General features: G+C 32.0%; 14 protein-coding genes across 18 annotated transcripts; 7 read left to right on the top strand and 7 right to left on the bottom strand.

Moving 5' to 3' along the window:
- Nucleotides 1–646: 646 nt before the first annotated feature.
- LOC118075005 (L-lactate dehydrogenase A-like 6A) lies at nucleotides 647–5,774 on the bottom strand. The gene is made up of 6 exons (XM_035096584.1): nucleotides 5,513–5,774; nucleotides 2,334–2,451; nucleotides 2,088–2,261; nucleotides 1,553–1,726; nucleotides 1,226–1,467; nucleotides 647–1,164 (listed from the first exon to the last, which is right to left on the bottom strand). Exons 1-6 carry the CDS (start codon nucleotides 5,672–5,674, stop codon nucleotides 988–990), a joined length of 1,047 nt encoding a protein of 348 aa, XP_034952475.1. The 5' UTR covers nucleotides 5,675–5,774; the 3' UTR covers nucleotides 647–987.
- A 1,833-nt stretch (nucleotides 5,775–7,607) lies between these two features.
- Nucleotides 7,608–18,905, bottom strand: LOC118075011 (L-lactate dehydrogenase-like). Of its 2 annotated transcripts, none has more exons than XM_035096590.1 (8): nucleotides 18,815–18,905; nucleotides 11,089–11,135; nucleotides 10,868–10,946; nucleotides 10,630–10,785; nucleotides 9,888–10,005; nucleotides 8,470–8,805; nucleotides 7,931–8,181; nucleotides 7,608–7,811 (listed from the first exon to the last, which is right to left on the bottom strand). In XM_035096590.1, exons 3-8 carry the CDS (start codon nucleotides 10,937–10,939, stop codon nucleotides 7,608–7,610), a joined length of 1,137 nt encoding a protein of 378 aa, XP_034952481.1. In that variant the 5' UTR covers nucleotides 10,940–10,946; nucleotides 11,089–11,135; nucleotides 18,815–18,905. The 2 variants fall into 2 exon arrangements, with proteins under 2 accessions (XP_034952481.1, XP_034952482.1); XM_035096591.1 differs by having other exon boundaries at nucleotides 7,717–7,829.
- Nucleotides 18,906–50,783: 31,878 nt separating this feature from the next.
- LOC118075046 (uncharacterized) lies at nucleotides 50,784–86,876 on the top strand. Of its 2 annotated transcripts, none has more exons than XM_035096644.1 (7): nucleotides 50,784–51,486; nucleotides 72,849–73,128; nucleotides 79,137–79,239; nucleotides 79,325–79,347; nucleotides 82,349–82,504; nucleotides 82,751–83,111; nucleotides 83,210–86,876. In XM_035096644.1, exons 1-7 carry the CDS (start codon nucleotides 51,472–51,474, stop codon nucleotides 83,601–83,603), a joined length of 1,332 nt encoding a protein of 443 aa, XP_034952535.1. In that variant the 5' UTR covers nucleotides 50,784–51,471; the 3' UTR covers nucleotides 83,604–86,876. The 2 variants fall into 2 exon arrangements, with proteins under 2 accessions (XP_034952535.1, XP_034952536.1); XM_035096645.1 differs by lacking the exon at nucleotides 50,784–51,486 and adding an exon at nucleotides 71,536–71,623.
- Nucleotides 86,877–94,294, bottom strand: Usp47 (ubiquitin specific protease 47). 2 transcript variants are annotated; one of them, XM_035096641.1, is made up of 6 exons: nucleotides 93,842–94,294; nucleotides 93,348–93,427; nucleotides 92,739–92,838; nucleotides 88,767–92,659; nucleotides 88,525–88,685; nucleotides 86,877–88,436 (listed from the first exon to the last, which is right to left on the bottom strand). In XM_035096641.1, the coding sequence occupies exons 3-6, from the start codon at nucleotides 92,833–92,835 to the stop codon at nucleotides 88,205–88,207; spliced, it is 4,383 nt and encodes a 1,460-aa protein (XP_034952532.1). In that variant the 5' UTR covers nucleotides 92,836–92,838; nucleotides 93,348–93,427; nucleotides 93,842–94,294; the 3' UTR covers nucleotides 86,877–88,204. The 2 variants fall into 2 exon arrangements, with proteins under 2 accessions (XP_034952532.1, XP_034952533.1); XM_035096642.1 differs by lacking the exon at nucleotides 93,842–94,294 and adding an exon at nucleotides 93,492–93,512.
- Nucleotides 94,295–94,454: 160 nt separating this feature from the next.
- On the top strand, nucleotides 94,455–97,218 carry LOC118074977 (Ran GTPase activating protein). Its single transcript, XM_035096548.1, has 4 exons — nucleotides 94,455–94,858; nucleotides 94,935–96,187; nucleotides 96,248–96,475; nucleotides 96,562–97,218. The coding sequence occupies exons 1-4, from the start codon at nucleotides 94,741–94,743 to the stop codon at nucleotides 96,772–96,774; spliced, it is 1,812 nt and encodes a 603-aa protein (XP_034952439.1). The 5' UTR covers nucleotides 94,455–94,740; the 3' UTR covers nucleotides 96,775–97,218.
- Nucleotides 97,067–99,606, bottom strand: LOC118074979 (phosphatidylserine lipase ABHD16A). Its single transcript, XM_035096550.1, has 10 exons — nucleotides 99,413–99,606; nucleotides 99,271–99,324; nucleotides 98,903–99,213; nucleotides 98,655–98,830; nucleotides 98,476–98,590; nucleotides 98,266–98,401; nucleotides 97,913–98,205; nucleotides 97,620–97,852; nucleotides 97,411–97,559; nucleotides 97,067–97,351 (listed from the first exon to the last, which is right to left on the bottom strand). The coding sequence occupies exons 1-10, from the start codon at nucleotides 99,482–99,484 to the stop codon at nucleotides 97,241–97,243; spliced, it is 1,650 nt and encodes a 549-aa protein (XP_034952441.1). The 5' UTR covers nucleotides 99,485–99,606; the 3' UTR covers nucleotides 97,067–97,240.
- LOC118074978 (putative RNA polymerase II subunit B1 CTD phosphatase rpap2) lies at nucleotides 99,576–101,962 on the top strand. The gene is made up of 6 exons (XM_035096549.1): nucleotides 99,576–99,828; nucleotides 99,901–100,015; nucleotides 100,092–101,198; nucleotides 101,287–101,447; nucleotides 101,531–101,701; nucleotides 101,776–101,962. The coding sequence occupies exons 1-6, from the start codon at nucleotides 99,767–99,769 to the stop codon at nucleotides 101,951–101,953; spliced, it is 1,794 nt and encodes a 597-aa protein (XP_034952440.1). The 5' UTR covers nucleotides 99,576–99,766; the 3' UTR covers nucleotides 101,954–101,962.
- Nucleotides 101,963–102,304: 342 nt separating this feature from the next.
- Nucleotides 102,305–103,016, bottom strand: LOC118074980 (uncharacterized). The gene is made up of 2 exons (XM_035096552.1): nucleotides 102,631–103,016; nucleotides 102,305–102,538 (listed from the first exon to the last, which is right to left on the bottom strand). Exons 1-2 carry the CDS (start codon nucleotides 102,912–102,914, stop codon nucleotides 102,436–102,438), a joined length of 387 nt encoding a protein of 128 aa, XP_034952443.1. The 5' UTR covers nucleotides 102,915–103,016; the 3' UTR covers nucleotides 102,305–102,435.
- A 402-nt stretch (nucleotides 103,017–103,418) lies between these two features.
- On the top strand, nucleotides 103,419–105,347 carry LOC118075025 (ataxin-3-like). 2 transcript variants are annotated; one of them, XM_035096605.1, is made up of 5 exons: nucleotides 103,419–103,677; nucleotides 103,764–103,928; nucleotides 104,000–104,136; nucleotides 104,225–104,379; nucleotides 104,474–105,344. In XM_035096605.1, the coding sequence occupies exons 1-5, from the start codon at nucleotides 103,654–103,656 to the stop codon at nucleotides 105,070–105,072; spliced, it is 1,080 nt and encodes a 359-aa protein (XP_034952496.1). In that variant the 5' UTR covers nucleotides 103,419–103,653; the 3' UTR covers nucleotides 105,073–105,344. The 2 variants fall into 2 exon arrangements, with proteins under 2 accessions (XP_034952496.1, XP_034952497.1); XM_035096606.1 differs by lacking the exon at nucleotides 103,419–103,677 and having other exon boundaries at nucleotides 103,810–103,928; nucleotides 103,969–104,136; nucleotides 104,474–105,347.
- A 548-nt stretch (nucleotides 105,348–105,895) lies between these two features.
- On the top strand, nucleotides 105,896–108,262 carry Tmem18 (transmembrane protein 18). The gene is made up of 5 exons (XM_035096607.1): nucleotides 105,896–106,149; nucleotides 106,660–106,777; nucleotides 106,882–106,936; nucleotides 107,020–107,113; nucleotides 107,234–108,262. The coding sequence occupies exons 1-5, from the start codon at nucleotides 106,087–106,089 to the stop codon at nucleotides 107,369–107,371; spliced, it is 468 nt and encodes a 155-aa protein (XP_034952498.1). The 5' UTR covers nucleotides 105,896–106,086; the 3' UTR covers nucleotides 107,372–108,262.
- Nucleotides 108,263–108,485: 223 nt separating this feature from the next.
- Nucleotides 108,486–111,380, top strand: LOC118075036 (Protein phosphatase 4 regulatory subunit 2-related protein). The gene has a single exon (XM_035096629.1). The coding sequence runs from the start codon at nucleotides 108,640–108,642 to the stop codon at nucleotides 110,557–110,559; it is 1,920 nt and encodes a 639-aa protein (XP_034952520.1). The 5' UTR covers nucleotides 108,486–108,639; the 3' UTR covers nucleotides 110,560–111,380.
- An 86-nt stretch (nucleotides 111,381–111,466) lies between these two features.
- LOC118075035 (ATP-binding cassette sub-family B member 10, mitochondrial) lies at nucleotides 111,467–113,885 on the bottom strand. The gene is made up of 3 exons (XM_035096628.1): nucleotides 113,184–113,885; nucleotides 111,975–113,083; nucleotides 111,467–111,896 (listed from the first exon to the last, which is right to left on the bottom strand). The coding sequence occupies exons 1-3, from the start codon at nucleotides 113,785–113,787 to the stop codon at nucleotides 111,636–111,638; spliced, it is 1,974 nt and encodes a 657-aa protein (XP_034952519.1). The 5' UTR covers nucleotides 113,788–113,885; the 3' UTR covers nucleotides 111,467–111,635.
- A 506-nt stretch (nucleotides 113,886–114,391) lies between these two features.
- LOC118075038 (ADP-dependent glucokinase) lies at nucleotides 114,392–117,853 on the top strand. The gene is made up of 4 exons (XM_035096635.1): nucleotides 114,392–114,901; nucleotides 115,237–115,661; nucleotides 115,753–116,201; nucleotides 116,452–117,853. The coding sequence occupies exons 1-4, from the start codon at nucleotides 114,567–114,569 to the stop codon at nucleotides 116,692–116,694; spliced, it is 1,452 nt and encodes a 483-aa protein (XP_034952526.1). The 5' UTR covers nucleotides 114,392–114,566; the 3' UTR covers nucleotides 116,695–117,853.
- Nucleotides 117,854–117,972: 119 nt separating this feature from the next.
- LOC118075029 (zinc finger matrin-type protein CG9776-like) lies at nucleotides 117,973–124,055 on the bottom strand. The gene is made up of 9 exons (XM_035096614.1): nucleotides 123,991–124,055; nucleotides 123,379–123,716; nucleotides 123,163–123,291; nucleotides 122,616–122,778; nucleotides 122,349–122,527; nucleotides 121,869–122,249; nucleotides 121,511–121,616; nucleotides 120,295–120,413; nucleotides 117,973–120,215 (listed from the first exon to the last, which is right to left on the bottom strand). Exons 2-9 carry the CDS (start codon nucleotides 123,664–123,666, stop codon nucleotides 118,143–118,145), a joined length of 3,438 nt encoding a protein of 1,145 aa, XP_034952505.1. The 5' UTR covers nucleotides 123,667–123,716; nucleotides 123,991–124,055; the 3' UTR covers nucleotides 117,973–118,142.
- Nucleotides 124,056–125,563: the final 1,508 nt, after the last annotated feature.

The raw sequence follows: 125,563 nt of genomic DNA, 5'->3' as shown, positions 1-125,563 counted from the left end.
GAAATATGTATTTGATATATGTTTTATACGAACGATAATTTATTGAATGGTTTGTGCATGATCCTGTCAGAGAAATAGTTGGCATATACCTTTTAGGCTTTAGTTTTGTCGTTGCAACATCAAGAATTATATCATTACCTGTACGAACAGGGTGCGAGTTTATAAATTATGACTTCAAGACGCGTCATCGAGATAATACAGAAAAATGGACCCTGTCTGCTGGTCTGTGCTCTCAAAAGCCGCCAACATTGTTGCTATAGTCCCGTTGGCCAGTGTCGCAAACATTTTTCTTCTGGTTCTTCATTGCCTGATTCTCAAGAGAGTTTTTAAGTATATAGTCAAGAAGGTATGTGTATATCCTTCTTATTTTTTCATTCATTATCCACGAAACTCCAAGCCTTGATAAAGTCATAAGACTGGTATGACGAGTACCAACTCAGGTACATTCGTTAGTGCAAATAATGAATCACTGGTTGGAACGTGATGCTTCTGTTATGAACTGCTCTTTGGCCTTGCTGGAGTCTGAAAACCGGTGCGAAATGAACAGCCAAAAAGAACTTTGTATCAAGGCTCATATATAAATTTTTATGATTGAAATAAAAATCCAACTGACTGCTTAATCAAACAGAAAAGAATGTAGCTTAATTGTAATTGATCAATCATTAGGTAGTTTTACTAATGTTTGTGAACGCTCTACATGTCTTGATTGGAGCATGCACTTTGTAATTATCTGGTTCTTGAGAAACAAGTCCAAGACGATGATGATCCAAAGAGACTACCTACGTGAAAAAATTCGCCCACCTGTCCCGCCTCGTTCATCAGGATTACTTTGAATCGAAGCTCAGATTTTTAGCTTTCGTATGATGTATTTATAGCATAAAGTAATTTACATGCGTGTCCACGCAATCGTGATTAAGTCCCTCTTGGTGTTTATGTACTCTCTATTGCTACTTAGAGCAAGATATGATTTATATCAATGAAACAATCTTATTCCAATTGATTTAGGATTGATTTTTGACTTTCATAAATCGATTTACAAGATATTTCTGTTAATTCTTGTTCTTCATCAGTATATGAAAAACGAATATTTGAATGAACACCATTGCTTCCAACTATACACGGTAAGGACATAAAGATGTCTTTTTCAAAACCATGTTTACAGCCCTTAACAAAAGTAAAAAAGAATTTCAGTAATTTTTTTTTATCGAGATATTTTGATAAACACCTTGATAAATGTTGACACCGTGATGCATACACAGGTGTTTCTAATGATTGCGTCGACTATTTCAGCAGCACACAGTCCAGCTGCCCAGCTGCAGTATCCCTTTTTTCTTATTAAACTATTTGTACTGTTAATAACTCTATTGTGTATTTCATTCCACCCTTCAGGATCAAACCTGCTACCAATTTCTTTGTTAATATCCTTCAATCTCATACCCATAACTGATACTGATGACCATACTGGCACTGTAATTATGATTCTCAAATTTTATTTTAATAGCGGAAGAATAAATAAGGTATAATAGAAGTCGAATATGAGGAAATGATTTACCTGACATTGGACTATTTTCCCCTATTATTAATGCTTGAACGGAACTCGCAGCTACTCCAAGTTTTTGTGAGATATAATACTGAAATCTACAACTATCTAGAAAGGTACCGAGTCCAATTACTCTGTTAGGTGGAAATCCAGACAATTTCATTGCTACATAGGATAGAATATCAACTGAAAAATAGACTTATGTTTAGAATTAAAGATGAATTATATGAGAGGACAACGCCCATTTTAAATATATGAAAGGCTGGACTCTTTTGTAATTCTACTAATCGATCTGCTTTAACAGGAAACGTGTGGTTTCTTGATCAAAAATGTCGAGAACTGTAAGTTTTCTGAGTAATTGATTCAAAAGAGGTTAAGAAGTCATTTTCACTAAATAAAATTCTTATTATTAACCAAAAGAAAAAATTTTTTTTACTGTTACATAATTTTTTGATCAAAATTTTATGTGTTTTCTTTGAAACCAAATTTAGTAGAATTACAAAAGTGATAAAAAAAATGGTAATTGTCCTAAAGTATGTTATTTTACCTGGACTGGAAACGATAACGAGAATGCTACTTGGTGCAAACTTGCAGACATTTGGTATAAGGCTTTTGAAAATATCTACGTTATGCTGAAGCATATCTTCACGATTCTGATCACCTCTTTGCTTTTCACCTGCGGCAATGACGCAGACTGTTGCATCCCTCGCCGCGCTATAATCTACCAAGAATATTACTGGTTATAACTTTATCCATACCTCACTGTTTGACCCTCATCCCTTCCAACTCTCACCTTTGGTCCCCACGATCTTTGGATTACCGAGGAAAGCACCCGCGTGGCTCATATCTTCAGCCTCTGCTCTTGCAAGATTCTCGTTCGTGTCGATCAACACCAACTCGGACGCCAGTCGCTGAAGAAACAGTAGAATAAGTGATGAACGAGTTAATAAAATTAGAAAAACTTGACACTGAGTAAAAAATATTCATTGATTTTCCAATTTAAAAAGTTAAATCATTAATGAACATTCCATAAGTTGTAATGGCTTGTGAAAAAAAAATTTTTTTCGTCAAAATGAGAAAAGAATTCAAATCACGTAAAAGACATTAATGAGTCGTTTAATGATGGCGGAGCGTTGATTGATCGGCGTCGAAGCAGAAATTTAATGCTTTGAATCATTAAAGCTCTTTGATTATTTTCTCGCTTGCACATAAAGTGGATTCTTGAGGACTTTGTCGACCGAAAAGTGTTTGGAATAAACTACAAGACGTAACGATGAAGCGACAGTGTGACAGTAAAAGAGGATATATAGAATGATGTAGAGAGATAGAGAACGTCAACATTTCGTGGTAGTGTAAGGCTACACGATAACTCATTCCTGAGTAATTACACGTCCAAGCTACTCTCAGATGCAGCAAGGCTCCTCTTTGCTCCAGGCGATTCGGTGCCTTCGGTGTTTTGCCGCTCTGCTTGAGCTCCGCAGCAGAGCACCCGCTGTTTCAAGACCCCACCGTGATCGTTACGTGTGTTTTCAACAGGCAACCCGTCGTCCATTCATTACAGAATCGCAAACGAGCGTGCTGGGGATATTCGGTAGCGGTTCTTGTAACGCGTCGTGCATCTTTGCTCCATTTTTTTCACATCATTCCTTCTTGCATTCCCTCCAATCCACTTCAAAGCCTGAGTTATAAATTCTCTGGAATTTTTTTCTGTGTATAAAACCACGATACTCGTTCAATGTCTTCTTTAGAAATGTCCTTCTTCAAAGGAAGAAACTATTTTTCTACATCACAGGAATTATTTTCATTTCTTAACACTTACATCTTGGTAACCAAACTGGAGCACTCGAATAATTAATGAATGTCTTAACGAATCTTTTCTTAAATTCTCTTTCAAGATAAAGAGATGAAAATGGTGGTTCATAATTTGATTTAGAAATTCTGTATATCGGACAAACTCGTCGTTTTGCTGGACAAGGAATATAAGACCTAGACCATGATGATTTTGAACAAATGACTCTCTTAGAAGGTTGCGAAGTAGCACTTTTACACCGACAGAAACATAATACTCGACTTTCTAAACATCTAGGATTACCTAATGAAGACACAGGCTTTGTTAATGGCAATTTAGTTTCATAGTTGCTAATAGGCAACATTGATGGCTGATTAAATGACGCATAATCCTTGTTCAAGTATGTATTACGTTGGAAATCAGAACTTGGATAAATTCGAGACCACTTTTCAAATTTGCAACTAAATTTGGGTCTATAACTGGCTTGTTTAGAAGGTAATGAAAGATTTAAAGTGTAATCATTGGTGCAGAAACAAGATGGATTATTTATTGGAGAGCTCGAAGATAAATATGATGATCTTTTTGATCTTGGGAGTGTTGATATTGGTTGTGAATTGTAGTTGGAAAATGATGAATGCCTTGAAGATGTAGGAAAAGATTCAAAACATCTATTTAGGTTAATGGGTTCAGTACGTTCGTATTTTCGAATGATATTTTTTATTCGTTCTGATAACGGTAAATCGGTCGATAGTGAATTCATTCTGCAGTTCTCTTGTATTTCATGTATTTATTTTTTTGAAAATAAGAATGATGACGTAAAGCCATCTTTCCAATTTCCAAGTTCTTTTTTTAATCCTTAATTTAGATAGTCATGTGAATTTAACCAAAAATTATCCAACTAACTTGTACTCTGAAGGATCTTTTTTGTTTTTTTTCCTTTTAATCTTCTATCTTCACTTGATATTTTTTATTTGAAATACCAGAATTTATTTATTACTAAAATTTTTCAAAAATATCTGAACAATGCAATAATTAATTGGGGTAATTTTTTAAATATGAACGACATGATACCATTATGTATGTAGACTATAATTTATGATCACGTCAAATAGAATGTTTCTCTTCCCTTACATCCGTTTAATTCTATTCTTTATACTTGACATTTGTTGCAAACATAATGATATTGGGAGCGGAAGTGAATGTTACAATTACTGACTACCATAACATTACCTTTTCACGTTCATACCGGAACCATGAAATGCGTCCACGTGCTATGCATGTATTGCATGTATTATCCGGATACTTGTTGTAAAGGTAGAAATGTATACAGTATTTACGTACATAAATGAATAACTAATTAACAAGGAGAAAAAATAATAAGACTATATTTATAGCGTAAGCAACAGAAGCGAAAACTGACACTGTGACATACAGCAACGAGTAGAATTTCGTAGCGGGGTAGTGGGAAAGATCAGAGTTGATCTTCCAGGCATGGATTTCAGCTTCTCATCGTCGGAAAACATAAATCAGATAAAAAATAAAAAGCCTAACTGGGAGGCAAGTGCGGGGGCGATCAGACGACGTGTAAATGCTCGCCTTACCATCCGATAAGAGGTTCCCAATGAAACAAGAAACAACCTTACATCTTTTTCTTTTATCTTGTCTTCTTCAACAGCATTCAATTCTATCTTCCAACTTCCACTCATTAACATCACCATTTTGATTCAGTAGCTTGGCTCAAGGCTCTTGGTATCTTCTTTCACAACACAATCTCAAGCGTATCAGGTAAATCGAGATTTCGTGACTATTCGCTTGATAATTAGTATTTTTATTCGATTTCATATACTCTGACAACAGCTATTTTATCTCGTATTATTAATTTGGCTATTAATCTAAGAGTCTGTTGGTCAATCATTTTATCAAATTATTTTCATTTATCAGCTATTTAACTATTATAAGTTGTATGGTGGTTTAAGCAGCTGAACTAATGTCATGTGAGTGAGAAAATAAATTAGTAACAAGTTAAAGGATGAAGATTGATGTTCTTGAAGTAGATTACTCAGCTTTATCGATGTACATGATTGATCGGTTTAATGGTAAACAATAGGGATGAAAGCCATAGATGATTGAGTTAGATACAGAAATTACAGCCAACTCTAATGATTGAAGGATATATTACTGACCTTGAATAGTAGCGAAATGGCTACAGCAACGCCTGTGTGACCACACCCAAGGATCACAACCTTGACTCGGTGAAAATCTGAGTGTTGTGTTCTAAGTTTTGTCAAAAGGTAATCAGCAGTACTTCTAAATGTCTCGGTTTGTCTTCTGGAAAATTCACCCATTATTTTTTTTAATTAACTTTATAATTTTACTAATCTGAAGATAATCTTGTCCAGGTTTTGGTTAACATTTTCATGGACTCTTTGTACACGAGGGTTTCGATTTTATTAGGGAAAAAAAAGGTTAAATAAAAGACGAGCATATTTTACCAAACAATACTAGGAGAATTGCAACCTAGCAATACAAGTAAAATATGCTAGTGTATCAGAAGGGTTAATTATCATTTACTGTTAATAACATTAATAATATTGGAATAAAATAATTGAATATATTCAATTGCAATCAAATAAAAATTAGAGGTCAGGTTAGTAAAATTTACTGTGCCAGCACAATAATTTTTCTATTGCTGACCGGTAGATTGTATAATATATATATATTTTTTATTGGAATTTTTTTTCCGTATATATCAGGGTATTTAAATGAATGGGTAAAAAAAAAACTTTTAGTAAAATAATGTTTGTAATGGAAATCCCTTCCTCAGTAACAGAATTTACTTTACCGTCTAAGTGTAACGTGCAGACATTTATCACGAACAATTTTAATAATAATTTTGACTCTTGGGATGATCGAGAGGTAAAAAGAGTCCTGAGTCCTGAAAGTGCCTCTTCAGGTCGTCCTTATTGCTATAGCCGTGGTACTTGTAAGGTCTGTGCTATATGCGATCCGACGAGATAACGAGTATCCCAGCATGAACCCTCATCCCTAGGACCAACATAGTATACTGTATAGTCTCTCATGGCCAAACCGTACGATCTACTATGAGGGGTTGTAGAGGTTTACATACTCGTATCACGACTGCGGGACCGAAGCGACAGACTACTATTTTTTGGAGTAAAATTTACAATTCCTTTCTCTCCGTATAGAGAACGCCATGTGAAAAGGAGTGAAAACGATGGGATCATTGTCATCATTCGTAACAAATCTTTCTACCTTTCCAATAATAAAAAAAAAGTTTAAAATAGGTCTGAGCATACTTGGTCTATGCTAATATGATTTTAAAAAATACATTCAAATATAAAAGTTATTAATCATTAATAAGAAATTGAAATATGAAAGTTTGATTAAAATGAGCAATCAATTTTTATATAATATGAGATATCATTGCCACAATAGTTATGACCATTACTATTTATGATAATTCGCATACGGAGATTTTTCAAAATCAATTAGTTCCCTATTACTTTGTATGCTCATAGAAGTCAATATACAAAGCGATATGATCACAATTTGTTGTTACACATTGATTATGGTCACATTTATTAAACCCAGCGTGGATTATTCCACGTTCACTGCTCTGTAAATAACCGGACAAGATATATAATAGCACAATTTTGTTTTGCCAATTACCGTCCTACAGGAAGCCCACTTGTATACAGGAAAAGTATGGTATGATCGAATAAGACTACTGCATCGTTCCACATCTGGAACCTGTAGGTATTATGAAACCAGTTTAAAGGCATATACACGCAAATTTTTATTTCCGGTATGATCAATTGAGTTGCTCGGTTTTTATTCATTGATTCTATAGTACATTTTTATTTATTTGTTGTTTTATATTAGGTAAATAGAAATGAGGAGAGAGCATCCTTATAACCTGTAATCGATCGCCAGATGTTCTATTGCAAACGCAAAACCATCTTTGTCTATATACGAAGAAGACTGAGAAGATTCTCATTTCCGATAAAACTAAAAGGTATCCAAGAAACCGCTATAGTCTATTGAATGTTCACTAATTCTATTTATTTGAGTAAAAGAAGCATCAGTTTATTTAGTTAATGCCATCAATAAAATACATGAGGAAATAACTTGATTGTAGATTAAATTGTAATGGTATATAAATTTGATATAAAATATTAGAAGAAACAAAATGTATGTGAAGAATAATATTCTATCTCTTGTATAACATAATTATAAAAATAAGAATGACTAGGAATTTTATAGTACTCGATCATCGTCATCGTGTGGTTCCTGAAGAATCCCGCACTCACGCAGAACGTTTTGAATTCCATCAGCGCATGCCTGAAACGCTGACTTCTCGTGTTCTGTAAGTTTGTGTCTCACTATGTGATGCACGCCTCCACTTCCCAGAACGCAAGGTAAAGACATGTAGACGTCCTTGTCGGTCCCATGGCTGCAGCTCTAGAAAGAGTAAAACAACTGGAGAAATAACAGCAAGAAAACAAACGAGAAGAAGAAGAAGAAGGTCTTCAGCACCTAGTGAATCACTCATCGATCGTGATCAGTGTAGAAATTCTTACTTGGATGTACGTCGCAACTGGGAGTACGACCTTCGTGTTCCTTAGAATAGCGTCGACAATCTCAACTGTACAAAGAGCTAAGCACCAACAACTTGGTCCTTTCTCACCCTTTTCACTCGTTAACTTTGTTTCCATCTCGTTCACTGCACTCGTCACCTCGTGCCACTTTTCAAGATCATCTGATTCACCCATTTTTGGGTTTATCTCATGTAGTTTTATTCCTGCTACATGGACACTTTGCCATACTGGAACTAAATTAGGATTTAATATCATTATTTTTGGTGGTAATTGATGTGAAATATGAAGAAAAATTAAAGGTAGCAATGACGTGTCATTTAGAATTATTTAAAAAACTTCCGGTTCTAATTTTTCAATTTTTATCTTAAAGTTATTGTTAGTATTTTTTGTTAAATAAATTTAAATAATAACATAATAATAAAAATTCAGAAAGAGGAATTTAAAAACTTTAAAGCTGCCAGAAATATTTCTCCATATTTATCGAAAAATAAATGATTGAAGAAATGTATATTTTAATGAACCTGATGCATCTTGCGCTCCAATACTCATGCAATAAATTGACGTATTGGCAAGTCCAAGTTTCTTGCTGAGATGGTATTGATATCTCACCGTGTCAACAAGAGTACCAGGTCCAAGAACACGTGGCGATGGAAACTTGGATAGCCGCCAAGTAACATAAGACATAACTTCAATAGGTCTTGTAGCTACCAAAAGAACAGATCGGCAAGCAAATTTTGCGATTTTTGGTATGATTATACGGAATATTTCTAAATTGTGCTTGATATTGGGTCGTTCTCCAGGTGCTGGTTCACCAATTGCAATGATCACCACTGCTGATTCCTTTACCATAGTTATGTCTGAAAGGACAAGAGTAAAACGACTGCGACTTAATGAAGACACGAGGAGATGAAGATATTCTAATGTTCTTCCAACGGGATTTGAAGAAGCAGTTAAGGATTCGTATTCGTTCTTGTTCCATGAATCCCAACTGTTTTCTTTCAATTTATTGTCTATCAGTAAACTTTCACGATCATAACCTCATGTTCGTCACGAATTCGCTGGCTCCTGAAGACAAATTTAGATCCTATCGCGTATCAGCTATTTTTTTCCTAACAAATTTTTTATTATTCCCAACAGAATTATGCCCTTTCTGTCAGAAATTGGAGAAAAAGAAATTAAAGTATTTTAAAGGCAAAGGTGTAGATTATAGAAGATGAAGATATTCAGATATTTAGTGTTCATCAGGCTTGAAAAAAAACCCTTCTAAGAAAGTCTAAAATTTTTAAACGTGACAAACGAACGGGTGAAGGTGCCCAATCACTTTAAGATCTTTTCTCTCATCCTTGAAGCTGAAACATCCAGCCACTAATCCTGTCGTGGCATCTTGCTCGATCTCGGTGAAACGATAGACTAACATCATCGCAACGTGCCATACAACTAGAGAAGGAAGTAAAAGACAGTGTGAGACAGAGAAAAAGAACGGGAAAGACACTGAGAAGAGATCGGTTGACGAGATTAGTACAACCGAGTGGTCCGGCACTCTGCTGTGTCGTCCATGAACGTACAGTAAGAGTCGTGTCCTGGCCACTGCTACCTTGAGCTGTTGGACGAGGATAACTCGACGCGATGAGCGTGATCCGTCAAAGCGACCGATCATGCATCCGTTGATCGGATGAGAGAATTAATAAAAATTAAAAAGCATAGGAATGACGAAATCAAAAGGAATAGATTTCGAGAGAAATTGACAAAAAGCTAAATTGTCACATCATGATAGGCAGGTGAGGATTGAAAGAAATTTTCAATTTATATTCATCGGATTATGGTAATACTCGCGGATTAAAAATAATGTTCAAGGCAAAAAGTAGTCATGAAATAACAGGTGGTAGAGATTTAGGTATTTTGTGGTAGCGTCTCGATAAAACATTTAGGGAATCTTTACCCGATGTACCAATGATCAATGGATTGCCCAGGAAAATGCCAGCATGCCGGATGTCTTCAGCTTCGGCTTCTGCTCGCACGGCATTCTTGTCGATCAGACAGACTTCGCTGGCCATTCTCTGTGAATTTCACCGACAAATTAATTGCAGTAATTGTGTATATTGTGATTTTATCCACTATGGTGGTAATTCTTTTTATTCAAGGGCTGTTTTATTTTTTATTCTGTACACCTTCAAATTCTTATTTTAATGAGCAAAAAATTTTTTCATCAAAATTTATAACTGCAAAATATTATGCAAACTTCCCAAAAATTAACTTTTTCGATATATTAATTCGTTTAGCTATTCATTTTACTGATAGTAAATCATTTTTTTCAAAAGTCATTTAGTTAGAATTTTTAAATGAGTTGAAAAATAAAATTTATGAGTAAAAAAACTTAACTTTCTCCATATTTTTAAAGGGTTCAGGTAAAAAAAATATAAAATGTATTTTTTTAAAAAACATGTAGAAAAACCATCATTTAAAAATTGAATACTTCATCGTTTCCTAAATATCTTAAATGTATTCATTCAAGGATTTTTAGAAACTTTTTCCTGTTATTAACTGCAATTGTGTCGTTGTAAACGAAAAATATCATAAACCAGTGTCATGTGAATATCATTAAAAACATAAGGTTCATAAAAAATGTGCCATATTGCCTTTTTCACCTTGAACCCTACGTAAAAAAATTTGAATTAAATTACTTTCATCAGTATGGCTATTGCACAAGCTATTCCAACATTTCCAATCCCAACAATTGACACTTTAACTCGATGAGGATGAAGGGATTCACAAAAATTTGGTGGAGTCGTTATTAAAGCATTTTTCGTCGTTGTTATGATAGGTCCCCGAAGGTCAAGCTAAATAAAAATTGCAGTCATAAAAATATTTGTCGACAATTTTTCCTTGACCTTTTTCGTTTATGATCTTATTATCCTTTACCTTTTCGTCCTTTTTAATATTTTCTTTTATACTTTCTTCATGTTTGTCGTTTTTATTGAAGACTTCTTCCATTGTAAATCTAAAAAATAGTCATGTTAAAAAGTTAAAAAAGGTAATCCCATAAATTTTTCACGAAACACAAAAAAGGGTTCAAGTGTAAAATAAGTAAAAAAGAATTCAACGCACGCTGCGGTATAAAAAAAATTCCCAATAGTGCTTACCTGGCTTCTTAGCAGGTTTCCTTGGTGAAATTTACACCCAGCGTCGTCTGATCGGTAAATTATCCAGTTGTGTACATAAAATGAATGCAATGAAAGGTTAATTACATTTTATATTTTAATAAAAAAATAAAAAAAAATTTCGATATTTTCAATTATTATTTAAATATATTTACAATAAATTAAGAATAAATAATATATAATATAACCAATAGAATTGTCATCAGTATAAAATTCTGTTATTAACCAATTTCATACTGATTAAAAATACACCGTTATTTGTTTTATGCCTTTTTTTTCTCACCGCCATTTAGTTTATGTAAGCACAACAACAGTGTAATGTATTAAAAAATCAATCGGAAATATCGTTGATAATTACTTATCGTCGTTATCCTCTTTGGGTACTAAAGCAAACGGGGTGGTCTCCATTTGTCGAGACCAGTTTCGTACAAGTCATGTGGAGTTGGGTCCCTTGCGTTATGTAAATTGTCTTAATTTCACTATTTTTTTATTTATTATGTTAATTAAATTTCAGTTAAATCAGCTATACCTCAATATATATTTGTACAGTTTATGCTCATTTTTATAATAAATAAACAAGGAGTTAATTATATTTACGACGTTATAAAAGGATTAAGAGAGTCGATAAAGAGCTAAGGAATTTATGTAAGACCCATTGATAATCATCGGAAGCGCCGTCGTATTTTTTTCATGCACATCCGATCGCGATCAACTCTCACCCAACACGGCCTCCCTCGGTGCCGCCTTTTTTTCATCGCACGTGATGTGCTTCACTATTTATTTATTTTCTTCATTTAGACATGGTCTAGATATTTATTACACATATATGTTTGTCGAAGAGTTTCTTGTGATATGGTGATTGAAGTTTTGACGTTCAATTTCAATGATGGTCAATTGTTGAGACAAAAACGATGATTAAAGTAAAACTTGTACCGATCATTTATCAGCCACTGGTCGATTTTGCGAATGCTCTTTTAACGATCTCAACTCTCTTCTGCTCCAAAGCGATACAATCTTCCCACCTTGCATGCGCTTACTTCTTCCTCCAATATAAATACGGTTTATACTTTTTTTTTTATTGTACACAGAAGTTATTGAATCTCGTCAAATAATATACGAGCCAATAATGTACGAATAGTACTGCAATTATGGTGAATTGATCTGTTATCTGAACATATACGCGTTTGTAATTTAATAATGTAACCTTTTTTATTATATTGAGTCTTAATTCTTCTTTTTCTAATTCCCTCCCAGGCATCAAGTAAACGAGGTAACAGAGATACTCATCTCCAAACCATCATTTTTATGACCATTGTATCGACCACCCGGATAAATGCCATCAATATAGACTTTTAGACACACGCGAGTTATTTAATACTTGGCAAAAGTACGATTTTATTGGTGGCGGTGTGTAATGCATGTTTAGTTTGCCCTTGAATTTCATTTATTACGTTTATGGGCTGTAATGTGTGAACGTTTTTATAATACAATTTCTTTTTTCATAGAAATAAGTGATAACTGTTGACATAGAATAGAGTGATGATAGCAAATCATTAAAAGCATTTAATTTTTTTTTTTTTTTTTATTCTTATCATAACAGTAGATATTACATATCGATATTGCGAAGAAATAAAAAAGGCAAAAGCTCTAATACATTACATAAAAATTCTTACAAATATTTAGAAAGTATATTCCAAATTAATTAAAAAAAAAAAAAAAACATTTGCAATTATGCAATTAAATCAAAACTCTATAAAATTTATTGCAAGCTTAAAAAATTTTCATATATTTTTCATTCTTTTCGTTTTAATTTTATCTCGAGTTTTTTTCGTATTTAATAATTGTACTTTGACTGTTTTTAATTTAACTCTATTTCTTCTACCAATCCATATTTCAACAATAAAGCTTAAAATTGACAAATTCATTCCAATTGCCCATAAAATAATGCCAAAATATAAATCTTTTATCTTAATTGGACGAAAATTTACTTCAGCCAATGTTTTTCTTTTCAATAATTTGGTTTTAAGTTTTTCAATTAAATCATTTTCAAATCTATTTATTAATCTCATTTCAACTGAAAATAATAACACCCGATCAAGTTGCTCCTGTATAGCTGTACGTCTTCGATAAGTTGGTCCAAAAGGTTGAGAAAAATACTCTTTTTTACTCACATAAAGTCGACGTTTATTTGCTGCATATGGCCAAACATATCCATTCAGTGCTATACAAGCGGAGTCAGGATTTTTATAAGTTAGTTGCAGACATTTTATTTGATTATAAACAAATTTTGTTTTGTTTAATAAAATTTCTGCAACACCTACATCATATTCATAATTATCAGTAGCAGCATTATAAATTATTTTGATTCGATCTTTTGTTAAATCTTTCAAAGAGTCGGCATTTTTTTTTTCAATAGATATTGTTAAAAACTCAGCTAAATGTCCATTAAATAACGCTTGAAATACTATAAAATACAAAAATATCATAGTGAAAAATATTTTCATTGGTAAAGTATCTAATGGCACAAGAACACCTGAATTAATTAAAAGTCTAAGAACATCAAAACATGCAAATTGTACATTTTTTTTTGTTTTGTACCATATAACGAAAAAAATTATGATTATTATTAAAAATAACGATCCCAAGGTCAATAACCCAAAAAAGTCAGCTATTTTTTCTAAAGGAGTACTAGGTACTTGTCTGTGTGATAAAATTTTGTTCGTGTCATATTTTACAATTACTCCATAATTCCACATATAGAGAACTGGTACGATTGGAGATTGATTGATATTCATATCGATCGATGAGTTGACAAAAAGGAACATAAAAGTCTTAAATACATCTTGAGTAACCATGGATTTTATACAATAAATGAATCTGTTTTTGAATGATTTCTTTAAAATTTCAACATTATCCACATATGTTTGGTGCATTACTTCGCTGGCATTTTGCACGTTGAAACATCCTTCAGGTCGTCCATCAGTATCCGTCACTCCAATTATGATGCGAGTGTTATTTAACGGGTCCGTTCGTTTGAAAGAAAATCTTTTGCATATATTATCTGAAAAAAGGTCAATATTGTTTACATAATTATTTCAAACAAAAATAACCGGTAATAAATTAAATCGAATACCATTAATGGATCGGCCAAAAATGTTGAATTTATTGAAACGAACTTCTGTTTGTTCAACCCGTGACCAGTAAGCTGGATTACTATTTCCATACGAATCATAAGTAAAAATAACAGGGTTCTTAAAATCTCGCAAACAAAGATAATAAACTGGAGAATGAAACTGTTGTCCAACTTCAATTAAAAATTGCCGTACAAATTGACAACCATCATGTGGTTCATTAGGTATTACTATCATTGTTACATTTTTTAGATAATTCCACTTGAGCATTCCATAAGTACGGAAACGACTATGCCGTGGATGAGTATTTGTCACTAAAATAATTCCTTTAATTTTTCCGTCGTTGATAGTCATTCCAACATAAGGATTTTTTAATGATGATATCAGCATCACTGCAGTTGGAGATCTTAAAGTGCTTACAGCTTGAAATGTTGATATACTTTTGGTGTCATCATAGATTACTATATTTGTAAGATTGAGGTTGCACTCTTCTAGAATATTGACCTTAACAATAAATAATTATTCCATAAATTATTTAAAAATTCCATAAGATATTTTTTATTTACTCATTCTTAAAATTAATATATTACTTTTTCTCACCAAAATTTTATTTAACATAGTCATGTAGTTGGATTCATTTTTGTTTTTAATAATTGATGATCGACCAAATACAAGTATCACCTTATCAAAAATACTAAAAAGTAACAAAACACAGAAATATTTGAACATTTTTTTTAAACAAAAATATATTCCAGTTAAAATGAAAGACCTAGACAGTTGATAAACACTTGCAAATCTGATGACATTTAACAATGCACGTTTTATTTTACATAAAATATAATATTAGTAAATAGAAAAATCCATTTAATTTTCCTTCATTATATTACTATGGTAATTTTTTATAAAAACAAACATCCATTAGTATCACAAACGTGCAAATAATCTTACATCAAATTAAATCCAAGCGGGGAAAAAATAAAAATTGAATAAAACATTTCCATTCACCTGCACTTTTTCTATGAAATTACAATAGAAACATTAAATAAAAAGCTAGAGAAACATTAAAAAATATATTTCCATAACAAATAAGCTACTGTTGCATTATATTGACGTAAACGTGGCATTTATGTGTTTCTTTCCACGCTCATGGAGTTTAAAAAGGACAGAACAAGTACAGTGGACGAAGATGAAGAGCATCAAGGAGTCTGGTTGAAACGACGATTCTCTCGTTGCATGTTAGCTCATGGCACACAATGCTACACTCAATACAAGTATACTATCTTGCACATGGAATTTTAATTGGCTATTTGTTAGTGTCCCCACGATTTTAGATGTCCTCACAACAACGCTATTGTTTTCCCAACTTCTTCTGACACCAATAAAAGAGAGTGAACAATCTATTGGTGAATTCTTCAACAAACTTTCCACATATGTTGATATCTAACCACCAAGACCATAAATTCTCCACGACAAAATTATTGGTTTGAAAACGCAATTGTGAGCTGAATAAAAAACCATTTTTCAGTTTCTTTTCTGAGTGCTTATGTTAGCCCTAATGGGAAAAACAGTGAACATATAAATAAATAGTAGTTGTGGCAAGCACAGTAATGACAAACTTGCACAAAATTCTTCATAAAATTTTCTTCTATGATTTTATCTATTTTTTCAGTTAAAAATATTGAAGTAGGACCAGAATTATTTACTTAAAAAATTATTTGTTCTTTTTTTGATAAATGCCAGAAAAGCTTGATCATTTGTCATTGGAGTAAGAAATTGATTTTTGAAATTAAATTTATTAAGAAAAGTTTTTTCCTGTTTGCAAAAATAATTGCTTCATAAAAAAGCACTCTTTTGCCTTTTCTCCCTATAATGCTGGTAATGGAAAAAATAGTGGACACATAAATAACTAAGACTCGTAGAGAGTGCGGCATTGGCAAGCTTTCAAGAAACACTAGGCTGGAGACACTGGAGTTCTTTAAGTCGAAAGTTACTTCTTAGACCCCCATGGCTTGTTAAAATATTGCTTATGCATCGCATTTTGATATTGCTTAGATCGTAGCGAGTCTTGGGACTTGTGGAGGTGGAGAATAAGGAACTATAATGTTCTCTTACTGCATGCAAGACGAGAAAAAGAGAGGTGCACTTGGTGCAGCATCTCCACCTTCTTCCTCCTTGCTTCTTGTTTTATTTTACCTAAGGCCTGAGCATCGGAAGGGGCGAGGCTGTTGCACAATTGTTTATGCTCATGTCCCGCCCTATCGGACTCATCGGACACACTCGGGATAACTGCGCTTAGCTCGCGTATACGCGCGGATCTGCGAACAGGTATGGTAACCCGTCTGTGAGAGGAGACGCAACGGCGTCATATCTCGAAGGATAGTCGAAACCAGCCATTCGTTACGATGAACCATGTATCTTTTCCCAAGAACACATTCTCGGAATTTATATTTTATATACGTGGTCTTTGACTTTGGTCTTGATATTGTCTCTACGCTATTTTTTACATCGTTCGTTATTATCCATCTTTGCTTTATCAATCTCGATCCGGTATCATTGTGATGAGTAGAAATATTTTGTAAAATAGACGTCGAGATTGTTTGGATACAGTGTCTTCCAAAAATTAATTAAATTGATATTGTATTTAATTTATTTTTTCTCAAATAATGAATAAATTATTTTGTTGTTTTTTTTCGAAAAATAACTAATTCGATCAATTTTTAACAATTGATTTATGTTAATTAGAAGTAATCTCTTCTTCAAATACATTTTTTTTACCATATATATAAAATAAACATTCATCATTGAATTTAATTGAATTTTATTTAATACATTTATAAATCAACTGATTAATTAATCAGTTGAGATTAAAAAAAAATGGCAAAAGTTTTCTCATGTGAAAAATGATTCCTCTGCTGATAAATCTCGATAGCCATTGTAACAATTTAGTTGTACAAAGATGTAGTTTTGTTGCAGATAACGAGTCACTTTTGGCGGTTATTGTAAGTATTTATGGCATTGTCTAACAATAACACAAGTACAAGTATATGATGGTCAAATGTAAGAATTACACTAGCTAGAATCTATCCCACCCCCGCAGCAATGTTACCTCCTTACAACCTTCGCGCTGCAAGAGAAAATTAATACTCTATGTGTACGTGGCCATAAAGCTTCTATGCGACGCGGTAATTACGTACGAAGCGCATTATACTCGCCACCACCCCGATACAATACTTCATAAGATGCCGAATGACTGCTTTATGACGTTTCTTCTTCCTCCCCACTGTGCTTTGTTCTTCTAACAATTTAATGACAAAAAATTTCAGCCATAAAAGCCATCCAGTCAGGTGGTAATTAAAAGAAAGAGCAATCTTGTCATAAAAAGTATACATACACTGACGTCATTTAATCTATGTAGAAGTTAAATTGTTTGAATTTTTTTTTGCAAGTGAAGCAACTTTTATATCCACAAAAAAAAAAACATTTTTTGCAACCATTTCGGAACTTACGGTTATTTCAGAAATGCCGACATGTTTCATTTGATAGAATTCAATGATTAATTTTAAAAAAAGAATCTATATTATAAATTTTACCATACGAACAATATAACACTACTTTAAAAATAATTTTCATATAATGAATAAATTATTGAATATTTAATCAATAATTTTATAAATAAAATCAATGTCTATTGTTTACTTTTAGAAAAACAATATATTTTAAATATTAAATAATATTATTTTTAAGAGAAAAAAAAACTAATCTCTGAAAAAATAGCAATTTTATTTCTTTTCCAAATGGAGGTGAATTTAAAGGTCACTAGTAGTTTAAAAGTATAAAAAAAATATTTAAATAATTCTTGACCATTTTAATTTAAAAATGATCCCGTTAATATATAAAAAATTCCGTCTGAACATATTAAGTACCACTGCCTTAATCTTTGAATCTTCTCATCGTTCTCTGTTATCTTCTGTATAGTATACAATGTACCAAGGACATCAATCTACTAGCAAATTTTTTCTCTTGCAATTCTCCGATTACACATATGCCGCACTACACACAATTTACTCCCACTCAGTTGATCCAAAAGAAAAAAAGATCCTCATGCATCTCAAGAAAGAATATTAATTAAAAGTCTCAAGTAACGAAACAAATGTCTAGTCATAGCCTCACTTAATCTCTATCTTTTTCATCTTTACAATCTCAGTTTCATTAGTATGAATCGACTGAATTTGTCTAGGCCACACTTGAAATAGAATTTAATACAGACTCACCTGAAGTAAGTGGTTCATTAAACGGCATATATTTGCAGCACGAGGTCCCACCCAGCAGGTGGCAAACGAGCTTATGCTATCATTCACATTCTCTAATGGCGATAGAGAACCACTACTCCATTAATTCTATAACTACCCATCACACACGCAAGAGCTGATTCGCGATGATAAAAAATGCAAAAGCGCTCAAGTCGAATTATAATTGCGACACCGCAGGTGACTTGAGAAGCATGCATTGGTTTTATTACACATAACTTTTCTTGTATCTAACGACATTTAAAGTACTCCTTCTGCCTAATTACTTACCACTTGGTGTAGTAACACATTAGAAGCTGGATATGATCCTCTAGCTCTTGAGATTTTTACTAAAAGAAATAATCTTTTCCGCAGCATCCTGGAAAGGCAGATTCCCTGTGACGATGAACATAGCCGTAGGATACTTTCTTTCTTCCTCTCAACTCTCTCTTTTATTCCATAGTTGCTAGTGAATATACCGGTTTCCAACAATTCAGCGTTACTACTTTGCATTTATATGAGCCGTGCTTTTTTCTATGCGTAAGTCGATGGGACACGGTTGGACACTTACGTCTATGGCTCGACTCTGTACACTATCATAAGGTAAAATGGAAAAAGATGAGAATACACTTAGTAAGAGGTTTGGTGAATGTGTCGGCAGGTTGGAAAGAGATTGCAAGAGAAAGAGAACCATGCACATGAGAGTAGATGAATTATGTTAAACGCCTGTTTAAATACATGTTCGCCTAGGGGATACATCCTGGAGTCACGAGACACCGCGTGCTATTCGTCTTCTCGATTTATATTAAATCGCCTCGCGAATGACCCGACATAAGGCCGGCTTCGAGCTCGAAGGATAGCGCACCAGTTCAACTCATTCTAAAGGGTGAGAGAGGTTTCCTCTCGTCGACAGTGCACGGAGGGGCACGTCGATTTATCGTAGTGGAATGAAATGCGACGATAGCTATTCTAGAGTGCCAACAAGTCAAGCAGCTTTAAATCTTGTAATAGTTTATAAATCTTTGCTGTCTTATCTTTTCATTATATTTTCTTTTGTAAAAGGATATATAGTATTTCAGATATTGTTGCCTACAACGTTTATTGACTCTTTTTTTTTTAAATTATTGTTATTTTATGAAGCTGAAACAGGATTTGTATTGAAGATAAAGCTTTTATTATTTTAATCAAACGTTTTGAGATAAAAATTTAAAAATAATGAGAAATATCCTTTATTTACTAAAAATGAAAAAACCAATAGAGCAATAGTTAAGAGTAATTTTTGCTAATTAATTAAATGAATAATGAAATGATTCTTTATTTTTATTTAAAAGAGTCATTTATTGTGAATGATTTTATCAAATGTTCTTTAATAAATTGTCGTAATGAAAAAAAAAAACGTTTTTGTGAATTAAATAACAAGACATATAAAATTTTTTACAAAGTGCATCAGTACTTTATCAATGTCTTAATTAAATTTACGCTGGAAAATTTCTACCATAGAACAACGCATTATTCACATGCATTACTAAACAAATCTCTTTCTGGGTATCAAGTGCAATCAAAGGCCAATCCTTCGCCTTAAGACATGAAGTCATGATTTATTGCAGACATAGAGAATTTGCGTAAAGTCTGTTTTTGCTCTTTCAGCAACTTACTAAAGGAAGATCATAGGGGGACGTCGAGAAAGATGTTAAGGTAAAAAAAGGGGGAAAAAAAATAAATAAATCGCCAAAACGATGCCGCAGCAGAAAAGAGTCAGGGGAACGGTTGCGCAGTCGTGCGTTAAAAATGAAGACATTCAGATGGAGATATGATTCTGTATAAATCACAAGGCCGAGTTTGCTGTTCCGTCTATCTCGACCACGCGCTGCATACTACTCTCACTCCCCTCAAGATGTGCATTCACAAATTCACACCTCTACTCAAGGTATGTCTGTATATTTCGCCGACTTTTGACACTTCTTTCTTGACTAAATGCCCGACAGTGGCAAGCTGCAGGTATTCATTTATTATTATTCTTTGTATGGTGTGAAAAATGGCTAAGAAAGAGGTGTGGCTCTTAACAAAAATTTGGTCGTAAGTTTCAATAATTATTTCATGATTTGTGGTATATTCTAGGAAACTAATGTTACGGAAATGACAGTTTTGATGTCTTTATAAAACCCCAAATGTGTGAATAAAAAAATCTGAATTAATCTTTGAATTTTTTTTTCCTTCACTCCTCAATAGCGCATTTTCAACATGAAAAAGAACAATTTTTTTATTTTCTATTATAAAAAATTCATTTAACAATTGAAATGATTATTCCGATAAAGAATATGTTTTACGATATTAAAAAAAAGATGAATAATGTTTAAGGGTATTTATTTTATTATTAAATTAAATGGTTAAGTTGTGAGGCTATTTAAATTCCTAACATTCAAGCATAATCACTGCTCTCATTTATTTTTCACTAAGCCCATCTAATTTAACGCTATTTTCTATGATGCAGATTTTTCATGGAGCATCTTCAGCATTTATATACGACCGTGGGCGGCGAAAGAAATTCGTCGGGTTGTGGTTTTCGTTGGAGCAATTTATTGGACAGTACGCGGGAACTTAATTTGCATGGTACTAAATTAAAACAAGAAGACAACGAGAAGAAAGAGAGGAGGCAGACGAAAAGAGATAAGGAGGAATGAAGAGGTAAGAACAAAGGAAGCGAAAGTGCATTACAAGTACTTGCATTTTACACGTGCTTACGGTACTCAATTAAATCTTTAAAGAAAAGAACTAATGGTGGAAAAAAGATTAAAAATAAAAGACAATTACAAGTCACACTTTGACGGTGGTCCTATAGTTGTTGAATTTTCAAGATGTCTAAGAACGATGATGAAGACATACTTGAAAACTCTCTCATCAGAGTAAAGATTCTTAGATGTGACGGCTACCGAAGTCCTCTTGAGAACTTCTCATTCTTGAAAAAAAACCCAAGGTATTGTCAGGTGAAGTGGTCCGTAAATGTGTCGAGATACCTACAATAATATGAGCACGAATGTGTGAAGAACAATCTCCTACCACTGGTTATGATTCTCTCTTTTATTTTGCCTGTGATGACGAGCGAGAATCGAAATTCAAAATATATTCTCCTGTCGTGTACTTTTATGTAGAGGGATCACAAGGAGGCTTTATGTCCTTGTCGACAACTTTAGGCTTTCTCAATAGCATCTATTGAAAATATTTTTTTCAAGCGGTGACCGCTAGAGCCATCAAAGGTCCCCAATGCCACTGAAAATTCACACAATATTGGGCACCGCTTTGTATGAAAACCAGCTGGAAGTTGTGGAAATACAGTCAATGGATGTTTGAATCATTAAGCAACTCCAGCAAAGAATGCTGGTGAAAGTATGAAAATTGATCGTAAATGTCCAATAAGATGTTCTATAAAAATAATTTACTGTTTATTTTCATAATCAATAGTTGTAAGTTAATGATTGTTGCACCATTGTCTTTTTAACAAGAGTTAAAAGTAACAAGTTTTGAAAAAACTTTTAATGCTAGTCATGCCATCAGATAATATAAAAAGGTATAAAGTCATATTTTCTTCTCTGATGTGAGCAATGTTGATCGTAAACATTTTCTTTTTTTTTCTTCTTTACTACTATACAGCGTCTTTCAAAAGTTTGTTGAATATTAGCTAAAGTTGTTGAGAAAATTTATAGGTTTGGACAGGGGAGAATTATGTTTTAGAAAGTGTTTTTTTTTTTAGTTTGTGAGCAATTGGCTTGATTTAATGAACAAAGAACAAGACATTTTTTTTATCTTAGATCACACGATGATAAACATTAAGTCAATCATCATATAATTTTGTATAAATATTTAACTATTACGTAATAGATGTTCAAACTAATTAGTTTAAACAATAAATCGCTATTTATTGTGGAAGAAACAACTAGAATTCATCATTTCTTTTCATCTATTAGAAAGTTACCACTTGAATCCAAATAATTCTTTATATTCTGTATCATTCAGTTTTTGGAGTATTAAAATGCTCCGAAATTTATTAGTTGTTTTTTAAAATTTTTGTTGAGTAGTATATGTAAAAGAGTTTGTGAATTCAAATGATGAAACAAACACTAGCATCATTACTGCTGGATTAATGGTCAGTCCTTCTGCCTAATACTGAAGGATTTTGTCGTAGGATAATTTAATAGTCACCTAAGCATAATAAAAATACTTTTTACAGCTAGTGAAGAGAAAATTGTAGGAAAAAATAATGATACATATCCACTAAACGTAGAGTTTAAGTATAAATTATTTTTGATTACATTCGGCAGAAACAAGAAAAAGGAAAAGTGACTTAGTAAATGGCGGTAAAGGGCACCCATTCAGTATTAAACGTCACTCGGTTGCGTCGTAAACCAAAAGCTTCCTGCCAACCGGTCAACGCACCTATTCTGTGTGTATCTCTAACCATTGCTATTTCTAGATAAAATCATACGTGTACATGCACATATCTATAGAGGCATATTCTGCAGATCGCTGCGAGTTATTTGCAGACATAAAAGTATTACTCATGTGCGTTATAAAACTACAGCAATGAACAAATAACAAAAATTCTAATCCAAGATTCTGATCAATATTCTCAAAGATATCTGAACATCTCTATACTTTTTGTTTTCTCCCCAATGAAATATTTTTTTTATCAAAACCGCATTTCGACGGATTATCAATAGTGACTGATGAACATAAAACACGCGCGACGATCCTGAAGATAACTGAGTATCATTAATTAACTTCATTAAATGTGAATGCATCGGCAAGTCAATCGTGCCAATGGACATTAGTTCTTTTATTTTTCCCCACTACTCGAGCCACGGAATTCCATGGATTCTCATGGACTCCATGCAGGTGCTTAAGGTAATCTTCTATTATACGTGTAGCTCTCTCTGATTCTTTCCATTTTCTTTTTACAACGTACTACATTATTGGCAATACTTTATATCGTATATACTCAGAGTGCTTATTTTTCAAAAAAAATGATAATGACCTTACAAAAATCTCTCTTTCAATATATAAATAACAAAATAAACAAGTCAACGTTCAACTTCTCTATAGGCTGAATTTATTTCACCCAAGGAGGACATTTATAAATGTGCCGTATAGTATGGATAAGTTGCGTAGGAATCACGACCCTGAACCCGATCGAGAGAGTCTTGTAAGTTTGTGGCGCCATTTACATTTTCTTGTTAGAGATCAATAAGTCTTTTGTGTACATTTGACAATTATATAAAGTAAAAATAATAATATTATTTTTTATTCGCTAATGAATTGTAATAAATTTATTGATTACACGTGACAGTTGTTTGAAAGCTCAACAAAGAAAACTGAAAACTCGGCCCACATAGTAAATTATTTTTGAATAAACGATACACGACTTATTGAAAGTGAGAATAGTTAACTCCAATTGTCCTCACGATTTCACCATTATCGCTTCGCATTTTTGTTTCCGCAGTAATGAACTATTGATCGTGGTCTTTCACGTGTGCCTTCATGATCTCAGCGAATTCATCTCTTTTTTTCTTTATTTTATCGTCTGTCTGCTTCAAGTCCATTCCTCCCTTCGAAAAGTCCTGTGAAGCAAGTCCTCGAGGCCAACTACACACTTACCGAGTCATTACGGGACAGTGACGAATTATAACGGGGCGTAATGTGTCTTCGTATCTCGAGCGGCGTCTTTTACATCGCCTTTTCGTTGCACCTCTTCCCAATCGTGGCGAATATCCAACGGGATCGATATTATAATCTTCATTGGGAGCTCGGTCTACATTTGAAAAAAAATAAAATTCGTTGTTATTATTATGTTCGAATTTTTTATTATTTGTAAATATGCTAATAGACCCATGAAAACTATTTTTACATCATCTATTAATTTTTTTTCCTCAACGATTTATATTAAATAATGAACTCTCGACTGTCTGCCAGTTACTGAGACTTTGAGATTATCAAGATTTAAATACTAAAGATATCATTAATTTTAAACAAAATTTATGGTGGGTTTTTTTATTTTATAATTAGTGAGAGAATGATTGGTGTTGAAATTTCGAACAATTATTAACTAAAAAATTTCTCTTTATTTTTCAGAATATTGTTAATAGCAATAATTGGTAAATTATTCAACAATTAAACGCAGAAGACTTGGACAATTAATAAAGGTCATCTTGGCAAACCGACTCCACATTGCCGCTCATTCATAAAGCCTTAGGTTTACATCGATCAACCGGTCGCCTCTGGAGAGAAGTAGGGAGAAGAGACAGCGAAAGGGTATCCTTTGAATATATCTTAAGAGTCAATTCTATACAGCGGGTGCAACCAAAGTCGTTTGTTTCCGATGACACTCAAGACACCCTTTCTTCCAACATGTTCCACGTGTAAATTAAACCATGACTTTCCCAGGTATGTATTATACCTTTATTTTATTCTTCCATTCAATCACTGATGCATCTGATTTTATTTTATTCCATGAACTATTTTTATATGTGTTTTATTCAATGCCTGATATAAAATTCAGAATATATACTTACACGGTAATACGTAATATACCACAGTCATGGCATTTAAACACGCTTGATGTAAAAAAGAGCTTCTTCCGCTTGTCTATCTTCTTTTCTTCTTTCTTCAATGCTTGTTCTTTCTGAAGATACGCACGAATCTTGCCCACAAAGATCCGTGATTTGATCCTAAAAGCCAGGGAAAGAGAAAGAAAATATACCTACTGCATGATCGTATACTGCTCCGCACGTGGTCTCGAAAAAGATTCCCCATTATTTCCAACACCGACGTATACAAGAAATACACTCCTTCAGTTTACTTCAACGCTTGTTACTCTGATCTTCGCACGAGCTATTTTTTCATTCTAAGGAAAAAGGTGATTTTACTTTTCTCCGCCTCTTACAAGGAACCGATCTGTTACATAACATCTCACCTGTCCCATTAACAATAAAAGTTAAAAATAAATGAAATATTCATTATAACAAAATTCATTATTAATAGTAATATTTATCAACTCAAAAAAATATTTAAATTGCAATAAACTTTTTCAAGTAAATTATTATAAAATGTATTTACTAGATAATTTAGTTTTAATTCATCGTTTCTATTCTGTTCTTGATGCTTTTTTTTCCAATAAATGATAGAATGTAGTTTTGGAGCAATTGAAAAAATAAATAAACCTCATGATTACAGTCAATTCTAAAATAACTCAAGCATCAACGGATCTATATGATGATGAATATAATTTCAATTCTATATATCTCTTTGTTACAAAGTAATCAGTGGCAAAACCGGCTCAGTAACCTCAGATTGCACGTTTCAATCTTGATGAGTTCAACTCCAATAGCGGTTAGCTGTCTCGCGTAGTGTAGCTTTAAGTCAGTTTGAAATCGATAGCCTGATATCCAATCGGCAACTATTAGCAGGTGGATTTACCACCAAGATTACCGCCAACTACTACGAAGAAAGCCTAACGTCAAGAGGATAATATCGACGCACGATCAGAGCCATTGGAAATGCCTTGGCGGTAGACCAAGTGTGTAAGGGCTAAAGAACAATCTGTGGTAAAGCAACGACAGCCTTTCAGAGATATTCCGACCGGGTTATAGGAGAGAATGAGGAGGATCTGAGTATTGCTACTCGACTTGGACTCTAACGACTTTAACCTCAAAGACCAGAGAATCGGTAAGAGGGTAGCTGGTGAGTAGAGAAACATCTCAAAGACTCGATGCAACCACACCATTACTTTTCGACATGCTCGAGTTAGTTTCCACGGCCGTGGCACTTTTATACACCATAGCCAGGTGCTTTCGTGCTCGCGGTATATGCGGTTTCCCGGCCGATCCGGATTACACTGTCGATTCTTTATTCCACTGTCCTTCTCTCACTTTTACCTTTGAATTCCTCCGTTCAAGTCATCGTTTTCTACTTCCATTTACCTGCCATTATGTTTCCATATTCTCTTGAATTCCCTCGCATCCTCTTACACTACCGCGCACAATCATCATTGACTTAATGCTTATATATAACCAGCAAATCTGTATAATCCATTAGACAATCTATACACCAGCCGTTATTATATTCCCACCTTTACCATGACATAGCATGAATTTTAATTCATCGTAAATTCTCGTTTATGAGCCTTTTGTTTCTGGTAGCTCGCATATATAATACGAGTCCTATCCTATACTCTAGATCATCATTTATGTATTTGAGGTATTTTTCGCCAAGTCATCGAGTCTCATCTTTATCGTCAACAATTAATTACTGCTTTTACGTTATCCAATTATTGAAGCACACCTTTCGTTGGAACCCCATCGATTATCCAGATGGTATGGTTAATAACAGGAAAAACCTCGTTTGCAGGAAATTACCTATGATCCAAGATTCAAGATATAAGCTTTCAGATATGACTTAAGTAAAGATCATCTTTCCTTCTGGTCTCTAAATAGTAGACAGAACAATAACGTTGGTGCAGCCTCTTATTACACCGAATAATATTCCATGAAATTTCATATTTTCACCCTTTCTGTCTAATTTTAAAGATATCAGTGATGGGAGTATTTAAGGTCTGCAGTGAGTTTCAAGAGTATAATGTTGAATTTATTGGATAATGATAAAGTCCGATCGGATTATAAGCTAACAACGATCAACGATTGGCTATTAGTTTTAGCCCTCTGTGATATAATCTTTTCAGGGTGTATGTATATAGACAGACATGGGAGGTACCAAGGTATAGGTGATCAGTTTCTTGGCGTAAAAAGAAATAACAAATATTTGTAGCTATAATTACGCCCAAGTTTCTTTGGTCGTTTTCGAGGCACGCGTTTTTTTTAGTTCAATTTGTGTGATCTTTTGTATTTTCCTGTACCTTCCGATGACTTTAAACATCTCTCTCACGCTCCTTTCCTTGTATTTCCTCTTCTTTTAGGCCACGTAACAACGCCGTAGCAACGAACTATACAATGCAACCGACAACACGTTGCTCGATAAGATCAGCTGTGCATCTCCTACATCCCCTACCCTTCTCAGCATTCAAAGGCCGTTGCAGAGTCTTAAAGGTATACATATAGTACTAAAGGAACGCCCGCTGAGATCCACGCCTTTTTGCACGCAGTTTAGAAGCGAATAAAAGACAGTGAAGACTTGTCGGCTTAACTTATTTTTTTTCTTAGAAAATATGAATGTTACATTTAACTTTTTTTACGTATTCGAAATGGTGCGTAGATCTCAATGCAGAAATCACCAGTCAAGCTGACCGGAACACATTAATTTTTTTTTTCAATCACCATACATTTCTAGTGACCTAGATAATTTTCTATTGATGGTTTTAGAATTTGCTTCTTTGAATAAGATGATTTGCATTAGGATTTGAATTATTTGCACAATTAATTTTTTCTTTCAAGTTAAAGGATTACATACTTCTAAATACATTAAAAGTTCGCTTAAAAGTAGATTCTAAAGAAGAAAGTGTAATGTCAGAGTTATATATTGATTATTAAATGGATATAGAAAACCTTTTTAAAACTTTTTAATAATTATTAGTATTATGAGTATTATGAGAATAAATAGAGCCTGAAAATTAGAGAAATTCTTGAGAAATAACACTCCTAAATTATAGATTATTGAGTAAAAGGTTATAATTGTAGTGAGATAAACGATTTACTGCTTTCTAAAGTTCAATAAATGATACTTGCTAAATAAATTCTATTTTGAATTTCTAAAAAAAATTTTTTTTTTATTCTTAAATAATACTTTACGAATCTTTTAATGCAATAAATGTTTAAAATTCTTAAATTTATTTTATTTTAACAAAAATAACAATATTTCAATTTTATCCATCAACCACAAAATTCTTTAATGTAATTGGAAAAAACACTATCTCTCACATATCTGAATGATGCCTACTCATGCTCTGCTAAGATAATAGCAGATATACTCAGTATATTTTAATCTTGATCAATCACTTGAAATTTTTCAGACAGCTTCGTTATCATTATTTTTAAGTATATAGGTTTTTTGATGAAAAAAACTCACAGCTTTAATAAGGAATCTCTATTTTGAAAATGTTTCTATAAATTATTCTTTCAATTTTTTATTCCACGTATGCTGGAAATGATTTTCATACTTATAAATAAGTACGACAAGAATCGAGATAATGAAATTAGAGAGAATATACACACATAATGATGGAACGATGAATATAACGAGCGACGTCAGAGGAGAAGGGCTACCGTTCATTTTGAGGGATATTTAATCCTGTAATGCAGAGATAATGATAGACTATCAGGGCATTATCTAACGCTGTTGAACATTCATTGTCTTATAAGTAGATTTTTAGAAAATAGTTTTTCTATCGTCATCAAATCAATTTTATTGTGATAACCCATTCCATCTGTTGATTATTGAAAGCGGTTGACCAAGAGTTAATAAATTATCTGAAATGATGATTAAAATCGCAAAAACTTTCAAATTTTCATTTCGAATTAATTTTTCAGTTTTGAAAAATTTATAAAAATTCAATCAATTTTGATAGAATTAAAAGAAACTTTTATAATAATTTAGAGTAAAAATAATTTTTTTTAATTTATAGAATTTTTAATGGCTCTAATTTTGGAATTTAATAAAACGAACGTTCAATTAAATTTAATTTTAGTTAAAAAATTTCTCTAACTCGAAAAAAAGTAAATTTAATTAAATATTCGAGTAACTAAATATCACTGAATTTTTGTAGTCTATTAAAAAAGCAGAATTTATAAAATTATTCAAGTTATTTTTCATCCATAACTCGATTAATTAATTTAAAATTCAAAAATACCTTTTGAAAAGAGAGAAAAAATTGGACAAATTGGATTATCAGTTAAATTTTTTGTCTAACAATCCATTACTGTCGAAAGAAAATAGACCAATTCCACAATGTTAGCAACTTTTTCAAACTGATTGGATTAAAAGGTGCTCAGACATTTTTTCGCTGCGTTAGCAAATGGCAATTGGTCTTGGCACAGACCGGCGCTCCCTAAAACTAAAGTCGCGTCGTTCCTAAATGTTTTTCTTGCACGATGAAAATGGCAAAGGATCGTTATATTAATTAATCAATCGTTGATGTGAACACATGAGAGGGGAGACCACCGGTAGGTAATATTTCTCCGATTAAACGCCAACGAAGGCCCACCGATCATCGATGGACGAACCAAAGTGAAGATCATAAAAGAATCAAAGTATACAGCGACGTCAAGAGTGGAACTGGATTCGATGCCGTGTGTGTGCAAAAACCGGGCGCTACGCAACGTCGAGACCATAAACGGCTTTTTGCCACTATATCCTGCTTGCTTACCACTTGAATATTCAACGTGTAGATCGTCGCGCGCGGGAACCATCAGCATGGATCGGCAATTAATATTGATTTTATTAAATTCTCTCTTCTTTTTATTCATCCTCTAATCGAGCAAAAGATAAAACGTGCCCATAAAAAATTCTTTCAGTTCATTTTCTATTTTATTATATTCTCCGAAATTTTTTGCCTTGCATGATTTCAACAGCACACAACAAAAAATATTCTATTTCGCAACGAATTTAAATTAAAGAACTTGCAGTAGTTTAATTCTTCATTAAGTCTACAGGGAAATTTGTAGATACGATTAAACAAGAACCATTCGTTTATTGATTTTTAAGTAATTTCAAGTAAAGTTAAATAAATCAAAATTGCTATAAATATAATTTTAGTTTAAAAATAAATTATTGTAGATGTTATTTAGTTAATTTTCTGGCAACAATTGTCTTTATTTTTATTTGCCTAATTAGTAAAGATTACTAAAAACTTTTTCTTCTTTACAATTTATTATACAGTTTGTCATAAAGTTTATTCGAAAATCTGTATTATTTATCAATTCATATAAATAAAATATATTGAGCGAAAAATTGAAAAACAACTGCCATGATATAAAATGAAATCTCAAAAAGAAAACAATTTGTTTATTATGAATTTTGGAGCAACAATAAAATCCTCTGATGAAACTTCAAAACCAGATAAATTTTTTTCACACCTATCTCATCATATGTCTTGACAATAATTCTTATTTCAGAAAGTGAAATAAAAAATACCAATGACTATAGTTTCCAGATCTCCTGCATGGTTGATCGAGTTAACCAAGCTCCTGCCAAACCTTGGTTGCACAAATTTATCCTTGTCTTTCTTTTGAGACTCGAAAAGTAGCCAAGAGTAAAAGGAAAGATCTCATACCAGATGCTGTGGGCACGGCAGGTCGCCAGGCACTCCAGGAGTGAAGACATTCGAATAATTGGCTCTCTGCGGTTCCGACTGCGTCAGAATGTTCAAGATCATCGGCCAAGTTCAACGGTGACTGCAATACTCCTGTCTCTCTTCATTCAGTTAATTGCTCTGCGTAATTAGCATCCGGCGTCGCCACTTTGTCTCCTGCTGTCTCTACCAAGCTCTTCCTTTTCCTTTCTCTCCCTCGCTCGACTATTCTCACTTTAATTGTCCTCGTTTCTTTGATTTTAACGGGCTTTACGCCTCGTGAATTACGCCTTCGCACTTTAATGTTCATCAGGAGTAAATAAAATATATTTCGCCAGAGCTTTCATGCCAATTTAGCTAAAGGTTAATTTCGGTTTTGATGGAAGAGGGTAGTCATTGTGGACAATTGTCAGCTTTTTTTTGTTCGAGTTTTTGAGTGAAGAGTAGAATCTTTTTTATTTAACCAAATGATATTAAATGAATTTTATGATCAGTTCTTCAAGTTAAAAATTAATAATAATAATAATAAAATTATATTTTTTAAAATTAGAACAAATGTGTTTTGATGTTAAAAAAAAGACAATATTTTTAGAAAATTTATATGTAATTTCAAAAAGATTTTGAAAGAAAAAACTGATTTACAGTACTAATTTCAGCAATTAATTATCAAAAACTTTTTTAATCTTCTCGACTTGTTATCTCCACCGTAAAGAGCCTATTTCTTGTGATTTTTTTTCTTAACCTCATCACGAAAGCTTTCAAGCTCCACGTCCAGCAAATATTCCTGAAAGTAAAGCGATAAAAAAGCCAACCTCCATCACGTTCTTTATCATTTGAAGAACAATGCATATCTGGTTGGTCAGTGCCGTCAGTCGCGTCCTGGTTGTCGAAGGTATCCGTGGAAGAAGTAACGAGCACACAAGAGGCGGGTGAGTGCATACAGCAGTATCGGCACATCGAGAAAAGGATATAATGTAAAAGAGTAAAGAGACGAAAGAGAGAGGAAAAATGAGCAGAGACCTCGATGGGGTGTTTGCCTTGTGCAATCGATCTTGCTATATAGAGAGGAACGCCAAAGGGAGAAAAATAAAACCTTGTCGTGCCCTCACGAACTGCTGAGAGGGTGACGAAGCCACTGGGAATGAGAAAAATAGACCATACAGAAGTAGACAGGAAGAAGTATATAGGGAGTGAAAAAGTGGTAAATGCTTCTTTGATTACTAAACCATATTTATTTTTATCTCTTTTATTTTATTTATTCCCACGGAATTTTTTTACTCATTAACTCGTGCACGTTTAAAAACTTGTATATTTCATGTAAAGAATGAAATATCAATAGCTATAAAAAATTCACCGAGAAGATTAATTATCATGGTGTAATAAAATAATAATAAAATACTCTTCGAAACGATAATGAAACGTGTCGAGCAAATGCCATTATTCTTCTTGTCTTTTTGTAGAACCAAATTCGATTGCACCTCACGCATATTGTAACCTCTCCGGACGTTCTTTACTGCTGGCATCCACTTCATTACTTATAGCTACTGACGCCGTTTCTCACCACAAGAGGGTCAATCGAACCAGAGATGATAATAGCAGCATACGAATACTTGGATACTGTTCAATAAAATGTCACGGCATGACTTAAAAACGAGTTTCAACTAACTCACCATTATTTAAAGCTTCAATACACATTCTAAACAAATTCGTATCATATGCCTAAGTATATTATACCTACATACTTATGTCGTAAGAGTTATCTCGATGGCAGACCATTTTTATACCTCTTCATTCTTCTCTTTACTTCTTCTTCTTCTTCTTCTTCATTTCTTTACTTGGTTCTTCATTACCAAGATACATACGAGGGACTGATTTCATCCTCTTCCATTCCACCTCTTGTCACGGCTGTTTTACGCTCCGTACATTTTGGCCCTTACTATATACACCACTCACATGCGTTTTATTGCCCGAGAATTCTTCTCTTCTTTGCTCCTCTTTTTATGCATCATCTTCTTCTCCTTCTTACACTCTTTCCGTAACCCTCTTCTGACTCATTATTTTCTTCTCTTTGACACTTGACACTAAGGCCAGCCAATGGCACTGCAAAATCCCCAGCGATCACTGGCATTTCGCTCACTGTAAGGATCTCTATTTTATCTAGTATAATGAGGAAACTGTACACGAGTCTGCCAGCTTGTAGACGACCGAACGGAAGCAGATCTAAAGGCTTCTCATGTCCGGTTAATAAAAAAACTACCGGATAAAACGACGACACGTGTAAAGAAAATATACTGAAATTATTGACCTCGATAAATGATTATTATTTATGATTCGGTTGGTTATTTTTTTTAAGGCGTTTTTTAAATATAATTAATAGTGAGAAAATTTTTTTTTATTACTATGAAATAGTAAGATTTTATGGGAAAGAAATAATTATTTGTGTATAATTAAAGTGTTGGAATAATTCATTAATCTTTTGGAATGAGAAAAAAATATTTTTTAATTTTTTAGGACGTTATTTACATATTTGAGAGTTTAAATAGCATATCATTTTTTGATATCATTAATCATCTAATTCTCTCATTAAAATAAAATAAATTACTAGGTTTCATCCAAAAACTTTATAAGTACATTCTTTAGTCTACGTAAAAAAAATTATTTCTAATCGCTATATAGAAATCTCCTCTAGTGTTAGTAATTTATTGTTTAAAAGTGGAGGTGTTTACATCCAAAACTACAATAATTAGGTGGGCAGTAAAAGGTTTATTTAATAAATACTAAATAACAGAAATAAAAAACATTTTCTTATAAACCAACAGTAGTTTCTTTTTTAACGATCATAATTTTTGTTAGTTACCAAATGGGAAGTATTGTAATGTATCCGATTTTGCGAATTCTGAATTTGGACTCATCTCCACATTTCAAAATTCGTTGAGTCGAATACAAAAGTTTTTAAGGGGACGTCTGTGCATATGTATGAGCATTCAGGACTATTTTTTGTCTCGATTATCTTGAGAACGAAAAATGACATCGATGTGGAACCAATTGCATTTGATGCATCATTATACAAAAAATGGTTAACTAACTTAATTTTGCAATTTAAGTAAAACTTTCACGCTTCTATCTCCTAATAATAATTATAATAATTATGATAATAATAGTAATGTATTCTAAAAACAAAAAAGATCTTTTCATCCTTATCACTAAAAAGTTAGTCGTGTGGACCTTTCGAGGTGCACGCAGACCACTAAAGAGTACTGATATTTTTTTTTATTAATTAAATAAATTTTTTTTCTTTCAGTAATTGATTTGGTGAGGATTTATGGGAACAATAAAGTTCGCCCTTATATTCCAATAAGTGTACTTATAATGCCAAGAGTTGACAACAACAAGATTGAGTGGAAAAAAATGATGGAAATAATGATGAAGTCTTCAACAACTCATTCAAATGAGATGTAAAATGGGGAAAAAATATTCAAACTTCAATTTGGAGGGAAAATTGTTTTTTTAATTCAATTTTCTTTAAATTTAAATCATTACTTACTTCAATTTCGAAGTTTATATTGAACTATGTTAAGAATAATTAATTAAAAAAATAACTTCAATAGAATGAATGAGATCAATCTTTAAATTAAAGTACACGTAGAGAAATATATAGTAAAAATTACCATAAATTTGATGGTAATTTGGTGACATTGCTGTGTGACGGTAAAAATTACTATGCAGTTTAGTAATTTTTACAATGTGTATAGTAATTTTTACCATCACATTGCAGTGTCATCAAATTTATGGTAATTTTTACTATACATTTCTTTGCGTGTATCATTTTAGTTTAGACGAATAGTTATTTTATTGACAAAAAATGAATAAAAATTTATGGAATATTTTTTAGTCTTCTCCAATATTATTATTCACAACGAACATAAATTTGACTGAATATTAGCAATTTTTATAACTACAACAAAATTTTACTTAGAGTAAGCCCGAGTCATATTGCAGATGCAAAAAACAAGTTTTATTCCTCTGTACGAGTTATATTGACTTACCGATATATTTATCACTCATTCACTTCCCCTTTTTTCCTTTGTCATATATTCTATGCAATTTTTTAAAATAAAAACCATGCAGTTATCGTTTATTCAAAGCTAGGCTCTTGAATAGTGAAATCCTTCTCAACCTCGCGTGGTATTCTTTGAACGTTCCATCCGACCATGTATTTATTTACCTCTTTTCTTATTTCTTTTTCTCTTTTATTTCTCTTTCATATACTCTACGATTTTGCCGCAACACTACACACTGTCCCCATTGCACGCCGATATCAAGTGACTATATGTTCTGTATATTTATATCGATGCGCTCCTACCTCTATATTGCAGGAAGACCATTCGCAAAGGCTTTAGAACACTTTCTTAGTGGTCTCTAACTGTCAATGTACATACCTTCCCTCCGTAACAATTCACTGTTTTTACCATAACGATTCTCATGTGGGGTTTATGGTGCGAGGGATTACTGCGTTTTTAACTAAAAAATTGACGATAATGTTTTTAAATCCTTAAGCAAATATTCCAGTAAAAAAAACAATAATTTATTCTTAAAAATTGTTAGGAAAGTTATTTGATTCGTGATTTAAATTCCACTTTAGCATTTTTGGAGCAACAATTATTTTTAGAGGAAACTAAAAATGACTTGACACATAGAAAGCAACAAAAATTTTCTTCATGATTGGAATATTTTCTGCTTGAATTCCAAAACAATGTAAAGTATTCCGATAAAGATCATTAGATTTATCATCTGATATTTATACATGGAACAATATAAATTTTTCTGTAAAGGAATTGCTTTCAATAATTATTTTAAAACAGAAAATTTTTGAAAAATTTTAATCAATTAATTTACAATTAATTGTTCAAGTTGATATTAAATAGTTACTATAACTCTTTGATGGTCTGTTAGCATTAATACTCAACCTGATATTCAACTCAACATTTTGTCTCTTCAATATTAATTTATTAATTCCAAATGACTGGTTATGAATTCGATAAAGACTTTGATATATAATTAAAAACTCGATTGGGTAATGTATAGTATAATAACGTGATGTAACATATGAGATAGGACCATTTATTTGGAGAGTTGCGAGAAAACGAGCAAGAGTTCAAGTGGAGGAGCAGAGTACAGCGAGATAAATAGATGTAAGACAATGGATCGCTCTCTTCAAGGATGGTCTCTCTTCAAGGGTCGGGATAAGAACACAAGACGTGTAGTGAGACTGGGTTTCGAGTTCACGTCGCTGAAATTTGCATTTAGTCCCTCCCCTTCTCCCAGACGTCGATAAATCACTTTGGATCGTTGAGACTGAGACGAAGAATTCGTGCCAACGTCTTTATTCTTATTTCTCTCATTGCTGCTGTAAAATATCATCTTTCTAAAAATTATCCAACGTTACTCACTGTCCTCAAATCACTCCAAGACGCTCCTCAAAAATCGAACGAGACGGTAAAGTTTATAAAATATTGTAAATAAACTATAGAGTAGTTTATTCACTGAGAATGATGGTATGGTGAATATATGTCAAACGGAAAAACGATAAAATGTCTTTTATTTATTTCAGGAACGATCAAAATTATTTTTAGAGAGCTATGTGCACACAGGCAAGAGTGTTTAAGATAGTTACTATTGCAAAAACACGTGGGCTTGTCTTCAACAATTTGCTCAGACAAGTCGTCTCCGGTCGCTGCCATCATTTGAACCACATCCATAAAGAAAAAAGAAAATTAGATGAAGACAAACAGTGAAAGTCGTCTTTGTGGCTACATATGATGGTATGTATTATATACACACAAAGATAACAATCACGACAACGAAAACGACGAAAATTCAACGTGTAAATTCCACCAGTCACCTCTCTTTGGTTAGAATCGAAAGTTCGAGGACCTGCACGTACGATAAACCGTTGTGATATATATGCGTTTGTTGTTGATGGAACAGAATTATTTCTGTGGATTATATTCAGTTGAAATGTGATTGAAAGAGCACTCTTCATCGATCTAACGACGTCAAAAAAATATGTGCTGAGCTGTGAAGGTGTTTTTAAATTGGATTTATCAATGCTCGAGTTCAAAACCATTTTTTATCCCATTAATTTTATATAAATCCTATAATAGAATAGCCATTATGCTCAATTTAAATAATTTTTTCAAGACTAACTACAGGAAATTGTCGTAGGAGGACACTAATAAAATAAATAATTGTTATTAGACTACCTATTATACAAGTATAGTAGGTTTTGGGGACAGACATTTGAGTTAACTGTGATTCTTTTTATTCTGTTTATAACTACAAATCTAATATACCATTGATAAATGTTGGTGTGATATATAAGAATATAAAATGTGTCTTCACGTTGATGATTCCCAATGCTTATAGGCTTTAAGCCAGGAGACAGTAAGAGCCATATTATATTAGATGATATCTGGACTGGATGGGAATTTTTAGTAACTGTACTCGGTGAGGTTGAAATTTCAACGTTTCTTTTAAATAATATCTATTCATAGAGCAATACTTCAGCGCTCAAAAAATATAAACTTTGATCTCTTTAATGGGCAACAGATAATAAACCTTTGACTCTGTAATCATCAACAGGCAATAAATACTAATTAATACTCATTAATAGACGACAAAAAACTTTTGAATAAAATTTCAGAATAATCAGTATTCAAAAACATTCAGATAATATGGCTTTAATTTTTTCGTACAACACATTTCAATTTAGAAAATTTGAATATAAATCATTCCATATGCCAATGCAGAATATTCAATTAATGTTCTTTATAATGTTGAGAGTTTAATTCCGAAACTTTGAATATACAGAGTAAACCCAAATTAATTAATCCCAATGTTTATATTTGACTCATGTGCCAACATATTACATAATGTAATTGAACTTCATCAAGCTTACATATTTACCATAAACAATATGGCGTATATCTGGAAGTGTGTTAGCATATCCAGTTTGCCTTGCCAGTCTCTCTTAGCACACTTCTATGCTACACCACCTCACGTCGTTGTTTGTTCGGCATGTGATAATGATGGAGTTCGTGTGAATATGAGCCACAAGCCAGTTCGTCGCTGGTTTCATCGTTTATGTTCCAGTAGTAATGTCACACGTGCATTGTTTACGAAACATCCAGGCGACAATGAATGTATTCTGGATGAAAGGAACTAAGTTTAAATGAATGAAGGAGTGATGTTTGTTTTGAGTACAGGTACTGCACCATGTCTTTGTTTCTGGTTATTGAGGTACGCGCCACCGACGATGAAGCTGCTATATATATAATATAATTTCAACCAAGGTTCAAGTTCTCTCGCTCTAGTTCCTCTTTCCGGTTATTTTTCACACGAAAGGTGTCGACATACGTGTTATTCATGTGAGTAGATTTTAATTTTAATATAAACCTGCTGGAATAAAATTTTTTAAGCTAAGGAAAAGAATAAATGTTTTTTTTTTTTAATTCAATTTTATTCACTGTTTTAAAAATTTAGAGACTAAAATTGGTTATTGTTCCAGAATGTATTCAGAGTCAAATGATGAAATAATAATTGAATAGACGTATCAGTATAGAGCAGTATACTAATTGATTAATAAATGATTATAATCAAACAAGCAATTAGTTAGGATGGGTCAAGAATAATTATTCTTCAGTTATTATTTGACTTCAACTGTCTATTTGTTGATGATAAGTCAAGAAAGATAAGTACTGTTTGAACATAAAGAAAAATATACATAAAAAAATGACCTAAATTAATAAACTGGAAAATGATCAGTACCGGATATAAAACTTCTTTTTGAGATTTTTATTAGGATAAAGAAAACTTTCACTTGATACTGGAGATATAAGTACCTATATGATGATACGCCTTAAGGGTTTTTGAAGTTTAGCTTTCATATTATCGTCGTATTCATGTAACTTATATCTTATCGCAATCTCCAGGATATTATGATAAGAGCCACTAAAACCTAAGGAATTATTTTTCAACTGATTAAGACATTAGCAAGTCTCAAGGATCTTATTCTTACAAACCTTGGAGGGTAATCAGTAGTTCGATAAGAAACACTGGGCAGTAGTATCTTGTTTATGTGGTTCTTTATGAATACCATGTAAGAGACTCGAGAAAAGATACAAGAAAAAAAGGAAAAAATATGTAAAATGACTCATAAGCTTTAAACTTGGTTTGATAACTTAAATTCCTGCTGCTGTGATGCTATGTCGTTATAATGCTCACCCTTTTCGCCAGGATATAAAGAGATGGAAGCTGAGGTGATGACTCTCGATGACGTGCCTACATGACTTCCTCATTCTTTGCTCCATAGGGTGTCGTTGATGTGGAGAAATTTTTAAGTAGGCTGGTTTATGGTGTCTTTAAAGTGTTGAAAATGATAACAAGTGAACTTGATCAATCTCATTTTTCTAAGTAATTATTTAATAGTTGTATGCAGAAAATGGGCTCATAAATGGTTGTCTAGATATAATTTTCAGATTTTTTTTATTCATTTAGTTGATTAAAAGAAAAATTATTTTCAATTATTTTTGGTAAATAAATAATTTTGTTACTTCCAAATAACATTTATCCAAATTAAACTGATATTTATGTTTTTCAGATATCTTAATTTCAAGAATGATAAAGCAAGTATCTGTATTGGATCCTACCTGTAATATCATTAAACACATTTCTAGACAATTGAGCTGGAGTAGGGTAGGGTGAGGAAATTTTTTCAAGTATAAGAAAAGGTGGATAAATTAAGCGGAAAGACGTGTGATGTGACAGTTGCTTGGTAAATTACCAGATTGTACGCTAAAGAATTCGGACGCAAAGAGGCAATTCCATGGTTGGACGACGCTATACGGCGTATCGGTAGGTCGCATCTCCATGACAAATACTGGCAGGACCTCGCGCGGGCGCAGATACTATCAGCTTCAACGCGGCAGATAAATGGGCCCGCGTATAATGCCTCTCTCCAACCTACTCTTTTACTCTACACGTGTTGTATAGACCGCCGCGTGATCCACACTCGCCACTGATCACCGTTCAAGAGAGTAGTGTCACGTCCCATCGACAACTTCCACCGAGAACCACACTATACGTATATATGTATGTCTGTCTGTCTGCTCTAACGAGTGACGAGCTTTCTAGAGAAACAAAATCAATCTTGTTGTTCTTTATGTTGGCATTATAATAGAAAGAAAAGATGGTATTTTTATTTTATGTACAATTTATTATTTCACTCTTAACTAATTTACATTTTTCTTTCTCTTATTTGGATTTGTTCATTTAATCATTTTTATACTTAATAAAATCATCTTCTCTGGCGCGTGTCAACTATAATATAGCCAATGTTTATTTCTCTCATATTATTCTTTCGTGCAGCTTGGTGGTCCGTAGAAGTTTCCCCAAGTGTGATGAGGAAGACCGCAAGGTTATTATATTGCTCACGAAGCAGGTGGACGAACGAGCTCGCGTTATGTGAGGCTTGGCTTTTTTCGAGCCTCGTAAATCTCATTCTTACGACGTTGAGAAAAGAACACACGTGGATGGATGACCTTTTTGAGAATACAAACTCTTGTGTAACCAAAATTATTTCTTATTCATGCCACATAATTTTGTTATTTTTTTATTCTTCTTTGATATGTTTTCTTAATAAAAAATTATTAGCTCATAAATTTTACTAATTTAAATGTTTTTGCGATTAGTAATCACTGAAATCACTGCTGTCGTCACTAAATCGAGGCTCCCGAATTTTGTAATTTATGTGGGGAGGTTGCGAATTGATTAAAACAAATTTGCCACGTGCTGTTCTGACTATTCTCTTCATTTTTATACCAAGATTGAGTACCTGTATCACTGCATTCAAAGCTCGGTCCTCACTGTATCTCTTACATTTCATAACATAACGTACAATTTCACGCAAACTAGCCCCATCATCAGGATGCGGTTCTTGGGGTAGTGAAGGTTCGAGTTTAGGTCCTGCAGGTATTGCCATGATAAACCACAAAACAAATAAAATTTAACGAAAATTTTCCAAGGGTAACCGTTACAAAGTGAAAAAAAATATTTTTTTGTTTTTTTCATGATCGTGATTAACTTCAAGCGGAAACGAGACGAATCAGAGGTGGCTCCCTTTTCGTTAGCAGAATATAGGCTCAACTAATTGGATTATGCGGTTGGCCCGCAGGAATGTCAACGAGATAAAAACGAACGGATCATTGAGCAGGATATATACCAGTACATACAGAGGGAAAAATGAGCCAAGTCTTCTCAAAAGAAGACGAAAAGTATTACAAAAGAAAGAGACATGTAGTCTTTATGGATCATATATTAATCTTATAATTGAGATATGGCTTTCAGTAAGTATTATATACTGCACGCAAACAGCAAGAAGTCAATGTATATCTAAGAAGTGGAGTTGCAGTTTTAGAGTAAGCTTGGCACACCCGCATATATATAAAAAGTGAAGATCAGCATTGAGGAGAAAAGAACGCGGGTGGTTAAAGAACGCCGACTGTGAGCCCTGACAATTGGACAGTCAAACCATGCTTGCAGCATTCTGGTCTGATGGCCGTCACGCAGAAACATGTATTGACTGGCATCGTACAAGGTAGAAGTTGGAGAGCGATGTTGAGTAGACGATAATTAGTGAGCCATCGGGAGCGCCGATGTCGGCTGTCGTTTAAGTTATGGTTCGATCCTGCAGCACTGGTAAGGGCAGTTATACTCATCATATAACATGCTCATCGCTTTCTTATAGGGTCACGTAAAGACATCCAGACAGCTGTTCCAATGATACTCAAAGCTATGAATTTTTTATTTTATCATGAATCAATTTATACTAATTACCGTCTGTAAGTTTTACCTATACTGTCTGTACATGTTTTTAATATATCATTATTTATGGCTTAAACATTATATTTCCAAGTATAATCTATCTCTATATTTAGAATGATGATTAAAAAAAAATTGAAGACTATTTTGGTGAAGCTCAACTGATGAAAAACATTAAAAATACATCTCCTGGAAATGATTACGAAGAAAAATTTAATTTTTTATGGAGCAGTGAACAGTGGTCACGGAAAAAATAAGGAAGTTATTTGTTGACTGAAAAAACAAGTTTAAGATATTACAAGCCTCATTAAAATTGGATCATTTTTTATAAAAATAACACCAGTTGACTACTATTTAAAAACTTCTAAGAAGATAAATAAAGATGTATTCTGTCTTGATAAAAGTCATTAATCTGATGTGAAAAATCCCATGATGTAATAGGCTCATCGATTTTCTTTAGGATCATGTGAAAAGATTCAGACAGCTGTTTCAATGATACTCGATGGAATAAATTTTTATTATTTGACCGTGAATCGATTTATACTAATTACAGTCGGTAAGTTTTATCTATAGTATCTATATACGATGCCAATATATAATTAAGTGTATTTAAAAATTTTATTTTTTTTTTTCAGACCACTTTAATGTCTGTATTAAAAAGATAGAGAAGAGAAAAAAAAACGAAAACTTGACGAGTTTTCCGGCTATAAATTTTATTATCTTTTCGCCAGTGGTGATTGCAGCGAACTGACAAGTTTCAAGTAGTTCCGTTTGGAGATCACAAACAAGGGACAAGTCAGTTGGAACATGACGACAAAAGGAGGCGACAACGTCACGCAGTAGAGCGACGATGAGTTTTTTGTCTGTCGGTGTTGGATGGTAAGATGAAAGAAGAGAAAGAGTGAGAAAGAAGGCAGGTGATTCCAGTGCGGCCTAATTGAAGGGGACTCAGTAAGCTTCAGTAACGTATAATTATCGGGTAGAACAAGCACGAGAATGTGGCGTCTTCAGCGAGAATAAAGACATTATTCCACTCGTTTCTTATACTCCACACTTATCCTCTTTGTTGCTTACTCTAGCCTATTCCTCTCTATCCACTACCTACTTAGTTCTACTATAATATACACTTCAATGCCGGAAGTTGACTGCCATCTTTCCCACTCTTTTCCCTACTCTGATACTTGTAGATTGATCTCAGCCGTCGATCAAAATACCTCTTGAATTAACCCATTACTATATGAGTTTGTGTAAGTGCGGCGTCTTAATCTTTGATAAATTATATGCCACTTTATTTTTTATCTAATGAACAATCTTTTTATATTTAATATAATGAATTAATGGCTTACTCTATAATGAATTATCCGTAAATTATTAATTAACTAAATTTCTTTTTTTCCATTTCAGTGATTCTTTTTCAATTATCCGGCTGCTGTATTCCCAAGAATGTTCAACATAAAACAACTCCATCCATAAAATATTTTGATAAATTATTTATAGCTGATCATTTATATTCAAATAATAGATATTACATTTTGATGTGGTCAAAAAAAAAAAACAATACAACGAAAAGTTAAAAAGGAAACTAGTCTGGTTTGAATATATTTCAAGTCAATTATAAATGATCTAAATCCGGCTCTTACTTGAAGCGTTGAAGAGTCAGTGAAAAATTTATTCAGAGTATTTCATGCATAAAAATTAGCATAACAGTGGCTATTAAATTTGTTATCGAAATTTTTCAATTTCTTCAGGATTTTTTGCTAACATCACTACAATTTTTAACATCAGTAACCAGACTGATTTTATATGTCGGCAAAATAGCAGAATTATAGCGTGCATCACATAGACTTAGTCATGGCTTGGTGTAGAGTGAACATTATAACTCCAAAGAAAAGGAAGATCGCAAATACTAGCTAGAATGCAGCTATACAAAAGCTTAGACTTAACGATTTTATAGATGGCCATAAGTACTAGGTTTGCTTGCTGCCGCGATTAATACTTTTCCTGTAGCTACAAGAAAAAACACAAACTAGAAAGAAATCATCAGTAAGAAAAGAGAATCTTCTTAAGAAATAAGAAATAACCAACACTGAATATATATATATATATATATATCTATAAATAAAGATGAAAAATATTCCAACAATAAAAGAAAATTAGCTTAAAATTGTTTCTTATTTATTATTTTTCTTAATACAAGTGTTTTACACAAATAAGCCATTTTCTTTTGTATTATTTCAGAAAGACATGCCGGTATACTTATGCAGTCTAGAGGCTCAACCTCTCAATTAGAGTATATAAGAAAAAAAATTCACGTCAATTAAGCCTAAAGAATACATTCATCGTAATTTTTAACTTCACGAAGATGAATTTTCGTTTTCATGTCTTTGAGCTCAGAGACTACATTTTAAGGTAAAATAAGTAGTAATATGCTTTCGGTATTTCGTACAAATGTAAGGGCATATGTATAAGGTATATATAAACGTGGGAATGGCCTCTCACTTGTTCGATTTTCATCCGGAATAATCGTGAATGAAAAAGAGAGAAGAGAGCAAGATAAGAAGTGAGAGATGAAGGAGTGAAGTGGCCACGTCTTCGGCATCTCGAAGGCTCGTCACGCGACGAAAACGAGGATCTTTGGGCCAATTAAGCCGTCACCACAGCTAATTGCTCCGACGCGAGGCGAATTAGACGTTCCACGTATAACTCCGTTACAGTTGAATTATATACTCTTTATTTCACTATTACACTTGGATTTTTTGTTCTTGTTTTTTTATTGCTGTCATGATGACCAAACGATAGTCATATTATCACATATGATATATGCTATTTAATTTTCCACTCATAATCCGGAAAATAAAATGATTATTATAGGGTGCGTTGATAAAATAATTGAAGATTAAATAACATATAGCAAAACATTTCCGCATGTCTCGAGTATTAAACAAAATTTATGTTTACTCGTATCGTTACATACGTAAATAGCATTCGATACACCTCTTGAAAGCTAACGGCGACGAGTCGTAGAATACATATGCTTGCACTATCACGGAGACTTTCTCTCTTCTCTCCACAGTAAGATCTTGTGGTCATATATCACCGTTGTCGTTATTAGCCCTCGGCTAGTGGAGCCGTCACGAGTGGTGATCGGTGGCGAGACACAAGAGTCATTATACGGGATCAACGAGTTTACACGGGCAAGCACTACGAGGCGGAAGATATAGGTGTATGCAAGAGGAAAATACAGGAAAAAATTTACGTCAAGTAGATAGCAAGTGCGGATGGTGGTCAATGGACGTATATTTGCGTGGAAGAATTAGGCACTAAATTAAAGAAAGTATATGTATATACAGTTCCAACTAAAAGTGGAAAAAATTTCTTCTTTTTTTTATTTAATTTTTTACAAACATATTTATAATGTTTTTATAATCAAAGTTAAGAAATTCTAAAGATGATTTTTTGCTTAATTTAGTTTGAAAGTAATTAATTATTATATTCTCTTCTTTGCGTCATTCAATATACCTTTTTATAAATTATTAATTCTCAAATAATTAATTTTTTTTCATATCAATTTAATTTTTTTATATTACCATAATGGAAAAAATTGTAAATTCTCAATTTTTTGCTTATAATTTACATTTTTTAATATTTTTTACAAGCAATAAAAGATTTAATGATGCATTTTAAAATGATACGTAGTTTAGTTACAAATAACTTTAGGATGAAGCTTTATATACATTCTGCAACATCAAAGGTTTAATTTTCGCATTTGCGTGCAACAGTTCATGTATATAATTTAAGAAGTTTCTTCAACACATGTCACTACAGAGTATTATAATTATTTATTCTCTTTGGCCAAAATAACGTCTTCATCATCTCTGAGAGATTTTTAGTGTAAAATACCATGATCATCTGAAATTTGTGCATACACATGGAACAACAAAGGAAAACTACTCAGTAGGGCTAGCAGTTGGAGAATTCTCGGCATGCAAGTGAATTTCTTGCATAGCTGACGAAAAAAAAACGGTGGCTCGTCGATCAAGGCTGGTGGTAGAATAAGAGGAGGCAAGAATAAAGCAAAGAGGCGCGACTGCATGAGGCGTAGCCACAGCAGACTCGCGGGAAAGCCGCAAGAAATGGAGAGAAGGAGGCCACCCTGCTCAGAGATTACCATAAACACTCTTCGTGCTAGTTCTACCACGGTATATATCCCCACGCTCACATACTTATCTCTTTTCTCCTGATATTATGTATACGTTAGTCTTCACATATAAGAACACTTAAAAATATTATAGATATACTGGATAATTTTTGTCAATTATGTGTTGAAGAACTATGTTGATTTTACAGGTTGTCATTGGAAAATATACCATTCAATTGGTAGTAAATAACGAGAGTGTCGTTCATTTGGAGCAGGAAACCTGATCAGATCTAGTGGGAATCAAAAGCTTGGCGCAAACGAGGCAGATAAACAATTGCGAAGACAGTATAGAATGCGAGGAAATCGTAGATTCTGCATCACCATTACCATATCAACGTGGCAGTTACCATTATTTCCCATATCGGAGTCGAATCTTGCTAAGGTTCTCTATACCAGAATAATCCTATTGCAAACAACAGTCCTCTGCTCCCAATTGCACAATATGCGCAGCCTTTCTATCCTAGAAAATATCCAATGCTAAAGAAATGTTTGAGAATGCAATCACATTTATTTCAAAACAACTCCGACACTTGATAGTGTCTCATTCAATTGTTCTTTTTAAGCTACTATTATGTAGATGAATAAAAAATGATAATTTATGTTCATCAGATCCTGGAATTAAATAGCAATAGACCAAAAGATATTGGTAATGTATATTTTAAGATGCTATAAATTACTACTGGTGTTTAAAGCACAACCTACAAATTACCATAACCCAGTAGAAGAACCTGACTACTGAAACAGCATCTGTAGAAGTTCAAGAGAGCTTTTATCGATTATACGGTCGATACCATTCTGAACACCTACTTCGATTCTTTGCAACTGCTTCACTTCTACCGTGCCCTCTGTTCTCTTGGTTAAGTGGAGGTTATCGCAAGATCCCCGGTCGAACAACGAGCCGATCCTTTGTCGTCTTATCGCACTACTGACGTAGAATATTCGGTATTAAGTATAAGATACACAATAAAATACCAACTTATTCTCATTACTTTTTCCTTGATATCTTCATTCACTTTTTTTCACGCGTTTCCATGAATGATTTATTAATTATTCTTGGCTAACTTACCATCGCTAAATATTCGTTCCAGTTATTGTTTAGTCTAGGCTGATAACTAATGGAGATTTATATCGATGAGAAGTGTTTTTATTCCAGAAACATTATCAAAAGAAAATATTCATATTTATATAGATAATAAGGAAGAAGATTGGATAGCGTTTAATCTTTTCTTTGAAAAATTGTTTAAACAACGATTAAACAATATTTATTTAATTAATAATAAACACTTGATTCCATTAATCAAAGTATTTTTTGATGAAAATAATCGTTTTCAAGATTGGAGCAGCTCTCATCAATCAATCATCCAAAATGAGTTTTGAAATTCATCCATTGTTGGAATAGATTTAGTTATTGGAGTTTGATTCATTATTAAAGTAAGTAAATAAGGTATTTGGAAAAGTTTTTAAGAAGTTATTGAAAAGATTAAACTTGGAAAGAAATAAAAAACATTTGACTTTATAGAAATCTTTTGAAAGTATTGATAACAGAAACATTTAACTAATCTTGAGCAAGTTAAGTGAATAAAATCTCAACTTAATATTTAATGAGAAGTGTCAAACATTGAAGCAGGTGATAATAAGACTGGTAATAGCATCGTTTCTTCTTACAGTATGTATTATAATTAATTGTTAGGCATTAAAGATAATTTTACAAGCGACAATAATACAGAGAATAAGCATGTAATTGAGTAGAAGATGAAAAGCCACCCTCCTTCTACATATTCGAGTAACTTACAACATCGCTATATTATTTAGCTATGCAGAAGAGAAAGCAAGAAGAAGCGAGGAAACTCGCACGGACTTACACATTTACATTCATAAGTCACGTAAATATGTATCTTACGCACTTATACACATAGATTATCCTAAGCGTACTTGCGCGTTCTTGCGACCAAACCCGTTGTTAGTCTTCTTCTCTCTATACATATATTCCTCGTCTCTCTCCCCTATCTTCTTCAAGTCTCGCGTATCTTTTGCAATTTTTGCAAGCGAGTTCATCGAGCCCCGGACGAGTCTTTGCGCGGCTTCTCTTTTGCCTAGAAATTCTCCAGACAACTCAGCGTCCCGGCATTTCGCTTTAAATGGCTAATTTGCTTTTTTATCTGAAATTTCATATAGTTGGTGTGTGCCTTGCTGATGATAAAAGCATCTAGAAAATCTTGATATTAATGACAAAAATTATATGATTAATCAAGTTCCGAGTGAGAGCTTTCGTCATATCATATTTTAACTGGCATTTTTGTAGATTCTTCACCAACACTTTCATTCTTCACTCAATCTTGAAGAGCAAATATTATTCAATTTAATTGAACTACCAGAAATCTAATATAAACTGTGCTTCAAAATTACACCATCTGTGCATGGTAACATCATGACTATTTAATATAACCGTCTGAATAATTTAAGTAACAATGTTAGCATTGACTTTATTATTGAATTTTGTCGTTTAACTTTGAGTTTATTATTAAATTTTAGCTTTACGACAACTTTAACACTAAATTTTACAATTAATTAAAATGACTGTAAAAATATTAGCAAGTCTTTAATTTTGTTCATTAAAAAAATAATTTAATAAGATATTTAAGATGATGATGATTTGTTTTTTAAATAGTTTAGAATAAAATTATTATTCTAATGTTATGATTATCATTTTTCAAAGAGAAGATTGACATTCGGCCTTAATCTTGATGATTACCATGTGCTATATATTGAAATAAACATTGCTGGAGTAAAATCGATAGTGAGAATCGATTTCTTATCCTCACACAAGGTACCATGTTGGCCCTCAAGGCTAGAGAGTCTCACGGGTGGCCGACAATCTCCAGTAGAAGAGTGAGACGAGGACGGAGGTGTCCGGTCGTTCTCTGATCGTGGTCGATCAGGATATACACCGTGAACGGTATGCTGCTGCAGAAGAGAAGCCGAACAACCTACTTGGCAATGTCTTGTCCATTCGTTTTCTAACCAGACTACGTTTTGTTATTTTCTCCTACACTGTTATAATAGATTCAACACGATAACCACATCCCACATGATGACTGATTTTCGCAAGACTGAATATAAAAAATTTATTACTTCTTTATATTGATTGAAACTGATGCCGCGGAATAAATGTTGAAGTAAAAAGAAAAAAAATTGACAGAACGTTTTACAAAAAACTGTAGAAAAATGAGTAATGGAACAAGAATTGAAAAATAAAAAGAATCAAGATGGTTATATTGATTTATTTGAAGTGGAACAAGAAGAATAGAAAGATGAAGTTAAAGATTGGTTTGAAGGAAATCAACAAAAATGTAAAAATTCAGCAATATTTCAATTTATTGTAATCACCTAATGATTGCAATTTCAGTCTTCATTGAAATCTCAGTTAAGACGATAAATTGTCTACATAAAGCCTTGTATCAATATTGACTTTAATTATCTGGATGAGCTCTATTATTAAGATTGGATGCTTGCCGATCGATAACGCAACAATTAAAAGTGAATTAATTTAGAAGCTCTACATACACACTATGTGTACACAACACATACAAACAGGAAGCGTACCCTTGGGTAATCGAATCTGCTTGTAAACCCTTTTTTTTCTGGCCATTGAGAAGAAGAGAGGGAGACAAAGGTAGAAGGAGTGTAATTCACAACGGAAAACCGCTGGCTAGCGATCAGATCGCGCGCGAGGTGGGTGGAGAGAAAAAAAATCGAAAGGAAGACTGGAAAGGGATCGGGCGAAGGGTTTCATCGGTCTCCGGTAGCAAGCAGACATGGTATATAGTCCACTATACATAACAGCAAGCATGGTGATCTATATATATCTTGATTCTGATATCCTGTGCCTTTATATTCAATTTTTTTGATTTTCGATACAACGTATTTATATATATTGCAAACCACCACAGGAGGTCGTCGAGGCGCAAAGATGAATCCAGTAACGAAACGCCTCGAGCAATCCCTTGAGATCAACAATCTTACTATGGCAAATGAATCAATATTGTGGAATTACCCTGATAATGCTGATCGTAAATATAATAAAGACAGCTATATCTTTCTTCTGAATAGCTTAGGTCCAAAAAATATCAAGTTACTTTTGTATTAAGAACCTGATATGTTTTTGCATAAATTTTATCATGAAGCTTTGAATGATAGACCTATTTACTTTAATCGATGGATTTCCATTTTCGCTGGTTATATTTATTTACTCCAAAACGATTTTGGAGTCAATATTTGTCAACTAACTTTGTAATCGTTTTTTCTATAATACATAATTTAAATAAATTTGTTTTATCTAGTAGTACATATAATTAATTGAAAAGAGATAAATAATATATAATATTTGATGTTTTAAGGATATGAATAAATTGCAAAAATAAATCAATATTAAATATTCCATCAAATTCTCTTATTTTATTGTCGTGAAAATATAATTGAATTTTAAAGAGAAATTTAATACAATTTCTTCCAGAAAATCCTATATAATCTTACAACAGTTGTGAAAAAATCAAAGAATATCAAGGAAAGGGAAGGATGTAATCCTCACAATTCTGTAAGAAACCTCGTCTATTATGGTACGAAATAGGATTAATTATTTCAATAAGACTCTGTGATGAATACTTTAGGGATTATAAAAGTACTTTAATAAATGTGAAGAACTCAACCCCTCACCGTAATCCATTTTTAGTCCTCACCTAGTGGACCAGAGGTAAGATTATAACGCGAAAAAAGATTTTAAAATTTCCTCAACACACAAACTATCCCCACTATGCGCAGTATAATGATGCGCAGCTTACTGCGAGCTGATGGAAGAATTGTACCGGTATGCCAAGTCAGTGCGTGTGCGACCAGTGTGAAGGGAGGGTGTCGTTAGATGTAATATATTTGATGCAAACGCGATTTATAATGCCAGTTAAATTTTGCGAGAACAAAAATAAAAAGTAGTGAAAAAAAAGATTGTGCGTGTAGCTTCTCTTGACTTTATAAGTATCGTTGAATTTTTTATAACTTCAACACTTAATCAGAAAGTTAAAAAATTGTTAATTGTGATTATTGAGTCAAGTGCTTTTTTTTGTTGCAAACACATCATTGAGATGTCATAAGGTAAATAAAAAATAGTGAGTGCATAATGATTTTCATATTCATCATCAAAAAATGTGTGTACTTGAGTATTATTTAATAAAAAAAAAATGACATGTTATTGAAAGCGTCAATTGCGAGTAAATAATGCTGATTATTATAGCGGATCCTTTATGCTGTCAACGATGTTGGCGTCGTCGCAAAAATCAAGTAAACTGCATGTTTATTAGTGCAATATAGCAATGACAACAATCAGCCAACGTGTCGTGAGTGAAGAAAAGAATTTTACACATTCTTTTCTAAGAAGGGAAATAAAAAGTGAAATCTAAAGTGAGATATTACATGCAATTGCGTGTGACCTCACCGTTTTCACACGCGGATTCGTAGGAAGGTGCTGGGTTCGAGAATCATAACGGTCAACAGACGGATTAAAACCTCCCCTGACGCCAAGAAAATAGTATTATGAACGATCTAAGTGTAAGTATATCGACTTAAATTATTTAATAGTACGTAGAAAGATCAACTACCCACCAATTGACTTGGACAATTTTGCTCGCTATTATACGTTATGAAAAGGCACACAATTCCCAGAAGTTGTTGACTCGAACTTAACTACATCCTTGTGTGACTTTTAATATTAACTGAACTCTTACCAATTTCGCCATTTTTTAAGACAATAGTTTTCAAAAATTATTTTTATTTGTACAAAAGTTAAAAATTTAATTTTCTTTCGTGATTTCTACAATTGTTTTCATTTTCTACCAAATTTTTGGATTCATATCTGAAAAAAAAAAACTTGATTCAAATCATATTTCCAGTGAAAATTCATATTCCACCAATTCTTAGAATTGCTTTTATTCTTTTTTCAAATGTCATGTATTTTTCGGTAACTCATTCTCCAATGATCTTCAAAATAAATTGCTCAATGGGAATTCGAGGTCAATGATTTTGATTTTCTTCCTATTTTTATTAAATCAGACATATTATAGACAGTCTCTATTAGACTGGTGTAGGCGCATTAGTGATCAATATAGTAGTCCATAAATGTATGCAAGTCGGTGGTTGTAAGGTGTAGTTTGTGGTGCGTCTAGTGTTGGACAATGAGACTAAGATTGCATATTGTTGTTTATATTTACGCGTCGTGATATAAATCTTCGTTTAACGTGCATTCAGAACTCTTTATACCAGGATTGTCTATACTGTGTTCGTAAAGCTGTATGTAGTGCGTAAAGCATATCGTATGCTTCTTTAAAAGACTAATACCTAACAACTTGGATGTATTCAAGTGCAATTGGCTGGTGGAAAACGCCTGCGAATAGTGACGTAGTATCTGCATGTGTGCAACGACCATGCCACGCGGGCTTCGTCACGGATAACGCGCGGTCTTCATTAAACCTAACTTCTTTGCGTGCTTTGTGGTCATTAAGCTCTTGAAGACCGGTCTACAACTAATTTGTACTGTAAATGAGATCCCGGGCTGTGGCTGTGACTCTGCCACGAGGTATATACCTTTGTACACTTCAATTCTTATTCTTTTGTATTTTACGAGAGACTTCTCTGTTATCTTTTTGCTAAACTAGTGTGACCGTGGTTTAAATTTTTATTATTTGAGACTTATATGACTAATTTTCAGCTAAATATTGTCTTTACACATAATCTGGTCTTATTAATAATAATTTCATTAATATCCAAGTACATAATGAGAATTGGTGGGAAATGATTCCTCAGAGGAATTTTATTATCATGAAACTAATGTCTTTTACTTTCTTAAGAAGTATTTCCTGGTTTAATCCCTACTCAGGGAATTCTTCGATAAAGTTTGATGTGAAATCTGCACAAAATTATCGTGATGTCTATAATAAAGATGAGTAATAAAGAGATAAGTTGAAGCAATTACTGTTTTATAAATCATTACTATTTATTATGTTTATCAAGTTAATGTAAAATAATTTTTTTTTGATAAATATTTATTTAAAAATTTGTCCTTACTTTTATCATAAAAATATCTCCTTGTAGATGTAATGAATTCGATTGTAATTTTTTTGAACATTCCCTCTGTGTACATTACACTTACATAAAAAATATAGTTGAAAATGATTGTGTTCTCATATGTTGCTGAAGTGAATGACAATGAAAATAAAGAGCGGAAACAATAAATATAAAAAAAAGAATGAAAGACAAAAAATGGTAGGCCTTTGAACATTTCGACTCAGTAGCAAATATATAAGCCGTGTGTGACACAAATGCGCCTTGAATTCCGATACAAATCGAAACTGAAATGGTTTTTTTTTATTGAAGCTTGAAGCTCTTCTTCTATACTTTGCTTACTTCTCACCCTGATTTCAATTTTCGTCTTTCTACAATAATTCTTCAGCTTCGCGGCATTTTGGAATCGCACCAATAAAATAGCTGCCTGTTGACTTTACGAACGAAAGATAAATCTACGTCGCGATCTACTACGTTGAGCAGAAACGCGTTATCCTTTTGCATCGTGTCTTTTTTTTCTCTCTCTCTCTCTCTCCTTCACTCGTTTTCTGTTACTGTTCTCTTTCTCTGTCTTTTTTGATTTTATTTTCTTTGACAATTCTTCTTCTCTGTTATGTTGTATTCGCGCGAAAGTAGCCAACAGCACCGGCGCATACGAGCGGTCTCTTTACAAATGGACATTTATTTAAAACACGCCACCACCTTCAACTCGATTCTCGTGTGAAAAGGAAGAAATATGTAAATGTAAAGGGGTAGAGGGATAACAAAATTTATTCGTCGTATACAACGAAGACAAGCCTTACACATGAAGACAAAAACGGATCGAATTTTAAACAACTTTGAAACGATCTGTAGATTTTGCTTTATTCAATTTTCATACAAATTTACGCCTCAAAATATATACATTTTCCGATCTATATGATTATCAGATCATTCTTATTCATAAGACGTTGGTATTTTTTTCCTCAAATGTAACGCTTTTGACCATACACCCGTTTTTTATTTTCTTATAGTTTGTTTATTATTTTTTTCTTTTTTCGGTTTTTATATCGAGGATGATGATAAGGTATACAATGGTTTTTGAACGCATGCATGCAATCAATTTGCTTCGGTACTCGGATTCGCTCTAGTTCACGCAAATTGTTCCTCTTTTGTTTTTATTATTCAATGTGTTTTTTATAATATTCACATTACTTTAAAGATACATCAGCTTATCTTTACGGCTTTTTAAAACAAAAAATTCCATTCATTCAATATTCTAGAATATTTTTGCTTCTTAAACACAAAAAAATAGCTTTTTTATCAAGTATATCTTTTATTTAGACATATCTATACAAAAGCTAACCCGTTAATTACCAATAGTAAATTAGAATTTCTCTTGGAGTAGATTGAATTAACGAGATTGAGTGGAATTTTTCGAATCTTGTACAAAGTTAACTAGAATTAAATGTAAATAACATATGTAGAAGAACAAAAGTATATGTCTAATGAATATTTAATCAATACGTCACGGAATAAGTGGTGAATTGGGATCGGTAGCAAACTTGATAAAACTGGTGAATATTTATAGCGTCTTGATGATGCCGACGTATCCGCATACAGAGTGTATATCAAATCAAGAAAAATATTCTATTCCTCGAATATTTAAACGACTATCATGTCGTTTTATTAAACGTTGTCGTCGCTTGGTGTTCTTTTAATCATACTATGTAGCATATGCATTATACTCTGCATATCATACACTAATAATTAAAAAAAACATCAAGATGTTAAAAATAACAATAAAAAAAGAGGATAATGTGTACACACTCGGACTACACGACAAAAATTATTGACTCTATCGTGTATAAAATTAAGACGTAAGTCAATTTATGGTGTGTGTTACGTGTATAGGAGTTGATCGCGAAGAGAGTGCACAAGGATGTTCTCGGGGGGTCTGGTCCTGTGTACACGTGTTCTTACCGCGGTGCCGATATGTTAAAAAAAACTACCGCGATTCAGAGACGATCGATGCAGCTACAACGAGTAAGCAGGGAGAGAATGAGAAGAGAGAAAGCAAAGCGAGTCACGCTTTTGCTGAAGACTTTTAATATATCCGGTCTTCGTATAACGCATTACATGCGTTCTCTCATTTACCAATTGAAAATTATTTTTATGAGATAGTAAGGATCGTCAACAAGTTATCTATTAATTGAATGGACTTGAATAAATTGTTACTAAAGAAATTACGATCCAATTGTTTTATTCAAACAAGCTTAACTGATTTTATAATGTTTTGTTAATTCAACAAAAAAATCCATTCAGCTTTTAATGAATGAATTTTTCAATCCATTATTGAATTAGTTACATTGTGAGTAAAAACGCTTTTCGGAGTAGTAATAATTAGAGCAAACAATTCGGATAATTGATTTTTTTTTCTTCAAAAGGTATATCATTAAAAATAAATACGATTCTTTCATTCATATTATTTGTTATGTTTTTGTAAATAAAAATTTTCTTAAAATTTGTTAATAACAATTTATCTTCATTAGAAAGAAAAAAAAAACTTTTGAATCGTTATCTGTTTTTCAATATATATAAGCAAGTATTAATATTGTAAAAAATATTACAGAAAATAATGTGCAATTACTCAGAACGATAGGGGGGACTCAACTTAATTAACCCCCGATCAGAAGCTAATTACCGCGACTAGGAAGCAACGAGTATGTATATCCCGATTACCATCGCGATTCGCTTGCGGTGATGCTTGCATCCATGATCCATCGGGGACGTGTACAGCTCAGAGAAGATCCCCATAAGCAATGTTGTGGTCACTCATGGCACACCATGAAGAGCGTTGATCGGTCCAACGGACAAGCAGCACATTCCGTGGCTAGCTCGTATCGTTGGTGAATTAGATGCCTTGCAACTGCAACTCCAGTGTTGTATCCGTTATCCTTCACGGTGAATCTTCAATGTTACAAGTGAACGCTACACCATCGTGCCCTCAAACGATTCTCATCATCCTCTCTACTGATTTTATAGGTCAAACTGCATCAGCCAACGTCCAGAGATAAGATTACAAACATACCAACTTTAATAATAATCAAGATCAGTCTTTAGTGACTCACAAATAGAGACCCCAAGACCCCTTAGAGCTTGAGATTAGACAAACAGATTGACGTCATTCATTTTATTTTTCAAGTGAGAATAGGATTAGATAACAGGATAATAAAGGATACCGCTGTTAAGTAAATAACTAGCTCTCGACAGATAATACCTTCTTCTTATTCCAACCACTGTATACTTAGGCTTTTCATTTGTTTTTCTATGATCAACATCTTCTTATCTCCCTTTTTCATTCTGATATACTTTTGCGAAAACCGGAAAATTTGAAAACCCTTCATACAATTTGAAATGTTATGTATTCTAGGGAGGGTTCAGTCGGTTTCGTAAGCTCTTAGGTCTCTAGAGTGTCAATTACCAACCTTGGTATCTTACCCTAGAATTATTCATCCATGTTTGCGTTTTTGCTCCCCGAGTGGCTTCACTTTCGATGAGTCATCTAATGCCATATAATATATTGATTGCCATATAGATGAAATATTCACCCATACCTTTTACTTTTTTTCCTTCTTCCACTTTCGCTATATTGAATTTTTAACGTCACAAGTATTTTCTGTAAACATTCTGCATCCAAAAATTGAGCTAATTTTGTGATTTTTCTGACGAAAGGGTATCATTAGATCCTTATAAAAGTAATAGCGACCTCGTAAGTTTAATATTTTTAAATAAGGTCTCACTGAAATGTGGCGAATTAAAGTATTGGAGCTGAGAAAATCTCTATAACAAGCAGACGTCGAAATTTGGTGCGGCTCGTTTCATTTCTAGTTTCGGGAATCCGTTTTCGTGTGCAACCAAACGATAATGACTGCTGTAAAACGTTGGTAAAGCATCTCCCGCCTGCTTATAAACACAACTTGGTCGTAAACACTCGAAATTATCGAGCTTCAAGGTGCTCCATAGGTGCCGGTATTCTTGCTTCTTGCCAGCTCTCTTGATATTCTGCTTCTTCCTTTCCTTCATTCGATACGTTTTTCTTCTTTTTCGCGCTCGCTTCTCTCCAGCATTGGCTTGGCTATTCTCATCAAACATGGTGGTAGGCAACTTACGCGGAAATTACAAACGACTTCAACTGAGCTCTTTTACCATATAACCGTACGCCAAACGTGCAACTATGAACGACACTTAAAACTAATACGAAACTATAGTTGCTTTCATAGAATATCGCTATGGGTATTTTTGCAGTTGTAAAATATCATTTTCAAGAAAGATCAAGATAATGCTTGACTTTTCAATGAACGAACATTATTTATATTTTCAATTACTTGAATTAAATATTATATATCTAGTAATTACTCTAATGCTCTCCGCATAAAAGTTTTATGGATTACAAATATATATTAGTTTAAGTGTAGATGATAAATAGTAAATTAACAAGTAATTTATGTGTAAAAAAATTATTCCATTAAAGCAGGGGGGTGCATGAAAGTTATTTAGGAAATCATAAATTGGTAGTTTTATTGGGAAAATAAATGGTTTGTTAATAAATAATCAAGTTTGGATGTATACGAGAAAAGAACACCTGCTTGCATAAATGCTCTGTCTTCTTAATTTTTTACGTTTTACAATGAGAGAATCGCTCCTCTTATCATTATAAATGCAACGATCTGAGTACGACGAGTGATACAGTATAATAATACTCGTGCTCGTATTTTGAATCGGTTACGATCAGATTAAATTCAGTGCTATCTTGCATCTGCAATGAAGTAGTATTATACAAATAATTATTAAATTCAAATTTTTATAACGCTCTTTTAGATGTACCGATTCAATCTGTATGTGTGTGTGTGTGTGTATATGGGTTTTTTTTGTACTTTGCATAATGTCAAAAGAAAAATTACATCTTTGACAATCTTTTAGAGTAATCTAGATTTAATGGAAAATTTAACAAAAAAACATGGACCCTTTTAGAATATTTCTATTTAGTCTTTTTTGAAATTATTTTAAAAATTATTTCAGTTACATTAAAAATTAATTTCTATTTTTTAAAATTAACTTTTTCAGTTGCAAAATAAATTGCAATTTTTTCGAATTAAAAAATATAAAAATGAAATAGATAAATTAAGAAAGTATTTTTGCCAGTAAATATTTCTGAGGCACTGGATAATGTTTCACTATTTCACAACCAAATTCCAAGATTAAAATTAGCAAACCATCTAGCACTTCATCATTTTAATTCATCCTCGATTCTTAAGCCGATGTCACATGCGGGACACTCTCAAGTTGTCTTTGGGTATGAAAATTTCAAAGACTATGGAGTTAAAAAAATGAAACGAACAAACGACGAGGTGTCCGTCGTCGTCTCCGTGACTTTCCCAATTCCCATGCAAATCAGTCAATTTATTTTGCAAAGCTGAGACCCGAAACGATTAGGTTAATGCGACCTCCCCGTCCGGCTTGGTCGGCGCCCGTTAAATCCTGTTTCGGTCTTCTCTTCTCTCTTTCTTTCTTCCTCATTTTGTTTTTATTTTCCCGATGCTTTCTCTGTTGGCCGCCCTGCCAGCTGTATATATAATGGTCTTAACTTGATTAACGAACGGCTCGATTGTAAATCGCCAGGGCGAGTGCTCGTTAAAAATCGATAAGCCACCGTCAGTCGACAGTTGAACATGGGCTTCTTATTTTTCGCGTGCCATACCAACTTTTACGTCTTCTTCCGCCTTATTGTCACCTTGGGTTTTATTCGGATAAGAATACTTAAAGAATATTAACATTGTCATTTTTCGACGTTAACATGTCAACTATTGTTGTTTTTTTTTCATTTACATTCCCTTGGTGAATAAAATTGCGTCACTATCTTGAATTACTCTCATAAAATGTTGTGTTCCTCTCGTAAACATTATGGAGATACACAGCATGATATAATGTTGTATTACATAGTCATAAATACATTGCAGCATCAAAATGATAACGTGATCCATGTCAAACAATATAATTCTACAACCAGTATTAACGTAATATAAGCACTTGGACTGCTGGCATTATTTTTTGCTTGTAATTTTTTTATTGTCAAACGATTAATCCTCAGAATCTTTACCACCAACAGTCTTTACTCCCCCTCGAAACATTCATACGCGTCATTCCTCATGTTTCTTGCACTCAAAAGTACCCGGGATATCTTTTCTAAATTAAAGTTCCAACCTTTCTCGTTCCCCGGAATCGTCGTCAGACTCCGATATATACAACCTGGTGGGTCTCCAACGTAGTCCAAGGTTTTATTTTTTTTTTATTTATTTTTATTTTTTTTTCTACATAGTCGCCATCGTATAGATGCTGTTCTTGAATGTTGTGCAGGCGCGCGTCAGACTTTCCTCAACTTACAGCAGTAAAGTCTTTTTTCCATTCACAATCTACGTTGTTGGGGAAGTTGATGAAGTAGGTTCTGAGATGGTGCAGTATCAAGTTCCAAGCACACCTTAATTCTTTGCATCAGTCTTTTGCGTCTAGCGCCAAATCCTCAGGCATGAAGACGACATACCTACAGACATACTTTCATTCTGAATATGTGTTTAAGATCAGTCCTGCTTTATCGTGTCCTATGAGAGCTGATTCGAAGCGGCTGCTTGTGTATGACAGAGATAGAGAAAAAGAACCGAGATCGAATGTGCGATCGAGTGTGTAAGTGCGAGCCGGGCCACCAGCAGAGCTGGGACCACCGTCGGTGTACTACAGCTTGCCAGAGAGGAACAGAGAGAAAAATCGCGACTGGCTTGACTGAGATAGAAACTATGGAGTAAGACCACGCGGACGCTCAGGGTATGGTTGATAAAAAGAGAAACGGAAGGCGAGGACGAGATATCTTTTCTCGCTCACTCTTTGTCTCCAACCGATCCTGATGTCGAGACTCCGTGGAAAAGAATGCGTAGGCTGAACGTAATGATTGTGACGCGATGTAGTCTCTGAGCTTCAGTTGTAAAGATGTATCTGGTGGACGATGACGTAGCCTGGAATCCTCATCAAAGAGCTATGTGTTCAAATTTCGACCAACTCTCTTTATAAGGATTATTTTGAAACTTTGGATTAAATGTCAATTAAGATTTCATAATATAGCGATTCACTGGGAAAAAATTACTCGCAAGATTCCTCTAGAGTTTTGGAAGCTTTTGATGTTGCTGAAATTTCAATTATTCCAAGTGTGCAGGTGATTTGTAGTTTGATTACTTTTTTAAAATTGTTCAATGTAATTTGAAAAGTACTTCATTTTAAAGAAAAATGAAATCAAGTATTATATTTATGTGTAATGAGAAATTTCTTAAAAAAGCGAAGGCTACATAATGTTTCGAATATTGAACAAAATTCAGTAATTATTCAGTGAAAAAAATTGAGTACACATTTTTTAGAATGTAATTTAATGAATCTCGAAAACAAGTTAATCAATAATAAATCAGTTTCCCACTGAATTTATTAATTATTAAATTAATTAATGGTTAATAAATATTTTTAATTAATTCAAATTAAATTCGAACATCAAAAAAAAAAAAACAATTACACCAGCAAAAGTAATTTTTAATCATCAAAGTCACCATTTATACCTTATTTATTGATAAAAAAAAATTTTTTGCCAATCAATAAATACCAAATTAAAATTAACTCTCGAATAAATTGATTAAAAGAAATTTTTTCGTTTTCACAACTAATTGAAATTTCACAAGAGAAACCGATTAAGCGTAATTCGGCGTATAAACGAGTTGGCATTATTACTCATATGATAAAGAGACTCATGGTAATAACTCCAAAGTGACAGCTGAGAGAAGAAAGAGTTCACAATGAATCATATTGAGCTTAGAAGTATGAGAAATGGATGTTCGCTGTGGTCCCAGTGTTTGTACGTCTGTAATTAAACTTCGACCGCTATAAGCATGACCTTGATTGCTCAGCTCACTCTCTCTCCCTTTATCCTCTTCCTGATACGCCTTCTGATCTTCTCCATTCTCTTGATACCTTCTCCACCCCCTGGTCGAATAATTTTACATCATCGAACGGGGCATTTCATTGAATTCTACGTAGGCATTTACCGTTTAATACATTTTCGTTGATATTATGTTGTACAGGGGGTGTGAATGAGCCATTAATCACTTAAATATTTGTATCAGAACAAAAGAGAACACGTGACGGTGGAGAGATGGTGCATTATCTGGAAACCCGTGCGTGGTTAATGCCCCATGCTAAGAATTATTATTGTGTCCAGATGGGTGGGGTTGTCCGCAAGATCCAATTTAACGGCCGAAATGTATTGGGAGCACAGGATTTCTCGTAGCAAATCGATACCCCTCGGAAATCTCTTAGGGAGACTGAAGCTACAGTCTGTCTTTCTTCTTTCTACAGTTCAGCATACTCTCTCCTTGTTCAATTCGACAGGGTACACTCGTCACGCTTGGATCTAAAGCCTCAGCCACAAAAGCTGTATGCTGTGGAGTGAAGCAAGGAAAAAGATGTGTAAAAGAATAAAAAAGGAAGGAAGAATGTGCTCTCGTGGTCGAACAACCAAAAGCCCTTGTCCTCAGTCCTTCACGCAGGATATACATATAGATATTTTTTCATTATTCCCCTGGAAAGGAAAAATAAATTTAGTACATTTGAGCTCGTGGATCAATCTTCTATAGCCCTGTTATTTGCAGATCACACTTAACAGTTTTTCATTACACCAAATCTAGCGACAACTTTTTCTATTGAACGATTGGGGGAAAAAAAATGTTTTTGTCAGTCTTAATTGTCACCTGGGGCGATTAAAGAGGGATACATATTTTATCCAAGACTTGTATATGTCCCAATACAAAATACATTTACACGTTATGAGGGTGGTGATTCTAGTCTCAGATTTATAGTATAACACCTGGTATTAAAAGATAGATGTGCTTTGGGAAATTATGGACTTGTCTGGCAGCGTGTGTACTATCCGTGTTCACCCCGTTGAACCACTTGGGATGTGGGTATGCTTTGGCTGAAAAATTCAAAGTCATTCTTAGATGTGGAACGAATGGTTTTTTTTTTAAACAATAGACAATAGGAGAGATGTGGCTTGGGAACAAACCACCTGGACGTGTTTCCTCTTAACGTTCTATCTGGTGTGTGAAGGTGCATAAATATAATAGAGTTAATCAATTATGAGGTTGAATTTAATTTTGTCGATACTGGATATGCATAAATCTTCGACTTGTTTTCAAAAATTCAGATGAAAAATTTCTGCAATAATTCTTGGATTAAATTTTCATCTACGCAATTGAACGACAATAATTACAAATGATTATCTTTTAATTCCCATTTTCCACTAGAATAATTTTTAAACGCTTTCAACTATAAATTTCTTTTATGTGATATTAATTAGACCCATCAATGATTTATTAATCTTTTTATGAACGATAAATAAAATTTATTGACAATTCTCTTTGTTATAAAATTTCTTCGATCATAAAATTAAGTTTATTCATATTTTTAGAAAAGATAATAATCATAAAAATTGAAAATAATTTTTCTCATCAGAGAATAGTTTCAAGAAATTCTTTAGAGAAAATATTTAAGTACAATGTTAAGATGTAATGTAAGAATTACATAAATATTTATTTAGGATTTTTAGTAGAAAATACATAAGTTGAAAAATATTGATTTTAGGTCAAAGAAATTAATCATTCCCATAAGTTAAAAAAAAAATTTTTAAAGTTCTGTTAAAATTAAATGAACCTCGGAAAAAATATGTAACAACATCATCTGTCCTGAAAACCGACACTTTATCAAATTACACCGGAAAACGGCACGTTCTCTCTATCAAAACATTAAGTGTTTTAACATAAATTAAAATGGCAGCTTTCGATAATATTCCATATGTTTCGTAATCCAACCATAGTTCCTTGGAAAAAATATAGCTTGAAAGAGTTAATAACCCTTTAGAAATTTTTAATAAACTAATTCAGCCACCTGGTGTCTCTGAACCAAAAAGGCATTACAAAAATAATATATAATTCAATATGTATCTAGTTACACCCTCCTATGCTGATCATAGAATGGCTCTGAATAGAATGTAACTCGGTCATGTCACCTCGTCACTCATATAGGTAGAAAATCGAAAGGCATAAAAGATAACACTGGAAAGAGAAAGATGAAGTAGACACTCATCAAGATATGACAGGCACAACGTGCCGCAAATGTTTCAATTCATCCCACGTCCTTGTAGCGACGTAGTCAAGCCAAACGTGTGTGGCACGTGCTTCCTGTGGTGCTTTTTCCATCCACCCTACAACAACCTCGCCACTCAAAGTTCTACACCCTCGGGACATCTACATCCCTATTGAAAGGGTAATGCCTTAGCAACAATGACCAGCTGTCACTATTGCTATCGTTGATGGTGACAAGTCAAACACAAAGGATATGATTGTCAATTATTTTTACGAGATTTAATATTTGAATTTCATCTGTCAATATAAATATCACGCCAGGCTGTACAAACTGCGGGTTTTATTTTTATTGTTACTGTAAACAGTTGGAACCAAATGGACAATGTTGCCTGAAGTGCATTTGCAAAATGCTTTCGTCTTAATTAAAAAATTTGTCTGAATATTCATGAAAGAAATTACTATTGAATTAATTTACAATTGATTTAAAAGTAAATTAATAAAAAAATCAAAATAAACTTATTTTATTATCAATAAAAATATCTTTTTAAAATATAATCATTTCAGCATTGTTGTAAAAAAGCAATAGGAGTTATGTAGTTGATTCAATTTTCAAATTTTGACCACAATCTCAGCATTGTTACAGCTATTTATTTCAATCCAGTGACTATGTTGCGTTTGAAATAAATGAGAAGATATCAGTACTTTGTGGGAGGATTTTCGACGAGCAATCGAGTCTTCTTCTGGTTCTCGAGACACGATGAAGACGTCTCGAGCTTGGTGGCAGCTCAAGGTCTCCCACTTCCCCTACTCAGTTCTCAACTCATTCCATCCTTATTTGCCGCATCTTCGTTGCTCTTGGAGTATCCTTTATCCAGTTGATTCTTTCTTTTTTTCTCATCCTCCCTCTCAGAGCAGGCGGTCTGCTCGAGTTCGTTGAAGAAAGACGGCAAAAGACGAAAGAAGGGATAGCCAACGGGTTGAAATAATAGGTTGCGCCTGCGCGCTCATTAACCTTTATACCCTGGCAGCTCTCGCGAGTACCACCAATCTTCTTGGCTCGCTGCGTGCCGGCCAGTCAAGACTCGAGACTTTATTCTACATCGACGCGACGGCGTTGTTGATACACCTTGAGGAAGAGATAGCCACTCGGCGATAGCACGATATACGTGTGTGGTATATGCTCACGCGTGTTTGCTCTACCATTCAAATCAGTCTTTCTCCAAGACTCTCACGGGAAACGATCAGGGAGGCATAAGTCGCTGACTTTCCTCAGGGTACTTTTGACCTTTCAAATAGCCATATAATTTCCCTGCGTACTCTTTTCTCTGTCACTTTACCATGAGTTTTAAATGCAACAATCTGATTTATTTCAGTCAAATTGCAATTTAATAACATCTTACAATCTCTCAACAATTGAAGAGCAAACATAAATAATTGATCATTCATACATAAATCTACATACTCGATAACATTTTTTTTTTAAACGGTATAATACTTTTTATTTTTTCAAGATAATTAATTAACAAGAGACATTTTTTCTTAGCAGCCAGAGTGTTTAAGAAACTTCTTTTACAGTTAATTGGCTTATCAGTAATTAAAAAGTTCACTGATAAATCAGTGAAATCAGTTTTTTCTTATTTTTCTTTCAATTTAATTTAATGATAATTTAAATACTACGGAAACCGACGATTAATTTAAACAAAAAAATTATCGTAATTATTTTGAGTAATTCATTAAAATGTTTTCATTAAATTATAAACAAAACCTGCTATTCATCATTGTCCTCCATCTATTATTCAAATTTTTCCTAGTTAACACCTTTTTAAAAAAATATTTTTCTAACTCACTGACTTATCAGCTATTATAATCATCTTTAACGGAATCATCTCTATTTCATTCTATTCAGTAGAATGACTTTTCACTAATATTTCATTCTCGACTACAATTTCTTCGCGTCCCCATTCCTCCACTGTCACTTTAATAAATATTTCATTTTTCTCTCATTTCTTCATATGTATGATGATGTATAGCAGAGAAAAATTGTCGCGCAGCTATGATAAATCTTGTGGCTGTCTTGAGGTTTAATGAAAGTTGAAAAAGTGGGAGGCCGAGCATGTAAGACTTATTAAAGCCATCGGCACGTCTTTATCGCTTTCATACCACCCAGAAGTGCTGCTTTTCACATCTACAAGAATTCTTAAGGGCGACAAATACGTTCTAATGATGGCACTGCGGGTTGTCCCGTTTTCTGCTTAATTTGACACGGCTGACAATCCAAAAGATCTATTCAATTTCAACTATACCTGCCTGTATTTACTTTCTTTGAGTTATTTTTTTTTTTTTTCAAAATATGGATATTATACATTTGAAGGGCCGATACGTGGTGCGTCGGAGGTATAGATCTTTTTTTTTTTTTGTTGATTGGTACACAATATGATGTATGCTTTGGTCATATCTTATCTCTCGGATAGGTGTGACTATTTGAGAACATTTTTATCAAGGAAATAAAAATTCGTCATGAGCCAACTATTTTCTTTAAAAATTTTTCTACATTTCCGGGTTGTCTTGGATGAATACTACATAGAATTTTGCCAGTATCATTCTCACATATGCTTACATGGCCTTTTATGAGTCTGTGAGAATTCTGTGTTAACACAGAAAGAGAAACGAAAAGAGAGAAAGCCATATTATATAGAAGCTTATACGACGTGTTTACGCTTCAATACATCCTCTCACACCGTAGCGGTCTTTCTTTAGGAAGATTATCTGAGTATTTCGATGTTTAAACTCTTTTCTTTCTTTTCAACTTCTGCTCACTCTTATTTTGTTGGACTTAGTGAAAATCTCTATCGAATTGTCACTTCCACAGGGGATCACTGCGCAGGTGATGAACGGATGCGATCATTCAATCAGTCTTAATCTTAATATGGAAAAAAACATTATCAGAATATTGATAAAAAACACTCAAGAGGATTAAATAGTTGATGGAATAATTAGTTTTTTTTAACTTTTTCAACTGGAAAATAACTCATCTTTCTTTCTTGGAAAATAGCTTATCTTCTAGATACTTTACTGCTCATCGTCAATCAATCGTGTTGGATGGAGAATCATCAATTTCTTCTCGTCATTTGTGTACTAACTGTTGACGGGTAATTGATTCTGTTGATCGATACTTATTATATATTTATCAATGTGGTATTAAGTGACAAAAGGTGTTGAGATTTAAATTTAAAGTACGTAATAGATGTAAAAAAGATTTATTTGAGTGTGATTAACTAATTGGTGTAATAAATTATGAGTAAAGTTATAAAGGAAAATCATCAGAGAAATAGTAAAATCATTCATGACATCAAATTGAATGGAATTTTTTTTGAGCCTGTTGTTATTGAAAAAAAATTGTTAGCTCAATATACAACATTAATGTAATATTTTTCTTATTCTACAAAGAATATTTTTATTTATTTTCGTGGATTCAAATGTTTTATTAGATACTAAAAGATACATAATTGTTTTTTAATATTAGTTTATTATTGGAAGAAGTTTCTTATGAAGAATGTGAACGCTTGATTGAAGTGACTTCTCCATTCGAAATTCCATCGAAAGAAAGAAAAAATTGATTGACTTATTTGCAAAGTGGTATGTATAATAATAATTGAATATATACAGTATAAAAAAATCCCAACAGCAGCAGCAGCAGTACAAAACTAAAAGACAAGAAATTGTAAGATAGATCGGTAGTTTTGGTCTGGAGACAACCGAGAAAGAAGTTCTGCTTGGTCTCTCGACTAATGTTCAGTTGTGAAGATCTTCCCTTTCTCCGGTTCTCGAAGTTGGTCTGACAGGCCTCGAGGACCCTGGGACAGATTTATCACCCTGACTGCGACGAGCCAGATATCATCTCGCCTTCGCGTACTCTCTCTTTCCTCGGGTAATCCCTGCCCTCCGACAGCTCATCTATTTATGTGTCATTTATTTCCTTTGTTTCTCAACTTTTTTTCCCAACCATGTGAAATATCTGAAATAGTTTCGCATATAACCAAGCTCTAGTATTTATTCACAAATATCAGCGACAAAAGTATCGGGAAATATTGTCAAGGACCAAAAGAAATAAAAATGTGGAAAAAATATTGAGATGAATAAGAAGGATGTTGGTATTGATGTGTCGCAGAATGATGACCATTCGATTGAATTCTACCATTGTTGTCCCTCAAACGTCGGATTGTCCGCATTTCTATGGGGTCATTAGAGCTGCATGGATCAACCTGTCTTACGGTGACACGCTGAGATTGAAATCCAAGGTGGAGTGAAGAGGCGAAGACACCGACGTCGCGTACTCTCTCCCTCAATCTTTGCATAATGTAGTAGCCAGATAAGTGGATGCGAAGAGTAACATTCTGCACGCAGAAGCTTCGATAATTCTTCCATGTATATGTATATTGTGTGTACCATCATCGTCTACGTATATCTTATTCAGAATGTCTTTTTTATCCGCACTAGCTGTAGCCCCACAACCTTCGTAATAATGTAAGAATACTCAGCATCATTTTTCATCTTCATCTATATCTCAAAGCGACTCGTGTATATAACACGAATCGGTATATGGAGAAAAGTTGTTAAAAAAAGTCTGGTCACGCGAGGAAGATGATGAGAGTAAAATAGCATCAGACAGGATGAACGGAAGAGGAAAAAAAAGTGATATAAAAAGAACGATGACACGAGAAGATAGAAGAAGGGTAGTTATACAGTGGACGAAATGACTGGTAGAAGGGGTAAAAGGTAGATCGCGGATTGAGTCATTATAGTTGAGAAGTAAAAGAGACCACAGAGCTTGGAGCTGGCATCAGACCTCACCTGCGTGAAAGGAAACCGACTGGATGATTTGGTGGTCACCGGTTTATGTCCTCTCTTCCACATCTTTTAACTTTACTCGTACCGTAAATTAAGTTGACTATCAATAGGTTACTTACACTTAGTGTTAATAAGAATTATATGAGTAGTTTTATCATCGTGTGAAATAAAAGTGTTTTTAAGTAAATAGGATGATGGAGGCATGAAAAATAAATGTGTAGAAATATTTTTAATGGAAAGATAAGTTAAAACATATGGTCGATGTGTTTCTTTTAATATTTTTTTTTCTTTATTCAAAAAGGTATTTATAATAAACCATAAGGCATAGTTTTGGTTTCTAGCGCTAAAAAGAAGATAGACAATACGATGGATAATAGGCCCAACTCTCCAGGCGTTCGAGAATGTACCTTTTTGACGAGTTAATTTTTTTTTCTCCCGCCGGGCCTCTCTCTGACTTCGCAGAAACCCTCCATGATCCTTATAGCAGAAAAGAGAGACGACGAGATGGCGAAAGAGATATTAATGGAAACGTACACCTGCTGACCTTTTCGAAAATGCTAAAATTAAAGGCGGCATTTGTTTCAAAATCTTGAGACGGTACACGAGTTAGAGAAGATATAGATGAAGAAAAAACAACTAAGGGGCAACACACAAATTGAGAGAGTCGTTAGCAAAACTAGCCGCAGGTGCGTTAACTCTTCACTCCTTTAGGCTAAAACTCGATGATTTTGTTGATTCCTCAATTTAAACAGGTACACACATTGTGATGGCTCAATTATTTACTCAAAATATCATTTTAATCCCTGTTACCTTGTTACCTAATTATTCTTATCGGAAATCGAAAGCTTTATCGATTGTTAATTAATGTTTTGAAGAAAGTAGGGTGATTATGGGCACAATTATTTGAGTAGTTGAGTGTTATTCAAGAGTTGAAAAGGGAGAAGGAATCTGACCAACTCATTAATATTATCATTTTTCGATGATAAAAAGTAACTAATCTGACTTTTTATTTTCTTTTTCTTTCATTCAAACATCCGTTTTAATTTTAAAGTTTCTTTAAAAGCACTTGATAACTTTATTTTCAAACTTTTCAATAAAAATTTACATTTTTTCCTCCTTAATCAGTTATTTTATTTATAGGAGAGATAGTTATTTTTATACATCATAATAAAAAAATATGATTTAAAAATATTTATATAAAAACTAGCTGAATTAATATCATCAATAATGTTTAATTGGAAGTCAAATGAAGAATTTATTTCAAAATTTCATTTAAAAAAATTGAAATACATTTAAATAAAATGCATTTAAAGTTGGGCTTCCGATTCAATTTAAATTAATCTAAATGATAAAAAAAAACTGAAAAATGTGTTGCAGGAAGAATTCGTCTTTTTATCGACTGGTATCTCAAACAATGAAACACATAACAAAGCCAGCTGATAAAGTTATGGCCGAAAAGAATTTTCACTCTCAATAATCATCTCCATTCTCGCATAGTTTTCTTTTTATCGTTTTATTTCGTTCCATTCTAAAACAAGTTCGACAGTGTCGATGCTTATGCGCGTGAGTCAAGCCCTGGACCCGTCCACGCGAATTCAATGTCCATGCAAAGCAAACGGCGGCCGGTACGGCTGTCAATTATCCATTATATACGGCCTGGACTGCTCAAACCCATCCTTTTAACGACCCCCAAACCCGAATGGCAAAGCAAAGCACGACAGGGCGAATGAGAGACTGAAAGATGGGGTGAAGGTGAAGAGCAAGAGGTAGTAACAGTGAGTTTTAAGGCTACAAGAGAATCGGGTTTGGTGGAACACCGGTGACGAGAAGACGAAGACGAAGAGCTCGAGAAAAGATTTTAAACAGGGCCAAGATGGCTGATACTTTCCGGGAATCACGTTTGGTATTCTGAACCCTGGATTTCAAAAGTCTCTTCCTTGATGTATATTTACTCTCTTTTACTTGTTTGCCTTTCTCTTTCCCTTACACTTGATTTCCTTTAACCCGCCGACCAAATGTGTCGGAATTGCAAATGCTTTGCGACACACACGCACATACACACGAATACTTAAATTTCAACAGCCAACGTTTCGTTATTTTTACCTACATTCTATACCAATAAATTATTCGTTTATTTTCCCAAATCTGTAGCTGGTGTAGATGTAATTATTTGGACACTTAATTTATGATTGTTTATTATTTATTCTTCTCGGAGAACGTCGCCATTATTTATCTGGAGAAAAAATGATAAAAGAAATTATGGGATATAAATTGACTGTTGTTATAATATCAAGCCGTCATTCTTCGTAAAATAATTCTGTTACTTCGACATGGAGTCAAGGAGCGCTTGATGATAGGCTAGATCGGCAAAGAAAAGAGAAAAGGATGATTGAAGAGGGTGCGAAAGAAAGGGACAAGCGATACGCAAGACGAAACATCGAGGTTAAGGATCGTAAATGCCAACACGTAATAATTATAACGAGTAGAGACTACCCTCCGGGATAACGACGAGGGGTGTAAGTAGTATGAAGATGAGAGAGGAGAAAGCGTGAATAAAGGTTCTTGTTATATCTCATCGACTAGACGTCGCAAATCAAAAATTCACCAAGCTGTTTTGGCCTTCCTTGTATGTATATAATAATGTAAGGTTGTTTCTCTTTGCTGTCGAGTGTATCTGTGTGTCTGTAAAATCATCGACCCAAACGCATAAAAAACTTCAAACTTCACTCACCAATTCTTCTCGTTTGTATTTCAAAACCCATCAAATCTTTTTGGGATACGTGGAAAATTTATTTGTGTAATTTTGTGTCAATCACAAATGTCAAAATATTTCTCTTAACTGCTTATTCTTCACTTTTTTCTTATTTTGTTCTGTGAACAATTGATTTGGGAATAAAAAATTTTATACATTACTAAACGACTGCCTTTTCAGGAAAGTCCATATAACCAGTCAACGTTGACTCGACCATACCATTTCTGTTGTAACATAACGAATTATTAAAATATATATCTAACCATGAAAACTAGTAACCACTGTTATGTTGGACGGCGTGTCTTTTATTAATTTTCCTGTTTTTACCAATTTTTCCCGAAATTATCAGCATCAAAACCACGAAATAAAAAATTTTATTGCTTTCAGAAAAAAAATTTCTATGTTCAATTTTTTCTATTAAGTGAATAGATAAAAGAATCAAATGATCACATAAAATAAGAAAAAATATTTATGTGAATAATTAATTGATCATAATAAATAAATAAATTATTGAAATAGAAAAAAATTTATTAAAAAATGAAAGGATAAATAAACCTTTGATAATCTTACTCCTCAGTACATAAAAACCAAATGAATAGTAACTCACAAAAGAAATTCCAATCAATGAATTTTTAAGAAATTATGTTAAGATAAAATCTAAAACTGATTATCTCTAGTATTATTCAAAATAGTTGTATTAATGAGAAGAATATGTAGAGTGAATTGAATGACACGTGTTGCCAATGGCGATAATCGATTAAATGAATCCACGGGGCGTCTCCATTAATGACCGAACCATTGGAAAAATTTGACGGAGGTATATATATAACGATATCTATCCATGAAGAAATCTAAAATCCGCAAAGTCATGAAGATGAGGAAGAGAAAACTTTGGAGGCCCCGGTAACAACAGAGCTTTAATTACGCTGATATCATGGTAATTAAGCTGGCCAATGCCAACCATTGTAAAATTCAGTGTAAAAATTGCTTTTTCACGTTTTTTCCTCTTCTTCGCAAGTTCTTTTTTTATTCTGATTTTATTTAGGTGCCTGCATCGGCATCAACGTCATGAAAAAAATATAAAGAAATAAATCAGGATGAAAGAAACTTGAAAATAATTAATTCGCAAGTCACTAAAAGATATACTATTCTAAAGAAAACGTAAACATCAAGCATATTTTTATTAAAAGTTGCAGCCATTCTAATGCTATTAACAATCCTGATTGACCAACTGACTCACACTGGAAATAATTATAAAAAATTTCTTTTGAAATCTCCTTCAAAATTATTCTTTTATTTAATATAAATATTGATGAAGTAACCACTTCCTTTTCATGATATCAATTTTCTTGTCATTTTCATTAAGTGCATTGTTGAGCCCAAAAAATTCTAGTCAATATTTACCTAAATTAAGTCAACCGATGAACAAGCTATTAAAAATGTTGAAAGCCAAAAAATAAAATGATAAACGTTCATTTCTTAGGAAAGAATATACATTTGTTCCTGTCAGGTTCGTCATGTTTGTAGTTGGAGTAAAAGCATAGCTTTTTGTCTTTATAAAATAAGAGAAGTAAGCAGCACATCATTCACTTGACTTTGCTCTTTCTTCTTTCAACGTGAAATGTAAAATATCTCTCATCTGAATGTTTAAGCAGTTTCAAAAGTCTATAATACCTCCATACATAGTTGGCGCCTTCTGTCCTTTTTTTATTCGCTTTTCTGTTTGTCTACATCATTTCCCAAAACATGCATTACAAGTCAACCCACGAAGAACAAGAACCCTCGACCCTGTCTATTCGAGCTGCTCCATTAGACGCGTATGTTTATTCAGGACCGGATGGCGCATTGTGAAAAAAATATTCAACTTTCAAGTCACACTGGAACTTTTCAAACTTTTCATCATACTTGTGTATGATGTTTATGTAAACGTGCTGTTCGCATGTTAAAATTCAACATATCAAGAATTTAGCACTTTAGCTGTAAGAACATATCGTCCAACTGTCATCATCAACTAACATCATTATTTGTCTAATTTTTTTTAGATGACAGTAGCAAGTTCATCAACATCAAGCCCACCAGTTAGCCCAAATGCCAACGACATGGACTGGTTTGCTGGAGTTGCTGAAGAAGAATTATTATATTATTCCAATAACGATGTTGATTCATTGTGGGCAGTGATAGGAAGTTTTGTACCACCACCTCCAAGACCTCCATTTCTTCCTGAGGAAAGAATAGCCACAGATGGACTGACGACCTGCGATTTGTGTACCTGGGCACTTCGAAATGACAGACATTCATCTTTTTCACTCGATGGTACTCTAGGTGAGTAAGATTACACGAAAACTCCATAAATATCCTTTTAGCGTTGATGACCATTTTGATGGTTTTATCTTTCTTATGACTTATATCAAAATACCGGAAATTCCTGTGATCTTTTCAGACTGATATTCAAGCTGGTTTTCCATGTGTTCAAATAACAACCATCCAGATTACTGTTACATTTATTTGAAAAAGCATTAAAGCTGTCAAAATGTCTTCCTGTACTTAGCAAACAACTGTATCTACAATAATCCATCATAGTAGTGTTTTGCTTGGTCTTTGTTTCCGTTTAATTAAAATTTATTTATGCACAATACCTTTATATTATAATATTTTGTTTTCACAGGGTAAATTATAATTAATGATATTGATATAATTATTCAGAATATATTATCACATTGTCTTTGTAATGTCTTCATTAATTTTCACCTCTCATTAAGACTTTTAGATCAAGGGACTGACTAAAAGCCAGAGGGGCAAAAAATAAAATACCTGATTATAAAATGTAGAAAAAGAATTAAAAATTAAATGTGATAGTGTAGAAGTAGTAGGTATGTGATAATAATCACGAATAAATAATAACAACGGAAGGCGGTTTGTTAGGGACATTGGTGGGGTATTACATCCGGTTTAAGTCGACCAATAAGCTGACGTTCAGCCAACATGGCTGATGCTCCAAAATACGTTGGCAAGGGGTTTCCGCTTGTTCGCAGCCCCTCCTACAGACTTTTTACCTCACGCCTTCTTTAGATTTACCTTTCTTTTCTCACTGTTCTTCATAGCCCGCATCTGTCTGCATGCCAAACAATCCTTCAACAACTCTGATGTCTCATTACTTCAAAATGGCTGCCACCATTAAACAAATCTTCTTCAGGTTCGTGATTGGCAGCGACCAGATTTTATGAGGAATATTTGAAAGTTTTTCAAAAAATGTTCTCTATTTTAATTGGACCGTTTATAGTCATGATTATAATCATTGGCCGCTGGCTACAATATTGAACAAAAAAACTTTATTTTTACAATAAAAAAAATTTATTACAATATTGAAAATCTTTGCTTTGGTTTTTTTTTACTTTTGGGTATTTTTGATATATTTTTTATATATATATATATATATATATATATATATATATATATATATATATATATATATATATATATATAAATAGAGTTGTAGATTAAAAAATATTTTTCTCATTAAAATTGATGATTTTTATTTATGTAATTACTAAAATATTGGTAGGAATATCTTGAATCGTTAAAAAAAACTCTACATATTTATTTTAACTGAAAACAGAACTTAAACATTTTTTAACGCTTCTTTAAATTCTTCACTGTTTGAAGAATTTGAGAAATTTATATAAAAAAAAAGATTGAGTAAATTATTCAAACGATTAAACGTTAAGTTAAATTTAATTTTCAATATTATTACGATGTTTAAACCCATTCATAAAATATATAATCATTAACTACAGATTGCAAAGAAATTTATCAGCATCCAGGTACATTAGACCGACTGGCCAATTTCTTATCACTGGCTTGGTTTCATTCCTTTTAAAGGCAGGGCAAAAGACTGGTAAAATTGATGGAGTCTTCGTGTTATAAATAAGAAAATTACCGATGAAATAAATCCAAGACGAGGAAAGTGCAAGAGGGTTGCTGTGTACGATTACTCCCCAAGCGAGAAGTAGTAATCATCGCGTCACTTCTCACTTGCTTGTACCAGTGGAATAATTACGCGATCACACTCGGCGTCTTCTCATTTCTCACATTTATACATGAGAAAATATATAAAGCAGAGTTGTTGCAGGAATATACAGCAAGCAGATAGTTAACGGGATTGCAATCTTCAAAGATGATCTCTAGAGCTTTCTAAAATGATTATATATCTTTTGTAAAGATGAAAAATATACTATTTCTATATAAATGTAATAAAACTCTATACATAGAATATACATAAAACTGTAGTGTGAAAAATCCATATATACCTATACTAATTCAAAATGCGTGAAAAAATTTGCTCTCCGTGTGTCTCACATCTTATCTTGGATTTGCTGAAGCTTGTATATCGTTACAGAAACACACTCCAGGCGCAAAGAAAAAAAAATGAAACAGCAGCCCCTCTGGAACGTAGTAACGAGCTCTCTTCCACCTTTTATCTCCTCGTTATTATTTCTTTTCTTTATTGCACCTCTCTGTCGTCTTTTTCTTTCGCGCCTGTATTCGTGTTATTTTTTTTTCACTCATCTTTCGTAGCCAGTCTGAACGAGATCAAAAAATATATAGTAAGAAGTTGAATACATAGACTTGTTGACTCTTTTTGCAACTCCTGTCTCTCTTTTTGTCTCCGAATTTTTTTCAACATCACTTGGCTTCTCTATACAGCTTCCTCTTATTTCTACACGCGACTCTATTCGAACTACATGTATGTACATAATCCATGGATGTATTTATTATATATGTATACATAGATGTATATATAAACCTCCGCGAAAGAATATATAATCTCCAAACGAATCTCAAGGGTCTTCTGGATTTATCGGTATAAACTCAAGAGAAAATAAGAAACCAAGGGATAAAGAGGGAGAACCACACGTGCGTGAACGTCACGGATACGATTGCGTGCGCGAGATGCTACTGGGTGATAGCAATATATCCAAAAACACTTGGTTCACCGCGTAAATTTGCTAAAAATTTCAAGTCCCTCGTTTATTCTCTTGCATCATCAAATGTATTTCTTCAGCAATGCTGAAATAGAAAAAAAATACCATCGATACACAACTGAAATTAAACTTTCACTACAGTAATCACTAATAGCCAGACAATTACTGTATGATTTCAACTGGAGATTATTACTGCCTTTGCAGAGTACATTAATTACATTTTTCAAAGACCACTTTAAATGGCTTCTCATCAAGAAAAGAATGCCAGACATCTATAATATAAATGTAACTATTTCCGTCAAGCCATACCACACCTCTTCATCGACATAATCAGTAGATTGGATGACGGATAACTCCACCGTCAAGATCGTCTGCGTGAGAACTCTTTGATAGATCTTCTTTTGGTCCTTTGATACTCATGATGACGAGTCACGCAAGTTATCGGTACTTGTGCCCAAGGAAATCGATTGATCGAAATGTCATCGCAGTGAAGCAGAACGATCGACATCCCTGTTTTGGATAAGAAACTGGAGAAGAAAAAAACTCCAAGTGTTACCAGCATTCTTATACCCTAGATATTTGTGACACATTTGTGCTACGCTCTATTGGGTCCTCAGGACACACAACAGGTTATATATTTTCTAGGTAAAGCCGGTTTCTATCGCGTGCCAGACAACGATTGACTTGTCGCTGCTGGTGACTAAATCCCAGAGTCCTTCGGATGAATTCATTTATGAGACACGGACAAAGAAAACAATTATCAATTATTAAGGGGAATCTTACAAATTATCAGTCGAGAAAAAGATTATTCTTCAAAATATATATAGATTTTTGGTAGGATTAAGAAGATACTCTCAATCAAGATGTCAAGTTAGAATATTCTGAATGATTTAATAATAGTATTTTATAAATAAAGCCTTTGAATGATTTATAAGTACAGATTTTATTAAAAAAAAAAATAACTTTATAAAATCAATTTCATTATGTAATTTTATTAATGTATAATGATATTTTAATTATTACTATGATCATTTATCAATTTTACCAACATTTATAAAAGTTATGAAAGACTTTTTTATCAATCATAAAAATCATTTACTTTTTCGAAGTTATTTATTATAAGAACATTACATCATTAACAATAAAATGTTTGTTCATCAATCTCTCAAGATTCTTTAATCTCGAATATTAATTGTTATCATTACTATTTTTCTTCATTTATTATAAGAAGTCTAAGATATCAATCTTTTAGGTATGTCGAGTTTTCTAGCTCATGCAATTATGAGATCTGAGATTAAAATAAAAAATGATTGAATGGTATATGTATTTATTGATCAAAATTTATCTTGAATATTAGCATTGACATTCAAAAGATTCAATAGCATATGAAGAGAATTCTTTATACTAGTCCAACTGTAGTTTTTATTCGCCTAAACGATCAACAAGTAGCAGATGATTTGGAGACTTAGATCATATTGATGACTCATCTAAATCACAATCTTAATTGTTCAGCCAGCAGAATCCAGTAGTGCAGGTGCTACTATAGGTATTGTCTGGAGTCTAAAATAAATCCTGAATGTTCAGGAGACCCAAAAAGAGAGTATAAAAAAACTCACGAATAAGTTGCAGTTGTCGATGAGTAACACAGAAAGATAAAGTCGACTGACAACATGCACGTATACTCTAGATTTTTTATATATCTACAAATCTCAATGGGGACAAGTTATATCAAAGACTCTTGCACATGGTTGGCTGACTAGATCATGCATCAGGACAGATGAAGTGAACCAGCAGAATTGGGTTGTCTCTGTACACATAAGTATCATACATACTTGTTGAAGAATGAGAAAGTATATAACCGAGGACATGATTTTATACGACAACTAAACATTTTTGTGCTCAAGTTAAACTGGCTGAGGAACGTTTTTTGAACGTTTATAATGAGTGAAATTCATGTCTAGTGATAAAATCATTTAGATTTTTATATAAAACAATAAATTATGTTAGTTAATTAACTCAGACAGCATTGATTATCTGGGATTTTTATTTTAATTGATTTACAAATAAGCTTGTTCACAAAATTATGAGGTCAAGCTTGCTTTTAAAACATTAAACATTGACTAAAACAGTTAGTTGCTGTTAGCTATTTCAGAAGACATGCGGATTATTAACGATCGTCCACTCGTTTGGTGTGTAAAGATAACATCTCTATACCTTTCTACAAAACTAAATCTATCTACTAGATTATTTATTTTTTTTTCTCCTTTTATTATTAACTCTTCAACTGTACACCATTCCCAAATGTGTCTAATGGAAATTGGTAATTTATTATCTGTCAAGACAGCAAATCCAACGAGACAATCAGGTTTTTGACACGTAGTTACCTACTGGTCAAACTTTAAGCCCAATGATCATGTTACGTTGTGTTTTCACACTGTGAAGGAATACCGATTTTTAACGCCCTCGGGCAATCACCTCAGTTCACATGAGTTCTAACAAGCGTTGTTGATCTCTGCATGAGCTGAACAGATTTGAGTGTTGGCTCCTCTTGGCAGGAAAGATGATCGATAAGTTTAGTGTTAAAATCTTATCATTGAAACAGGTACAGTGCAAGCTGTTATGTTCTTGTCAGTCAGTTGGTCTGACTGATGATGAGAGACGTACATTTTCCTGTCGTACGTAGCTGTTTTCTATTTGTTTCTCTCCATACTTGTACTCTCATTCTTCTTGCTCTCACAGCTACGCAATCCACGTCATGTAGTTGTTAATTCAAACGTACGCATCAGTGAATTAAATCCTTTGTCAATTTTTTTAAACCACTTAGTAGCTATCGAACCCGTTCTCATTCAATCTAGATTACATTTTACATGTCGAAGATGTTTAAATTCATTCGTCTTGATCAGTTTTTTTGAATCATTTCTCTTTGTTCCCGGATCCACTGAGGTCTCCGTGGGGTGTAAAAAGAAGAGATGTTGGACGATAGAATGAAGGTAGATAAAATAAGAAATCGTGGAGGCGGTGGGTGGTGCGTTTGAGGCAATTCGTGGTTCGGGATAATTAGCCATACCGTGGCTTGTATCAAGAATCAAATACGTGGGTGGTTGCATGATCTTGTCTTTCAACTTTCTTTTCTCTCTTCCTGATCGCAATTAGCCGAGAACCATTCACAAAGGTAGACAAAGAAAGACAACTAAATCGTGTATATGTACATTCAAATTGTCAAGAATCCCAGACATTTCCGCTTGTTCACTGCCACTTGATAATACATATGATTATAATAAATTTGCACCTGTACCAATTTAAAAGTCACTCAGTTATTTAATTTATTGCATTAATTATTGATTTCAGAAGCTCCTGGAGAGTTTGGATGGGTCCTTACCTTAATTATTGTGTCTCTTTTATCAGCTGCTATTGGAGCTGTCATTATGGTTACACTTCTTCACTGTAGGAGGTGAGTAAAAGTTATTTTCAAACTTCGATTTAGTATAACAATCAATGATATTAATGTCTCTTTTTTTTTGTTCTGTTTGTTGCAGAATTAAAACTGCTGGCGGGAGAGGTGAGGAATTGATTCCTTTATAATAACCAAGTTATACAAACTGAGAAAAGGATTATATTAATGGATTAATAACAATCACCATTGAGTTGAATATTAAGTGATTTTATTTAATAATAAAGATCAATTAAATTTATTAAACACTTGTGATTATTAGTAATTGATGTTACTCAAGAAATCATTTAATTCATTTAAGTGTTCATTAAAAGAAAACGAAGTGATAATAAGTTAAATATTTATTACTATTTGATCATTTCATTAAAACTCAGCAACAAATAAATATGATGATCAATTATAAACTTAATCCTTTTCTCAGAGTATACACTTGATATCAAGTCATCTTTCACACAGTCTCAATACCTGTTCTTCTATAAACATACTACAATTTTAATGTGTGCTCCGTCTTCAATTCCCAATTAACTAACATCTCGATCCTTCATATAACTATCGATAATGATCCGATGGCTATCTCTATGTTTGTCCTCGAGACATACGAGGTACTTTACGTCGACTACATAGAATCTACTGTACCAAATGTCATGGAAGAGAACCTGGTCAGAAGAGATAAATCAGATTATTTTACGGAGAAATGATAGAATTTCGAGTGAATAATGTCATTGTTTTCTTTATTTTTTTTTTTATCTCATTTACTAAAATGAACTATTCATTTTATAATAGTTTCAAGTTTTTTTTGTTACCTCTTAGACCCTTCTAAAATAAATAAATCATTAACACATAACATTTTTGGTTAGAAATAAAGGACAGTCAGATACTCGAAAAGTCCTCTTGAGAATGAAAGTCTGTCATGTCTGAGTAATACTTGTTTAAGCAAACAAACAATAAATCAAAAAATTTGCACAGTCAGTAAAAAAATTTACAAATGATTTAATGGCTTAGTTGCGGTATCTACTTGAGGGTGTCACGAACTAGGCAACCACATCCGGATATGTCGGCGCCAAATAGAGTGTCGCCGTCGCGTCGAGCACACGTACGAAAGAACCAACGAAGAAGAAGAAGAAGCTGAATACATAGACTGCATCAGCGGTAATCGAAAACATGAGGGTCGAAGGATCGATTGGCGTTTAATTAGTTCACGTAATGAAAGCGACGGGATCTCGACTCTTGGGCTACCCTATAGAAAAGACAGACGAGGAACCTGCTGAAGTGAGAGAAAGACCAAGTGAGAAGGCCAACGATACATTTGAAAAAGAGAGAAACGTGAACTGAACGGGCGACAAGGAGAACAGTCAAACGCGTCTAATTAACTTTCCGATTTGAAATCGACCGTAGAGCTGATACGATCACAGCGTTCTCCAAGACTGACGCCAAAGCTTTCTCCCTTACTGCTGATGCTATTGCTGCTACTGAGCTCTCCCAAGCAGCATTAAGATCGGGGGTCAGCCGAATTAATTATCCGACACTCGTACCAACCGATCTTCCTTCTGTCTCTCGTGCCCCACGCGCGTCTTACGCTCTTCTCGCGTGCTATGTCATCCAGTAAATCTTCAATTATTCTCTCTTAAATGTTTTTGAAAATAAATGGTTCTTTTTCCTCATTTAAAATGAAATCTATTGAAAGATCTTTACTAATTCTACAAGAATTTTAATTTTGCTTTACATCTAGAAACACCTTAAAATATTTCTCTTCAAGGGGCTATAAATCTTTTAATTTTCCCCATATCGAATTATGTAAATCAAAAAAGCTTTTCTTTCACTTAGGAAAATGAAATCTAACCGTATTTTTCAGAATAATAGTATTCTTCAAAATGATTGTCAATGACATTGATCCATAGGCAATGTATTTAATATTTTTCTTGCTTTTTAAAATTTTTTTTCTACAATACAATAACAAATAGAGTTCATTATTCTTTAGATTAGATATGTATTGAATTGAAAGGTTGAATTTTGTCACAATGTAAACTTCGGTCTTAAAGTCTTTAAGCTAAAGGAACGACAAATAATCAGTTTGACAAAGCGTTGATGGACATTCTGTATTGATCAAAATATATATCTGAAGTATAAAGCCACGTGTATGTCGCTCAAAATTCTGATCTCGATGTCAGTTAGGCTGAGACTACAATAGAGAGCGACATCAAGAATAGGAAAGCAGAGAAAAGAAGAAATGAGAAGAGACATGCTTGAGGGGTCGTCGTTTATAACTGTGAGTTGGACGAAATAATCCGATTATCCCATCCATGACGCAATCAGCATCTCTCTTTCTCTCTTTATCTGCTGTTTATTCACGTCTTTTTCTCGTTTAAAAAAGTTTACGCACTGCTGAACATACTGGAATACTCGTAAAGGATCTCAGGACATCGAGGGTTAACTTGCTTCGAAAAATAATTGGAACGTTCTAATTTAAGATTAAAAAAATTCCCTTCTTGATCTAATATAAAAAAATTCATCCTATAAAAAAATGTTTATAATCACGTTCTTTTCGCATTCTAAGTCGGTTCCTCTGATCCACAAAATCTCATCCGGGACGATCCACATGATGGCTCGATGACGGGAGCACAATAAAGAGACGGCGAGATGGTGAAGGAAAAGAAGCTAGGGAGGCGCCCTTTCTCTTCATATATGCGTGCTCATGTCATAATGCCATTGGGATATTCAACCAACACATATTTATTAATTTTATATGTACTTCATAACACTCGTATAAATGTATAGAAAACTAGTAGTTGTCTCAAGAATTCGACCCTCACCTGCCACTTCAGGAGCTTCATATCGAGGTTTCACTCACCGCGACTCTTTCGTTCAGACCAAACCCCTTCAACATGTACCACGGATATTTTTGTCTCATGATCAAAAGAGGGATCAGTTTAACCGTTGAAAAATATGACAAAGTGAAATTTGAGTAACCACACCTACATTAGAAAAAATACAACCTAATTTCCTTCTTTGCAACTACTCCCCCATGTGTTATTGATCTTCTCAACAACCAGAAAAATTGTCCAAAAAAATTCATGGCTAATTTTAACATGATTTAATCTTTATTTTTTAGCGAGTTGTTGTGGAGTTGGTGTTGAAGATCCAAATCCACAAGAACCAGTTGGATCTGGAGTTGTTGGAGTTGCTGGAGGAGTTTCTGTAATTCCCGAACGACCGCCGTTAGAGCTTGATAAATTACCACCGTATCATGATTGTACACCAGCTCCTGGTAAGTTTTATATAATTAAAATACATTGATAACATGTTGATTCTCATGAAAACTTTTATTATGAACCATTTTAGTTCATATTTTTTGTTACTCCACTTGACTTCTCATTAACACTTTTCAATTATTTTTTTTCTCCATTACTTTATAATCTTCCACTTTATGATATTTCTTAAAAATTGTTTCAAAATATTTTAACAATCTAACACGTTAATAATCGTTGTAAAGCATGCTATTTATATTATTCAGGTCACAACGTTTGGTCTTGGCTTGGATCAAGAAGAGGTGGTGGTACTGCGGGGGTAGTTGCAACCCCCTTAAGTCTTCCACCGCATCGCTGTGCCATGAATCTTCCTGTAGAAAATCATTACACCCACATGCAAACAGACGAAGCGTTGTATGCAGAACTGGATTCTCAAACTGCAAGTTATGCTAGTGATCTTCAGTTACAATTGAGAGGCAGTTCAACTTATGGTGGGCGAGCGACTACTCCCGGTGATGAAGAAGAAGAAGAGGATGAATATCACGAACTTGATGCAGCCAGATTACATCGGAGGTATAGTGAAGATAGTCAGAGTGGGGCGATAAAAGAGAGGAGAAATAATCAAAGGTAACTATTCTTCATTCTAACAATTCTGGGTATTTTTTAATGATACATGTACTTTATATGAACGTGCAATTAATCATGGTATAATATTATTGTTGTAGGCTGCAAGAACCTGACTACGAAATGTATGAGAATGGGCCCACGACACCATTATCATTGAGCCGTCACCAAAACCATCAAAATCATCATCATCATCACCATCATCTTCAAGGATTAAGAAATAGCTCGGCAAGTGATGTAAACCCGTCTTACCAGAATACAGGTTACACGGGAAGTGATGTAGAACTTGATGGCCAGTTTCTTAGTAGTGCACCTAGTAGTGCGTATTACAGTGACTTGAGTTCAAACTCGGCAAATCAACAACATTCTTCAGGAGTAACGTTACCTCCTAACACACACAGTACAATATCATCATGTCACCAGGTGAATCAAGAACCACCACAATACCGGTTGGCAGCTATAAATGAAACGACAACTCCGTCCGATTACATTTGATTACATTCTCAACAGTGAGAATTTCACAAGGCTAGTTGAATGATTCTGGTGACATTAATGACTACCAGTGGAAGCTATTCACGCCAGATAGAGATCTGAAGATGAAAGAGAAAAGCAGGCTGTGGGAGACGCTTGTTAGACAAGTACTGTCTCAAACCAGTCCTCAAATCGTCAAGAGTACGACTTGAAGACTAGTCTAAATGATCATTTCTTATGGTTATACTTATTTAGAGAACGAAATAAAATAGTGGGAAAAATTTCAGCCACGACACCTTCTGTACTTGTTAATGTCGACTTAAATTTTCAAAAGGCTATTTCGAATGTTACGCATCAACGAACACTCATTCGAACCTAATAGACACATAATATCGCCACCTTTGGTAATAATATACTCGAAGGAACGACAGTGTAACAGTGCCCGGACGCTCCAGCCTTCTTGAGTCAAGTGGAACACAATCGACGTGCCGCTATACTTTTGTAATCTACCATCTAATCGTTCGAAAATCTCATCGACTCTTTCCATTCACCCACATCCATACATCTGACCTTTTTTAATTCAACGATCGCCACTTTTCAGGGTCGATATCAAGTTTTATATTTGCTTCAACCGGTCGACCAGAGAATTAAGAGTAATTTTAAGCAACTCTTTTTTTTCAACTTTTTTGTTTCTTTTCTTTCTTTATCTCTTTACAAAGAGAAAGAGCGCCAAGAGCTAAAGGGCCTAACCGAATTTCAAAGTACGAATGCACAGTAGATGAAGTTATTTCGTGGAACAGGTGTTTCGTAATTCAACGTTTGTGCCCGTGAGGAACATGTCTTCTCTTATTCCTTTCTCTCTTCTGTTTTTTCATTCGTGTATAGTATAGTCTTTATTCAATGCTTGTACGAATCTTAAAAATCTTTTCGTGGTGCACGCAACAAAAGTAATAATACCAATATAAAATGCCGATTATTTCAATTTTTCGTTTTAATTTGAAAATAAAAAAAACTAACAGAAAAAAACGCCACGAAAATATGGCAATTTATATTTATATTCTTATTTGATCTTTATCAGTTTAAGTTTAAAAAATGGTTCAATTTAAAAGTTTTGTAGCGTACTTAAATGCTTAATGGTACTGAGATGAGTTCAAAAAAGAATATACTGGTAAAAAAAGTAGTTGGTTCCGGTAACTCCCTCCGGACATCATTAATGATCTTAAGTATCCATGCTAGTAAGTCTTAGATGCACCACATAGTTAGTTGAACAACAGTTGACTATGAGTATAAACGCACACACATTGAATGAACGACTATACTTACACGCAATTTAATTTATTAGCGGTTGAAGAAGTCTCGGTACGACATACTCCGGGTGTACACTGTTACTCTGATGGGTGTTTGTGTTGAGCTTGCGAGTGTGCGAATGCCGATATGGTGAACAGCAAGGGAACGTACGGGATTGCCAAGCGCAACAGATGCAACAATGCTTGGTACCTTGCAGCCACGCAGTAATTAATTGTGCCCTCGCGGTCACAATGCGGAGAAAGAGATGAAGGAAAGAGGAAGGAGGTAAAGGTGGAGAAGAGAGGGCGGTGGCTTTCTGAGCTACATTATTTTGCCGAAAAAAATCCCACGAGTTTCTCTACCCTCTACCTATATCTCTTTTACTTGTCTTGTTGATTTTTTATTTTCTTTTACTTTCGACGCGTACTATAAGCACAGAGCTTATCGACCACAGAGGTATTCCGTGACACAGCAGCTTATCGGATTTTCAGATGTCTAATTAGAGATATCGGATATGTGAGAATCAGCAACACTTCTTAGGCTGTTCCCAGAGATAAGTATTTTCGTAGTTAATGATTGCAAAAAATGCAAATAATAAACTTTTAGTGTATTTTAATAGTCTGAAGATGTGTATAAAATTCTGTGGATATAAATTTAATTAATAAGTTAATTTAATAGGTGTAAATTGTGAAAGAAAAGTCAAATATCTTGAATATCAAAGTATAATAATTAAAAAAACGGATAATCTAAATGTCCTGTATGTACTACAATGTGTATATTTTTGTTCAGTCTAAATTAATATAATTTATATTATGTGAGTTGTTGAGTAAATGTTGTAAAGTAAAGTACATATGATGAATGTGGTGTCTATATATAATTATAATTTAAAATGATTCATATCGTTGTTAATAAAACAAGTTGCAAAAATATTTAACTTAAAGATTTGCGAAAATTGGAAGAGCCACAAATTGAGATTCTCCAAAGATTTTCAAGAGGAAAGGCATAATGGACTCACCATAAAGAAGGTGGTACGATCTCCCTAGTGTTTTGCTACATTCAGCCTCACATATCCCGCCCTTAGCCTCTTTGCGTTTTGTGCCAGGGTATATAAATTATACATGTAAATATACGGGCGGCCAAAGCGAGAGATCGAACTGTAAGATATCAAGATATGTGGTGGCGACCCCCGTATACCTTTATTCCTTTTCTTCATTGTTCTTTTTTACATTTTGTTTTTTCTTTCGTTAAACTCACGCATCAGTGTTGTAACAATTTTTAAAGCTATTAAAATATATTAACCCTCCAAGCGGCTCTATAGTCTTTCATAATATTTTACAGTGCGTTTGATTTTTATCAGCTTACAATGTCCAGTAAATCTTTTATTCCAAAAAATCTAATCATGTACAAAGTAGGGATGTGAAAAACTTGTACATATTTTATGTATTATTTTCTAAAGTAAAATAATTTGTGTGTATATGTGTTAAAAATAACTGTACTTGTATGTATGCACGGATGAATGAAAGGAAGAATAGAATAGTTTTATCAAAGAAAGTAGTCATTAAATTAGTGGCTGTATAGAACTTTTTATGTACACAAATATCAGAGCTTTTTTTGGCAAAAGTCAATATTTTTATTACAAAAAGTGCAAGCCTCAAAATAATTTTATGATTTTTAAACGTACTGTTGTCTATTTAAATCGAACAAAAATTTATAATAAACAATATAATTTATATTTAATATCAACAATATAACTGCAATTACGTAAACTTTTAAAATAAAATGAACTGATAGCAGTGTATAATGCCATAAAAAAATAAATACACAGTAAGCTATAAGAAGCAAAGATTCACTAAAAGTAGAGTATGTTTATGATCCATAAATGTGAAGACATTACATAGATATTTTTATGTTTTATGTAATTACTTTCGATATTTAAACACATTTTTTGTTTTATGTAAATGAGTTTGAAAAAAAAGAAAAAAGTATCTGTACATACAATAAAATATAATTTCTCACAACAAATTAAACCATTGTTCTTTCACTTGATAAATTAAATATTCCTTTAACTCTAATATTAATTAATATCTTGATAATTAAATACAATCAAATAAATATATGCACACACTCGAGAAAACTTACAATATAATCATTTTTTTTATGATTATTTGATTCTTTATTTATGTAAGTGTTAAGAAAAAAAACATAAGCGCACATTTAAGACAAATGATTTGATAGAAAAAAAACAAATGTATATGTATAACTTATTGTTTACATTTTAAGATTACTTTCAAAATATATTATCAATGATTCATTGATCTTAAAATAAAACAATAAAAAAAGTGAATAGGATATAATAAAGAAATAATTGTACAATGTAAAATGAGTTATTTACATTAGATATGCAGAATATGATTGAATAATGCTAAATTTGAGAAGAGGATGAATATTGTAAAACATTGAATTCTAAAGCTCTACACCACATTTTTTAGTGCGAAAATAATTTAGCACATTAATTGGCGTAAAAAAAAATATAAATGTTATTTATAATCTAATTTTTCTTGCTCGACACACTTCATATAATCAACGATAAATTCAGTCATTCCAATTGTATTTACGTTACCATTATCATAAATATAATTTCTTTTACAGCTATATTATTTATTCAAAAAAAACTATTTGATCATTTTCGGCCTCTTATTTTAATCCGAGCAAATATACTGTTTATCTTCATTTATTTATTTATTTTAAAAAATTTTTTTTTCAGTATAGATAACTTTATTATTGTTTTCTACATAAATAATTAATTTAGTCTTAATTCTTATTACTTTTTCTTTCGTTAAATTAAATTGTTCTATATTTTTTCAACTTCCCAGTTTTTGTTTGTAATTAGTAATGTAAGCTCAATTGATTGATTAAATGATCATGTATAGCATAATTGCAAAGTAAATGCAAGATAAGAATATTTGACAATGATTTTAGCTTACATTCATTAAGCTTTCGAAATAATAGAATGACATAATTTTGTATGATGTTTTTATGGTTAATTATAGTGTTTTCGATAATATGAATTATTTAAAAACATTTACATTTCAAAGTATGTACGTGAATGAGTAGAGAAACTATGTAGCAGTTAAATCTTTTTCGTTTCCATTTATACAAAATTTAAAGATAAATCGATAAATATAGATGTGAACTTGTGCTCACAATTTTAGTCTCAGACCAGACACCAAAAATATCTGTATTTTTTATTGATTATATTTGTCCCGTTTATTTTAGTAAAATTACTACCTAGAACATCAGCTCTCCACTAGCTGATTGTCATGCATTTCGCTGTTCGATCATTTATGATCCACATAAATTTTAAGTGCTCGTTCTCTACGTCGATGATCTGATGCAGGAACCCGATGTGTATGATCTGATGTGGGAGCTCGATGTGTATTATCTGGTGTAGGAACCCGACCTACTCCCATATTCCTTATTCTTGTTCCAAGATGATTGGAATTAATGTAAAGTCTCTTGTAGCTTCTTTGAGAAAATTTTTTTTCTCCATTTGAAGAATCACCTTTAAATCTGTTATAAAAAAATTCATGAAATTATTTAAATAAAAAACTTGTTTCTTTATGAAATAACAACTAAAAATTATTGTATTAATACAAACCTGTACATTATGACAACACCATCTTCAAATGCTATTGGCCAAACATCATCTGTTGCTGGAGTCCATTTTTCTGTTGGATCATAATCAGTGCATAAGTCTATTACCCATGCACCTTTTTTCACTTCTATTTCTTCTATTGGAGCATTTGCAATTTCAGCAATCTAAAAAAATGGTCCTAATTACTTCAAGTACTAATATTTTTATGTAAATAGCTAAAGGAAATTTTTAATTTATTTTATTACCTTCTCTCTAAGTTCTTCAATCACAGGTGGAGAATTAATTATAATTTCTTGGAAGGGACCATCTTCTTGGAACAGCCTAATTGCAATGATAATTTTTTTTGGACTCATTACTTCTGCAGTTTCATTTTCTTGAATAATTAATTCATCATAAGGTTCAATATTACATTCTTTAATTTTCTGTTTATCGTGCAATACTATCCATGGTTCATCTTCTTTGACTTTCCTCAAAAGACAACTTTTATAAGGTATTTTAATACCGTGATTTTTTTCAAATTCTGTCAAAATTTGTGCCTTTACTTCTGCAACAGTATCATTTGTTGAAATTACCCAATCACAAACATACCCCTTAGTCATTAAGCATCTTGTTGAATCTAAGCCAAATCGGAAAAAGCGAACTTTAAATTCATTGTCTCGCAGTACTCGACCAAGTTTGACAACAAGTTTTTCTCCATCTTTAATAGTTTTTAAAATTTGTTTTAATTCACTATAGATGCTATCGCTATCTCGGTCAATACTGAAATACTCTGCCGGAACTTTAACAAATGGTTCCAAATATTTCTTTAATAATTGCATATTTATACGAGTATCAACAAATATTTGAATATAATTCGGTGCATCTGGTATACTTCTGGCTTGAAAAAAGTATTCTTCATTGATATCAATACTCCACATTTTCGAATTTAAATCAACAAATTTATTAATGACATAGGCCAAACAATAATCATCATCCTCAGAAGCATTACCAACTAACGTTTTATCACTATCACTGAGACTACTGTCTTCACTATTACTTTGTTCTTGACATTCTTCACTTTCAGTTGGTCCATTATTTGAAACGGATGAAAGATCTTCAGTAGATCTTATTGGTATTCCATCAACAATATCATGTGATTTTTCCGCTTTTATTGTCGATTCGCCATTAACATAAGTTTCTGGAGCCTCAGTAACTGTAAAGTTATTTTCTTCTTGTTGTTCTTTAAGTTTATTTTCTAATGAAGGTATATTTAATTCATCCAATATTTCACTTTTTACTTCCGGTAATTGCACATTTAACATAACAACATTTTCAAAAATATCTACTAATTGTTTGAGCGTTGATTCATTGAATGATTTAGAGTTATTGATGTCAATTTTAGTCGCAACAAAAACTTTGCATCCACTAGTGAAACCTAGCTTATCAAGTTTGTCATAATCATGTTCTAATAATTGTACTTCTGATGTACTTTTTAAAACTACCACCTGCATTTGCCAAAGAGATATACTTAAATGTTCACTAAGTACTTTTTTGTATTCTGAAACTGTAAGAAATGGATCAACACGAATATTTATCGGCCCATCTTCAATTTTTTTGGTTGCTACATTTATAAGGAAGACTTTAGTAGTAATTTCAGAAGGAAGATATACTTTAAATTTTTCATCCTTTCTCTTAATTTCTAACATAAAACTGTGAGAAGTGATACGCTTTTCTGAATTTGAATTACAAAAATGCCATAATAAGTCACTAAAACGACCGTCTTCAAATTTCTCTAAACTATAGGTAATGACATCATTATATGGACTGTAAACAACCAAACGACATTGATCAAGATCCACAACCCCATCAAGTTTAAACTGTTTATAAGCTTTTTCTGTGATTCCTGCCAATGTTTCATCAATTAATACAAGTATCAATGCTTTCGCTAATTTTTTTTCAATGGGATGATGGAAGAAAATTTTTAAACTATGAAGATTGGTATTCTTTTTCTTATTTTTTTTCTCTTGTTCTCTCATTTTTTTTAAGACTTCCTGTAGATGGGTTGGAAAATCTTCGATATTCATAGGTAAAGTGTTTCTCTCTGGATCAATTTGTCTATACATCAACATATAGGCATTTGTACTACTACTGTAAGCTCCATTGTAATACGCTCTACTGGGTCCACCACCATAGGTTTTTTGAATATCATCTCGAGTAATTGAGGTAACACTTTGGTCATTGAAGCATAACCATTTTTGTGTTTTAAAATCTTTAATGTAAGCATAGTAATGACCACCACTAGCACCACCACTGTGAATCATTATAGAAAATAATTCATACTGATATGGACCTGTACAATATTCATTATTAGTTTGATTGTGTTCATTCTCTGGGCTATGAGTGCTTGATGTTGATGGACAATGACTTACATCGATTCCATCATCATCATTTTGTTCGCTACTCGAATTTGTAGCTTCACTTGATGAAATTCCATTGTCACAAGGTAGACCATCATCTACATTATCATTATCGATTGTAGAATTTTCATCTACTTTGATTTCACTTGTGCTATCATCTTCTAATAATAGAGATTCTTGTTGATTATCTTTCGATTTGATAAATGAATTTAAATTCAAAATATCAGGAAATGTAACTTTATCATTGAGTTTAATTCTGTGAAAAGTGTTATAATCAAAATCAAATCTTTTGAGATGTAAAGTCAAAAGATAAGGAAATTTGGTGAATTTTAGTCCTTTATGAGCATTACATTTTTTATTACACGTTTCACAAAAATACTGATTGACGCCTTCAAGTGTTTCTGGTTGAACAAACGCACGAAGGGCCTCTTCAACACTATTATAAGCAACATTACTACCAAATGTTTTAACGGGTAGGGGTATATCCAAAAAAGTATCTTCTCGAGACTTTTCCATTTTACACTCCAAGCACTTGACATAATCAATCATTTTTCCTTCATACAAACGATTTATTAAGTCAGCTTGTTCAGTATATCTGAATTTTTGTTCGAGAGAATCGAGCATCACTCGACATAATTCTTGAATATCATGTTGTTGCCATGCTTCTGTAGAATCCCATCCAAAACTTTTTGTCAAAGCTGTTGTTTCAACAGCATTTTTCGTTGAAGTTTGAAGATTCAAAAAAAGTTTCTGCAATTGATATGGAATACTATTAGATTCATCTTTCTCTGAGCCTTCAACGTATTCCCAATTGTACAAAGCATTACGGAATTCAGGAGTCATATAAAGTGCTTGAAGAAGGCTATTCAGGTAACATGTCATTGCTTGGTTTACAAGCCCTACATAAGCATTATCTGGTTTTACTTCAGGCTCATAATTTTCAGTAGATTTCTTATATGAAAATGTGTATTCAAGTTCTTCATTTTCTTCTTCACTGTTTGATGAATGACCTAATAATAAGTTTTCTTTTTCTAAATAACACCTAGCACGACTTGGGTCTTTAATTTTAACGATTTCATCGAGATTTCCTTTTGTTATTCTTAAACGATAAACGTCAAACTTACTAAAATTAAAACCCATTTCTGCCATTGTACTGTGACCATCAGAGGTAGACATTTTGATGTAACCTGAGCTCAGCTCCAATGAATTTGGTTCATAGGGTAAATATTTATGCAAATCTGATATACTATTAAAAAGTTCACTAACTCTCGTTGTTTCTCTTACAAAAAAAGACATTGAAATTTTAGTTGGACTTACACAATATGAATTATCTAATTGAAGTTGAATCATATTTTCTACATAAGGTTCTTTCATATCATCACTATATTCATCTTTTTTTACACATTCTATATGAAATGTATCCAATGTAGTAAGATCTATGCCAATATTCTCAAGAGTTTGATTATGTTTATAATTCAAAGGAATCTTAACTTCCTTGTCAATTTGTATGAAAAGTTGAAAAGCTTCTAGAGGAGGATGATACTTGTCACAGCATGAGACAATATCTATTAGTTGACGTACGGTTACCTCAGTTCCAACTATTAAACCTTTTTTTCCTCCAAAAACAGTATCACTTTCCAAACTGCCATGTAGAATTTTTTTACCAGCAAGAATTATAATGATAGATGTAAAATAGTCGGACTCAAAAGATGATCGTTTACGATTATAATAGTCTATAGAAACTATGGAAATCAAATAATTTTTTTGTTATCTACAATTACTGTAATTAAAATTAACATAAATAAATGTAAAAAAACTCACCAAATACTGGCTTAAATCCATCGCTCTCTTTAGTAGTATTACATATTGGCAAATCATGGGCAGCATCGCCAACAACTTCGTCAGCTACTACCACCATTGTCTACACAATTTAAAAAAAAAAACTATTAAAAATAAATAATTTCATATATTCCTAATCTTTACTTAATATTCGTATTATATATATATTTATATATATATATATGTATATATCACTTATTTATTAGTTATTACTTAACAACAAAAGTAATTAAAGTTCTTTACTAGTTTATTAAAAATTTATCAAATTTTTCTACAAAAATGAATCAGTCATTTTTAGATAAATGAAACTTGGCACTGAGCCATAATAAGAGTAGAAAATAAAAGTAAGATCTATAACCCAGAGGAAGAAGCCTAAAACTTCTTTCGGTACCGGACTACTTGGATATATTGTAAGAATATAAAGTCTGCTCTGTGCTAAAATTAGAATGTCTAAACCAAGACTTGGAAAATGTTTCTCTCTTTCTAATCTGAGATCATTTTCAGCTACTTTCTTACCCTTTTGAATTCTCATTTACCCAGTTTTCAATTTTAAATATTTATTTAAATTGAAAATCACAATTTTATACTTACGAAAACAGAAAAAATTTCCCTGTTTAATAAATATTGAGTCAAGGTGAAATCTTGATTTCAGTGATAAAATACATTGACATCTGTAAAATAAATTTAATTATTAGACAATTATCATTTAAAAATCAACTAAAAATTGAACATTACATGATTAAGACATAACTAAAAATTAGAACAAAATTTTAATTTAAAAAAAATCAAATTGCTCATTAATAAACTGGCTAAGTACATTAACTTTCGTATTAGAATAAAATAAAAGCAATTGAGTCATGCTTACGATTACTTAAAACAAAAGAAAAAAACATTATCTTATTGACACCTGTACAAGTTTCAAGGTCCAAGGACTGATTAAATAAACGAATTTTCATCTAAGCATAATAAATATAATCAGATTTTGTATTATTTATCAAAATGATGATAGATTAGCTGAGAAATAAACCAGCTGATGCACTCTTTTTTAATAATTGCAAAAGGCTAAGAATGTTTTGTACATATACCTTGGATTATTCTAAAGATGATGGTGTATTTATCGAAGATTAAAATAAATAGGATTATTTAAATATATGTGAGTGAACATTTTTAAACATTTTGTAACATTTAATGCTATTGAATGTTAAAAACGTTGAATACATGAAATGGCTGGAATCACAATCAGAGTGAATAGCAATTTATTAAAACTGTACACTAAATAATCATTCGACAATTCTATTCAAAGAATAGTGAAACTATATAAACTAGATATTAAAAAAGATATATCCTGTTTTTCTAACATTAACTACACACTTTTATAACCATAAATAAAAATATTTTTTTCTAACTTTATACGCAATACACTTGATGAAAAATATGAGCAGTAGACATTACTTAATTTTAAAACGATAGATGTCACTAGATTTAACAATTCTGAAGTTTGCTATGTTTAAAATAAAAACAAGTATGACAACTTAATCGACAAAAAAATCGAATAATTATTGTTATAAAATGATCTAATAATTAATTTGAAACAAAAAATATTTTGCAAAATTAATCTAATTTGGTATTATTTGTTAATTTATATATGATAAAAATATAAAATTATTAGAAATATAATTAATTGAAGAGGTTTTTTTGTATAATAATTTATCAAAAATATAATATTTAGAAAAAAAAAGTTTTTAACCATAAAATCAAACATATACATACATAGGTATACGAGTAAAACGAAAACTGCATGTTCAGTTTACTAGAAATTTCCCGCCTCATAACGTGGTTGTATCGTATTGTATTTACAACGGATTTATGGTTGCATGATAAAGGAAAAGTCATAGAAGTTATCTGATTTTTTGAGTAACTTATCATTTGTTCATAAATAATTTTTAAGTGTTGTTTATATAAGTGGTTTTAAAAGTTTAAAAAGATGTCATTCAATTTGGCGGATATTCAAGAACAGCTAAATGAGGCTAATAACTCTAAAAGTAATGAAACCGGCGTTTCATTTTCTGGAAAATCGTTGAAACTCAATTCCGAAGAAGATGGTAATTATTTTCAATGACAATTGTTCGTTTCTTAATATTTGTCACCTACTTTAAATAATGTCAATTATATTTCTAGCTAAGCAAGTTTGTGAAGCAATTAAAAAATGTCCTAGCTTGGATTATTTTGATCTGGAAGGAAATACTTTAGGTCCAGATGCTGCCGAAGCCATATCAAAAGTACTCAGTAGTCATGGAAGTAATTTAAAAAGAGCTTTATGGAAAGATATGTTTACTGGAAGAATGAAAACAGAAATTCCTCGGGCTTTAGAATCTCTTGGAGTTGGATTGAATACTGCTGGTGCTCGATTAGTTCAATTAGATCTAAGTGATAATGCATTTGGACCTATTGGAATTCAGGGTTTAGCTACTCTTTTAAGTTCTAGTACGTGCTACACTCTTCAACAATTATGCCTGAACAATAACGGCTTGGGAATAACAGGAGGAAAAATGTTAGCAAAAGCATTGCTTGATTGTCATGCTAATAGTTCGAAAGAAGGAAAACCATTAGGATTAAAAGTCTTCATTGCTGGACGAAATCGTTTGGAAGATGATGGTGCAACAGCTCTTGCTGCTGTTTTTGAAAAACTTGGAACACTCGAGGAGGTTGTTATGCCACAAAATGGTATTTATCATACAGGAGTAGCAGCTTTGGCCTGTGGGCTCTCTGCTAATCCAGGCTTAAAAATTCTAAATTTAAATGATAATACAGTTGGTCCAAAAGGTGCACAAGCACTTGCAGAAGTCCTTCCGAATTTTCCAGACCTCGAAAGTTTAAATCTTGGTGATTGTTTGTTGAAAACTAAAGGAGCTATGCTTATTGCAGAGGCGTTAGGAATTGAAGGAAATCATCTATCATTAATAGAGCTTAACTTAACGTTTAATGAAATTCGTACGAAAGCAGTAGATTATTTAGCTCGTGCTATGGCTGACAAAACACAATTAATGAGTCTACAGTTGGATGGTAACGCTTTTGGAGAGTCTGGTAGAACAACTTTAAAAGAAATGTTAACAAACAGTGATAAGATTGACTCTTTGGGAACATTGGATGAGGATGCAACATGTGACGAAGCAAGTGATTCAGAAGAAACAGATACAGCAGATGAAGATGACGATGATGATGATGAAGAAAGCGATGAAGATGATGGTGAAGAAAACGAGGAAGATGAAAGTAAAGTAATGGTAAAACAGCACAACACAGCTAATGGAGTACTAAATATTCCTAAGCCGAAAAATCCAATTGATGTTAAAGAATTTATTAAATATCCAACTGGAGAAAATCTCCTTCTAGTGGAAGGAGACAAAATTACAAAGCTTATAGAATATGTAAAAGTAAGTTAATTCACTAAAAATTTATGTATTAATTATCTATAATCAATCATATTTTTTCAGAATCGTAGCTACGAAAATGATAAAGGTGATTCGTTCCAATATATTGATGAACTATTGCCTGTTATAATGAAAGTTTCATCTTTATGTGGAAGTGGATATTGTGATGTTCGAATAGAAGCTGAAAAATTAACAGACCTTTTATATTCACAATTATTTTCTTACGCGTCAACTAATGATCGAATGTCATACATAAATAATAATCTTCTAGTACACTTGGGACTCATCAAAGTAAGTTATGAAAACAATTATGGAAAATTAAATAATCTTTTAGCAAAAAAATTCAAATATCATTACTGAAATAAATTTTTTCATAGGGTGAAAATAAAAAAGCAGAAAAAGTTGACTGGAATTTAGAAGGTTGCTTTAAAGCTCTTGAAAATGTAAGTCAGCAAAATTACTTTCCAGCATTGACAAGGACTGTTCTTAAAGTGTTTATTGAAAGATCTTTTCCAACTAAGAAGAAAGTTATCGATCCATTCCAGGAAGTGAAAACATCTTTGAAATCGATTTTGGATAAAAACTTGTAATATAATACTGCAAATAATTAAATCAATTAAAACACTATTTTTACTGTGGATACGACGGTGTTAATATCACAAAGATTTATATTTATTTTCAATAATTAGTTTATAAACTGCTGCGCGGCACTTTTTACGTATTAAGAAATTAAAGTAATAATGATTCATTGATAACTCGATATCACGAATATTGTCTCAAATTTCAAAATATTAAACTCTAAATTTATCTTTGTTATTTTTTTATATATACATAATTGTAACAAAAAAATTATAATTATAATAAATATTCAATTTTTAGCAATTTTCATCACCACAGACAGATATCAAAACTTTATTAGCTAGTTGTCCAACAAGAAAAAAATTTCTTTGTGGATAAACATTCAGTTTTGCATCAAGACACTCAGAACAAATGTGAAGATAAAATAACCTTCTTTGATTAAAAGTATCACACACCACATGTAGTTAGTTTAATTTATTATGTTGTTTTCGTTTGTATCAAACTTCGAGGATCCCATCCTGGATGAAAAAGTTTATTAATGAGTGGAGTACAATGTTGTGACACTTGATCTTCCATATACTTATTTGCCTGAAAAAAAAATTAAATTGTTAGATATTCCTTTATAATCAATAACATACAATACATACCAGGTAAATAATAAGTTGTTGTTTTGTTTCAGAATCACAATTTTCCCCTAAAGTTGATGGATATTCTAATTTATTATTTTTCTCCAGATTATTTTTTATTATTTCTATACATAGACTCTCATTTAATGGTTTCGCATTAGAAAAAAGTCCTGAAAAATGATGATTAGTATCATTTAATAATTTATTGTTTTTAATTTCTTCCCACTTACTTTCGGTTCTTGAAGCAAGAGACTTTGTAGAATTATCACTAGAATCATGAGGACTTTCTAGATATTTTGATAATATTTCTAAACTTTCACGACAATCCGCAAACAAAACTGGATAACGATGCATCAGTAACTTTTTAAGTAAAGCATTTGCTCGATTGTCCGATAAACTATTGGTTGGTGTACACATTATTTCATCATCTGTACGTCGTATTAATAAAATACGACCATTATACCTAATTTCAATATAGACAATTATACAATTCTGCATTCATTATTTCCAAGGGATATTGTACCTTTTTAATTGTTCAGCAACATTCAGGTTTAAATATTCTCTGATGACCATCCGAACGAGACTATCAATAGTTGTGGGCATTCGAGCAACAGCTAAAGGAAGGACGTCATCAAAAGTTGCATCAAGAATTAAACCATTAATTCCTTCATTATTCATTGCAGCCCAAGTTGCAGTAAAACCACCAATGCTCCAGCCATAAACAATAATCCTTTCTTCTGGGAAACCTAATTTTTCGATAGCAAATCTCATAACTGCTTCAATTGCATCGATTTCAGCATCGGGAAATGGTGACCCCTAGTATGTCAAATGATATGAGTTTATTTACTTGATTGTATTATATACAATTATACTTACTGTACTTCCGCCAAATCCTGGATGATTCCACCCCAAAACAGAATATCCCTTATTTAATGGAGTTGACATTGCTCCGGTTTCATAAAAACCACAATTTCCTTCACATGTTATAACAAGAATGTGACCATTCGATGACCTAGTAAATAGTTATCTATTCAGTCATAAGAATCGATTATCCTTGATTAATAAGTTATTCATGTTTTACATTACTTGTGACGTCGATCAATGAACATAGTGTCAATTTCATTTTTGTTAAAAGTTAAAAGTTTAGATCTCTGTCCACCAAGATCTAAAAGGTCAATTCTCCCTTGAAGCATTGCAGATTCTGTAAGAAAGTTTTGAAATCAGTCTTTACTAATCTTCAAATTCTAATAATCGAGATAACTTACTCATCGCCATATTAATGAGTGTCATACTGCCAGGATACATTAATTTTAATGCAACTGTATTGGCAATAATATAAGACACTAGTTTACAAGGTACAGCAAATATTAAATTTTTCCCACTTCCACTTGTTGACCTATTGAAGCTTTTCTGCAACACAATTCTTTTCCTTCCATCCGGTCTAGTTGTATAAAATTTAAATTAAGATCTTCATTCTTATGTCTTACATAAAAAATAATAAAAAACATATTACCTGTCCAATGAAACTACTTCGAAATCTTTAGGCCAAGCCCAAAATTCGAAATCGTACTTAAGAAGATCTTGCTTTGATTCATAATTGTAAGCTTGTCTAGCTTTATTTAAAGTTTTAAGAAACTTGACGTATGTAGGATTATTAGCTCTAGCATATCCTCTCATTGCTAGAGATGCAATCAAAAGTACTCCAGCACCGGCAATCAATTTAGAAAAAGTGTAGGCATTTTCAGCTAATGAATAACTTCGACGGTACATAAATGTTGCAATAAAAGGAAGAGCATAAAGACTTATTGACCATATTGCTGTAAACTAATGGATATAATTTAATAAATATTTGAAAGGTTTTTACAATCATTCAATACTTACTGAAGTAATTACATGATCGCCCCATCGTTCGAAGCTATTTGGTTCATATGTTTTCTGAAAATAAATAAATTAATTGTAACCTTTTTACTGGAAGGAACGATAGAAAGTTATTCAAAGAGAACATTACTCCACCACCACTCACCCAAGAAGTTTCATGATATTTAAATAAACGTGGACTAAATGCACTTTCCCAAAGTATTTTTATTAAAGACATATTAACTGTTATTCTGGATTCAATCCAAATAATTTAAATGCTAAATATGACGATTAGAGTAAAATTTATTATTGGCAAAACAGTACACCGCGCATTTTCTACTGTCATGCCCTCTTTTTCATAACCTCACAATACTTCTGACAATCAATTGCATCATGACAACATTGAAATAGACAAAAAATCATTATTATTTAAAACACAAAAATCAAGTTAATAAAATAATTGCTTGTATGTATTATTATTAATAGTGATTTATTACTTTAATCATAAATATTTAAAAACATGAATGCTACTAAGGCAAGAAAAGCTCGTGTAAATCGAGCTCACAGAATAAAAGCTGTCAAGTAAGTTTATTAGGGTGAATTTAAATCTTTTAATCATTTAAAAGTAAAAATAAATATTGTCAATTATTTTAGAAATATGCCTATGGCTATTCTGCTCAAAAAAAAAGCTGAATGTGAAGCCAAAGCACTTCAAATTGTTAAAAGATTGATAGAACCTTCAGTTGATGTTAAATGGATGACAGAAGCTGTAAGTATTATTTATTAATCTATCTTTATCTTAAGAAATATCTTCCTCTTAAGAAAATTAATTGTAAATTTCATAGCTAGGGCAAATCAATCGTTCTCATTTAGAAGATGTTGCTGACGAAAGAGCTATAGAAAAAATTTGTGGATATGTTCTATGTGATAATGAACTAATAAAAGTGGTGAACAAAAAATATCATATTTCAACTTTGAAAAATAAAGTTTATGATGTGGAGAAGATGAAAAATTTTTGTAGTTTTACTTGTTATTCTGCCATGAATCATCTATTGATGCAGATGCTTACGAGTCCGCTTTGGTTGAGAGCTGAAGAAGAAATTCCAAAATTTACTTTACTAGATAAACGTAAGAAAAGGGCAAATAGTCCTCCTGGTATAGAAATTAATATTACAGGTATAGATTTACCTGTTGATATTGATGATATACCAACAAAAGAAGAAAGTGAGCAGGGAAGTAGTAATGATAATGTAGAAAATAATACAAGAGTTACGACTAAAAATCAAGTATCTAAAATTAGACGAATGAGTTCGAAAAATGAAATTGATGAAATTAGTTCTAGAAGCCAAGATAAACAACTTATTTTAAAAAACAACATAGATACAGAAAAAAATTCAATGAACAATGATGATATAAATGAAATGACTAATAAAAATGAATATAATCAAGAGTTTCCTAAAAAAGATTCTGATGTTGCATCGTCTGAGTCAAATAAATCAATAGAAAATTTCTCAACAATAATTTCTGATGCTAAAAAAGCGAATACAATTTTAGAGCCTATCATTTCAACTGTTAATGATAAACAATTAAATTTTACTTCACAAAAACCAATAGGAAAGACAATAGTTCCTGAAGAAAAAATCAGAAAGAAAAAGCCTGTACAAAAACCAGTTATTTTTACTGAAAAATTATCAACGCGACTTGAGAGATGCTTTAATGAATGGGTTACAAAAGACACTTACAATTTTCTATTTGGTAAAAAAACCGAGACAAATGAAATGATTAAAAAAAGAGAGTTCAATGATAAATATAATGCATTATGTAGAAAACTTGATCGGCTCCAATTTGAAGATGATGATGAAGAACAAGAAACATCAGCTATATCGGAAAATCTAAAACCGGCACCACACTATGCTACTCTTAAAGAGCAAGCGAAAGAATTAGAAATCAAAGTAAATGATATTTATTATTTTTTCAAATAAAATGAATAAATCAGAAGTATTTATTTAAGGATATGATTGCAATAAATAAATGTTTTAGGTTCGAGCTTTTTATAGTGGACAACTGGAAACAGAAATTCCTGCAGAAAATTTCGATAAAGAAGAAAACGATCAAGAATCAGGTACTATTATTCCTCTCACAGATGCTCGTACTCCAAATGCTCTTCGTAGAAGAATTGTTCTTGATAAGCTCAACAAAATGTAAGTATTATCACTTTGTTGATTTATTATAATACAATCAGTGAAATGACTTCGGATAAAATTCGAAAAAATTAATGTTACAGATTACCAGATGTATTACGAACATTAACCGGTTCAAATCAAACAGAATATCTGTATACTGCTAAACGTATGTCATTAGTAAAGACATTAATCAGCACATTTAATCTTACAGCAAATAATATTGTTTTTAAAACCGCTGAATGGACTCTAGTATCTCTTTTAATTATAAAAATGTAAGTTAAACATAATTAATTAAGAAAATGAAAGCTTTATTATACTAAAAAATCAAAACATTTCATTGTTTTAGGCTTGGATTAGTAGACTCAAATATTGAATCTTTATTATCAAAAAAAGATACAACAATGTATCTCTCAATGATTTTATTGTCTTATCAGCTAGATTTGAATTATATCAATAATTTAATGAACAGATTTACAATTCCACCTAAAGTAAGTGATATGGGAGATTTTATTGAAGAGTGTTAAATATAAATAAAGTTTTTACTCATCTAATCAAAATTTTTTGTTATTTGACATGAATCAAAAATTCACATAACGTTCCGAAAATTCAAATATGCAATTCATACAATGCTGTTTAGTACTGCTGAAGCACTTGAACTTAACACTTGCTATGCAAGGAAAACTTTCATTTTTTCATTATGAAAATTTACATGTCTATTTTTAATTTTGCATGCACAGTGTAATCCTTCAGCATATTGTTTATTATTTAATTTTTCTATAAATTCCCATTTTATACTATCAGACTTATTATGAAAAATAGGACCTTTCATGGCAAATATTATTTAAAAACCTGTAAATATGAACAGCTACAAAATTTTTCATCTTTAATTTCTCAATTATTATCGTTAAATTCTCAATTTTTTTTTTTTCTTAAATATTTGTTACGAACAACTGCTATTTGATTATTTTTATAAATCATTAATTTGAGGAATCGTTCCCATGCTGTATCAGAAATAAATGAAATCTTTTCTTTCGATGGATTCTGTTTGAACACTATTTTTGAAACGAAATTTCTTGTTCGTCAAATCTTTAAATGTGAAAGGATAAGGTCTGAAAAAATATAATAAAATTTAGTAAATTGACTTTGACAGAAACTTAGTTGATATTATTGAGATATAAAAGGTAAGGATTAAAATAAAAACTTTTTCCGTTTGTTGATTTCGATTTTAATATCACTGTATCCAGATTGACTATTAAGATCATCTTTATTAGTTGATTCAGCAACTGTAATAGTACTGTCTAATGGTACTTCTGGATTTTTTATTATATTACGAATTGCATTTGATAATAATCGTTTTAAAGTCGTGTATTCATTAGTCTGATGATACGACTCATTTGTAAAATGATCACTACAAACATATGAATTTGGCGAAATAGAAGTTCTCGCGATAGCAATCATCCATTCCTGCTTTAACACATCATCCATAGAAAATCGACCGATCAAGAAATAGTTTATACGTATTATAAAAAGTAATAATAAGATGCAGTTTTGATAATTGATTCAATATAATTTTAAATATTATTTAAAATATAAAAAAAACACATTTCTTGTTTGTCAAAACTTCGACTATCATCATACGGAATAGGTTCTTTTTTACAAATTACACATATTTTTGGCATTTTTTGCTGTAATTAATAAAATTAAATAGTTGTCTCGATTAGTCAAAATAAGTTAATTTTTTCAAAAAAAAATGGAAAAAGTTACAAAAATTTGAAAATTCCGTTTATTTAAAAAAGGATAGAAACGATACAGTTATTTTTTATCTCTTTCTTCCGGGACATCTCATTTCTGATTGGCTTGCCTCCTTTATGCGTAATACATATGTCTATGATCATTCATAGTCAATCGATAATATAGAGTTACGTAACATAATAGTTCTTGTATCATCATAAAAGTTAGAGGGAGTATTAGTCACCTTTCTAAAAATGGTGCGTAGATTGAATCACTAGTTGTTTTTTTAGTTTCTGTTAGTGCAACAGACATTAGTAAATGGAGTAGAAAATCTTAAATTTGTGATTTTTGGTGTTTACATTCATCATTGAATTCACAAATAAATATTTTTACGAATGACGTTTGTTCGAATGGCTATACATTTGTGAAATCTAATTGGGTGAACGTGACTGTTGGCGAATTGTCTATTGGAAGTTTTATATTAAAACGAAAAATGGAGAGTATATTTCACGAAAAGGTAAAACAAATATTCATTAATTTCGTATTAGCTAGAAATTGTTTATAAAAATTTGTAAAACAATAAATAACTTAATATTATTATAGCAAGAGGGTTATCTTTGTGCACAACATTGTTTGAATGCTCTTCTTCAAGGACCATACTTCAATGCTGTTGATTTAGCTAACTTGGCTCAACAAATGGATGAAGAAGAAAGGATAAGAATGGCAGAGTCAGGAGTTGATTCCGAAGATTATAGACAATTCTTAGAGGTACTTCGTTTGGATTTAACTTTATACAACCTTAATATAGGGCAGATTGTCTTTTTCATGTACAATATTAGCAACCATCAGAAAATATGGACGATAGTGGATACTTTTCGGTACAAGTGATAAGCAGTGCATTGAAAGTATGGGGACTGGAGCTAATTCCCTACAATAGTACTGAACCAACAGCACTTACAGCACAAAATAATCCTTCGTACGTTATTCCATCTTTCACCAATAGTAAATTACTTAAAAATACCCAATGTCTTAACTAGAGAATATATTTATTATTTTTTTTATAGACAAATGCGGGCTTATATATGCAATTATAAAGGTCACTGGTTTACAATTAGAAAAATTGGTAATCAATGGTTTAATTTGAATTCTATTCTAAGTGGTCCACAGCTCTTATCGGACACTTATTTAGCTATGTATCTTGCGCAGCTGATTCAAGAAGGTAAATTCGATATTATAAAATGGATCAACTCAACATTTTTTTATTACATAAATATAATATTTGATATAAAATTGATAAAATTCTTAATTATTAGGTTACTCCATTTTTATTGTTATTGGAGATTTACCACCATGTCCTGCTGATGATATTTTACTCAAAAATCCAGTTTCTGCTACTTCGAAATCAAAATCAATCTCTCAAGTACCTAAGAAATTTGATTCTGTAGGGTATAGATTAGGTACGGCTGAAGAAGATGAGCAGGCTAAAATACAACAGGCTGTATCAGCATTAGAGAGAGTAAAAGTACCTTCCTCTTCATGGAGTTCTACTAGTTCAAATCCCCCTTCTAATGGACCTAAAGAGCGAATTATCCCCATAGTGCTAGAAGATGATTCGAATGATGAAGATGCTGCTAATTTACAGAGAGCATTAGAATTATCGCTTCAAGATGTTGATGAAGATGAAACGAATGAGCAATTAACAATGAGGTTAGATGTGAATGGTGGTAGAGGAAATACGTCAAAGAAAGAGGAAGAAGATGAAGATGATGAGTTGAGAAAAGCCTTACAATTAAGTTTAGAGTGTGTGACAGCTCCAACAACTCCAGATCCCGATGATCTTCGTTGGCGACGCCTTGCATACCTTGGTATACCAGCGAGACCATCGAACAATGAATCTAAATTAAATACTTAACAAATCTTCTAATTCAAATCTATATTTCTACATTAATCATGATTATTTTTGGATAAAGAATACAAAAAATTCAACATAATTTTAATGGATGATATATTTGTTGAAATAATCAAGTGTACTAATTTTTAATCTTAAAAAAATTATTAATGTTGGAGATTTTTAATGGTTTTACATACCAATAGTGAAAATGTATTCAAACAGAAAATAAATATAAAAAAAATGTACATTACTGAGAGAAATTTATGTACATGCAACTAGAGATTAACTTTTTTATTTATAGATAATAGATTGTAGAAAATTTTTTATCTATTGATTCTGAGCAATAAAAAATTCTAATCATTTTATCATGCTTTATTATTGACTAACTTTTATTTGGATATAATTTATGTCGAAATAATTTTAAATTCATTAATTAACTTTTTTATGTATATTTTAGAGTTTAAAAACATGTTGTTAACTAAGGGAACAAAAAAAGGCATTTTTTACGTGAGTGCATTACTACCCGAGCTGTAAGCGACAGTGCCTTACACTCAGGTAAGATGTCTTTTTTGTTTGCATGGCTAAACTAATTTTTATGATGTCAATGTATGTTGACATCATAAAAATTTTTAGGTTAGAAAGCTGACAGCTTTTTTCCCTCAAACAAAGATAGTGCTAGTCTCCTTTATATCTTTTGAGTACAGGAATACGTTGATTTTTTCCCTAAAAATAAGGAAAAAATAGTTAACATTTGAGGGAGATATAAAAAAAAAACAGATTAATTATTCATTATCTACTGAAAATAATAACGGTGTCTTTTTTGTTGATATCATTCTTGAGACAGAGAAAAGACTTCTCTCTCTGCTTGAGAGTGGTTTCGATATTTAAATAATTATGTGTGTCAGTGCGCAGTATCAGTGAGTTTTCATAGTAGTATTAGTTGAGTAAATGACGATACATTTTGATGAGTGCATTTTCAACATTTATTATCAATCAAAAATATATTAAAATCACAGATTCAAAAAAATTAAACAAATGTCGAGTTCTGATTTTATTGCAACAGATACAATAGATGGTGTCTGGCCATTTCTTCAAAGTGTAAGTTGCCTTAAATTGTAATTTTTATTATTATCAGAAATACTTGATATCAAGTGCCTAATTTAACAGGTTATGCATTATGCAGGTTATATTTCGAATCAAACAACCGCATTATTTACTAAAAATAAATCAATATTTATGAAAAGATTTAGTCCTTTTGTTACATGTTACAATTTCTTCAAAAAATATTCTTTACTTTTTGTATATGTTTTCGAAAGTGCCATGCCTTTCGTTCTATTAATGATGATATGATGATGTCACGCATCGATTTATGATTAAGATGATCAAATGTATCAGTATGTCTTCTTATAGTTAAAAACCATTTGTATATTTTGTATCATAAAACAATAAAAATAATTAGAATTTTCAGAAATTAATGTAAAACAGCCAATGATAGTTGATACTTCGAAAATATAAAATAAAGTAAAATCAAATAAACTCTAGTACCGAGTATAATATTAAAGTGAATTGATAAATTATTTGAATATAGGATTATTGAAATTGTTACAGATTGAATGGAAAGATCCATGGCTAGCAATTTTACTAGCATTTCATATAGCAGTGACTATGACTGCCTTAATGACGAGAAATCATGCAAACTTCCAAATTTTATTATTTCTTGTACTTCGTAAGTGTTGATTTGAACAATTCTCTTTTAATATTTATTTAAATAATGAATACGATATATCTCTTTATAATAACTACAATGAATAAAATTTATTTATTTTTTAGTACTTTTAGTTTATTTTTCTGAAAGTATAAATGAAGCCGCCGCAAGCAATTGGATGTAAGTTATCTCTTATTCATGTAGCCTATTTATTTTATTATTGTGCGTTTTTAACTTAACTAAATTAATTAAAAATTTTCTAGGGCCTTTTCAAGACAACAATATTTCGATTCCAAGGGCTTATTCATATCAATAGTATTTTCGGTACCAATTTTAATGAACTGTATGATAATGGTGGTATGTATAATTTCTTTTTTTTCTAATAATGTAAAAAAGTAAAATACTGGCTACATAAGTTAATGTTAGAGCAATTATTTTAATGCTTGTGCAGAACAAGTAAAAAAAAATTACTTTCAGGCAAGTTGGCTCTATCAATCAAGTCAATTAATGACTAGCTTAAAACGTGCACAATTGCGACAACAAGCTAAAATTCGACAAGGTGGAAATGAAGGCATAACGAATGCAACAAATACCCTTAAGTCAAAAAACGAATAATTGAAGAAGATACAAAATCTAGTCAGAGTAATTGTTCAGTAATTACTCGTTTGGTTTATGATAAGTGTTAAGTACTAAAGATACAGATAATAATTAAATGGAGTGATAGTTGAAAATTGCACGAAATTTTCTGCGGATGTTGATCACCACGGCGTATCAGTTTTTCATCAAATCAAACATTTATTTTATAATTGTTAATACATTTTATTTTTAGGTGAAATTAATTATAAAAATAAGGGTGAATATTTAAGAATGATCTGAAAATAGAGATCGCATAGATTTATATAAGTCATAAATGTTCATTGGCGCTAAACAAACGTAGACCTGAAAAAAACTTTGTACATTTTTAAAAAGGCTCGTTGCTGCGTGTAATATTTATTCATTAATTATTTTTTGTGATACTCTTAATTGTTGAAATTGTTCATTAACGAATTATTTAATCCATTGTTTGACAAATTTATCAATTTTTTATGTCATTAGTTTAATATTTTAGCTTTATTTTTATGTGCGAAGTTTACCTTGTATGCATTTCGTTTTTGTATTATGGACATTCCGATCATTTATAGTTTTTTCATCATCGTTTTATGCCCTAATAACTTACAATCAGTAAAAATATTCGAATTGCGTGCTTCAAGTACTTACATCTTCAATGCATGCGTACCTTTATAATTTAAAAATCAAAAAAAAAAAAAATTGTTTTTTATAATTATTTACTGTATATTGGTCTTCCTCCTATAATTGCAAAAAATTATTTAATCTTCTTTGAAATTATACACAATCACTTTGCCATTATTGATATATAAATCCTTGATAACTATTTATGCATATTTCATCAAGTCATTATGGTATAAATGTGAATTCAATAATGAACTGTCATTAATAAAATTTGATTTTGTCAGCAACTTTTTTCTAATCATTTCAATGATTTATTTAATAAATAATGAATGTCAACAACATTGTTCATTTACTGAATGTTATCAAATGTTCTGTTTCAATTCAATCATCAACACGATTATAAAAAATTTTTGAAGTTTAAATTTCGCGCTACTTGGAGTTGTTTGCCAACCTGACATGACTTGCAGCTAATTTTATTCGTTTGACTTTCTAACGTAACCGTTTGCCGGACTGGCTTGCGGTGTGTTTGCGTTCAGTAGACAACCCGTTTGAGAAAATTGTTTTGTGCTCATTTATCTATTATTATTACAAAAATTTTACAATTCAATTGATTTACGGGTGGAGGGGGTAAGGTTATAAAAAGAATAGTGAAGATGGATAATCCAGAAGAAGTTTTACAAGCACTCGATGAGTTTTCTAAAATGCGGCCGTCAGAGATTCCGCGTGAGTTGGAGGATTATCTTTGTTTTGTTGCGAAGACAGGTGATCCTGTTTACCAATGGTCTTTGATAAAACCATTATTCCGTGAAAAATTAGTCAAAGTGATGACTGATTTCTATGAAAATTGTCCAGCTCTTGATCTAGCATCAAGTCCTAATTTGGAGCACTTTAATTATGACATAATGAAGTGTAATCTACTTGAACTTTTGGAATCTTTCCCTAGTGCACCCTTTACGGTCCAAAGGATATGTGAATTATTAACGGCACCACGTAAACAATATAATCGTGTCGATAAATTTATGCGAGCTATTGAAAAAAACATACTGGTAGTATCTACAAAAGAACCTGGACTAGCAGCTAGAAGAAATGAGAATGGAGATAGTATGATTAATGGATCAATTGATGAAGAAACACCAAATACAGAGTCTGCTCATGAAGTTGAAATGGAATCTTGGGTTAAAGACTGCACTACAGAATCAACAGTATCACTTCCATCGGTAGAGAATGATGTTCCTTTAGTAGAAACTGTTCTACCATCTAATAAATTATCGAAAAATGCCAATACTGATGAAAATTTGTCTGTTATTAATGACAAGGATCAGTCAACATCATCTAGACTTGATATATCAGTATCTAATTTTATTGCAGCACATGAAATGTCAAATTCTCCGGTTCTTTCAACGCCTCCTGTCGAGACATCAATACTTTGTAATAGCAATATTGTAAATGCCAATTCGGAAGAAGTTTCAGGTATTGTTAATGAAGTTCCTGAAGCGATAATTAATGAAGATACAAGCTCTCAGCCGTCTTTAGAATCAGAGAATGATGAATCTGAAAATAATAGCGGCCGAAAATTACAGACTACGTTCCAATCAAAAGATTTTGGCAAAGTGGAAGAAAAATCTTCAAGTTATTATCCAGAAATTAATAATGTTAAAGAAAATTTAACGCATAATGATATAGAAGCTAATAAAGAAGATCAAGAAAAAATTCATCCGAACGAAAAAGAAATCGATTGTTCCGTTGATAATAATTTAGAACTAGAGACTCCTGAGAAACGAGTTAAATTAGATAATAATGTATCAGAACCAATTGAAAAGGAAGATAGTGAAAATTATTCATCAATAGAGTGTAATAATGAAGAAAGTTTAGTGGTAGATGAATCGATTAATTCATCTACTAAGCAATTGAATGACGATATAGATAAAAATTGTAATGAACCAAGTGTATCTGAATGTAAAGTCAATGATACTCAAATAGAAAATCCAGCAGAAAATATTTCCGAAAATGTTTCTACTTCGTCAAGTGATTCAGAGACTTTAAAAGAATCTAATGAAGAAAGTACTGAAGATTTTTCTTTATCTAGCTCAGCAGACGACATACCGAAACCTATAGTTGAAGAACCAGTAATAGAACCATTTAATGAAAATTCTCACGAAAATTCTAAGTCGGATGAACATAGCAGTAATGTAATTATTGAAGAAGCTATGGACGACGATACTAAATTTAATAATACATTAGTTCCGGACCCAATTCCAATTATTGAAGAACCTAGAGATGATACATCAACAACTACTACAGTAATGAATAAAATTGATAGTTGTCCAAAGAATGAAGAAGAGCCCCAACTTTTAGAAGAAAATAATATTGAAAATACAAGTGGAGAAAACTTAGAAGTAAAAAATGATAATTTAAAAAATGAAATTTCATCTGAACATTCAGAAACAACAAGTATTACCCCGATGGAAAAAGACGAACCAACGGAATCAATGGATGTAGATAATGAAGAGGTAATGCCAGTGTTTCAACAAGATGAGCCGATGGAAGAAGAAAGTGGAGAATTGAGAAGTTAATAAAAACAATGAAATTAAATCATGACTTATTTTTTTATCGCGGTTTTCAAGCCCTGACAAATAAAAGAAAAACAAACAATGACAAATTTATCATTAATGTTGGTTTATGAATATATATATATTACAATTATTAATACTAATAATTTACTAATTTTTTCAATTAATTTACCGATATGTATCCTGCAGTTTATTGTGTTTGTGGTTATTTCTAAATTATTAATGCCTTAATGGACTATAATATTTTCAATTATTTCGTATTTATTGATGTAATTATAATGATTTATTAATTTACATTAAAATGAAATTTTTGTTTTTTTGGAAAATGTTCTTGTATTAATCATATATCATATCTCTGTCAATCGTGCTACTGAAATGGATTAAAATGAATATTGTCAGTGGCTTAAAAGTTTTTTCCAATTTCATAATGATTAATGACACTGCCTATAAATGAATGATATGTTTCAAGATGTGACTTAATTATATAACATAAATTATACGGTTTCTGCCTCTACGAAATTATTCGATTGATGCTGTATTGATTTTATGTAATGTTCATTGGAACAAATTATTTTAATTGTAAAAATAATAATTAAAAGCAATAGAAAAAAGTTCATACGCGAACTGATCAATGAAAGAATCGACATATTTGAAAAACTACATTACAGTGTATAATAAACAAAAATTGGTATTCACGGGGTACACATTCATTTTAATTTCATGATCAATTTTGAAACGAGCTAAAAGTAGTAAGCGTAATGTTATAATTTAAGGTAGCTGTGTATATTATTTTATAGAAAAATATATACAGATTATTATAAAAATAGCTGTTACAATAATTTATTGACCTTATATAATAGTTGACAATGCTTATCGATAATAAATTATCAATTAATACCAAAAAAATCAATAGAATTAACAAAATAATTTATTATCAAACACTCAATTCTTACATAATCCATTTAAAACAAAAAAGTAAATAAAAGGTAACTGATAATTAATATAAATATTGTTTATATTTTTTGCTCTACCAATAAAATTTATATAAATTAGGAAATAGAATAAACTAATTATTCTTTCTAACTAAATGTTTGATACTTAATTAATCTTCTAAATAATCCATTTTCAATTTGCATTAAATCTGTATAATTTCCTGTTTCAATTACTCGACCTTGATCAAGCACCGCTATTTTATCTGCATTTTTAATTGTACTTAATCGATGGGCAATAATCAAAACTGTGCGGCCCTTAGTAGCTCGTTCTAAAGCTTCTTGCACGTAATTTTCACTTTCAGCGTCCAATGCACTTGTTGCTTCATCCAAAATTAAAATTTTTGGATTCTGTAACAATAATTATTTTATTCTCGACCATCATTAATTATTATTTATCACATGTGAAATAATGATTGCTTTACTTACTTTGATTAAAGCTCTAGCTATTGCAATCCTTTGACGTTGTCCTCCACTTAAAGTAACTCCTCTTTCGCCGACTATTGTATTTAATCCATCGGTCATTTTTTCAGTAAACTCTAATACATTAGCAATCCTTGCAGCTTCAATAATATCGTTATTATTCACTTCATTTGTTCCATAACTTATATTTTCTCTAATTGTTCCATTAAATAAAATCGGTTCCTGCGCTACAAATCCAATTTGTAATTTTATCCATAACGGATTAAGAATCTTCATATCATTACCATCTAGTAGAATGTCTCCGGAAATTGGATCGTAAAGTCTTAAAAGTAATAGAGCTATTGTTGATTTTCCGGAACCGGATGGTCCAACTATTGCATTTATTGAACATGAACTTAAGTGAAGTGAAAAGTCCTTCAAAATCAAATTGCCTTCTCTTGTTGGATAGGCGAAGTTGATATTTTGGAAAATAATGTCTCCAGTCAGAGGTCTGTCTAAAATTTTTCCACCTTCAAAAGGAATTTTAGGCTTACGTTCAATTAACTCAAAGAGCCTTGTACTTGCTCCAAGAGCTCGATTTAATTCTGAATAGAATTTTGATATTCCAGTTAATGAAATCCCAATGTATCCTGCATACATCAAAAAAGCACTTAAATTTCCAATAGTTATTGAAGAGTCTGATAACATAAATCCACCGTAATATAAAACAGATATAACAATGGCATTTCCAGAGAATCCAAATAATCCAAAAAACATTCCTCGATAATAGCTTTCTTTATAACATAAATTTAATAAATCATTTAACTTTAAACAATACCGCTTAATCTCATTTTGTTCTTGAGCAAAAGCTTTTACAGTTCGAATGTTGCTAATTTTTTCTTCTGCGGTGGTATTCAAAACTGCAAGACTATTTTGCACGTCTTTTGATATTTTTCTAACAATCCGGCCATAAGTGATAATTAATCCTGCAATAATTGGCACAATCGACAAGCCCACCAAAGCTAGTGGAGGAGAAGTGTAGAACATCATTGAAGTACCAACTATTGTTGTAATGGAAGAACGAAGACCATCAGAGATATTGCTAGTTACTGCAGCACTGACTAATTGCGCATCACCTAAAAAAATTTAGAGTAATTAGTAATGTGCATACGACTTAATTATTTTTGAAAAGTAAACAGTAAGGAAAAATAAATAAAAAATAAAATATTATTTTACCTGTTAATCTTCCCACTAATTCTCCAGTACTCATTTTATCAAACATTCCAGCTTCTTGACTAAGAATAGCTGAATAAGCTTTCTTCCTTAAGTTTTGAGTAATTCTATAACCTGAAGTTGACATAAAATATATTCTTCCAAAATTGCATAAGCCACCAATCATAGATACTCCGAATAAAATAAGACAGAAACGATTTAAGTTCTCTTTCGTTTTATTTTTATCTTCGACATATATTACATCTATAATTTTTCCTACACAAAAAGGTACAGCCATTGTAACTGTTGATGAAACTATTAAAAAACCTATTGCAGTCATGAGTTTCCATCGTTCAGGTTTCGCTAATTCAAATAATCTTTTTAATTCTGATTTATTAATTGTTTTAGGTAATTTTTGAAGATCTTTGGATGTTGCATTCTTAAAAACATTCACATTTGATTTATAAACTGATGTATGATAAATTCTTACTATGTTAAAATTCTTAACATTCGATGTATTTGATTTTAGTAAATAAAAAATATTTTTGGAGCACATATTGATTTTTTTAATATAATCTACTCTTCGTAACAATTTACTAAAAACAATCATTCTACTAAATTGTGTCATCTGTGTTGATTTACAATATTTTTTATAAAAATGTTATTTGTCATTAATTATTAGTTGATATTAGAATACACTCTTACGACTGTGAAAAATTTCATTCGTCATTGATAACAATTAAAGCAAAACTTGTATGAATTATAACCTAAAACTATTTCTGAAATAAGCTAAAAATATGCTATTTGAAATTTTAATTCCTGTTTTGCTTACTGATAAAGATGTAACAAAACAATATAATAATGATGAGATTGTAATGACACAATACATTGAAAACTGATAAATAAATTATTTATTTATTTAAAATATAATTATAAATTAATTTTTGAAAAAATAACATTTGTAACAAAATGAACGATAACTTTATGATAATTATAAGTAAGAAAATTATTATCGATCAAAACAATTATCGATGAATCAATACTATTAATGGTAACCAATTATTTATAAATTATTTTTTAAAAATTTTAAAAATATTAAGGTTAAAATCAACAACATGCGCAAATCAATTGCGCACATTGAATTGAGTCAATAATTACTGTTTGTTGATAATTTATAAAAATGGATAAACGTAATTATTTGTTTCCTCACTTCTAGATGGAAGAAATATCTTCTTCCTTGGTAGGGATGCCGAGTTCATAAACGTCAGAATCAGTAAACTAATTTATTAAAATTCAGATCATTAGTGTTAATACTGTTCATTTCATTTCTAACCGTCATTAGTTTATCATAGTTGCTGTTAGAATAGGAAAACAAGTTTACAATAAATAGAATATAAAAATTAAACCATGACTATGGCATCCAAACAATTGAAATTCGGGACTTTTTTAACGATTTTAGTAGTTTTAATTGCATTATTTTTTAGACATAATAATGATGAATTACAAATTCGAGTCACAAGAGTACTTCACGGTTTAGAAAATATTGAAACAAAAAATGAGATTAAAGTGCGACCGAAAGTAGCAATAGGTTATGGAGCATGTACTGATGTTTTCATTGAAGCAAAATATTTATTACACTACTCTTCAGAGATTGAACCTCCAGAACATTTTGACGAAATCAGCACATACGAAGAGTTGATGAAAAGTTTTGCGTATTATTTTAGACATGGAGCTGCTTCTGAGTAAGTAATTATATTTTTTTTACATAGACTAGTATTTTTCATTCAAATTTAATGATTTCAACATCAAAATAATATTTTACGACTTTGAATCGGTAATATCATATGGCCTTCGAGCTTTCTTTTCATTGTATATTTCTTTAAAATTTTAATAATGTTAATAATAACTTCAAGCTATGTATTTAAACACATTTACTTAGATTCATACAGTTTTAATTGTGAAACACAACCGGTATTGAATAAAAAATTTTTTTTAACATTAACAACCTGTTTTGCGACAATCTCAAACTAAACTATATTACATTTAATAATACTATTAATTTTTTAATTCGTTTCAGACGATATATGAACAATGAGAAACTTTTTGATGAATTAGTAAAAAAAGCTAAATCATTTCCATCATCTTATTCAGCCATCGGTGGAAATGCTCCAATAATGGCAATGAGATTTGCCAAAGAAGGCTGCGATGTATTATTAGCTTCAAAAATGACTCGATCTTTAAAGATAATGATCCCTGATAGTATTCAGATTGTCGGTGGTGACGCTGATAGGGATGATGTGCATTTAATTTTAGAATATAAACGAGGAGAAAAATGGGGTCCTTACACTACTCCTCGTGCTAATAGATTTATAATTCATAATGATGCCAATAACCCAACGATTAGCTCATTAGAATATTTCGATAATTTACTGCCAGAATATAAGCCTGATCTATTTGTAGTAAGTGGTATTCAAATGATGGACAGTTATCCATTTGGTAAAGGTAAATTAGTTTTTATCAATTTTATTCAATTTTAAACATATCACTCGTTAACATTAGTATAATGTTCAACTTCCTATTTTTTTTTTAAAAGGAATCAGAAGTGCAAGAATTGACAAAATAATGAATCAAATGATTAATCAAGCACCAACGACAAAAATTCATTTTGAAATGGCATCATTTGTAGAAAAAGATTTACTGGTTGAACTCCAAACCAAGGTTTTACCATTTGCTGACAGCCTAGGAATGAATGAGCAAGAAGTTGCTAATTTATATCATTCCATAAACTATGGGAATGTTTCATTCGTGGCTGATTCTACACCAAGAGTTGCTACTATTCTTGATTATATGAGAGTTTTGTTTAAACTTATACGTACAAAAAGTATGCATGTTAAACATGCGCGAGATTTAACAAGGATTCATGTCCATACTTTAGCATATCAAGCTATTTTAACTGTAAAAAATTCCAAATGGAAAAACACTATGGCTGCTGCTGCTAAAGCATCCCTTGTTGCTCATCGTCACGTTTGTGGAACGTCTATCGTAAGTTGAAAATATTTAATTAATTGATTATAGTAAAAATAAACACAAATTAAAAGGAATCAAATATTAACAGTAAATATTTCAATTTTATCACGCAAAGTATTTCATTATTTAAAACATCATCAGCAACTTCATTTTGGTATATGATTGCGATTGAATGCCTTTCAAATAAAAAAATTTGAGATATATTTTTAAAAATTTATTATTTTATTATTTAAAACATTGAGGAATTATTATTTTAATATTACAGATTGATGTCAATAAAGCAGCTTTAATAATGGATGAAAGTTTTACGACATCTAAAGTCTCAGGGAAAAGAATACCACTGGATATAGAGAATCCAGTTTCTTGTTGGGATGAAATATTGAAAGCAAACACAACGGAATATACAGTAGAAATTTGTGTGGCTCCAGTACTTGTTTGCACTGAAGCAAGTCAGACTGCTGGAGGTGGAGATAACATTTCCAGTGCAGGTTTAGTTCTTCAGATCTAATTACTCTTCTATAATGATAAAAAACTGAGATATCAACCAAGAAATATGTGTTACAATTAATATTATGTTAATGTTGAAATTTCTTTAATAGCATTCCTGATTGTGTAAATTTTAATAGTTAAATTAGAGATATTTTAATAGATCATTCCAGATGTAGACTGATAATTTAAAAAATTGATAAAACATTTTTTATCAATAGTGAAGCAAGATACAACAGCCTTAAGATCTATGTCAAATATTTCGATCAATTTTATAAATTGTATCGTAAGCGTGCCATTAATATTAATTAATGAATTAATTTACCAATAATTAAATTACATAAATTACTAAAGTGAACTACATATTTATCTATTTCGAAAACATTTTCCATGAATTAAGGTATAGAACAGACATTGTGATAAACTGATATAAAATAACTGATAACACATTTCTCCATTGTATATCAATACTTTCAGGCCTTAATTAAATCAGGAAACATTATACTAATTTATTATCATCATTAATCTTGTATTAATGATCAACTATTTCATAATAACACATTAATTGTAAGTAGCTGTAAGTTATAGGTTTAAAAATAATTTTAATTAGTCACGTAATTAAAAAAACTATTTTACTTTTCAAAAAGTTCTAATTAAAGAAAAACGCAACTGTACAATCAACTGTAACTTAAATTGATATATTAAAATGATTTGTTATATTTGAGCTTTAATAATTGATCGGTAATAATTTAAGTCATCAACAAATAACGAATAATATATTATTCATAATTAATATGCTGTTTTTAATTATAAATAAAAATTATATTAAATCTATCAAAACTTACACAACTTAATAAATAAATTTATAAGAAATAAGAAAAAAAATTAAATTTAATTATCAAAATGCATTTGTTTATAATAAGGAAAAAAGTGGGAGTGCCTATTGTTAATTATTATCTGTATATTTGAGTGTAATCTATAGTTTTCTGTAATAATTGGGAAATTTAAATCCATGTCAATTTATATATGTATACCTGTTGGACGTAATTCACAATTGATATGTAATGTAAATGTAAAATGGATTATATTTGATGCTTTAATTTATTATCTATTGACCTAAAAGCAGCCTAAAAAAGTTAAAAGCATTTAAAATTTTACAAATATAAAATGGATGTTACATCTATTTATCAAAAAATAACTTGTAATGGAAATAAATAACTGCACACATAATTAATTTTTGTATTTTTTATGCATATACCCATTTTGGATATTACAATATTAATAATTAAAATTGGAGTGTTACAATGTATCTAATGAAATCATTACATCACCCATAGTAATTTTTTTTTTATCGTACCTCACTTTCATTAAACTATTTACGATCAATCAAACATATCATTTTTAATGATTTGAGTTCTTATTTCAAAAAACTACTTTGTAATACTCTACTGATGCAAGAAAAACAGTTTATTAAAATATTGTATCGCCTTCGTCAATACCAAGCATTTTTAGATCATCAGGTCCAGGTTGTGTATCAGTTTCGGTATCAGCTTGTGTTATTTCCGGTGGAGGTTGATCCATATATTCAGGCCCATATCCAACACATCCAAGCATGCTACTATACATCGTGGCATACATTATATGATTGTCCAATTGAGCCTCTTTTTTAGCTTCTGCTTCATCTTTAGGGAAAATTATATTTAAAGCTTCTTGTAAATCTTCTGGAAGTGGAGTGCTTGGGTCCGTCGAACGTTTTTCAGGTTCTGGAACAACTTCTGTTCCATCTATAATTGGCGTCTCCATCGGTATCATCGGAGGCATTGGAGTTGGGGCTTGAACATATGCTGTTTGCATTGGCGGTGGATGTGTATAAGTAGACATTGTAACCGTTGGTGGTCGCACTGGATATCGAGGAGGATTTTGAACAAATGGTGGTGGATTAGTAGGAATGAAAGGTGGAGGTCGACTTGGAGCAAAAACATTAGTATTTGCAGTATCAGCTCCAGTTGTAACCGAAGGAGCTTCAATTTTAGAATTAGAATTTTCTGTAGTTTCAGATTTAGGTACTGCACTTTCAGTTGTAGGCTCTTCAATTATTGTATCTTCAGATTGATCCTCAATTTCCATATCAACAACTCCAGTAGCTGGTGCTGGGACTGCACTTGTTTTCGATGCGTTGGAATTCAAAACTGGTGGTGGTGGAGCAACAAGAATTTTCATAGACTGCTGTGTTTTTGCGGGGGGCACTGAGTTATTCATTGTTACTGGAGTAGCTAATTTTGTGATGTGAACTACGCCTGGCGGATTAATTATTTCACTTGGAACCTTAGGAGTATCTTCAAACTTACTTTGTGTGTAAGGCAAAGGTGTAATGTCTTTTTCTCCTCCTTTAAGATCATCGCCCTTTTTTTTGAATAGAGGTAATCGTCCAATAAATGGAAGTTTTCCCTTATTGGATTGTGGAGTCTGTTTCTTCATTGGAGCCTGACCTTTTTTTGTTTTTGAGTCATTCGATTTTTTATCATACTTCGATTCATCATTCGATTCGTCATCTCTTCTATCTTTGTACTTATCATAACCCCTCTTTGGACTATCTCTCCATCCTCTATCACGGCGTGGAGAATCATCTCCTCTACGATCTTTTCTTCGATCGTCATAATAATCACGATCTCTGTCACGATCCCTATCTCGTCCTCGTCGTCTATCATAATTATCATATCTGCTATGATACTTGTCATCTCTTCGGTCATACTTTCTGTCACGATCATCTTTATGTCGATCACGATCACGATCACGATCATCTTCTTTATCGGATGATTTTTCATGAGGTTTTACAGTCATATTTACTTGTTGTTTTGTCCAAAAACCCATATGAGGTTTTGGCATTTCTTCAGGTTTTGGAATGTCTACTTGTTTTGTAGCTATTGGTTGCTTCTCTTCGTCTTTTTTGATCCAAAATGATTTAGGAGGTTCTTTTGGACCCCAAGCTTCAACACCAAGATCAGGTTTGTGTGCATATTTATCATCTTCTGGTTCAACTTGCATTTGATCAGAACTTATTCTTCGACTTTTCATTTCTTCTTCCTGTTTAGCTTTTAATTTATCTCTAATTGAATTTAATAACTGACGGTCATCGTTCTCTTGTGATGGAGCTTCTGGATTTAAGGATTTATTTCCGGTAACCCAGTGCCCTTTAAGTTTAATACCATGGTAATCGATTTCTTCATTTAAAATAGCTTGAGTTGAAGATTTCATTTTGTTTCTCATTGCTACACGAATACTTTTAGATGTATCTTGATCAGATTCGGATTCAGAATTGTCAGAATCACTAGTACTATCACTGTTGCTACTTTTGTTTTTTCGTTTTTTTGATTTTTTTTTATTCTTCTTTGATTTTTTTGATTTTTTAGGCTTTGTTGAAGGCTCATCCTCTTTCTGCTTTTGAAGTTCCATCTGCATTTGCTTTTGGCGTTCTTCAGAAAAAGCTTTCTCACGATCAGCCATCCAATCAGTTTCCCAGTGTGGATTTTGATCCACGAATCGCTGTAAATTTAAATAATTATTTGAATGGTAAATAGCTATATTTTTACTTTCAATGATTAAATAAAAAAATAAAACGTACAGAATAATTTTCAGAGTGACGTTTTGACTTAAGATGAAGACTCGCACAGTGCAGATCACCTATCCAGGAGTCGCAGAGTTTACAATACCAAGCAGTAGCCGGGCTGAAGAATTGCAATCCTATAACCCAAAAATAAAGCCAAATTAATAAATTCACTCTTTGAAACAGACAAATATTCATAAGTTCATAAAGAATGACCTTGTGTTCAGCCTCGATACATTCAAGTCACTGAAAACAAAGATAGTACATTAAAAGATGACTGAGAAATAAGACGGCAATTTAAAATCAATCCTTTGACGAAATCTGCAAGTCTGCAATGAGGATAAGGGAAAGTTACTGTAACATTTTATTTATTATTAACATATCACAACAATTTATACATAGAATAAATTACAAAATAATATTCAACATTTTTTAAAATATTTGCTTAATATACTGCATTTGGCTGATAGTCGATAAAATAAATAGATAAATTATTCAGTTAGGTTAACTAATTAAATCATTATTTTTTAAGTAATAATTTTTTGTAGCTGAATGTATCCAATGTTCTTCGGGGTTCGACGACCAGACAATTACGACATATTTTACATAGAGCTGTAGAATATTTTTTATCATAAACCCATTGGTTTTCAACATTAACACATTATAATTAAATAATTCACATTCTTTATTTGTCATTGCTATCACAGCCAATAAATCACTTATCGTCACAGTTATTCAATCAATATGGAAAAAAATAAAAACTCACATAAGAAACAGCATGATAAACAATTCTGTTTCACTTTTTGTAGCTCTTAATAATCGTCATAGAAAAAGTGAGGTATTAATTCACTGTAAATAAATAATTGATTCTCTGGATAATTTTTAAATCATTGTGGACCATCCTTTCTATTGCTCAAATTCTTCTTCAGTAAGAGCACAATTTTTTTTATTACATCCATTGCTTAAAAATTTCTCATCACTCCGTTGAAAAAGATCATTAAATAGTTCAATAAAAAAAATTTCACTTGTAGGTTTAGAGAAAAATATAGTAAAAAAAGCAGGTGGAGGCATGAATAAAAAAATTATTTCAAAGTTAATATCGAAAAAAATTTTTAAGCAATCCAAATCTGTAGACTGCAGGTTTTTTCAATACATACCAGACAACAAAGTGTCAGTGCACAAGCTACGGAATTTGTATACTAATTAGTAAAGATTCATTAAAAAAAGTTCATACCTTTTATTGGTGTCCTTTTTGTTGGTAGACCAGGATAATACGGTACTTCTTTTTCAGTTCCCTCGCCGTTGCGTTTGTGCCATGGCATATCCACAATCTTGCGTTCCTAGATATAAAATAGAATATAATGATACATTGCTTTAATTGAGTTCGCATTCAAACATAATAATTGACAATTATAAAAATTTATTTGAACATTTTTGCTTAGATTAATTCTCACCGTTTGTTTGCTTCATTATAGATAAAATTTTTTCTTTTAGATTTAATAAATATTATATACATTTACTTAAATAGTTAATTTAATAAAATACTTTGAATTTCTTAGATTAGATATAAGTACTAATAACATATGACTCACCAAACAAGCTTCTTTGTGTTCATTTGAATGAAGATGGTTTAAATATTCTTTAGCTGTTTTAGGAAAAATATCGCAGACTTTGCACCAATGCATTTCAGGATCATAATGTACGAAATTATAAATTGGCTTATCTTCGTCAGCAATACGTGATGATTTCCGATCATTTTTACTATCTCTCTCAGTATCTGAACCAGATGATTTATCTGGAGACTCCATAACTTTGGCTTTAGGAAATTCTTCTTTGGGACTTCGTGATCGTTTTAATGGTAAATCAGATTTGAATTTATTCTTCAATTCATCTACTGTTGCTTTATCACCAATTATTCCCGTTAGCATATCAATAACATTATGGATTGATTTCATTTTAGTTTGAATTTCAACCTGAAATTAAATGTTAGTGGGATTTTTATTTTTACAAATCAAGACCTTATTTATGTAATAAAATATTAATAATGTTAACAATAATATTTGATTATTTACCTGAAGTTTCTGATTTTCTTTAACTATTCGATTATTTTCACGTCCACCTTCTTTTCCTATTTCATCACACTGTTGACGTAAAATTTCCAACTCTCGCTGCAAAGTCATGGTCTTTTTAACATACTCCTCGCGTTGTTTTGATAGAGTAGCTTGTTGTTGTTTCATTTCTGCTGCAATTGCTATTTAAAATTTAATGACAAATAAATAATTGTTTTTTTGATGCAAAACATTTTCATAGATAATTCTATTTCATCAAAGAGTACAAACCTTCTTTTTTAGCATCTTCAGGTCTGGAAACAGCTCCGAAATCAGGAGGAGCTGGTTCTACAGGCCGTGGAGCTTCAGGTGTCGGAGCCATTGCAGGTGGTGGTTGAGTTGGTTGATTATTGTAAGGAACTTGACCTCCTTGCCAATTAGGTGGTGGATAATCCTAGAAATTTTATTTTAATCCTAAATAAAAATCGATTCTAAATATAAAAAAAAACCTTTAATTCTTCTTACCTTTTAAAGTCACTTTCAAATTTTTGACCATCAATTTGTCTCATATAAACAACCGGGTTTTGTATACTTACTTCAAGTGGAGAAAAAAATCGCGAAAATGATCAAGTATTAACGATGTAACAATCGATTATTTAAAAAATTGTACAAAAAAATGTACTTTAACTCACTAAAAACGCTTTCTGAGAAATTTGATCAACTTATGTAAATAAAAAAAAAAGTTTTTGCATTTATCAACACGTTGAATATCATAAAATGTAATTCTTGTAGATAAAGAGGTTTAAAACTATGAGCAAGAACACAGAAAAAAACTCACACTTCGATAACCAGTTGGTTGCTGATACCCGTAGTCATATCCCTGATTATAATTGTAGTTATAGTTGTAGCCTTGATTATACGGCTGTATGGGTGGTGGTGGTTGACTTGTATTAGGAGGTGGTGGTGCCTAGAAGAATTGTAGTTTAGCATGGTAAATCAACGCATTAATAAAGAAATCTGTTAATAATTCATCGGAAAAAAGCGTTACAAGTACCTGATATTGATTATGAACTGGAGGAACATATCCAGGTCCGGCGTTGGTTGTAGGCTGTGATTGATTTTGAGGTGTTGGTTTATTCCAATCTGGAGCACGATTTGATTCTTTTCTACGTCGTTCTCTTGAATCTGATCTTCTGTCTCTTGACCTCGATCTTCTGTATCTTGGTCTTCGAGGAGAAGGCGATCGATCTCTATCGTATTTTCGAGATCTTCTCCTATGAGAGGAGTCATCAGAATCAGCACTGGGGCTCCTTGGACCCTTTCGTCGTGATTCCGGCTCCATCGTCACAGTTTATAGATAAATAAAATTTTCAATGATTATTCTTCGATACTCTAAAAAAAAAAATATATTATTTTAATGTGAAAATTTCAATAATTTTATTCTTAAAATATTTGTTAGTAACTTTAACATCATAGAAATAAATTTGCAAGCATAATAGCGGCCATTTCTAAAGCTTTAACGTGGTAAACAGCATTCATGCTTGCTCTTACAAATGATTTTAATTAAATCTGATGAAAATATATATTTATACTAATAAAGACGAAGATTAACGGGATATTTTACATATTGTACACATTTTATAGTGAATTTATTAAGTATAATTACCTTAATAATAAAATTTACAAAAGAAGCCGAAAATGTGCTGTCTTGATGTGCTATATCCATGAAACTATGGCTTTAGATGCGGTGATGACCGTTCACAAATTGAGACATGCGCAGTTAAATTTGTATGCGTCATAAAAATAAAAGGCGCGAAAGAAATGAATTTGAAATGACATTATTGAAGGTTTGATAAAAATTTTAAAATTTGATCGAGGAATAAAATAAAAATAAAATAAGCAAATATTTCATTATAAAAAATAAAAAGAACTTGTAATGTAAAGTAGTATATAAGGAAGAGTAGATGAAAAAAGTAAATATTCAAGAGTAGTTTTATTTTTTTAAAAACTGTAATTATTATTAGTCGTAATAATATGATTATTGACAATGATGCGGCTATGTGCACATTAAAACACCTTATTTTTTATCTTACAAGACCAACTTCTCGTACACTATGTACAAATAACTAAATGTTATTAATGATCATGATCATTTTTCACTTTTAACTCTATCTCTTTATCATTTTTATTATACTTTAATAGCGACGTATGTACTATTCCATTTATTTACTTTATTATTTATTTTCATTAATAAGAAACAATTTTTAATGATCTAAATACGTTATTTTTATATATTTAATCAATTTATCTATATTACAATATACAGGCTCTTAAAACTCTTCTTATCACTGGCAATAATTATTTACAATTATGTTTTATTACTATATAGGATACAATTAACGGGGTTTTAAAAGGATTATTCAAGGATCCTTTATTATTAATTTAATTTTTTTCTTATCGTTCGTTATTTTATAGTTATAAAAAAAACTATTCAGATTAAAAAAAAACAAAAAAGTAGTTTGCTATAAAGATTTCTTAATAAGAGACAGATGGCTAATGCCATTCTTCTTGTCGGCGCATTAATTAATTTGTACAGAATTTTGTTGCAATATTGCCATTATTTAATTTTCAGATTGCTTCGAAAAATTCGTGGAACAATCTTTGGTGCTTGAATAATAATTCTTACATTTTTTGCTGGTCATTGAATCAATTATTAGCATTATAACTAGAATTATTAGTATTTGAATTAATTCAATTTTTATAATTAATAATAATATTATCATTATCGTTATTATGATTACAATTATTTATTGATTCATTATTTATCAATATTATTTTATTTATTAATTTATTTTCCAATAAACAAATGGGTTATTTCAATGCTTTCTAAACTGTATTATCTAACAACGTTTTTTTGTTTAATCACTATGAAACTATAAAAATAAGCTTAATGGAAGATATGCTAATTCTGTCACATGTATCATCTCTTTTTTTTATCTATCTTGTCATTATTCATTTATTTAATTAATTATTTTTTATTTAATTATAGACTGGTGCAAGACTGAATTGTGAATACATTTTGGAAGATAAAAATCGATACGGTTTGCACAGCCGTTATTATAAAACAAATAATAGATTATAACTTAATGTTAAATTGTTCAAATCATTCTGTACTATTTCATAATTTTGTTCTTGGTATTTAACGCAACATCAAATAATTGTGAAAATAAGAAAATATT

Source organism: Chelonus insularis, unplaced genomic scaffold, assembly GCF_013357705.1.
Source record: "Chelonus insularis isolate UGA/USDA-ARS -01 unplaced genomic scaffold, ASM1335770v1 contig_144_pilon, whole genome shotgun sequence".
NCBI lineage: Eukaryota > Metazoa > Arthropoda > Insecta > Hymenoptera > Braconidae > Chelonus > Chelonus insularis.
Note: the sequence above shows the minus strand (reverse complement) of the source record. Positions and strands in the feature narration are given on the sequence as shown.

Coding starts and splice junctions, on each gene's coding strand:
- LOC118075035 (XM_035096628.1), bottom strand. CDS start 113,787: ATGACACAATTTAGTAGAATGATTGTTTTTAGTAAATTGTTACGAAGA. Junction 113,084..113,183: donor ATTAGTGGGAAGATTAACAG/GTAAAATAATAT, acceptor AAATTTTTTTAG/GTGATGCGCAATTAGTCAGT. Junction 111,897..111,974: donor TAGCTAGAGCTTTAATCAAA/GTAAGTAAAGCA, acceptor TTATTGTTACAG/AATCCAAAAATTTTAATTTT.
- LOC118075025 (XM_035096605.1), top strand. CDS start 103,654: ATGGAGAGTATATTTCACGAAAAG. Junction 104,137..104,224: donor ACAGCACAAAATAATCCTTC/GTACGTTATTCC, acceptor TTTTTTTTATAG/ACAAATGCGGGCTTATATAT. Junction 104,380..104,473: donor TGCGCAGCTGATTCAAGAAG/GTAAATTCGATA, acceptor CTTAATTATTAG/GTTACTCCATTTTTATTGTT.
- Usp47 (XM_035096641.1), bottom strand. CDS start 92,835: ATGGTGGTAGTAGCTGACGAAGTTGTTGGCGATGCTGCCCATGATTTG. Junction 92,660..92,738: donor TGGATTTAAGCCAGTATTTG/GTGAGTTTTTTT, acceptor TGATTTCCATAG/TTTCTATAGACTATTATAAT. Junction 88,686..88,766: donor TTGAAGAACTTAGAGAGAAG/GTAATAAAATAA, acceptor CCATTTTTTTAG/ATTGCTGAAATTGCAAATGC.
- LOC118074977 (XM_035096548.1), top strand. CDS start 94,741: ATGTCATTCAATTTGGCGGATATTCAAGAACAGCTAAATGAGGCTAAT. Junction 94,859..94,934: donor ACTCAATTCCGAAGAAGATG/GTAATTATTTTC, acceptor TTATATTTCTAG/CTAAGCAAGTTTGTGAAGCA. Junction 96,476..96,561: donor TACACTTGGGACTCATCAAA/GTAAGTTATGAA, acceptor ATTTTTTCATAG/GGTGAAAATAAAAAAGCAGA.
- LOC118074979 (XM_035096550.1), bottom strand. CDS start 99,484: ATGTCTTTAATAAAAATACTTTGGGAAAGTGCATTTAGTCCACGTTTA. Junction 99,325..99,412: donor AATATCATGAAACTTCTTGG/GTGAGTGGTGGT, acceptor ATTTATTTTCAG/AAAACATATGAACCAAATAG. Junction 97,853..97,912: donor GTTGCTGAACAATTAAAAAG/GTACAATATCCC, acceptor TATTGAAATTAG/GTATAATGGTCGTATTTTAT.
- Tmem18 (XM_035096607.1), top strand. CDS start 106,087: ATGTCGAGTTCTGATTTTATTGCAACAGATACAATAGATGGTGTCTGG. Junction 106,778..106,881: donor TTTATTATTTCTTGTACTTC/GTAAGTGTTGAT, acceptor TTTATTTTTTAG/TACTTTTAGTTTATTTTTCT. Junction 106,937..107,019: donor GCCGCCGCAAGCAATTGGAT/GTAAGTTATCTC, acceptor AAAATTTTCTAG/GGCCTTTTCAAGACAACAAT.
- LOC118075046 (XM_035096644.1), top strand. Junction 73,129..79,136: donor TTCACTCGATGGTACTCTAG/GTGAGTAAGATT, acceptor TATTGATTTCAG/AAGCTCCTGGAGAGTTTGGA. Junction 79,240..79,324: donor ACACTTCTTCACTGTAGGAG/GTGAGTAAAAGT, acceptor TGTTTGTTGCAG/AATTAAAACTGCTGGCGGGA.
- LOC118075011 (XM_035096590.1), bottom strand. CDS start 10,939: ATGGAAGAAGTCTTCAATAAAAACGACAAACATGAAGAAAGTATAAAA. Junction 8,182..8,469: donor TGGAGCGCAAGATGCATCAG/GTTCATTAAAAT, acceptor ATCCTAATTTAG/TTCCAGTATGGCAAAGTGTC. Junction 7,812..7,930: donor CAGTTGCGACGTACATCCAA/GTAAGAATTTCT, acceptor TACTCTTTCTAG/AGCTGCAGCCATGGGACCGA.
- LOC118075029 (XM_035096614.1), bottom strand. CDS start 123,666: ATGGAGCCGGAATCACGACGAAAGGGTCCAAGGAGCCCCAGTGCTGAT. Junction 122,250..122,348: donor AAGAAAATCAGAAACTTCAG/GTAAATAATCAA, acceptor ATTTAATTTCAG/GTTGAAATTCAAACTAAAAT. Junction 121,617..121,868: donor AACACAAAGAAGCTTGTTTG/GTGAGTCATATG, acceptor TTTTATATCTAG/GAACGCAAGATTGTGGATAT.
- LOC118075038 (XM_035096635.1), top strand. CDS start 114,567: ATGACTATGGCATCCAAACAATTGAAATTCGGGACTTTTTTAACGATT. Junction 114,902..115,236: donor AGACATGGAGCTGCTTCTGA/GTAAGTAATTAT, acceptor AATTCGTTTCAG/ACGATATATGAACAATGAGA. Junction 115,662..115,752: donor CAGTTATCCATTTGGTAAAG/GTAAATTAGTTT, acceptor TTTTTTTAAAAG/GAATCAGAAGTGCAAGAATT.
- LOC118075036 (XM_035096629.1), top strand. CDS start 108,640: ATGGATAATCCAGAAGAAGTTTTACAAGCACTCGATGAGTTTTCTAAA.
- LOC118074978 (XM_035096549.1), top strand. CDS start 99,767: ATGAATGCTACTAAGGCAAGAAAAGCTCGTGTAAATCGAGCTCACAGA. Junction 100,016..100,091: donor TTAAATGGATGACAGAAGCT/GTAAGTATTATT, acceptor TAAATTTCATAG/CTAGGGCAAATCAATCGTTC. Junction 101,448..101,530: donor CTTGATAAGCTCAACAAAAT/GTAAGTATTATC, acceptor TTAATGTTACAG/ATTACCAGATGTATTACGAA.
- LOC118075005 (XM_035096584.1), bottom strand. CDS start 5,674: ATGGGTGAATTTTCCAGAAGACAAACCGAGACATTTAGAAGTACTGCT. Junction 2,262..2,333: donor AAAGATCGTGGGGACCAAAG/GTGAGAGTTGGA, acceptor TATTCTTGGTAG/ATTATAGCGCGGCGAGGGAT. Junction 1,468..1,552: donor GGAAAATAGTCCAATGTCAG/GTAAATCATTTC, acceptor TCATAATTACAG/TGCCAGTATGGTCATCAGTA.
- LOC118074980 (XM_035096552.1), bottom strand. CDS start 102,914: ATGGATGATGTGTTAAAGCAGGAATGGATGATTGCTATCGCGAGAACT. Junction 102,539..102,630: donor GAAATCAACAAACGGAAAAA/GTTTTTATTTTA, acceptor ATATTTTTTCAG/ACCTTATCCTTTCACATTTA.